General features: G+C 49.2%; 1 protein-coding gene and 1 long non-coding RNA gene across 5 annotated transcripts; both read right to left on the bottom strand.

Moving 5' to 3' along the window:
- Positions 1-319: 319 nt before the first annotated feature.
- UNC5B (unc-5 netrin receptor B) lies at positions 320-47,843 on the bottom strand. Of its 3 annotated transcripts, none has more exons than XM_079312980.1 (17): positions 47,697-47,843; positions 16,249-16,470; positions 10,851-10,994; positions 9,714-9,817; positions 9,038-9,218; positions 8,558-8,725; positions 7,264-7,428; positions 6,618-6,650; positions 5,959-6,153; positions 5,301-5,696; positions 4,646-4,733; positions 4,394-4,562; positions 4,075-4,308; positions 3,100-3,249; positions 2,726-2,890; positions 2,460-2,647; positions 320-1,778 (listed from the first exon to the last, which is right to left on the bottom strand). In XM_079312980.1, exons 1-17 carry the CDS (start codon positions 47,764-47,766, stop codon positions 1,613-1,615), a joined length of 2,838 nt encoding a protein of 945 aa, XP_079169106.1. In that variant the 5' UTR covers positions 47,767-47,843; the 3' UTR covers positions 320-1,612. The 3 variants fall into 3 exon arrangements, with proteins under 3 accessions (XP_079169106.1, XP_079169108.1, XP_079169107.1); XM_079312982.1 differs by lacking the exon at positions 47,697-47,843 and adding an exon at positions 18,786-18,906; XM_079312981.1 differs by lacking the exon at positions 6,618-6,650.
- Positions 47,844-55,526: 7,683 nt separating this feature from the next.
- Positions 55,527-60,757, bottom strand: LOC306805474. Of its 2 annotated transcripts, none has more exons than XR_013775220.1 (3): positions 60,636-60,757; positions 57,884-57,974; positions 55,527-55,882 (listed from the first exon to the last, which is right to left on the bottom strand). It is a non-coding gene; the product is annotated as an uncharacterized lncRNA (long non-coding RNA). The 2 variants fall into 2 exon arrangements; XR_013775221.1 differs by lacking the exon at positions 60,636-60,757 and adding an exon at positions 58,381-58,691.
- Between the last annotated feature and the right edge of the window lie 61,139 nt (positions 60,758-121,896).

Below are 121,896 nucleotides of genomic sequence, written 5' to 3'. Positions count from 1 at the left end.
AATACTGAAAGCTCCTCCTGAGCTGCCCCATGCAGGTGATGCTCTCCAGGCTCCCTGAGTCTGCTCCAGCACCTTGTGGGATTCCACAACACCCTGCAGCCAGAGCAGGACATGCCCCTAATACTTCCACTGATGGAGAATCCACAGCCTGGCCGTGTGACCTAGTCTAATCCTGAGCTTACCACCCCCTCCCCATTTTATTTATTTATTTTTTTAAACAAATTTCTAAGATACAGCACTCCTTGAGTAACTATTTCTACCTGCAGGCAACCTAATTTTTTTTACCTTCATCAAGGTAATAATTTTTACCTTCATTTCTGTGAGGAACCTTGTTCCTGCCTACCTCTTGGTTACTTTCCATTCACCCCACAGCTTCTCCATTGTTTTAAAAAGCCTATTCCAGGGAAAAAACAGGAGCTGCAGTGAGGGATGGAAGCCTGAGCACTGCTCACAATGTGACGAAAATGCTCAGCCTGGTTTGCAGCTTGGCAATACCAGAGCATCCCTCCCTGAATCCGTGCTGAAATACTGCATCAAAATCCAGGCAGGACCTGAAATGGAGGGTTTGAAGTGGCCACTCTGCCAGCCTCTGCTCTCCACAGCTGTTCATCACCTCCCTCTGACCCCCAAGCCCAGGTTTGGGGTGCTCACTGCAAGATCCTGCTGGGTTTACATCATCTCCCCCCCTCCCCTTTAGCCTCGAGTCCGGACTGAAATCTTTGGTTTGCACTGAAGTTATGCAAATGAAGGCGTGGTCATCCTAAAAAGCTCCCCCAAACCATGCCAGGGGAGAATTCATTAAAAACACCCATTTCTGGATGCATTCTCCCCACCCTGAACCCTAAATAAAAGGCAGCATGCCTCATCCCTCCTTGCAGGTGGAGTGGGATCCATCATTCCTGCTGCCAGGGAAAAGGGAGTCTGCAAGGACAAAAGCCTTGGGAAAGGTCTGAGCTGGCCCTGAACCAGAGGGGTGGAGAGGCACTGCACCCTCCAGACTCCCTGGGGATCCCAGGATGTGTAAACATGTTTTGCTCAACTTGGATCACACGCTTTTCCCTACAGGAGTGTGTCCATTGAAATCTCTCTCTCTGCCACCCCTGACCACAGCGACACTCTTGCTCTCAACACACCGAAAAAAAAGAGATTTATAAATCTGTCTTTTTTTTCTTTTTTTTTTTTTTTTTTTCTTTTTAAAAAAGGACACATCCAAAGATCTGGATAATAAATTATTTGCGTTTCCTAAGAAACTTTTTTTTTTTCCTTTTTTTCTTTCCTATTTGCCTGAAGCCTTTGACAGAAGTTAAGCCTGGATTGCATTCGTCTCTATTAAAGGAGGAGGGAGAGAACCCAAAAAGAAGAAGGAAAAAGGAAAGCCCCCATCCCAACTCGAGAAAGCCCTAACTCCTCCCCATGCCACGAGGAGGAGGATGCTGTGTAACACTTGGATTGCTTGTAAACTCTGAGGATGGGTCTCTAAGGCTGACAGTGATGCGGGAGAAGCACCAGCCTCTCCCCGCTCAGGACGGATGTGCCTCCCCCTGCCACGGAGGGAGGACCTTTCCTCACCCCCTGCTTCATGCTCCTGGCCCCCCAGGCGTGGGGAGCACCATCAGCAGTCCCCCTCGGTGGCCATGGCCACCAGCATCTCGCTCTTGCCCATCTCCTCTAAGGCACTGGCCAGGGTGTTGAGGTCGCCGTCGTCCTGGTGCTCGGCTTCCCACAAGTCCAGGAGCACCCCAGTGGGGCTGGCTTTGGTGGCAAAGTAGTTCAGATACCTGAAAGGGAGAGGCAGAACAGGGTTGGGCTGCTGTGGTGCCCTCTGGATCATCCTGTTTGTTTCCAAGCCTGTTTGGGACACAAACTTTGATGGGAATGCTGAAACACAAATGCTAAAGCCCTTGAGAGACTGTGTGCAAATTTTAGAGCTGGTATCCATGCAAAAGCAATGTAAGCTTTGCTGTGCTGAAAGCACCCCTTCTCCCATTGGTGCTGGGACAAATCCAGGTGGGAAGCAAAGTCCCTGATGAATACGGGCCATTCAGAGTGACAGGAGACACAGGACTGTGGCACACATGGATGGCAGAATTGTTTGGGTTAGAAGGGTCAACCACCTAGTTCCACCCCCTCTGCCATGGGCAGGGGCTCCTTCCAATATCCCAGGTTGCTCCAAGCCCCATCCAACCTGGATCTGAACACTTCCAGGCATGGGGCAGCCACAGCTTCTCTGTGCCAGGGCCTCACCACCCTCAGGGCAAGAATTTCTCCCCAGTATCTCATCTACCCCTCTCCTCTTCTAGTCTAAAGGACAGAGATGGATATAGCCATGCAGAGCTACATCCCCATTTATGGATGGACCTGTACAGCTGGACACAACCCCACAGGCTGTCTGCAGCTGACAGGGAGCACAGAGTGAAGGGGGCACAGGAAGGGAAAGCAAAGCCTGGGGAGAGACCCACCGGTCCATGGAAAGCTTCTGGGCCAGAAGTCTCCAGTCGTTGCCCCTGGAGTTGGGAGCATCCAGGCTGTTGCAGATCTTCTGCCGGATGGAGAGGGGGATTTTGAAGGCGTAGGGTCCCACCTGGGTGGTGCTGGTGCTGGTGGCACCGCTGTGGTGGGAGCGGAGGGTGTCAGAGGAGCTGCCGTGCTGGAAGAGCAAGGAGAGGGTGAGATATGCCACTGAAACATCCCAGTGTGCTGCCCCCCTCACCTCCCCCCTGCTCACCTCTCCCAGCGTGACGTGGAGCTGGAAGATTTGCCCTTCCCCTTCCACTTGCCGGACGCAGATCTTGCAGGTGAGCTCGGTGGAGGCCTGGCTGTACCTCTCCAGAGTGAAGGTGCAGTGCAGAGCCCGCTGGCTGCCACTCCAGATGTGGTAGAAGGGGATTTCCTGGGGGCCACCAAAGCACAGGGCTCAGCAAAGGCTCCAGCAGCTCCCATGGAGATCCCACGTGGAGATCCAGCCACCCCATGAGGGATGAGATGGGACAGCAGGGCATCACAGAGAGCATCCCACCAAAAACACCCTTGCTCCTCCATCCCTTTGTGAGACACCCACAGCCCTGTGGTGCCTGGCTGGAGCTGTGCCCCCAGCCTCACCTGGTACTTGGCCAGCAGTTTGCTCCTCCACAGCGCGTGGGGGATGTCGTGGATGGAGAGGCGCAGGTTGTGGTAGCTGTCCTTGAAGGGCAGGGGCTTGGGTTCCTCCAGCAGGTATCCTCCCAGGGTCCTCTCCAGCTCCAGCACCTCCTGGGGGCAGCAGGACAGGCAGGGTGAGGCCAGGAGAAGGGCAGGGGTTGCTCCTCTGCCCATCTCCGTGCCCAAAGCCAGCAGGAGCGGGGAGAGGGGTTGTCAAAAAGAGCCAACAGCTGCCTCAAGCCCATGGAGAACAGATTTTGCCACCCCAGCAGAATTTGCCAGCTCATCTCATACACCAGCCCCACGTAAAACTTGAATTTCCTAATATGAGCATCCATAAATGCCTCTGTGCTCCTTGGAGAACACCAAGCTCCCTTGAACACCAAGCTCCCTTGAAGGGTGCCGCTCAATCTGTTTTAAACACCATCCCTTCATCACACCAGCAGCTTTTAGGAGAAAAGAAACAAGCCAGGAGCCAGAGCCCCACCTAGAGACACCACTTCAATCCCATCAGGATCCACTGGACAAGTCACAGGGAATCAAACAGCCACAGCACTGGTGGGTCCAGGCAGCCAAAGCATCTGAACTCCAGCTTCCCATGAATCACCAAATATTATCTACACCACAAAACCTTTCCACAGCAGGGGGAGGCATGGATCCATGCAGGATCTATAAAAAACCTGCCCCTCAGCAGCCAAACCTCTCGTGTAATGCCTGCAGGAGGGGTCCCAGCAGAGGAGCTACGCAACACTCTCCCTGTTTCCTTGGCAGAGGACGAGGAAGGACAGGCAGAGCAGTAAACACCTCATTATTTCACTGTGGTCACTTTGCAGGCAGTTGCATCAGGTTGTCTGCTCCCCAGGGCCAGGCCATCCTGAGAGGCACCAGGCAGCATCCTGCTGTCAGCACAAACAGCTTTGGGAAGGGGATATTTACCTTCAGAGCGTCTGGCGTGTCCTCCAAGCAGTAGACCTTGAGGCTGTACTCCAGGGAGGTGCAGACACTGGGGGCAAAGATGGCCAGCTGGAGCCTCTTGATGGCTGACCTGGAGTAGGACTCCCCCACAAAGACATAGGTGCCCAGCTGGTCCAGCAGGACATGGCAGGACTTGGCTTCCAGCTGGCAGTAGCAGGGAGTGTTGAGGGTCTCCTCATCCAGGGTCACGACTTCCTACAGGCACACCAAGACTGAGGGTCATCCCTCCACCTAAGGGATTGTGCCCCTCTGCTGGCTGTGTCCTGTGTCCCCTCCTCACCTCCCAGTTTCCCTGGTGGGACTGTGTTTTCAGCTGGTAGATCCAGTCCGAGGAGGCGACGTCGGCACAGTGGGGAATGGTCAGGACGACGGGGCGGCACAGCAGCAGCCCCGTGGGGCCACAGCTCACTGCTGGACTCAGCACGGTCTGTGTGCCCTCTGAGGGCAGCCTGGGGAGGGACAGGGCACATAGGTTGGGCAGGGGACTCCCCTGGTGGCCAGCGAGGGGTGGGTGGCTGGTGGGGTGACTTACAGCGCGGTCTCAGCCTTGTTGAGCACCAGGTACATCTCGTAGAACTTGCCCTGGGGGATGGCCCCGTGGGGAACCAGCAGGCTGACCCCTGGAATGGCACACACGGGGGTCAGTCATGGGCAGAGGGAGAATCACACACAGAGGGGAAAATGAGGGAGAAGCCACCCTCCACCCCAGCCAGAGAGCACAGGGCAGCACGGAGAGGAACACCTCCAGATCACAGAAACATGGAATGCTTTGGGTTGGAAGGGACCCTAAAGATCACCCGGTTTCAGCCCCACTGCCTTGGGCAGGGACACATTCCACTATCCCAGGTTGCTCCAAGTCCTGTCCATCCTAACCTTTAACATTTTGGAGGATGGGGCAGCCACAGCTTCTCTGGGATGTCCCATGGCTGCACTGCTTACAAGGATGAGCCAAAAAAAAACTTTTTCTTCACTGGGAAGGAAAATCCTAATCTTAGCGGTTTTTTTGCAAGGTGCCAGCCCTGGCTTGATGGCAGGGAAAGACCAAGGCAAGCCTGAGGAGGCTGCAACCTCCGGCCTGAGATGTCTGGCTTGGGAACAGCTTTTTGAGCCAGGTTTGGGATAGCAAAGGGCTGCTCATGCAACTCTTTGATGGTTCAGCGGCCGCACAACCCCAGCCTTTGGCTTACCTGTGCCTGGCACGGTGAGCCTTCCCCCCAGGTAGCCAAAAGTGCCGCTGGCGCTGTAGCCGTGCTCCCGGGGCAGGCTGAGGAGGTGCTGGGAGCCCAGACCTTTGCTCCTCACGCTGGCAAAGTGGCCGTCCCTGCCGGTGTCCCCCGGAAAGGTGCCGGCAGCGGGGACCCCTCCCAGCAGGTCGGTGCCATCGTGCAGCCCAGGTGAGGAGGAGGAGGCGGTGGAGGAGTTGTACACCTTGATCTTGAGGCTGGGCAGGGGGTCCAGCAGGGGGGAGTTGGTCATGGGGATCTTGTCGGAGGAGTCGTGCAGGGCGTACATGGGGCCGCGGTACACGCCGGCGCTGGCCGTCAGGTCCGGCTGCATGGACGGGTGCAGCAGCTGAGGGGTGTCTGTGGGACCAGGAAACACAGCTGGAGTGAAGGCAGCACTGGGAACAGTGCTGCTGCAGTGGAAGACATCCCAGAGTGGTCGGTGATGGTTCAAAACCATCTCATTCCAGTGGAGCGGGCTGCCCTGATTCCCACCGACAACACCCGACCACTCCCATGGAGCCTTCAAAAATCCCTTGGGAGCCCAGTGAGGATCCACCCTCTCTGCTGTGACTTTTTTCCTGCCTGACCCAAGGCCAGTGAGGACCTCCATGGTTCTTACCATGCCGGGATGTCTTGAAGTTGACGGGGTGGAACCCCCCGGTCAGGGCAGCTGAGGAGTCGGTGATGTCGGTGTCGAAATCCCGGCGCCTCCTGCGGTACACCACCACCCCCACGGCCATCAGGATCACCATGAAGACAAAGATGGCCACCACCAGCCCGGCGTACAGGGCCACGTCGCCCGTGGCCTCCAGCACTGGGAGGGATTAAAGACGCAGAGGTGAGAAAAGGGGCAGTGCAACAGCAACAGACCCACCATGGCTCCCCAATCCCACCACTGACTCAGGCACGGGTGAAAAGATGTGCCCAGGGCCTGCTGGAAAGGCTGGCAAGAGGGTGGAAGGTGTTTCCTAAGAGCAGGAAGTCAAGAACAATGCCAGAGAAAGACATGGAGGTAAAGCACCTGGCCACAGTTCCTGCAAACTTCACCTGAGCACCAAGGGTCCTAAAAACATTAGGTCTGTGCAGCTCAGGTTCATGAAGCAACCCTCACATCCTAACTGAGACAACCCTGAAGAGCCCACTGGAGTTTTGGAGTGGGTTTTAGTTGTTCCAGCTACCCACCCAGCCAAGGAACCCCATGGATTCAAGAGAACAAAACCACAGGAACAAACAAACCAAACCAAAACAAAAAAATATGGCCATGAAATGAGCACTTACGGTGGCTTTTGGGCTCGTTTAGAATTCTTTTATCTGTTAGGAAAAACAAAGTTAGAAAAGAAAAAGGTGAAGGTGACGATGGGGATGAGATGAAACACAACGTGGGAGTTAAGCCAGCCTGGGGAGGGGAGGTGTGGAAGATCAGCCTCGTTCTCTGGGGCATCCCAAAAGCCAGGTAGAAGCAAGGTGACAAGGACATCCCTGTGTCCAGGCCCAGTAAAGGGAACACTGGTGTCACACAGCAGCAGGTGGCAGCATTGGCTGCCTCATACACAGGTAGCATCATCATGGCTTTATTTCCTCAAAACCACCTCCAGAACTCCCAGCAGTGACCCAGGGAAGGTGCTTTCACAGCGTGGCTGAGAATGGCTCAGAAACCCTCCTGCTGCCCTGCCCAAACCTACAGGGTCAGGGGCACACTCAGATCCCCCAAAATTCCCAGTATCTCTTCCTCCAGGCAAGAAACAACTCTGGAAGGGGCGAATCTCCTTGAAAACATCTTTGTAAAGACTCAACTTAAAACTGGGGAGGCAGCGGCCGCTCCACCAGCTCAGAGGCACGGCCAACAAAGCTCGGCTGGAGCGCCACAGCCTCAACACCTCCTGTGGCATGTCCCCATGCCCTGGCCACCCTCCTGGGCACTCACTGTGCAGGCAGAGGCCGTCGGTGCAGTTTTTGGAGTCCAGCAGCATGCCGCTGCAGTCCTTGCCGCCGTTGCGGGGCGCGGGGGCGGCGCACTCGCGGCTGCGCCAGTGGGTGCACTCGGTGCTGCACGCTGACCACTTGCTCCACTCCGTCCACGCGCCGTCCACTGCGGGCACCGGACACGGAGGGTCAGGGAAACCTTCCCAGCACTTCTTAAAGACCAGCTTGTCTCCTAGAGCAAGAGGCTCCAAGCCCAGTCCAACCTGGCCTTTGATGCTTCCAGGGATGGGGCAGCCACAGCTTCTCTGGGCAACCTGTGCCAGGGCCTCCCCGCCCTCACAGGGAAGAATTTCTTCCCAATACCCATTTAATCCTCTCCTCTGTCTGTGTGAAGCCATTCTCTGCTGTGCTGCCACCCCAGGCCCTTAAATAATCTCTCTCATGTTCCTTGTAGGTTCTCTTGAGGTACTGAGAGGCAGCAATTAGGTCACCTCAGAGCCTTCTCCTGTCCAGGCTGAACAATCCCAGCAATCCCAAGCACAGCTTGGGATGTGTGTTGGGTTGATGTGGCCAGAAATGTGTATTCTATCACCATCTGCTAAACCAGCTGGGGTGGTGATTTCCTTATCTCCGTGGCACATATTCTCTGCTAATGGGCCATCTTTAAACCAGCTGGGGCAATCATCTTTATCTTTCCACAACCCATCCTCCCTCCAGGAGATATCATCTGCTGCTGGGACATTCAGTCACACTGCGTGACTGATAAAATTATCATCCCATTGGGAGATGGTCCAGCCAGGGGAGGAGCCAAGCCTTTCCTACCCAGAGAAAAACTGAGATTTGGAACAGCAAGTTATCCATCTTTCCACTGGATTCCAGAGGAAAGTCAGACCTTTCCACATCATCTCTGGACCTTCAGAGGAAAAATGCACCTTCTCCAGGAGCACTGCTCCAGCTGAACCACATCTGCCACTACAGAAGGGTGCAGCCACCATTGAATGGGACTGCTGCCAACACCCTGACTGACTGACAGGGTGCCAGCTTGGATTCTGACTCTGTCACGATTGGGATTGTTCTTTGTAATACTGTATTTCTATTTTAATATTCCTAGTAAAGAACAGTTATTCCTAATTCCCATATCTTTGCCTGAGAGCCACTTAAATTCAAAGTTGTAATAATAATTTGGAGGAAGGGGGTTTACCTTCTCCATTTCAAAGAGAAGCTCCTGCCTTTATTGGCAGACACCTGTCCTTCAAACCAGGACAGGGTACAGGCAGGTTCTGAGCACTCCTTACCTGGGCAGAGGGTGGTGCAGGTGATTTTCTGGAAGGGCTGCCCGTCGCAGAAGGAGCCGCCGTTGAGGGGCGCGGGGTTGGTGCAGGTGCGCGTGCGCTTCTGCCAGCCCCGGCCACAGCGGTTGTTGCACGGAGACCACTCAGACCAGGTGGACCAGCCACCATTCACTGCACGGGAGATGGGCACAGTTAACTCTAGAGCCCAACCCACCAGCTGAGCCTCGAGTTCTTACACTTTCTGTGCCCCACTGTTACACCTCAGCCTCATCAACAGCAAACCACAAAACTCCCTCTAGTGTCACCAACCCATGCCTGAGATGCTCAAGGTGCCTGTGGAAGCCATTGGAGGCTCCTGTTGTGCAGATAAAAATTATCACCTAATGCAATGCACTAATTAGCTCCCAGGAATTCCCATATTCCCCCTAGCTTGGGGGGAACTGCCAGCACCACAAGTCCCCCTCCCGGGGCAGGGGCTGGTACCGTAGACGATGACGGCGGCCGTGGTGCTCCGGCGCTTGGCCACGATGTTCTTGGCCATGCAGGTGTAATTGGCAGTGTCCAGCAGCCGGGCCTGCTTGATGATGAGGTTGTGGTCGATGGTGATCAAGAAGTTGGTGTCCTGGGTGGGGTCGATGACGTCCTCGTTCCTCAGCCACTCCACCTGGCAGGAAAGGAAGGGATGGGGATTAAGCCATCACTGAGACCAAAGATGCCCTCAGACCTTTAACCACTGAGTGGACAACCTTGCCTCTGACTGAATTTATTTCTCCTGGAAAACTGGGCCAAACCAGGCCTGACTGGGGCAGTGTTTTGGCCAAGGATGAGACACTGTGGCTCCCTCCAACACACAGCTCCCAGCGGCTGATGGAGCTGTGGGCAAGGAAAGCTCCACTGCCGTGGTAGGAAAACCCATCTGTATTGATTTCCCCACCCCTCAGCTCCCACTGGTGACCACTCCCACCCAGACAACTCAGTGGGTGCCTCCTTGTCAGATCTTCCCTCTGAGGTACCCCAGGAAGTGAGGGAGAAGTGTGCTGAGTGCTGCCCAAAATAAACCATTCTGAATGGGAGCTGACAGGAGATCATCTGGAATGGAGATGGGGATGGGGAATGGGGATGGGACACCCCACCATCAATCCCTTCAGGAGCTGCTCACCTCAGCCTGTGGGACCCCCTCAGGCGGGCGGCACTGCAGCAGCACCTCATGCTCCAGCGGGACCTCCTTGCCCAGCGGCTCCTGATCAAAGTTCTTCCGTAGGTCTGGGAGGGGAAGGAAAAGCCAGGGGCTACCAGCCTGCAGCAGGAACAGGGAAGCCTCCAAAGCTTTGGTGAGCACCTCAGCACCAAGCACCCTCAAGTCAGGAGGTGCCTCTGGCATGGAGAGCCTGAGAAAAATGTCCCCTGGGAGGAAGGAGCTGAAGAACCGTGTTTTCCAGGATGGATTTGGGGCAGCACGTGGTGCTCAAGGATATTTCCTCCTTTATGTGCTTGCAAACTTATATCCCATCTTGTCCTTTCCTTTTGGGGCTAACATCAGCTTATCCACTGTTTCATCATCCCTCCCATCCTCGGGATGTGGGGGCAGCAGTGTCCTGCTCCAGAGCCTGGGAAGGAGCAGGAACATCACTAGATGGTGCTGCAATCCTCTGCTACAACTCCCAGACCTCTCCATGAGGCTCCTGAACACTCTGCTCCAAAAAACACCATGGAAGTGTCCAAGGCCAGGCTCGAGGGGGTTTGGAGCAAACTGGTCTAGAGGAAGGTGTCACTCCCCATGGCAAGGGGTTGGAATGAGGTGAGCTTTAGGGTCCCTTCAACCCAAAACTTTTTGTGATTCTGTGATTTTCCCTGTTCAGACTAAACCCTTCAGCAGAGTAGCTGATCCTTAAGCCCTGTTTTAGATAAACATGTTGGATTATTAACAAAATACGTTTGGGATGGGGGGAAGCCTGGCTGCTCTCCTGCAGCTCTGCTAATTGAGCAAATTCAAATCAGGCTGACCCCCCAAAACAGCATCTCAAGGTGGTGGCATGTGACAGCAGGGACTCAGAGCTGCTGATCCAGGCAGAGCATGCAGGGTGCCACCCACTGGATAATTATTAAGGATAATAAACCCCGGGAAGTGCTGAGCACACTGCTGGGCAGTGAGAAAACACCTTTCTAAAGGTGCCTACCCCACCCCAGCAGGAAGAAACAAAGCTGCAGGTGGGGTGGGGAGAGAAAACCGGGGTGATCCGTGGATGGGATCATCCCAAATTGGTGTGGGAGCTTTGGAGGCGGGAGCGGCACTCACAGGCGATGCGGACGTAGGCGCGGCGGCTCTTGGTGGTGCCCGCCGAGCTCCAGGCCACGCACTGGCACCAGTAATCCTCCAGGCCAAAGAGCTCCTCCACCTGCTGCCGGCTCACCTCGATCTGCACCTCCCGCACCAGCAGCCCTGCGTGGGAGAGAGGCACGGAGTCACACGGAGTCAGCAGCAGCGGATGGGAGCAGGGAAACTGAGGCAGCGCTCAGGGGGGCGGTGAATGCACAAAGCTGGAGGACAGGGGGTTGGAATCACTGCATCCCTGCCTTGGGTTGCAATGTAGGATGTGGCCAGAAATGTCTATTCTGTCGCCATCTGTTGAAGTGAGTGGGGCAGTGACCCTGATCTCCTGGCACATATCCCCTGCTAATGGGCCATCTTTAAACCAGCTGGGGCAATCAGCTTTATCTTTCCACAGCCCATCCTCCCTCCAGGAGATATCATCTGCTGCTGGGACATTGAGTCCCACTGCATGACTGATAAAATTACATCATCCCACTGGGAGATGCTCCAGCCAGGGGAGGAGCCAAGCCTTTCCCACCCAGATAAAAACTGAGATTTAGGACAGCAAGTTATCCATCGTTCCACTGGATTCCAGAGGAAAGCCAGACCTTTCCACATCATCTCTGGACCTGCAGAGGAAAACTGCATCTTCTACAGGAGCACTGCTCCAGCTGAACCACATCTGCCACTGCAGGAGGATGCAGCCACCATTGAATGGGACTGCTGCCAACACCCTGACTGACTGACAGGGTGTCAGGCTGTATTCTGACTCTGTCAGTGTTTTGGGATTGTTCTTTGTAATACTGTATTTCTATTTTAATTTTCCTAGTAGAGAACTGTTATTCCTAATTCCCATATCTTTGCCTGAGAGCCCCTTAATTTCAAAACTACAATAATTTGGAGGGAGGGGGTTTACATTCTCCATTTCAAAGAGAAGCTTCTGCCCTTATTGGCAGACACCTGTCCTTCAAACCAGGACAATCCCCCTGGAGTATGTTTTACGGATGAAGCCAGGGCAATGGATCAATGCCTCTTTTTTACCCCTCAATCCAGCTGTGCAGGAACAGAATCTCTTCACCATTTCATCACCCTCCTCCTCAACCAGCTCCCACATCACCAATATCCCTGTCCAGACCCGTTCTCACCCACCATGGTTTGAAGGATGCTTCCCCCAGGCTTTGTTGTGGGGAGAAACCACCCCTGTCTGTGCCACTTGAATACAAATATAACAAGACAAACAAAATCTTAAAGAAATCAGCCTGGCTATGGCAGGGGGGCAATGACAAAGGTGACACCACAGTCAGGACATGGTGCCCTGGACTGCAGGATGCTGAAGCATCAGTGACCATCACCAAGGGCAGGAGGGACTCAGGCTTTACTTTTCCTTATTTTAAACAATACCTGCCCATTTTTTTTTTTCAGTTTCTATTTTAAAAAGGCCTCAATTTCACAGAGATCGAGAGCCGCACGCTCCTCAGCTGTAATTTTGTTACAGCTCACTCCCAGTGCTGTGAGGAGCAATTACTGTCTCCCTGCCACCTTCCTGCAGAACAGCTGACAAGGAAATACAATTCATTTTGTCACTATTCAGGGGATAAAAAAAAATAAAACCACAACAAGCAAACCCCAAAAGCAAAGGTATTTGGGCCAAGCACTTTTGGAAACTCAGGGATTTTAAAAGGACTCAGGATGGAGATATGGCTCCAATCCATCTTGTCTCTCTGGGAAGCTCTGGTGGGATGGGCACCCTGGGAAAGGTTGGGAGCATCCTGCAAACGCCCACCTCTGTCCCCACTGAAAGCACCAAAAACTGAAGGCTGAGATCATGGCACACAGGAGTGACTTCCTAAGGGCTTCCAGGCACCCAGACAGAGCCCCTCCTCACCAGCTGAATTATCCTCCCTGACTTGGCCTCTTTTTGCTTTCTTCCGCATGAAATGTTTCGGATCAGACGCAGCCAGAGCATTACCGAGCCAGGCTCATTCAAGACACGTCATCTTTAAAGTTCCTACTTTTTTTTCCCTTCTTAAAGATATCTTTTTCCAAGCTTTTAACCCAGCTCACTTAAAAACTAACCATGTTAACCCCAACTTTGTGCCTGGCTCTGCCCCGTGCCCTTTTAGCTTTCCCAAAAAATGCCTGGCACTGCAAATGCAGATTTTTTTAGCACCTAAAACCACTTTGGCTCCAGTTTTCCTGCCAGGCAGGTTTTACATGCACAGCATCACCTGCAGGAGCTGTAGGTTCACTCCCTGAGAGCAGCAATGCCATCTCTGGAGCCTGGATGAAGGAGGTGTGTGCTGCTTCCTTCCCAAACTGCAGACTGCAGCCTGAGAGGGAGAAGCTGGACCAAAGCAAAGGAGTTCCCACAGCAACAGGTTGCCCAGATGGATGTTCCATCCCTGGGAGTGTTCCAGGCCAGGCTGGATGGGGTTTGGAACAACCTGGGCTAGTGGAGGGTGTCCTTGCCCATGGCAGGGGGTTGGACCATATAATCTTTAAGGTCCAATCCAAACCACTCCACAGGTCTTTGAAATAGAGTATTTGTTTCCACACTGCACATCACTAAGGCATGAGAACCCCCTCCTACAGAGAAATTGGTCCTAACAGCAACTAGACAAATTAACAAGGGGGGGATTCCACCCAGGGCTGGGCCACACTGCTCAGATCAACATCCCACCAGAGCTGGGAGTCCCTGACTGTGAATGTTGGAAAGCTGGGAGGATGAGAGGGCAGTTCCACTGCTCCCTCCTTGTCCTGGTTCCATGATCTTCCCCTAAGCATCCTCCACTGCAGCGTGCAGGGCACACAGACCTTTGGCTCAACCCACTGTGGCCAGATGTTATAAATAAATTTAAAACCCCTTGGCAAAGGCTGCTCGGTCACTGACCAGCACTGACTCAGCCCTACAATGGTGAGAGCTCCAAATCTGGCCTCTGCAAGAGCTGGGAGGTGGGGATGCACCCCAAAAGAGAGAAACAGAGTGTGTCCTGCCCCTGTCAGGCTCCAGAGAAGCATAGGGGCATCTCTGGGCAACTCTGACTATTCTTCCTCTAGAGGAAAAACACCCCATGAATGGCTAAAGCAGCTTTAGGAGGAAAGGCTCAAAAAGTTGCAGAGGAAAGAAAGGATTTTCCTTTTACTGAGATGCACTCAGATCAGCTCATGGCTACTAGAGGGTGGAAAGCAAGAGATACCAGGGAAGGGCAAGGCAGTGGGAAAAATCACAGGGACAAGGGGACATCCTGTCAAAACACTGGGGGCTCCTCCAGGCTGGTGAAGTCTCTCCTCTAAGCCCAACCTGCCTTCCAAAGCCAGCACCACTGCAGTTCAAAAGGCTGCCTTGATTTAAAACCCTCCACATGCTCAGGGATCTGCAGATCCTACAGGGGAAACGTGACTGTTTTCCTGCACCCCTGATCAGACACAAGTACCAAAACTGGTGTGCAGAAGAGATGGGTGCTGAGCTAGAGCACCCCAATCTTAGCAAATCTACTTGATTACATGATATATCCAGCCCCACACCTTGTTCTCATTACCAGGATGTTTCAAGGCATGGACCAAGGAGCATTGCAGAGCCCAATCCCATGGAGCAAGACCCCCCCTAAAATGCCTAAGCCACCTTCTCACCCTGCTCTAGGCAGCCAGAGGCTGACTTATCCTCTGAGGCAGAAAAGAGCTCATTTGCCATCAACAGGCATTTCAAATCCTACCTGCAATTGCTCTCATTACCCATTAAACACTTAATCCCTCTGCGAACCTGCATAAGCTGCCAGCCTTTGCCACCCCTCCTGGCAATGACTCCTACATGTTGATTAGGCATTTTGCAGGAGAGCAGTCCCTTTTTTAAATTTTTATTTTAATCAGCTTTAAACATGCTGCCTTCAAAATGCCTTTTAAGAACCCCAAGTCCTGCAAGAGGGTAAGCATGAAATCAGGCTTGGAGTGACTTCCCCAAGTTTCTGGGGGGGGAGATGTGGTGGCCACAGCACCATCATGGTGTGCAAGAGCCCAAAGGAGGGATGTGGGACTCCAGACTGGCTATTTAAAGTGCTGTTTATTGTATCCAGATGATGCTGCAATTTACAGGTCGTGGGTAACAAGAGCCCAGCCCACAGCCTGTTAGCCTCAGCTGTAGTTTGGCTGAAGCCACTCTAGTTCTGGTTACAATGCATTATACACTTTTCTTTGCTGAGCATCCTAATATATAACAACCAATCAATACTTTTACTATATTCATGTTACTATTTCCAATCACAAAAAGTTAGCATGTTACAGTTTAAGCTACAAGTTGTTCTTCAGTTTTCTTGCAGTGAAAAATTTTGAGACCTTTCTTTCTACTAGCAACATGGCATCTTTTGTTTGCTTGTAAAAATTTTTTGCTTGGTTAAAACATCTTTTGTTTGAGGTAGATTTATCCTTTGCTCTGAGCTATAAACCCCTTCCAACTCACATACGAACATACCTTTGGCCTTCTTAGTTATGCAGTAAGACTGGCTCAGCAATTCTTTCCTTCTACATCAAAACTTGCTATCATTTCTATTCCTTCTTGAGATTCTACATTCAAAGATCATTCTGTGAGACCTTCCTGTCAAATCCTTATCCTTCCCAGCAATGGAGCTTTCACCAGGGATCTGGCAAGTCTGCCTGGAGGGGAACTATCAGTAGTGTGGGTATGTCTTAGGCTGGGGCAGTGACCCTGATCTCCTGGCACATATCCTCTGCTAATGGGCCATCTTTAAACCAGCTGGGGCAATCATCTTTATCTTTCCACAACCCATCCTCCCTCCAGGAGATATCATCTGCTGCTGGGACATTGAGTCCCACTGCATGACTGATAAAATTACCAGCCAGGGGAGGAGCCAAGCATTTCCTACCTAGAGAAAAACTGAGATTTTGGACAGCAAGATTATCCATCTTTCCACTGGATTCCAGAGAAAAGCCAGACCTTTCCACATCATCCCTGGACCTTCAGAGGAAAACTGCACCTTCTCCAGGAGCACTGCTCCAGCTGAACCACATCTGCCACTGCAGGAGGATGCAGCCACCATTGAATGGGACTGCTGCCAACACCCTGACTGACTGACAGGGTGGCAGGTTGGATTCTGACTCTGTCGTTATTTTTTGGGATTGTTCTTTGTAATACTGTATTTCTATTTTAATTTTCCTAGTAAAGAACTGTTATTCCTAATTCCCCTATCTTTGCCTGAGAGCCCCTTAATTCCAAAATTACAATAATTTGGAGGGAGGGGGTTTACATTCTCCATTCCAAAGACAAGCTCCTGCCTTTATTGGCAGACACCTGTCCTTCAAACCAGTTCAGGCTGTGTCAACAGCGAAAAGCAGCGGCACAGGGAAGCCAAATCTGTCCAGCTTTGCTCACCCGTGACCTCATCCAGGCTCTCCTTGGTGGTGTGGTCGTTCTGGTTGACCCACTCTCCGTTGCACTTGAAGTAGATCTGCGTGGCGGGGTTGGCGCGGCACAGCAGCTCCACGGGCTTGTTCTTGACGATGTAGGCGTCCTGCGGCTCCAGCAGGAAGTGCGGCAGCGTCTCGGCTGGCGCTGACGGGAAGGAGTCGGGCAGCACATCGCTGTACTCCAGCCCTGCCAGGACACCAGCAGGCTCAGGAGGTGCCCCACGTCCCCATCCCCCTCATGCCTCCCTGCCCTGCACGCAACAACGCGCGGAAAAGCAAAATCCCCAAAACGCAGCAAAGCGCACGCGCAGAATCACGAGGTTGATCAGCAAGATCATCCAACTCATGTCCTAACACCTCAACTAAACCGTGGCCACATCCAATCTTTTTTTAAACACATCCAGGGATGGTGGCTCCACCACCTCTCCCTGGGCAGATCATGCCAGTATTTTATCACTCTATCCATAAAAGCTTTTTCCTGATATCCAACTTTTATTTCCCTTGGTGCAGCTTAAGGCTGTGTCCTCTCCTTCTGCCAGTGCTGCCTGGAGACCCTGCAAACCCCTGTGGCCATACTCTGAGCCCAAAGCCTGGGTGATCTCACCCAAGGGAAAAGCAAAACAAACCCAGGACCAGGGATAGTGATGGGAACACAGAGGGGATCCAAAGGGGGCTGCTGTCTCCCACCCCAAGCCTCCTCCTCGCAGCCCTGAGGAATGCACAGGCATGCTCCAAGCAAAATGCTGGCAGGGCTCGTGCTGGGAATGCTGACCATACCCCCAGCACAAATCTCAGACATCCACACCTTCACTGGAGCTGCATTTGGGACCTCACACCCTGCCAACACCTGGATTTCAGCAACACCCAACAGGTGAGAGACTGCTTCCAGCCCAGCCACCTCCAGAGAATGTCACCCAAAGGTGCCACCAGGATTCACACCATCCCAGAAAATGGTGGTCTGTGCCCTGGGGAGCTCCATACTCCTGCTTGTTCACTTTCTAAAACTATTTAAATGCAAAAAACAACTGGAGGTCGTGGCCTGTCTCAGGCCAGGTCAAGAACATCTTGGAGAGAGGTGAGCAGCTCAGTGCTCACACAGGAACCTTATCCCTTGGGAGGGGGAGCCTCAGGGTGCCTCATTCCCAGCAGCAGCTTGGGAAAGATGCTCTGACTGAAGCTGAGCATTATCTGCAGGAGACTTGTTTCCAGCCCACTGAGATCAACCCCAAATATCACAGGAGAAATAAAAACCCCCACAGAGGTGCACAGGGATGCTGCTGCTTAACCTGTTGTTCCTGGGAATCTCACTAGCAGTCAGGTCACATCTCCAGGCTTTTATTTTCACTCAAAGGAGTTATGAGCTTTTCCTCCTCCTCTCTTCCCCCAGCCAGAGCTGTGATTCTCAACTCCAGGCACTGCAGCGTGCAGGAAAACAGTAAATATCCCCAGCCCTGTGATAACATCTCCACAGCTGGCAGGGAAAAGAAAGGAGCCCACTCCCTTCATCACCCTTGGCAAGGAGCAGTGCTGCACGGAGAGAATCAGAATCCCAAGCTGGGAGGAGGAGGAGGAAAAAGAGAAGGAAGAGAAAAAAAAAACATATAATCAGATGCATCAAGAAAACAAGATGACCGAGCTTCCTCCTGAGCAAAAATCAGTGAGAGAAAAAAAAAAAAATGCAGGAGGTCAGTCGTTTAAAATCCATTTAGGAAAATTGACTTTCCATTTCCATTTAACACAGCACTAAGGGAGAGCGGTAGGACATTTGTCATAATCCATTAACTGCTCTTTTGGAAACAATGAATTAAACTCCGGGCTAATTTCTCTCTCTCTCTGGCTGACTCTTCCCCACCTCTCTGCTGCTGGTTATTTCCTCCCCCATCTCATTTGCAGACCTGTAATCTTCCCAGGCTCCGTGGCAGGCAGGGAATGCCAAGGTGTGGGATACCCAAGCTGCTCCCTGCTCCCCTCTCCTGCTGAGCACCCTGTCCCAGCAGCAAATACCCCCTTTTTTTGCCCATCCTTTCAATTTTTCATCCACTGGGTTGTTGTTTTGTTGGTTGTGTGCTGGTTTGTTTTTTTTTGTTCCACGCCACAGCTCTAAATTCCCTGGCAGGAGATAATCGAACTGGCAACAGAGGCAGCCAACAAAACTTCACTCAGGGGCTGCTGTGCAAACCTCCCTGATATGATGCTCCCTGCATCCCTGCAGCAATGCCAGACCTGAGTTTGGCAGCTGGGAATGGGCAGGGGTATCCTAAAGAGCCAGTTTTGGGAAGGATGCTCCCCATGGAGGTGACATCCCAAAAGGAACGTGGCCCTGATCCAAAACTGCAACCCAGGAGGAGAGATCCCTCTCCAACAGCCAGCACCAAGGATCTGTTTTCTCCCACCTCATCACCACTTTGGTGATGCTGAACAAGACTTGAGGTCATCCAAGAGGAGCAGGGAGGGGATGACTCACGGCCGGATGGGGAGGAAAATGCCGGATTTGTGACTCACCGGGATCATCTGCAGTGGGAAGGGTGAAGGCTGCAGTGGGAACCACCTCGGACCCCCAGAACAAGGTTTGGGGCTGAGACACTCCTGGGGGCACCAAAAATCCCATCCAGACCCTGCTCCAAGAGGGAGTCTGCCCAAATAAATTCTGGGTCTTTGAGGTTCTTCTCCATGTGGGCACAGTAATTTTGGGCATGAGAGAAGGGAATAGGATGGTGTCACCAGCCAGATCCAACATCTGCTTTTGGTGGCTACAAAAACCTGCTGGGTTTAAGGTTTGAACCCAGAACACCTGAATCTTTCAAGCAAGAAGCATGCTGGGAAAGTTAAAATCCTGCAAACTCACTACAGCTGAGATATATTTTATTTCTGGCCAGGAAAGATCTGGGGCCAAAAAAGCAGCTCTAACAGGAGATAGGGGGAAAGGATGATGGGTTTTTCATGGCAGCCTCACAACTGGGGCCATGCCACTGAGCCCCAACCCTACAGATTCCCCAGACTCGGGGATAGGAGCAAATCAAGGGGGAGGGTGATTTTTTTCCATTCAGAAATTAGCTGGGAAAAAACCATTTGCAGCTGGGCAGGGCGTTTTCCTCCAGCTTGCTATTTAAACACACTGGGGAAGAATTAAGGCATAGGAACAACGAGGACTTGGGATGAGAAAAGGGAGGAGAGCCATGCTGGGCACATTTATCATAAGCCATCAAGCCAGCCTTTTATCCCTGCTCCTGATGCCTGGCCACCCGCTGCATGGGAAACTTCTGATGGCGCTCATGGGGGGGCCCCAAAAAAGCCCCCCACACACAGCTGCTTGTGCAGAAACAACTGCTGCTGTGTGCCCTGACTGCCCAACAACAACTGCAAAATTTAAAAAAATAAAAAATTTTAAAAGGCACTTTCCCAGTGGTGCAGCCCCATCACCTCCAGAGGCCACAGCAGCCCCAGCCCAGGTGACAACTGTGGCACAGTGACAGCAGGAGCAGCAGGCACGGGAGATGCTTCTGCATGGGAAAGCAGGAAGGGAGCCCTGCACAGCCAGGATTTCCAGTCCTGCAATCACACCAGCAATAAAACTCCCAGCAGTGACAAACTAATAAATATTTGAGAGCGCGCTCCGCTGCCTGTAATCATCTCCCTGGCAGACGTCTGCAGGGGGTTCCCATCTGCCGGCTTCCCTCCTTCCTGCTGGAGGTGGGTGCCTGCTTCCCAGACCTCTCCTGGGGATTTTTTTGGAGGAGTCCCAGGCTGTCACCATCCCACAGTCTCACACTACTCGGGGCACAGTGTTACGGGGTGTCTGCAGCTCTTTGGGACCAAATCCTGAAGCTTTGGGGATGAGTGTAGTAGGAGCAAGGAGAGGAAAAGGGAGGAGGGGAACAGGCACTTCTTTTCCTCTCCCCATCCCTCATCACACGTTTTAATCTGCTGGGGCTGAGCTGGATTATCCGCAGCATCTGTTCCCCGGGGGGTGATTTGCAGATGTTTGCCGCCAGCGTTTGCAACTTGTCAAGATCCTTGACCCCAAACCCGCCCCAGCCCCAAAAGGGAGCAGCACCAGAGGTGGGATCCAGCCTTAAAACCCCACCTACACCACCCCAAAAACGCCCAAAAAAGCCCGGGTGGCAAAACCTCCCCAGGCAGCAATGGCCGAGCAAACCTCCCCAGGAAAGCGTTAAAATCCTCTCTCCTGCAATTGTTATCCCTCCAAATATTTGGAAGATTACAGGAGCATTACTGGCTGCCCATCACCCACGGCCACCACCGTCCCTCCTCCCGGTACCAGGCAGGCAGGGATGCGATGTAAGGATGCAGGGATTAGGCTGGGATGCCTGGGTTTCTCCTGCTAAATCCCGGTGGATGCTTTAACCCCTTCCGTCTCCACCTCCCCACGTCCCTGTTGCCTCAGGGCAGGCACTGGCTCCTGTGAAAGCTTGGCAGGGAATAGTTAAACCTGCCAGGTGGGTTAAAATCCTCCTGTAGAAATGAAAAAAATATATATATGACAGCTTATCTCCAGCACTACAGGAGGAGTCATCTGCCTTCCCAATCCTCCTTCCCAATCCCCCAGCAGGCATGGGAATGGCTCTGGCTCCAGAGACAGAGATGGAGGAGATGCTCCAGCCACCAGCCTGCCTTAGGAGGTGTCTGAAAGGCTGGAGCAGGGCTGTCCCCATGCCCCAAATCCCCCCTCCGGAGAAATGAATGAGCAGGCTCATTTAGAGATTAGTTGTTGTTTCAACTCCAGCAAATTTTGATGCTGGAGCCATGGCATGGCTCCCTGCCATTCCAGAATCCCTGCTGCCAGCCCTGCAAGGGACACAAAGGCATCCCACCACATTCCAGCCCATCCCTGAGCTCAGGGGGAAGCAGCATCACCAGCCCCATTCCCATGGGCTCCCCATCCCAATCTGCCACTGGGACAGCTTCGTGTCCAGTGGTAACAAACACCCAAACTGCTCCCACTCACACAGAGCCCACAAAATCCTGGGATTGCTCAGAGCCAGGCTGGGAAGTGCTGACGAATGTGAGATGCAGGGAATGTAACAGGTCCCCAGGGCTGCAGCTGGCTGATGTAACCCCCGGCCTCATTAACTCAGTGTGGCTCATTAACCTCTCCCTCCCAGCATGGCACAGCCCCAGGCTGCCAGCAGAACCACAAAACTGAGCCTGGAACCTTTCAGGATAACCAGGGGTATGCAGCACCCGAGTTAAGTCGGGTTCAAAGTGAAAAGGGGGAATTTGTGGAAGGAGTTTTTCCTTTTGAGGGTGGGGAGACCCTGGAATAGGTTTGTCTGGAGAAGCTGGGGCTGCCCCATCCCTGGAAGAGTCAGGCCAGGCTGGATGGAGCTTGGAGCATCATCCAGCCCTATCCCTCCATCCCAGGTCCTCCCAGAGCCCACCCAGCCCGAGAGGGATGGACAGACAGACAGACAGGCATTTCCCAGCAGGTCAGAAATCCCTCCTGTCCCTCCTGTTCAACGACAGGCAAACTTCATAATTAGAGAGCATTCCTCCCCAGCGTGGGTAATGAGGGGGTGCACCCAGCCAGCCCTAATTACACCCTTGGAAAAAAAAAAAAAGAAAAAAAGAAAAAAAAAAGAAAAAAAAAGCAGATTCCTCCTCTCCCAGCTAGAGGAAGAGCCTGCAGCTGGCCTCCCTCTCTGGGTACCTTTATTAAACCAGGACTGGATGGAGACACGGAAAGGAATGAAGAAAGCAAAGTTTGTGCTGAGAAAATGCTGGGAAGGAGGAGCTGGGCAGCCCCACAGATGCAATGGCCTTACTGATCACAACCCACCTCAGTTGTTTAAATAAATGTAAAAACAAATCAACTTTTTAGCTAAATCCTCAGGTCAGGTTTTTGCAGAGCAGCCTGAAGGGTAAATTAAGGCAGGGTTCCCTCCCATAGTGGGGGCACAGCATCCCACTGCAGCATCCTTGGGCATCTGCCACAGCATCCCTGTGCCCCTGCCAGCCTCACTGAGAGAATCCAACCCAAATTCCAACCATCCCCAATCCCCAGAGGAGAAACACCCAGGCTCTGGCAACACCTCCCATCCTGGGAGCTGGAAAGAGAGAGATTTATTTGGCTGATTATGCATTACACCGGAGTATTTATGGAGCCACTACTCTTTTGTTTATCTTTATGATTATGATAATCAAAGGCGAAGCCTCCTGAGAAGTGTAAACAGCTGAGATCCCTTATGGTACAAATCTCTTCATTTTTCATTATATGGATTTACAACAAGGCACAGGCAGATTGGAGCAAATTGTTCCTCATTTCTGGTTTTAGCAGAGCCACGAGCTGCGCAGCTCCCCGTAAACACCCGCAGAAAAGAGTGAATTAAAATAAAAAAAAAAAAAAAGAAAGAAAGAAAGAAAAAGGAGGAGGAATTATGTAGCAAATCCCTGTTACACTCTATTGTGCTGGCTTCTTTTGTGCTGTTTTATACATTCCCTTCAGGGAAGCAGTTCTGTTGGAAAACTATCTCCAAATTTCATCTAGCGCTGGTTCTTGTTACGGGCACAGGCACTTCCCTTTGTGCTATTTTAATTCCATTGTCACGGTCCTCTTGTCGAGTTTGTTCTGTTTACTGAGCTACAACGTTGCTTTTAATGGATATAATAATTATATGAACTTTTTATTTATTTGCTTTGGCCCATGAAAAGAAAGTGCCAGCAGCAGAGAAGGCGGTAACGTGCTTGTTTATTCACATGTACGGCGTGTGCCGGGCTCCCGGGGTGAAAAGAATAATCATTGCAACAAGAAAAGAGAGAAGGGAGAAGAAAACGAGGAACAAACAGGGACTTGTTGCCCTGGTTAATGCCAGAAAGTCAAAAGAATCATTAATTATCCGTCAAGCTGCAGCAAACCAACTGGAAGCTGCGAGCTCTCCTTGGAAAAAGCAGAGAAGGAAGAAAAAAAAAATGAAAAAAATAAAAAAAGGGTCTCCTGTTGGACTGAGCACTGCAGTTTGGAAAATGCTAACTCTGGGAGAAAGAAACTCGATGGTTTTGCAGACAGAGAGCATTTCCCCTTCACCCAAATTGCATACATATTTCAAAATGCAAATTCCCCAGCGTTCCCCTTGAGAGTGCAACTTTCAGGCTGTTTTGCAATGGGTGGGTTTTCTTTTTCTTTTTTTTTCCCCTGAACGTGCAAATCTGGAGGCGACTGCCTTGGCTTTGGGCACAAAAAGTGGTTTTAAAGCAGCAGCAGCAGCAAGCAGGGCTGTGAACCAGCCAGTGCCCCTTGGGAAGAGAGGGATGCTCTGCATCCCTCCCTGGGCACACACATCCCACAGGACCACGGGCTGGAGGGGAGCAGGTTACACCCAACATCAAGGTGGGGACAACCCAGCCAGACCCTCTAAAAGTGGGTTTGGTAGTCCTGTGTGGTGGCACTTCAGTCCCAAAATCCAGAGAAGGTGGCCCTGAGGAAGCTGAGGCACTGGCACAAGCCCAGCAAAGTAAAGCAAAAAGTTTAGGCTGCAAAAAGGGAACAGCACTGCAAAAAGAAGAGAAAGCTGGAGGGGTCGTGTTTGGTTTTGGGTTTGTTTTTTTCCCCCATCCTTTTTGTCCTTCTCTCACCCACTCCCTCCTCCTGGGAAGCCAAAGCTGGCTGGAAGGATGCTCCCTGCCACCTGCTGCCCTACTTTTCCCAATGTGTTTCCCACTCTTCTCCCACAGCTAGCTCAGTGCAGGAGTGGGCTGGGAGTGGCAGCACCCTGGTACCTGCAGCTCCCTGTGCTGGGCTCCTGCCAGCATCATCCCCCTCAAGGATCACCTTCCTCCAATATCTCCTTCCTCCAGGATCCCCTCCCACCAGGATTCCTTCCCACCAGGATCCCCTCCCTCCAGGTTCCTCTACCTCCAGCATCACCTCCCTCCAATATCACCTCCATCCAGTATCTCCTTCCTCCAGGATCCTCTCCCTCCAGAATCACCTCTTTCCAGGATTCTCTCCCTCCAGATCACCTCCCTCCAGGATGACTTCCAGGATCACCTTCCAATCACCTCTAGCCAGAATCCCTTCCCTACAAATCTGCTCCCTTCAGGATCCCCTCCTGCCAGTATCACCTCCATCCAATATCCCCTCCATACAGAATCATCTCCCTCCAGAATTCCCTCCCTCCAGATCCTTTTCCTCCAATATCACTTCTCTCCAACATCCCTTCCCTCCAAATCCCTTCCCTCCAAGATCCTCTCCCTCCAAATCCCTTCCGTCCAGGATTCTCTCCCTCCAGATCACCCAAAATCCCTTCCCTCCAGGATCCTCTCCCTCCAATCCCCTTCCCTCCAGATCACCTCCCTCCAAATCCCTTCCCTCCAGGATCCTCTCCCTCCAAAATCCCTTCCCTCCAAAATCCCCTCCCACGCCCAGCACAGCCCAGCTCAGCAGAGAGAGGCGCTGCCAGCCGGGCTGCCCCGCTCTGAAATCATTCCAATCACCGCCTTATTGTCATTTAATCACTCAAAAAACAACAAGAGAAAAGGTCCACCCCGAGCCTCAAACTCCCCATTAATTCAGCTGGGGGAGGGACATCACAGGAGAGGCTGATTAAGGTCCCTTTATTAAACAGTCTTTAAAGTTGCCCTTAATCTTTCAGATTTGTTGCTATGATAAAAAAAAAAAAAAAAAAAAAAAAAAAAAAAAAAAAAAAAAAAAAAACCACCAAAAACAACCTGACAACAACAACAAAATAACCACCACAAATGGAGGCTGGAAGTATTTTGCTTTTTGTTGTCCTTTCTCTGCCCTTTTCTTCCCTTCTCGTTTTACTGCAGGGACAAACAGAAAGGAAAAAAAAAAAAAAAAAACCAAAAAAACGGGGGGAGGGGGAGAAACAGGGATAGAAAAAGATTTAAGGAAATAAAAAAAAAATAATCCCTGCTGATGCTGGATGTCAAATATTAAGATTTCTCTCTCTCCCCCTGCTTTCAGCTATATCCTTATTAAAGAATAAGCCCCCAAACCATCAGTGAGACTAGACAAGGCTTCTCCATCCCCTTTTCTGTGCCAGGATTTGATCCCTGAAGCCAGGAGCAGGTGGGATGGAGGGCAGGTACCTGGTACCCCAAGCCCTTTGTGGAACAGAGAGAGGTGGCAAAAGGATTTTAGCAATTACCTGGATGAGTTTTACTCCTTTCCCTCTAAACCCTGCAGCCAGCTGGGCTCCCAGCACCTCACCTGCTTGGACACAGAGCTGTAGTTGATAAAAGCTGTGAGGTTTTGGGGGTTTTTCTGGCATCACTACCTCCCCATCCAGAGAGGGAGCAGGAACACAGAAGGGAACCCCTACAAAAAAAACCAAAACCTTTTCCCCTCAGGCTTTTCCATTGAGGTGGGGAACATTCAGGAGCTTCCTACAGTTGTTTGGCACCCTCCTCCCCTCTCTCCCTTTCAATAATTTCAATACCACAGGACCCCATGTTGCCACAGGTTTCTTCCTTTCTCACCATTGGGAATTTCCACCTTTTCTTCTCTGGACAGAGCCCATGCTCCCACACCACCGAGCTTCTCTTTCCTCCCTTTGTCCTCTGGCACACAAATTCCTGCCCTTGTGCACCAAACTAAACTCCCAAACTCCCACAAGCATCCTTTTTGTCTGGAAATGCCCCAATTTTGGGGGTCTGTGCCACCCTGTGTAGGTGGGACTCCAGCTGGAAGCATCCCTGCTGATGGCCTGTGTCCAACACTTCCCTCCACACCTTCCTCTCCTGCTACAAGACCCCCAGGTATTGCTAAAAATTGACCTTAAGACACAACACTGCCAAGTGAAATGAAGTTTGGGCTGCTGAACTCAGAGATGTTTTGGTGACAAACACACTGAGCATCTCCAAAAGGCACAGCAGTGGGTTCCTGCAGGGCTCAGAGGGATGTGTAGCCACACAGAGGGACCAGAGTGATGCAGAAAGCTCTGAAGGGAGCAGGGACAAAGGAAAAAGCAGGAAAAAAAAAAGTGGCAAGAGGTTTGGAAAATCCCTTGAAGGTCCCTTGCAATCCAAACCACTCCACACTTCCATGATGTTCACCAACACACAACACATCCTGCAAGCACAGCTAAAACTGAAAAAACCCCTTCTTTGAAACCCAAACAGCTCCATCCCAAGGAGATGAGACCCCAGACTCCACAGCAGGGGTCCCTCTCAAACACTTGACATCCAGGCTGAGAGGGGTAAGGAAACATCCCTGCTTCCAGGAAAATGCACTGCAGCCCCCTCCCTGCCAGCCCACAGGGACCCATTACACTAACAGAGTGTCCATTCAGCCTGATATATAAATTACTAATGTAAATTAATGGATAATTGAAGCCCTTTAGTCCTAAATATTTAAATTATTTAACAGGCAATTAAGAGCGAAGGAGAAAGAAAAGAGGAAAAGGGGCCTTAACCCCAATAGGCAGGGAAAAAAAATATAAATGAAGTGTGAGGAGAGCAGAAAGAGCTGAACATACACATTTTAAAGCAAAGCTGGCAGGTTCACTTTGTTTGAGCCAGGCTGGTGTCACAGTGGATCCAGGGAGAGCAGCATCCACCAAATAACCCCATGGAGCAGGACAGATTCTGATCCACTTTTCCAGAGAGGAAAAAAAAATATCTATAGAACTTCCTGGCATGCCAAACAATGCTTTTAGATTTTTTTTTTTTTTTTTACACTTAGTGATTTGCAGTGAGCTTCCCACCCTCAGGTGTCCTAACAATACAACGACAGCAAGGAACACATCCAGGCTGAGAAACACTGTATTTCCTCCTCCAGCCTCCATCCCAAACCAGCCAGGAATATTCCCAGGGCTCCCCTGGGAGCTGCAAGAGGCCAGAAGGAAAAAAGGTCCGTGGGGAGAAGACGTCATGTGGGAAAAAAGAGGATTTGAACAAAAGCAGTGTGTGAGTCTGTGCGTGCCCAGGGGCGACACTGAGGACAGGGGGGGACTGAGACAATAGTGAATAGACTCCAGATTATATCCTGAACTGGCAGCCCCAGGGGAACAGGGTTATAAAAACCCTTTTTATTTTGTTTGTAGTCCAAAACAAACAAGTACATCAAGAGCTAAATGTGGAGAAGCCAGACAGGAAGTGAGCAACATCTGGGAAACATCTGGCCCTGGCTCAGCTGCACAGCTCTGGGTACCTGCTCCTGCTGTTCCCAGCCAGGGGAGGCCCCCAAAACCTCTGCTCCAAAAGGGGAAAGGATGCCCTGAGCACCACAGGGCACAGGAACCTCTGAGAAGGGCTCTGAGCATTTAGGATGCCCTAAACATGCAAGGGCTCTGAATATTCCTCTGAGCATCACAGGACACTCCCAAAAAGGGCTCTGAGCACTGCAGGCCAGTCCTGAGAAAGGTTCTGAGCAATAAAGGACACCCTGAGAATATCAGAAATCCCTAATCCAGGGCTTTGAGCAACACAGAGCTCTCAGGTAGCAGGGGAAGGTGTTGGGATGCTCAGGAGCTGCCAGAATTGCTTCTGCAACTCCAGCTGCTTTTCCAGCCAGGAAATGCAAACAGCCACACTCAGAACACCTGGGACTGCTCCTTTACTGCTACACCAAACAAGGACAAGGACACAGCACTTGGGGTGTCAGCTGGCCTGAACATGGAGCATCTCCCCTTGGAAGAGCCCAGGCACGATGTAGGGGGCTTGGATGGGAGAAAAACAGGGAGAAAAAAAAATAAAATAGTCCCAAAATGGTTTGGCTTGGAAAGGAGCTTAAGGAGCATCTCACTCCAGCTCCCTGCCAAGGGCAGGGTCACCTTCCACTGAAATACCAGAGGAGGAAGGACAGAGTTTGGAAAGGGAAACAAGCAAGGCACATCATTAAAGGAAAAAATTACCCAGCAGGCTGGCAAGGTTAAAAAAGCAAAAACACTGGGACACAGGAGGATAGGGAGACCTAATTAAAGAAGCCTCACCCAGAACACGCCACCAGCAAAAAGCATCTGATGTGTCAGGGGCAGAGATGCTGTGTCCCATCCCTGCAGCCAAGGGCACAGCTCCCAGCCCCCTGAGCTACTGCAGCACATTTTGCTCCCTCATTTCTGGCCACTCCTGCACCAGCTGGTGCCCACCTGTAGCCTTTTTTTTATTTATTTTTTTGTGTTATTACTTTATAAACAGCCACATGAGGAGTTGCCCAGAGGAGTCAGGAGGTGCTGGCAGCACTGAACCCATCCCCATCTCCACATCTGAATCAGCTCAGGGGCAGAGCAGCTCCTGGAGGTGCCTGAACACATCCAGGCTGCTGGGGAGAGGAGGGTGATGCACAGGAACCCACCGGAGCCAGGCTGCCTGTTCCCACCATCCCTCACACGTGCTGCTCCTTCCCAATTCCCAGCCTAAAGAAGGCTTTGGGGAGGAAATTAATGAAAAGCAAAGCTGATTACAAGAACAATACAATGACTCAATCTGCTTCTTTTACCTCGATTGTGAAAAGGTTTTACATGTGTGTGGGTTTCTCTGGGTACACAATGCATCCAGCGCTAATGGCCCTGGAGAGTTTAGAGCAAGACTGGACAAAACAGGGCTGGAACAATCCCAGAGGAAGGACCAGATGATCCAACAAGTCTTTTGCATCTTTAATTCCTCACCCTTTTCTTTCTCCTGCAGTTTCAGGCACGAGGGGTTTTTTTGGGTTTTTTTTTTTTTAGCTAATTAGATGTTAATGTGGATTTTTTTCAGCACAAGAGGAAAAACACCTAAAGGACAACCAGATCACAGGCATGGATGTCCTTATTCTCAGCATGGAAAATCTCCCTCTGGAAGCAAAATAAAGTGTTGATATCCCTTCCACACAGGGGTGGATTGCTCCTGCACCCACCTGACACTGACATCGGTGTCAGCTTTGCATCTCATCTCTCTCCATCCATCCATCCATCCATCCATCCATCCATCCATCCATCCATCCATCCATCCATCCATCCATCCATCCATCCATCCATCCATCGGACACCTCCAGGGATGGGGGATCCACCACCCATTGGTGCTCAGACATTTCTCTTCTGCATTTTGCCCTCTTCCTCTCCCTGCTGGCAAGGAGCATCCTACCACACATTTTCCCCCCTGAACGTGCCATTTTCCCCCAAAGTTCAGGCTGGCTGGGTTCTGCAATACCGTATTTGCCTATTTCCATAAAATTCACGAGTTCAGACTGCCCGGGCTCTGTTGCAAACTTGTACAAACATAAAACTCACTCTGAAGTCATCAGCACCCATTTTTCCAACCAGGGCACCTCCAGGTCCACACAGAAAGGATGGGAAGTCTCAAATCCAGCACCCCTATGGGCAGTAACTCCCCTCCAGCCCCAATTCCTAAGCCCAGGAACAAAAGCCACTGCTAAGAGACACATTTACGACCCTCCTGGAGGGAGCCCGCTGACAGCTTAACGAGCTTTTTGTTTTTCAAGTAGTGGTTTTGATATTTACGACCTGAAAGGGAAAGATGCAGTGGGCAGGGACGATCAGGGGCGATTCTGCTCCTGACCCGGTGCCACACCCAGCCCATTCCGGAAAGCCATAAAAAACGATTGCACTGCAGCTTCCCCCCCTCTCCTGCACTCTCTCTCCCCTCCACCAAAACCAAAAAGCACCTTTTTATTTTTTTTAAATATTTTTTTGGCGGTGCTCACTTCTTGATAATGTTCATCCCAAGGAAAAGCATCAAATGTTAATGCAGGAAGCTTCAGAGAGATCACACTGGAAAACAGAGTTCCCACATGTTGTGGAACATCCCAGTGGATGCAGGATCCCACCAATCCATCCCCAAGGCCTGGTTCTTTAATGCCTGGGAAGGAAGAAGGAGGCCAGAAGCTGGGTTTTTACGAGCACCAGGGATCACATTCCTGGGATATCAGCCCAGAGTTACACTTAGAGGAGAAAAAAAACTGAAGGGAAAAAAAAATTTAAAAATCCAAACCCCACCACCCTTCCCTAGCATGCTGTTATTTATAAGCTTAAGAGTGAAAAGAGAGGGCAAAACTCACTTTTTTTTTTTTTTTTTCCCCAGCATTAGCACAGCAGAGAAATGCCTTTGGGCTGCAAGAGCATTCCAGCCAGCAGCAGGAAGATAAGGCTCTTCCTTCTGCCTCCAGATTCCTTGGCAGAGAGGAGACACATGGGGTTTAATTGCACACAGAGATGCCACAGCCCTGACAGGGACACGATAAGAGCTTTTTTTTTGTCCCGTGGAGGGCTCACCCAGCTGATAAAAACCCTGCCCTGAGCTCCTAAAACCCAGGAGGGGAACGGGGAAGGCCCAGATGTGCAGTGCCACATCTGGCAGGGGAAGGGAGCATGGGACACTGCTGCAGGTGATGCTGAACCTGCACATTTCCCCCCTCCCAGGGCAGGAAAGCACCCCTGAGTGCCCAAATGCCAGGACTCTGTGATCTCTGATGGCTTTCCCAGCCTATGTCCAGCACAAGGAGGACACTGAGATGCTGGAGTGAGTCCAGAGCTGCTCCCAGGGCTGGAAAAACCTGCATGGAGCCAGGCTGGGAGAGCTCAGAGCCCTTTCCAGTGCCTAAAGGAGAGCTGGAGAGGGACTGAGGACAAGGGATGGAGGGGCAGGACACGGGGAATGGCTCCCACTGTCAGACAGCAGGGTTAGATTGGATATTAGGGAGAAATGCTTCCCTGTAGGGTGAGGAGACCTGGCTAAGGTTACCCCTGGATCCCTGGAAGTTCAAGACCAGGCTGGACAGGGCTTGGAGCAGCCTGGGATAGTGGAAGGTGTCCCTGCCCATGGGCTTTAAGCTTCCAGATCCTTCCCAAACCACTCAGAGATTCCATGAACCCAGCCTGCCGAGCTTGGGACATCTTTCCCTCATCCCCCTCCATCCCCAGCAGTGAGGCCCCAGCACGGGCAAAAAAAAAGGAAGGAAAATAAAGCAAAAAGGCTTTAAAGTAGTAGAACTGAGCCTGAGAGCAGCCCCCTCCCCGCTCCCCTTCCCCACTTATCGCTGCCCGCGGCTCTGCCCGGCGCCTGCCGATAATCAGGGAGCGCATTGAAACCCCGGCGCCAGACTGGATCCTTATCTCCTCCCGAGCAGGAATGCGGGATGGGGGCTGCCCCTGCAGCAGCAGGAGGGGGAGGAGGAGGAGGGGGAGGAAGAGCCCCTGCCATGGCCCCTGCCATGGGAATTGGGGACCCCGAGGGGTGCGCAGGGCTCGGTGCCCAGCCCCGGCTCCAGGGACGGCCCCAGGGCTAGGATGCGCCCCCCTCTTTGCGCAATTATCCCCAGGGATAATTACTGTGCCTCATTTCCCCATTAAGGCAAGGCTTGGGTGCTGGGAATGCCCCGGGGCAGGAGCCGAGGGGACGCCAGGCGACAGCGGGACAGGCACTGTCCCACCGCGGCTGGCAGCCCTCCATCCATCCATCCATCCATCCATCCATCCATCCATCCATCCATCCATCCATCCATCCATCCCAAAAAGATGCAGGATGCTCTCACTGCGAGCTATTCCCAAAACAGCCCAAACCCCCCAGGGCTCAGCGTGGGGACCCCGTCCCGTGGGAGGAGGAGGAGGATGAGGATGGGACCGCAGAGCCTTCCTCCCTGGCTCCGAGCTCTGCTCATCTCCATCAGCGACAGGACCGACAGGAACTTCCAGCCGGGAGGAGAGGAGGCAGCGCCAGGTGGGACAGGAGCCACGGCTCCAGCCTGCCGCTCCCTCCCGGCTCCAGGGCTCCTAACACCCAAAAAAAAAAAAAAAAAAAAAAAAAAAAAAAAAAATTTCACAATTAGGAGCCCAGAATGGCTGCTAATGTTTTGCCCTCGCTGGCTGGAAAGCATCATCCACAGTGAATCCGTGCCGTGGTACAAGGACAGCAGCCCCCAGCTTCATCCCTGCCACTCCAAAAAACTCCGGACGCCGTCAGAGCCCCGGGGAATTCGCAGCCAATTAAGGGGATATTTTTTTAAAAATCATAATAAGGGGCTAATGAAGTTTAGAAGCTGCCGACAGCAGCCATATGCCTCAAATATGCTGGGTACAGTCGGTGCCTAGGTAATGCAACTGCAGGTATCAGCTCGCCTAATTAGCTACCAGAAGAAAGTCTAATTTAAAACAAAGCTCTTATTTTATTTATTTGCTGACAGCAGCAGAGCAATTCCCTCCAGCACGAAGTGAAAGCAAACACACTGCCCTCAAAATAAACCACCATGGGCTTTTTAATTTTACCCTCCAACAAGTGTTCCCTGGTTAGTCTTTGGTAAGGGAGGGGCTGGGGTGTGGGGGAAGAAAAAAAAAATAAACCCAAATAACAACAACAAAAACCCAGCCTGCACTTCCATTAGCATTACAGACGACTTGCAAAGACAGCTTCCCACTTGTCACCTCCTTCAGACCACTGCTGAGACCCACAGGAGCCAAAATTCCTGATCCTTCCAACCCTTCCCTTCCTGGATGCACCCAGCGGCAAACGTGGAGAGGAAAGGGAAATCCTAGAAGTGAAGAGAGAGTGCAGGGCCACAGTGATTTTATTTAGTGTCTTTATTTATTGAAGTGCTTTAAATAGATATGGATTGACTCTCCCAGCTCTGAAAGAAGAGCTGCAGGCAGCTCCTGCTTTAATGCACATGAGGATACTTCCAGGGATGCTCAGCATCCCATGAAAACTCCACCTGGGGAGCCAAACCCTGCACCTTGCCACCTTCTTTGTACAGTCCAAGCAATCAGGGATTCATTCTTTCCTAACAGCACCCCCTGCCAACCATTTATGGGCTGATGAAAGCAGGAAGGGGCACTGCAAGCCTTTATGGACAACACTGTGCTTTCCTTCCCAGTGATTGAAGTAATAATACTCAGTTGAGGAGTAAGTGAAAAAATCACATCACTTTTAGGCAGCTGGGAAAGAGGGGGGAAATCTACTGCAGTGGCCCTGGATGTGGTGCTTCCCCAGGGCTTGGAGGCAGAAAACTTATCAGACACTGCTCTGATAACATTCAGGCTGAACCATTAGTCTTGGGCATAAAAAAAAGGTGCAAACTGAGTGAGGAGGGGGAAAAGGGGTTAAAAACCCACAGGGAGCAGCAGCAGCTCTGGGGCTCCCAGCACACACTCCTGAGGGACGATGCTGACAGTGGCACCCACCTCCTGCCACACAAGTGTCCAGGGACAGCTTGTCTCCTGCATGTTTGGAGCTGCAGAGGAGTGAGAAAATCAGCATCCACAGCAGCACCAGGCTGGTGACAGATTTCCCCAGAGCCAGCGTCCTCAATCATCCTCAACAATGCATTTTCTCATTCTGGCCTCATTTGGCTCCCCTGCCACAGTCCCAGTCCCAATCTTACAACACCTTTCCCTCCACAAACACAGATCCTTTTCTTCCCTGTAACTCCAAACCATCCCTTTGTCCCGGGCACAAAGAGCTGTCAGGTTTCTGCTGTGGGTTTCTCTCTGCACTGCTTTCCCATCCAGCCTCTCTGGGAATGCCAGAGCACCAAATAAGCTAGCTGTGACCTGTAGCTGCTTTAAAAAAAATGATCCCTGCAACGATGGAGATGACAACACAGCCTCAGAGGGGTCCCCTTTCTCCTGCTCTCCCCTCTCCTCTTAAAACACATAGAGATCACCCAACTGGGGACCCCAAGCAACACAAAATAAGCCACTTCCAAACCACCTTAAAACAGTCAAGTTGGGTTATTCTTGAGGGGGAAAAACATTTCCCTCCTTCCCTCCCTCCCTCCAAGGCTGGTTTTCCAGGCAAAACAAGGCTAGGAATTACTCAGGCAGCATGTGACATGACCACCACCACCAGAAGGAGGGCATTGCATTACTGGGGCTAAAACTGGATCCTGCTTTCCATTGTCTATTCTTTTGTAGTGATGGGAAGAAAGAGCTGCCTGCTCTGTAATCAGGCCTCTCCTGGCTGCTTCCCTGCTTTTAGGGCCAACCAGGATAATGCAACTTTGCTTTCATGTGGCAGGAGAAGCTTATAAACAACACTATTACCCTGCTGCACAGCCGAAATTAAAGCCCTGCTCCGAGCTCAGTCCCTCCCACAGGCAGCCTGCTTTGCCTGGCACTTAATTTCTTCTCCCAAAGCCTGCAGTGCAGGGAAAGGGCTGAATCTGATCCTGAGTAAGCACTCAGGAAATTCAGCGTCCCCCAAAATGATGTCCACTATCTCTGAAAAGGAGAGTAATTCCTTCCAGCTCTCAGCAAACACTCCTTTCTTGTTTTCCCTCACAGCTCCAGATCACCATTCACCCCAGAATGTCTTCACTGGTGCATCTTCACAGCTTCATCGTTTTGGGTTTTTTGGTTTTTTTTTTTTTTTTTGGTCCACAGTGATTGAGATTTCCCCCCCCCAGCCCACACCCCATAAAAATTCAGATTCTGAGCTCACCCATATACGTCGAGCCTAAAACCTCCAGAGTAGATTCACTCAGCCAGAAATGATCTCAGCTGTGAAACATCACAAGGGGCAGTCACTTGCTCAGCAGTCTCAAAATAGAGGTTGTTTTTCTTTTTTGTTTTTCTTTTTTTCTTTCTTTTTTTTTTTTTTTTTTTTTTTTAAATTAAAAGAGATGGCATCTCTCTGCATTATATGGAATAAACACCCTGGTGCTGGAAGAAAGCAAACTTCAGCCTTCCTAGCTCCAGGTTCACATTTCCACCAGCTCCTCGACACCTTCTCCCAGCTTTTCCAAGCTTTTCTCCTGCCCTGCATTAAGAGGAAGGAATTAAGGAGGAAACTTCTCCCTGCTGACCCAGGTGTGGGATGCTCTGCCCTTAACATCTCAAACATCATTAGCAAAGGATCATTTCCTTCAAATAAAGGTCACCTGCCAACAAAAAGTGCCTTTTGCCATGCCCTGAGAGCAGCCCTCAGCACTTCCCTCACCTTGCCAAAGGTTTTTCCAGCATTTTCCTCAGTCCTTCCTTTATTTCCAGGTGCCCCATCTCTGCTCACACACCATGGTCCCCTAAGCAGCAGAGCAAAGTCTGTTTTCCTATGGATCTACAGCTCCAAATATTCCCTCCCACATCTGTGTTCCCCAATAGTAGGTGGCAAGTGTTATGCTGTTGATGTTTTGGTTTTTTATTTTTATTTTTTTAGTGGGATATTTATAGATCCCTCTCACTGGCCGACCAGCCTAGATAAAAACTTTATTGCTAATTTCCTAATCAGGCAGACACTTAATTATGAGACATCTACTTCTGAGTCAGAGGGAGAGAAGGATGCAGACATACAAACAGCATGGCAGCTAAGAGAAAAAAAAAAAAAAAAGTCTGGATTTTTATTTTTTTTCAGGAAAGGAAGCTAAAAAAAGAACCACCCCCATCCCACAAACAAACAAGAAAAAAAAGAAAAAAAAAACGAAAAAAAAAAAGAAAATCCAGCAATCCCAAAGATAAATCCATGGGGATTTTTGGTGTTTTAGGCACAGGAGCTCCCCTTGGGGAGAGGGATAAGGTGGTGCAGAGGGGCTGGATCCCACAGGGGTCATGGCAGTGCCTCCCTCCCCCCGTGTCCCACATACAGCACCGTCCCCACGGGCTGTGAGCAGATGGTTCCCAAGCTGACAGGTTGCAAACAGCTCCGTGGAATCAGATATTGTCTCCCCATGCCTTTAGTGTAGGGAACAAAAGATGTCTCCCAGCTAAAAAAAGTTTGCTGGGAGACCTCAGTGCTTCTCCTGCTTTGGGGTTTATTTTTAAAAGCACTCTCACCCAGCCTGGTGTCTGTACAACTCTGCAAGCTGCCTGCACATAACTTTTTCCACTTTTCTTCTGACTTTCTGTAGCTGGAACGAGACCACAAGGAGAGTCCTATTGCAGGGCACATCACCCTGGCTTTTCCAGCGAGCTGCAGGCACTCCCCTTCTGGCAAAAAACTTTCTTCCTTTGACTTCTATCAAACTTGAAAACACCATGAACCCAGACAAGCTTCTGCCCAGCATCCTTGTTATTTATTTAGGGGAACCCCAAAGCCCTGGACCTCAAGACAGCAGAGCACCAGGCAAGGGACCCAAATCATCTTTTGGGGAGGGTTTATTTGATGAAATCATCCTCCAACAGGCCACTCTGGATCCCCCCACACACACCCACAGGGATGCAAAGCCCAGCCAAACTGCAGGATCCCGGCTCCTTTGGCTTCCCTGCTGCTTTCAGCTCTGCAACCCGACCCTGGGCGAAACATATGGTTTGCATTCTCCCCTGTAAACTTTCCACAGGCTCCTTCCCCCACCTCCCCGTGGCACACAAACCCTCTGTGAGCAAGGAATGGTGCAGGCAGCCCTTCCCACCCCTCTCCAAGCGAAGGAGACAAGGCTGCAGTAAAACCCCTGGGCTGACACTGCTAAGTGGGCTCTGCTGCTCCATGCAGGGGTCATTAACAACCCGGCTGGATCTGCTGCATCCCTCCCTGGCCAGGCCATAAATACTGAGGAAAACAGCCAGCGTGTCATGGGGATGTGGAGATGGAAACAGGGGGAGCAGCACAAGAACTCGCTCTGCAAGGGAAGATTTTCCTTCCCCAGCCAGCCTGAGACCACTGGGGTCCCACATTGTCTTGGGTTGCAGTACAGGATGTGGCCAGAAATGTGCATTCTGTCCCCATCTGTTGAAACTGAGTGGGACAGTGACCCTGATCTCTCAGGCAAATATTCTCTGCTAATGGGCCATCTTTAAACCAGCTGGGGCAATCATCTTTATCTTTCCACAGTCCATCCTCCCTCCAGGAGATATCATCTGCTGCTGGGACATTGAGTCCCAGTGCATGACTGACAAAATTACATCATCCCACTGGGAGATGCTCCAGCCAGGGGAGGAGCCAAGCCTTTCCCACCCAGACAAAAACTGAGATTTTGGACAGCAAGGTTCCATCTTTCCACTGGATTCCAGAGGAAAGCCAGACCTTTCCACATCATCCCTGGACCTTCAGAGGAAACTGCACCTTCTCCAGGAGCACTGCTCCAGCTGAACCACATCTGCCACTGCAGGAGGATGCAGCCACCATTGAATGGGACTGCTGCCAACACCCTGACTGACTGACAGGGTGTCAGCTTGGATTCTGACTGTCAGTGTTTTGGGATTTGTATTTCTATTTGTATTTCTATTTGTATTTCTATTTTAATTTTCCTAGTAAAGAACTGTTATTCCTAATTCCCATCTCTTTGCCTGAGAGCCCCTTAATTTCAAAATTCTAATAATAATTTGCAGGGAGGGAGTTTATATTCTGCATTTCAAAGAGAAGCTTCTGCCTTTATTGGCAGACACCTGTCCTTCAAACCAGGACACACATCCAACCTCATCTCTCTACAAAAGCCAGAAACAGCATCCTGTAGGATGCAAGAATGGCAAACTGGGTCCAGCAGTGCTCAGAGGATGTTCAGGGTTAAGCAACAACTTCACCTCCTTCTTTATCCTTCCCTGTGTGCAAAAACAATCTTTTATTTCCCTGCTAGGCAGTTTTCATCTGATTTTCTGCATCATCCAGCAGCCAGGCTTTTCCTCCTCAAAATGACTATGGCAGCCTAAACTGGTCTTTGTTAAGCCCAGATGGATGGATGGATGGATGGATGGATGGATGGATGGATGGATGGATGGATGGATGGATGAAGGCAGGGATGGATTAAGGGAGGGATGGATGGATGATGGATGGATGGATGATGGATGGATGAATGTGTGGATGATGGATGGATGATGGATGGATGGATGGATGAATGGATGGATGATGGATGGACGATTGATGGATGGATGGATGGATGGATGGATGGATGGATGGATGATGGATGGACGATGAATGGATGGATGGATGGATGATGGATGAATGGATGGATGATGGATGGATGGATGGATGGATGGATGGATGATGGATGGATGGATGGATGGATGGATGGATGGATGGAGGATGAATGGATGATGGATGGATGGATGGATGGATGGATGGATAATGGATGGATGATGGATGGATGATGGATGGATGATGGATGGATGGATGAATGGATGGATGATGGATGGACGATTGATGGATGGATGGATGGATGGATGGATGGATGATGGATGGACGATGAATGGATGGATGGATGGATGAATGGATGGATGATGGATGGATGGATGGATGGATGGATGGATGGATGGATGAATGGATGATGGATGGATGGATGGATGGATGGATGGATGGATGGATGGATGGATGGATAATGGATGGACGATGGATGGATGATGGATGGATGGATGATGGATGGATGATGGATGGATGGATGATGGATGGATGGATGGATGATGGATGATGGATGGATGGATGGATGGATGGATGGATGGATGGATGGATGGATGGATGCCCCTGGCCAAAACAGTGGTGGCAGTGATAAAAACCAGAAGCCTTGTGGTCTGTGGGCCTTCCCAAGGAATGCTGGGCATTGCTGGCATGCCTGCATGTCCCACACCAGCCTCCAGGCCACGTCCCAGGCAAAAAACCCCCAAATCCTCTGAACTGGTGCATTTTCAGCAGCACAAGACCAGCAAGCCCGACACCTTGGAGCCCAGCTCAGCACCGATTCCTCTTAGCAGTTATTAAAAAACACACTTCCAAAAGAAAAAAAAAAAAAAATCTATTTTTGACCTGATTGGCGTTACTCAAGGTTTCAGATGAGCAGAGGAGTAACCTGTGGCTTCCCCTGCTCCTCATCCCCAGGATCCCTCCCCGTCTGCTGCGACCCCATCGGCAAAGCTGGTGTGTGGGTTTTTCCATCCCCAGCAGGACCGGCCCCAACACGCCCCACACTCCCGGGGTTTTGCTGGAAACTACAAAGGATCCTGCCCAATTCGCCCCAGTTTGCATAACCAGTTTATCCCAAGCATTTGTTTTAAAAGCTCAGCTCTGGTTAGTCACTGCTCAGCCCAAGCAAAACCCAACCCTCTTCCCGGTTTTTGGATCTTGCTTTTCCAGCTTTGGGCACAGCCAGTGTTTTTATCTTGGTGTATAAATTTTAGAAACATGAAATATCTGCCTTGATGCCTTGTTTTATATATACACACACATATATATATAATATATATTTTATGTATATCAGGATCTCCACAAGCCAGGATAGTGATTAACCACGAGGCTCTAAGTCCCAAAATCCAAATCTAGTCATTCACCAGTAGCAAACCATTACACATAGACAAAAAAAAAAAAAAAAAAAAAGGATGGAAAGGGGGAATGAAACAGTTTTATAGCCCTTGGCAGCCCACACCCCACTCCATCACACTCAGGCTCCCAGTCACCCCAGCAGCTCCCTGGCCAAATCCCCTCTCCTGTAACAAATCCCGTTAGTGCCGACGCCGGAGCACGGAGGGAGGCATTTGCAAGGCTCCGGCTGCAGAAAAGCAGCCAAAATGATGTGCAAGGGAATCAGGAAAACCTGCTTCCACAGCTGAGTCAGCATCTCCTCGAGACTGGGGGAGGACAGGAGGAGCTGCAGGCCTGGGGGATGAGCTTGGATGGACCTGGAAGGGGAGCCCCAAATGCCAGGGCCATGAACTCTTCTTCTTTCCAGCCCAGTGACACCAAATACTCATCCCCCGAAACACAGGCTGAAGGAACTCACAGGACACCCCATGGAGCAGCCTAGAGATGCCACAGCCCCAGAGAGGACTGGGAGCACTGGGAACAGCTTAATCCCAGCCTAACTCAGACCTCCAGCAAGGCTTGACCCACTCTGTGAAGATGAACCCCCAGACAGCAGAAGAGCCAGGACATTTAAGCTTCTCCAAGATAAGCTGGAAGAGAAAACCCTTCCATGAACCCCACCTTCAGGACAGCGACCCAGACTGCTGATTACTTTTAATTGCTGTGTAATTGGACTCTGGGAGCCATGCTTTCATTTTAAGCCTGTCTCTATATTTCACATCTGTCAAAGGGAGAAAGAAAAACCTTCAAAAGTAATATTCCAGTGCAGGAGCAGTGTAGAAACTGCTGTGGCAGTGGGGAGGCACAGGCTGCACCCCCAGCCTGCTTGGGATAAACAGGGGTGGAGGGAGTGCTGGGATCCCACAGCTGGGCAGTGGCCATCCCAAAGTGGCCCCGGGCCAGCCCAGGGGCAGACAGCAGGGCCACATTGCAGGCTCCACCCTCATGGCCAGCACTAATTACCACCTTGGCTTGCAGGGCCCTCAAAGCCCTCGGAGATGCCCCTCCAGGTGAGGGTGGGGACGCTTGTTCGGCTGCCACGGATGAAAAGCAAGCAGCAGACCGCATTTTTTTTTTTTTAATTTCTTTTTTTTTTTTTTTTTGGTTGTTTTAAATAGCAACCACTTTCTGGCTGCTGGAAAACACCCTCCCTTCTGTTCTCCAAGCCAACCCAAACAGATGGTGCCAATAATGCAGCCGGGTGTAGGATGGGGATGGGGAAGAGCAGCCCCTGCTCACAGACCATAGGAGGGGGGGGCCAGACCCCCTGAAGATGGCAGGGAGGCAGAGCCCACCAACCCAGAGGAAGAACTTTGGTCCATCCCTCTCTGTAAAATCCTCCAAAGCTCTGGTACAAATCACAAAAGTTAAAAAAACACCTCCAGGATCATTGAGAATCCAACCTTTGACCACTCTGTTGGCCGTGGGATTGTCCTCCATCCCAATTGCTCCCAGCCCTCCAACCAGCAGTCAGGAGGAATTACAGTTTCCTGGACATCCTGGGAGTCCACTGGAGGGTCAGTGAAACAAAAATCTTCACCTTGGTGCCTTCAGCCAAACCTCACAGCCTATAAAGCACCCAGGACAGCAATGCTTGCATCCCAGGCATGTCCCTTCTCCTTAAATCTGTCCCCAGGAATTTCTGGGCTCTGCAACCTCCTGCCTAAGGAAAACTCCCACGCTGTACAGTGCAGCACAACCCTTTAATAGCCTCCCTCCTCCACAAACCACCCAGCTGGGAAGCCTGGATTTGGCTGGAAATGTCCCATCCCGAGCTGCAGCTACACCCAGGAGCCCACCAAAGTGGGCAGCCCAAACTGCTCCTTGAGTGGTGAAAGGGACAAGAAGGGGACAAGCAGGGGTCACTTCCATGCCAAGGGCAGCTCCAAGGATGCCTTGGCATTATCATCAAACCCTCTCACATGTGTTTTTTTTTCCTGCACCACCTTTGGCTGAACACATCAAGGTGTGCTGAGACTCATCCCTGATGTCACACGCAGCAACATCAGTCCCAAGAGCATTTCTCCACCTCTGTGGAAGCTTTTCATTCCCCACACCTCTCCCTAGCATTCCACACCATCCACCTGCAGGGATGCTCTGCCCACAGCACCATCCCCAGAGAGCCCCCAGCCCACCCACCCACTCTGGGATGTCTCTCCACTCCAGAGGGAGCAGATGGATCTGACACGCATGAAACGCCTCAAAATGAGATTTTCCACGCTCTTTCACAGGGAGACAATCCCTCAGCTTTCACACTGGGTGCAGCTTTGTGCCTTGAGGAGGGGCAGCAAAGGTTATTCATGGGCTCCTCGTGGAAACCACACTGGCAGGACCTCCTGGAAGCAGCAGAGATGCTGGGATCTGTGGCTCCAGTGATTGTGCTCTCAGCCCTGGCTGTTCCAGCTGGGAAGGAATCACCTGTGGCACAAACCAGCCCTTTCCCTCCTCCTGTGGCATTCCCATAAAATGTGGGAATAAACTGGGGAGAGAATGCACAGGTATTACTGACTTGTGGGGCCAAGGGAGAGCCCCACAAAAATGCTCCCCAAATCCATAGCGTCTTCTTTTTCTTTGCTTCCCTGGAAAAAGGGAGAGCCCACACCTTGAATTTCAGGAGGGAAAAGCTCTGCTCACTTTTCTCTTTGTATAATCAAGTATATTATTACTCTTAAGTAATAATATAAGTAATAAGTGTCTCAACTCCCTCCCTTCACCTCCCAGGGTATAAAAAACGACAACAAACAACACAACACAGCAGCACTGCCTTAAACTTACACAGCAAAGGGGAAAAAGAGCTCAGAAACCATTTGATTCTTAAATGCTGGGGGAGTATGTCAGCCACATCCACCCAGACCAAGCCAGGCATGGCAGACAGTGGGATGCAGCTCCTGATTTATGTTTCACTGGGATAAACTCATGTGCCATGGTCCAATTTTGGGACTCTGTCACTGCCATGCCCATGCTGGTACCCCACGTGGCTTCACAGCCATTCCCAAGGCTGGCAATTCCTCCTCCCTGCAGCAAGGAATTACTGAAAAGGGGATGTTTCCCAGCACCCAAACAAGTGAGTTTGGCCATCCATCAATCCCCAGGAGAGAGGGGATGGAACAGGAGGAGAGCAACCACCAAGGGCTCCAAGGATGCTCCAGCCAGGCAGGCAAGGGAAGGGGGCCAGCAAAGCCCATGGAAAGGTGGGGAGCAGAGAAAAATGTGGGAAGAAAGTGGGAACAGCCTCCCTAGGAGTGGGAGAAGGTAGCCAAGGCAGGAAGGAGCAGAGGAGACCCGAGTGAGGCAGGGAGGGACTCGCAGGAGATTAAAGGCAGAGTGCAGGACACGCTGGAGCAAGCCCCGTGCTAAATAATTCCTGCTTCCCTTCCCTTCCCTTTCCTCCTTTTCCAGCGTGGCTTCACCCAGCCTTTCCCAGCCTAGCTGCTGTTTGATCTCAGGCTTTTCCTTCAGCAGAGGTGCTGAGCCCAAATAAAAATAAAAATTAATAAAATAAATAAATTAAAAAATTAAAAAGGAAGGGGTTGAGCTCCTTAAAAATAAATAAATAAATAAATAAATAAATAAATAAATAAATAAATAAATAAATAAGGAAATAGGAGAGGGATGGAAAAAAAAAATCCCCTAAAAATCCAAGCTCAGCAAACATGTGGCTGCTACCAGCCGAGCCCAGTGGTTTGGGATGGGGAACGGGATCCAGAGCAGGAGGAGGAGGAGGGGGAGGAGGAGGAGGAGAGGCAGCCCTTCCCCTCGCTGAGGAGCAGGTCTGGGGCTGCCAGCCCAGCGCATTCCTGTGCTGTGAGTCAGGCCTCCCAAAAACCAGGAGGCTTCAGAAATAATTCAGGCTGCAGCAGCCTTTGGGATGCTTTGCTTTGCCCCTCTGGCTCTCCCCTGCCTGAGTGCTTTGCTCCCCAGTTTGCTTTATCCCAAAAACCCATCTGGGACCCTCCAGAACAGCATCCCCCTCCGTGCAGGGAAGCAAACCCACACTCCAGAACTGCCTCGAGTGCAACAATCCCAGTGCCAGCCAAGCCTGCAGGGCTGTGGGAGGACTTTGGGAGGGTGCTGCATCCTCCAGGCTCCCACTGAATGGGATCCCAGGCATCAGAGCAGCTCTCACAAGCCACAGCTCTGAGGTTCCCATTCCCCACAGGATTTTCTCCAGCCTGATGTGAGGACAGGCATGGCTCAGAAGCTGCTCCTGGGACATCACATAGGCTCTGCTTTTTGGGAGACAGGGCTCACACACAGATCCTGAGCTCTGGCAGAGCCAGGGAAGGATTATTCAGACTCCCTTCAGCCCAAGGCGTTCAGGAGGGAGTCACAGACTGGTTTGGGTTGGAAGGGACCTTAAACTTCATCTTGTTCCAGCCACACTGCCACGGGCAGGGACACCTTCCACTGGACCAGGACCCAGCCTCAAACACTCCCAGAAGGAAGCAGACTCTTCCCTGCCAGCAGATGTGGATCCCCTGCACAGAGCCCAGCATCCCAGGGGCCAGGGCTGTGTCAGCCCGGTGCCACTGTGCTCTGACTCACAGGCAAGGCTGGCTTGCACAATACAGCTGATTACAGCCAATTACAGCTCTGCCCATTGTGGAAAACCAAAACTGGAGCCAGCGAGCCTAAAAAAGCCACGGAGGGGCTGATGGCAGCTACTGAGCAGCCCCCTTTCCATGGTGAGACCCGTGGTGGGGTGGCAGGAAGGGGCAGAGGGAATGGGCTGATGATTTATCAACCCCCCCCACCTTGCTCCAGCAAATGTTTTCACTTGCATTAGCATTGCTAAAGCCGGGAAGACACAAATGAATAGGGAACAGCAGGAACCTGCAGCTTTATGGCACCAGCATCTGCTGTAATGAACTCCTCAGACTCCACACAGCCCCTTCCACCCTCACCTCTCACAGGATTCCCAGCCTGGACTGGCCCAGTAAAGCCCAGCTCAAGGCTCTCCCCAACCCCACAGGGCTGCCAGAAGGATCTCACCACCACAAACACGTTGGGAGCCAAAAAAAAAAAAAAAAGCAACAGTGGAGATGCCAGTGCTAGAAGTGGAAGGAAAACAGAGCCCCTCACAGCATCTTGGCTCACTCAACTGACCCAAAATACAGATCTGGATTTTATATATTTAATGTATTTTATATATATAATTCCTGTTCCACTAGGACAGGGATGGAAAGGGAACCAGCACCTACAGCACCAGAGGGGTTGCACAGAGATGAAGGACACAGCTGAGTCCTCCAAGCTCCTTACAGGGTCAGCTCTTGGTTTCTAAGCAGAGAAAATGCAATCTGGATTTCCTCCCTGCCCCCCACAACTACCATTTCCAAGCAATTCTGCCCTCTCTAAAGAAGTGATTTTCCATTTCTCTCCTTTTTTGTTGCTGCTGTTGTGCCAGTGTTTCGCTCTGCTGCTGCCACACACAGAGAGCACACAGATCTAAAAGAGAGAGGGCTCCACAACGAAGCAGCTGAAGGAGACAAAAAATCCCCTGAGCAGATTCCTCCACACACCCCAGTCCTCAAGCCTCCACTTCCAAAGGGCAGGATTTGATAGGCAACAGGTCCTGGAGCATCTTTTCCCCAGCCATCTGCTGAGGATGGCAGCAGCAGGCAGGCAGCCCATGATGTCCTCACACTGCTGGGGGACAGCAGTGCTGCTATTCCCCTGCCTCCCTGTGTCCCTGGCTGCTTTCCTGCTGCTGGCAGGGCAGAAGGACAGAAGGATGTTCCTCCACCAGGATGGCAGTGTCATTCTGTCCATAAACACCTTTGTCAGCCAGCATCACCCTCTGGATTTCAGCAGGGAAAAACACCCTCAAGCAAGCTCCAAATCCTCACACCAAATTGTTCTCCTGCCCAGAGGAGCACACAGAGGAGCAGGATGAAGCCTGGCAGGTAAAGCCCCAGGCTCAGGGAAGGGGGACATGCTGGGAGCCAAACTCCCACCCAAAACAACACTTCTACCCCCACATTGCAAAACCCAACACAAACAGCGTGTGCATTCTTTGTTATGAGGAGAGAAAATTGTTTTATGGGTGATGCCTCTCTCTAAAAGCCAGGCAGGGATGGGGAAGGGAGTGGATGATCACCAGGGTGAAGCACCCATCTCAGCTCCCTCCTCTGCATCATCACATGCCACCTCTGCACAGCTCTCCTGGAGGAACACTAATTATAGCTCTCCAGCTAAAAACTTCATTATACACACACACATACATATGCCAGATTAGCAGCGTGCCTTAGAGAGCTCCAGCTGAGCCAGGTGGGTCAGGTTTAACTTGTTTTTTTCCCTTCTTCATTCCCTCCCTCCTCCTGCCCAATTTTATTTCAACCCCTGCATGAACTTGGGTGCACATAAAAATAAGAGGACAGAGCCAGGCATGAACACATCCCCCCTCAACTCCCCTCATAAAAAGCTTGGTTAAACCTTAACCCACAGCAGCCTGGCTAATCCAGACTGGCTAATCCAGCCTTCCCAAAGCCCAGCCAAGCAGGACACGAGTTGCCAGCTCTAAAACCTCTCCCTTCCCACCGAGGGAAGAGTTTCTTGTGGCTGCAGCAACGTCCAGGCCCCTGGAGAAGTCAATAGTGCCGTCCCTGTTTCCCATTTGCTGAAACACACTGGATCTTTGTGCGGCGGGGGCGGAAAAAATATTAATCTAATTAGACTCCCCTCCCTAAAAATTCCTCGTCACCTTAATTACGCTTCAGAAAAGAAGGCTTGGTTCATTTTCCTAGAAAATCAGCTCGTCAGGAGACGCTTTCAACTCCTTTAACAAGACAGATTTGTGCTTCACGACGTGTCCTCAAAACCCTCAAAGCTGCGGGAAGCGAGAGATCCCGAATTCCCGGCGGGATGGCGACCTTGCCCGACACGGTTATGGGCTCTCCCAGCCTCCAAAAAAAGCCACCAAACTTTTGTTTCCGAGCTCGAGCACATCTTTTTACACCCCGGGAGAACTAGCGTTGCTTTGCCACCGCCGGAGGATGACAAAGGACAAAGTCCCGGGGATGTCCGTGAGTCGTGGGGTGGGAATACGCAGGAAAGGCTGAGTTTGAGCACAGGAGTGCTAACGAGAGAGGGCAGCAGGAGAGATGCGCCTCTGCTTCTCGTCTGTGGCAGGGATTACGAACGGAAGGGCTGGATTTAAGTGCATCTCAATCACAAGATTGGGCTGCGCACAGGAAACTTTGAACAGCCATAGGAAACAAAACAAAAAACAACAACAAAAAAAAAGACCACTCGGCTTCCCGGCCATCAATCGCTCAGCTTATAAAAATGCAGGTTTAATAATAATAATTTTTTAAAATAATAAATAAAAAATGCAAGCTGAATAGTTACTTATTTGACCCGCCGGGGAATCACAGCCGGCGCTACTACAAACAGGGCTGGGTTTGTTTTGCTTTTGCCAAGAAAAACAAATATATATATATACACAGAGAGAGAGAAATACAAGGAAGCGGCACGGCGAGGCGGGCAGGGAGCGGCGCTGGCAGCTCGCATCCCCCGGAGCATCCCCCGGAGCATCCCCCCTGGTGCGGGGAGCGCTGCCAGCCCGTATCCCTGCGGAGCATCCCCCTTGGAGAGGGGAGCGCTGCCAGCCCGTATCACCCCCTGGAGCATCACCCCACGGAGCAGGGAGCGCTGCCAGCCCGTATCCCTGCGGAGATCCCCCCGCAGAGGGGGGCTCTGCCAGCCCGTATCCCCCCCCCCCCCCCCCCGGAGCATGGAGCTCTTCCAGCCCGTATCCCTGCGGAGATCCCCCCGAACAGGGGAGCGCTGCCAGCCCGTATCCCTGCGGAGCATCCCCCGGAGCGGGAGACTCTGCCAGCCCGTATCCCTCCTGGAGCATCACCCCTGGATCGGGGGGCTCTGCCAGCCCGTATCTCCGCAGAAATCCCCCCGGAGAGGGGGGCTCTGCCAGCCCGTATCCCTCCTGGAGCATCACCCCTGGATCGGGGGGCTCTGTCAGCCCGTATCCCCGCAGAAATCCCCCCGAAGAGGGGAGCGCTGCCAGCCTGTCTCCCTGCGGAGCATCCCCCGGAGCATGGAGCTCTGCCAGCCCCCAGGGACCCCGAATATCACCCCCTCGACCGGAGCATCCCCGGAGGGCGCTGCCAGCCCGCATCATCCTCCCCCGGAGCATCTCCCCCCCGCCAACCCCTCAACCTTTACATCCAAGAAAGATTTTAAAACCCCCCACCAACAGCGTCCCACAGCCACCTCAACCGCGGTGAACTTTTTTTGGGGAGAACCCAAAACTTGTGCCCCCCCGCTTACCTGCGGCGGCCAGCGCCCGGCGGAGCAGCAGCGCGGGGAGGAAGAGGAGGAGGAAGGAGGGCGGCGGCATGGCGGCGGGATCGGCAGCGGGACCGGGAGCGCAGCGCTGCCCGCCCGCCTCGCCACACTGCCGGGCTGCCCGGCGCCGGGCGGGGCGGGCCGGGGCGGGGCCGGGGCGGGATCTGCCGGCATGGGATGCGCTGCTCCAGCCCAGCCCGGCCCGCCCGGGATGCGGGATGCGCCCCGCTCTGCAGTGGGGAGCGCGGGCAGCAGGGGGAGCAGCGCCACGACAGCCGAGCGGGGGGAAAAAACCAAAAAACGGGGAATTCTGTGAGGAGTGAAAGCAGAGTCCTGCTGGACTGCTGGTGGGCTGGAGGAGGTCGCCTCCTTCCGCCAGAGCGGGATGCTCCGAGCCACATCCAGCCCATCCTTGGGCACTTCCAGGGATGGGGCCGCCACAGATTCTCCGGGCATCCTGTGCCAGGCAACAATTTCCAATTTCTTCATAATATCCCTACCTAACCCCGCATTGTTTCACTTTTAAACCATTCCCCCTCATCCTGTCTCTTAAAAACTCTCCATCTTTCTCATACTTCCCCCCTCCCTTTTTAAGGCTGTTAAAATCCAGTATTTTATGCATGTATTTCACTTGTATTTTACTTGCAGCAGCATAAAAATAACAGATGCAGACACACACAGATAATAAAAGATGAAATTCACGTGCTGAGGGAGGTATCCTGCAACTGCTTCGTGATATGTGGCCTCTTGGTTTTAAAGGGGGCTAATAAAAAGGATGGAGAGTGTTTTTTTACTGGAGCAGATAGTGCAAGGACAGGGGGGAATGGTTTTCAGCTGAAAGAGAGTTAGAGGAGATGTTAGGAGGAATTTTTTGGCTGTGAGGGTGGGCAGGCCCTCAGAGAGCAGCTGTGGCTGCCCCTGGATCCCTGGAAGTGTCCAAGGCCAGATTGGAGCAGCCTGGGATAGTGAAAGGTGTCTTTAAAACAATCTTTAAGGTTTCTTCCAACCCAAATATCATTCCATGATACGCCCATATCTCCCTCCTTGCAAAGGAGAGGTTCGTCTACAATTCTTCACAAATCCTTGTAAAGAGCTGCAGACAAACTGGCAGGTTTGCAAGCTTTGGTGGGGCAGCAGTTCTGCAGTTTTCCAGCTGCTGACTCCCTCCTCAGGACGGGTTTAAACCCCACCCTGGCTCAGTGAGAGCCATCCAGAGGTTCCCAGGTTCCTCCTCCCAGCTTCTCCCTCAGCCAGAGGCACCCTCAAAAATCAGGAGGTGCTGGTGGCCACCTGCATATTACACACAGCTGCCTTGAGTGCTACCTCGAGCACCCCACACTCGGCTGCACTTCAGCTGCTATTCACAGTGCCGGAAAAGGCTGAAGAGGGGGAAAAAAATAAAAATAAAAAAAAATCTCATTTCCAGTTGCTGTCGAGGGAGTGAAGCTGCAAGGGAAGAGCCTGGCTGGGCAGTGAGGAGAAGGGATGCACCTGATTCAAACCCAGCAGTGCTGGAACTGGGGGTGGGAGCTCTGGGAAAATAAATCAGGATTTTAAAAAGTGTTTTCCATCTGGATCAGTGGAATTTCAAAGTGCCTGCTTTGCCAAGCAGAGCGTGCCTTCTGTAGAAATGAGCGAGAGCGGGTGGGTTAAACCGGGCGGCGTTCAAGGCAGCCTGGTGATCAAAATACGAATTAAAGCCATGCAAATGAAGGGTTCACTTACCCCTATTGCTCAACTTGAGGAAAACACGACATGACAAACTATCATTGAGGCAAAGGGCAGTGTTTCCGTCCTAGCCCTCGTTTTCCCTCTAATGGCCAGGCACGGAGGTGTCACTCGAATTCCCGGCAGCGATCCGAGGTGCGAGGAGCTGTTCCCGGGTCTGGCAGGGTCCAACCCTCGCCATCACCCCCGAGGGGCTGGATGCAGCCAGGGGGAAGCGGGAAAGGCTCCCTGGCACTTGGGAGTGGATGGAATTCTGCACCAGGGGCGCAGCGCATCCTACACGGCGCCGGGACATTTGGGTCCCCGGGAGGAACGGGGTGCACGAAAGAGTTAAAAAAAAGATGGCAATCAGATGAATAGTAAACAGAGGAAACTCCCAAAGCTTAATCAAGAGGTGAGACAAAGACTGGCTTGTTTGGGATCCAAGGTCACGGCGCCCTTCAGCCCTGACCGCACCGTCAGGGGAGGGGTGGGTTTCTTTTCCCACCCAAACTTCGGGGGCAGAGCAGACCTTAGGTGGGCTGAAACATCCTCTGTTGATGCCTTTCCTTTCCTCTCAGACCTGGCTAAATATCTCAGCGATCTGGGATAAGGCTGGGCTTGCTGGCACCAAGTTATCCACATATCTTTACAGTACCAAAAAAAAAAAAAAAAACAAAAGAACTCAATCAGTGGGAAGAAGGGACAATTTTTTTTTTTTTTTTTTTTTTTTTTTAAGAGCTCATTCTTTTAAGCCCTCAGACATTATTTGCAGCTGTGGTTGGCTGAAGGCAGGGGTAGCCAGAGGTGCTGTTCTATTTGGGGGGTTCAGAGGTCTTGGAGGCAATTTGCATGGCATTATCCATAGCTGTGCTATCGGGACAAACAGCCCTGCCAACCCAATCAGGCATTAGGAAGGAGAGAGAGTCTGAAGGGGACACACAGGGGAAAAGAGGGGGCACACAGCACAGCCACTGATAAGGTGGGGTAGAGGCACTGGGAAGGGCTTCCCCAGCATGGAAAAGCCTTGCAGGGAGTTCTGATTTCCTGGGATGCTGCCAGGATGCCCTGGCATTGCCTCCCCTGCCACATCTCCTCTTGCTCCACAAAAAGCAGTTTCCCTCCTCCAGGAATCCAGCCAGGCTGAAATCCCCCCCAGCTTTTTGTAAAGAGAGAATTTTAATAGGGAGCTTGCTGTTACCAGGCACAAACTAAACACTGAGTTAGCCGTGGTTCATTTCTTTTTTTTTTCCCCTCCTACTGATGATTTCCTCACCTGAGAGCTTTGGGAGAGAGCAGCAAAGGAGGCTGCAGAAATTCCTGCTGACAGACCTGCTGCAAGGATGCTGTTACTGCCACTGAGAAGTCCTGAATGCTGCCTGGAAAGGACTGGGAGTTTTCTCCTCCATAAAACACAGGGCAGAAAGAGGGTTGGAGGAGGACAGAGCAGGTGTATTTTGACAGGTAGGTTGTTGCTGGGTGACACTTGGATGGAGCCAGTGTGTCCCCTTGCTTTGCCATGGGCAGGTGGGGATAGGACATGGGGGAGCTGTTTGAAACTGGAAGAGATTTAGAGGAGATGGAAGATAGAAATTCCCTGAGAGGTTGGGGAGGCCCTGGTGAAAGGTGCCCAGTGAAGCTGAGCCTGATCTATCACTGGGAGTGCCCCAGGCTCCAGGATTTGGAGCATCCTGGGATGGTGGAAGGTGTCCTTTCCATGGCAGGGGGTTAGAACAAGGTGATCCTTACAGTCCCTTCCAAACCCAACCATTCTGTGACTCGCTGCTGATTTTCTCCTGTGCTCTCTGAGGTGAAACACCCAGCACGTTCCTTTCCTTCCCCCACCCCACACTGGGGTTCCCCAGGTCACCCCTTCAAGCTCAGAGCAGGGAGGTGAAGGCAAGGGACTGTCCTGCCCCTCACCTCCAGACAGGGAGGCACATTCCATGCCTGGGCTGCTGGGGGCTCCTGAGGGAGAAGATGCACCCCAGGATGAACACCAAGATATTGGAAACACCATTTAAACATCCCCAAATCCTCCAGCCTGTGGATTCCTGGCAGAATAAGGTGAGGCCCCAGTCCTGGCTCCCTCCCAGACTGAGCTCAGAGATGGGGAAGAGAGGCAGGATCTCCATGAGGCAGCAGGAGTTTGTGGTTCAGTGGCTCCCAAGTCCTTTCTGCTTTGCAGAGCTTTACAAGTGACACTGGCGTGTGATTTGATTAGGGAAAGCACTTCACTTTCTCCAGAGTCTCCTTGGCTTCAGCTTGAGATGAGCTGGAAATCCTGCTGGCCATGGGGAGAGGCAGAGACAAACCACCCCATCCCCCTGTGCCACTTCTCCACCTTGGGTGCTTGGGTGTCCCACAGGAGGGTGCAGGTGAAAGCTGCTCCCTGGAGGCCAGGAAAGCCAGGTTAGGAGGTGGTGATTCCCAAGGTGACCATAAAGCATGCTGGGAACCCTTTCCCATGTCAGAGGCTGGGAACAGCTCCAGGTGTGCACACAGGGAACACATGGGAAGGAGGGAGCACCCCCCAAACTGCCAGGAAATACCTTGGGCGTTTTCAATGAGACCAGGGTTTGCTCCAGAGGGAGCTGTCAGCATCTGGAGCATCTGGAAGAGAAGAGAGATCAGCACAACCACGAGGAAAAGCAGGGACCTTCCCAACTCCATCCTCCCTGTGAAGCAGAGCTGCCAAGAGAGCTGGAAATTGCCAGCAGGGATGAATGAGGGAGAAGGAAATAAAAGCCACAGCAGGGCAGTAGAAAAGCAGCAGTGCTGTGAAGCAGGTGCAGAGGCAGTGATAATTCCCCATTGCTTCCAAGAGAGGAACTGGGAGTGCCCAAATCGAGTTTCTTGGGGAGGAACAAAAGACGGCGCTTTCCCCACGCCCCCCGTGATTAAATTATGGAGCTGGTTGCCACGGGGTGCTATGGAGACCCGCAGCCTAAGTGGCCCCCAGAAAGCATTTTGGCAAACTCACGGGGCACAGGGGTCTGTCAGGGTCTGTTCAACATGATGGAGCAGCCAGCTCAGGGAGTCCCTAAAGCCCAAGGCAGCACGTGTGGGACAAGGGGCTCAGCAGACCTGCAGGACCAGCACAGCCTGGGAGATAAATAGCCTCTAATCACCTAAATAAACCATGTCCCAAACCCCCCTGAGGGCAAGGAGAGGTTATGGAGCTCAGAAGTCCCAGTGCAGGGATTCTCAAGCATGCCTCTCCAAGGATTTTTGGCTGTTTCCACATCTTCAAGCTGAGATGCTCTTGCTCAGGAAGGAAAGGAGGAAGAGACATCCCCCTTTCACCCCCTGAGAAGACACCACATTCCAGACCCTCCTGCCACAAGCACAGCCCCCAGCTCCTCACTCTCCACCCAGCTCAATAATTTATGGTCCAGGAGGGGCAATAACCATCCATAATTCACGAGCAATAATGTTCTACAAGTCGGAACTGGCAATTTGGCTCCACGGACCTGAGGCTGCCTCATGCCACTTCCAAGGACTTGTTTCCTCTTGCCAAAAAGCCAAAAGGCAGCAGCCACCCCTAGCCTTGAGGGGCATGCTGGTAACAGCAGGTTCTGGAGAAGGGTCCATCTCTGCCTGTTCTTCAGGTTTCCTCACATGTTGGTGTGAAAATGATGGAGAAATCTTCAATTTTGGTCTGCCAGGCTGACAAAATCCAGATATTCTGGGGTTCTGTGTTAGTGGAACAATGACAGAGGAGCAGGCCAGACTGTGCCAGCAGTGCAGAGCCCTGGCATTCACAGCAGCAGCAGTGCCTGGTGTTATTGGTGGTGTTCCCTTCCAGCAGCAAAGGCAATCCTGTGCCACAGGTCCCAGAGGAAGATGAATGCTGGAATCTCAACTTCCAAGGCTGATAAATGGCCCCAGGGCAGGGGATCCAAGTGATAACTAGGGATTGGGGGTGGCAGAAAGGAGAGGGGGGGCTGCAGCAAGGGGCTGCCCTCCAGGAGATAAGAGAAGCATCACAGTACCAGCAGGGGAGGAGGAAAACGTGAGGCACCGAGTGCTCAGGTTGGAAAAACACCTCTTGCTCAGCAAACCCTGTTAGTCAGACCTAAAACACAGGTGAAGCAGAGCATGCTGGAGCTCCCTCACTCCTGGGGGAAATGTTTATTAACTCATCAAAACACACAGGCTGCTGTTGCCAGCAAGAAGCTGGAGCGAGCAAGGAAAAAGAAAAAGAAAGAAAGAAAGAAAAAAAAAAAAAAAAAAAAAAAAAAAAGAAGGTAGAATAGAAGAATGGGAAGAAAAAATAAAGATCACATGTGAAAATCATCATTTTCTTCCCTGTGCTTGGCTGGAGATGGTCTGTGGAGGGTGCCTGAGCCTGGTCCATGCAGGATTCAGGAGCATCCTCCTGGAGAGGCTGGGCAAGAGGTTTATGCATTGCCTCTTTATGCAGGAGCCACTCCCTGCCCTTGGTGTAATTGGGCCACTTGGCACACCTGGCCTGACATAAATTGCAGCTCCTGAAATAAATAAGGTGAAAGCTGGCAATGAGACACCCAATTAATGCTGGGATAGCTGCAGTCATTACATCCCAGGGACACTGGGACAGGGAAAGGGAGAGCAGGGCCCAGCTGCTAAAACTATTTTAAAGGTGTTTGGTTAAATTGCTACAGACTGAGTTTTCTTCATCAGTTATTTGCTGTTGCTTTACTTGCCTTGAAAGAGAGACAGAGGGTGAACTAAGGGTGGTATCATTATCCTGGTTTTTGCCAGGAGTATCCCTCTGAAACAAAGCCTTGTTGCTCTGAATAACCCTGATTTTCCAAAAGTTACCTGTCACAGGCAGCACTGACAGTTAGTTATTGTGATCCCAAGGGGTCTTTTTGGCCTTGATTCATAGAATCCTACAAGGTTTAGGTTGCAAGGGACCTTAAAGTGTCATTCCAACCCCTCCTGCCATTTCAGGGACACCTTCCACTATCCCAGGTTGCTCCAAGCCCTGTCCAACCTGGCCTTGGACAATTCCAGGGGCAGCCAACACTTCTCTGGGCATTCCTCACACAAGAAAATAATCCTTCCCAATATACCACCTAACCCTGAAGTCCCCCAACAGAGAGGGTGAACAGGCTCTGGTACTTTCTGTGGGGTTTTTCCAGCCTCTCCAACCTCCAGCACTGTCAAAATGTACTTTAAAGAGCAATTTACACCTAAAAACGCTCCCCTCCTGTGAAAGTGCCGCCATGCAAAACAGCAGATGGTGTTTGAGCACTGCAAAATGGAAAATATATCTTTAAAAGAGAAGATACCAGAGTTGTCTTGGTGCTAGGCGGGCGCCTCGGGGTCTCCATTTGCAGTTTTCTGCATGGGGGAAAATAAAAAAAAAAAAAGATGGCAAGTGCTGTGGGATAATACTAGTGGAAGGAGAATGATTTTTCTAAGGGGTCCTTGGAAATTGTGGCATGGGAACAACCCAACAGGACTCTGCAGGAGGGGCTCTGACACCAACAGCCCCCTTGGGCCACATATGCCCAGCTTGGGGTAGGACAGGAAGCAGAGCAGGCTTTTTCCTCCCTTTTTCTCCCTCTCTGGTGTTCATCAGAATAAGTGCTGTTTATGGAGGGGTGGGAGAAGCATAAACCACCCTACTCCCACTTGGGGCTGCTGGGAGAAGTCAGTCCTGTTGGGATTGCTGACCCTTCCCAGGTCTCAGCCCCAGGTTGGAATTCCAGGATTGATGCAGGAGGAGATCCTGCTCCCAGAACCACACACCCAGTGCTACACTAATGCTGCTTTAGTACATGAAACAACAAAACTACCCCTTAAAAATCCCTCCTCTCTCTCCCCATCCTGGAAGCAAAACCCTGCTGAACCTCCATCCTCCAGGTGATGTGAAGGGAAAAATAAAACCTTTTTCTTAGAGGATTTCTCAATAAAATAGCTTGAATGCTGCTAATTTCCAAAATAAACAAGCAAATCTTTGGAGCAGCAAATGCAAAGGGCCCTGAAGGCATCTTCTAAATGTCAGGGAAAAGCATCAGCCCTGACGCGTGCCCGGCTGTCGCTGCCTGCCCGGCGCCGGGCACAGGGGACATCTTTGGGAACTTTGGATTTGCTGGGAGCAAAGAAACCCCCAAACCTGCAAAGACACCCCATTTACAGCTGCTTTGAAGCTCTGCAACAGGAAAAAAAAAATACCATAAATCAGGTTCAGCTTCACTCCTAGCAACGACATTTTGACAGCTTCTATTTTCGGGGATGGCTTTATTGTTTTCCCCCTGGCCCTCAATTAATGCCTTACCTCAAAATAGCTATGAGCCAGCAGGACTTTTCCACTCAGCAGGCTGTGAGCTGCTCCCAGCTGCCCCCATGGTGCAGATGCTCATGGATTGGGCTGGCTGTTCCCAGCTTGGCCCCAAAGCTCCAGGCCAGATCCCTGGAACAAGGACGACCTCCCTGCTGAAGCCAGATGCTGATGCTCAGAAGTCAACCTGGAGGAGAAAAAAAAAAACCAAACCAGCTTTGCAAACCTGTTCTCCATCGTTCTGTCCTCAAGTGTGTGAGGCTCAGGAGGTGCCCAGGAGAAACACAGGCTGGGAATGCTCTGGAGGATTCAGGGAGGAGGATGGAGCCAGGGCTGATGGTTGCATTCTCCCCTTGATTTTGGAGGCCATGTGGAGAGCCCTGAGGGTATTTTGGTTGGAAGGAGATGGCCTGTGAGGACCTTTCTGAGCCAAACCCATTATATGAATTCACAACATTCCCTGTGTATCACAGAACTAGCTTGTTTATTACCAGGCAAATGGTTCTCCAATTTCAGTCCAATTATTTTTATTAAATGCAGTTTCATTAGTTAGTTCCATCCCTTCGCCTTTTGTCCATGATATTAAATCAAAAAGCGATTTTTTCTTCATAATGTGTCTCCCATCCTTGTAAAAATTTAATCCATACCTAGATTAATGGATGCTTTTCTGTGGAGATGTGTCCTCCCATGGTTTCCTTAGCTCTTGGCTAGTATTTTCTCCTCGTCTCTTTTCTGGATGACCAGTTTTCCTCCTATCTCATGGCTGTTCCTGCCTCTGGGCCAAAATGTTCTCCCATCTCTAGGACAATCCCTGGCTCCAGGCCAGCTGTTTCCCACATCTTTTTCTGGGCATTTCTCCCCTAGCTCATGGCTAGAATTTTGCCCTATCTCTTTTTCTGAATGGATTTCTGTCTCCCCCTGCTTTCACAGGTATGGCTAAAAATCGGAATCACGTCGGGGTCACCAGTTGTGACGAGACGGTGCTGAGTCCAAGACAGAGACACAAGCACTCCCTTTTTCATGTGACAAAAAGCCCTTTATTGTTCTGTACTGCTCCTTAAATAATCTCCTTAATGTTCCTCAGCAAGCACCTGTGATTGGTTCAAAGTTCAGGCTGCCCAGTCTCTCTGACAATAGCCTTTGCAGCCAGGATCAAACTCCTGTCTGTTTCCAAATTTTTCCTGCCTGTCCCACCAGGTTGCTTCTCCCTGTATGGAGAACCATTAGCCCAGTAACAAGCAAGTTTATGCTGTGACACCTGTGGTTCTGGCTGAGCTGGACAGCCCCATCCAAAGGGATGTGCAAGGATATCCCACCCCAGATCCCCTTGGGCTCCCTGCTCCCACTGCTGCTGAACAAGCTCCTCTCAAGGTTACCAAAGGGTGGTCAAAGATTTAAGAAAAGCCCTGTACAATGCTTAAGGCTCCTGCTGCAATATCCACCCCTTGGCATTGATGTTTTGTCAATTTTCTATCACCAGCTTCAATCCTAACAGTGCAGGTGGAGAAAAACACATACACTTACACAACCAACCACTTCCAGCTGCCTCTTTTCCCACATAATTTGGTAGCCATCAATTAGCCCATGCAGACATCCCCTTCCCTCTGCTCTGGATGAGCCAGCAGTGCCCTCAGCTTCCCTCTGGGAGGGGGTGACATGGGAGAGACTGCAGAGGGCAATCCAGATAGAGCACAGAAGATGCTGGGCATACAACCATCCCAGAGCTCAAAGGCTCCAGTTAATAATTTATCCTATGCTCCCACTGCAGGATGCCAGCTGCCCTTTCCCCCTCACCCCATTTTCCATTCAGCAGCCACATTTCTAAGCCCACACCAGACACCACTCCCACAGCATGCTGGCCCCAGGTGCTTTTTTGAAATATTTTCCTATAAACAGGCTCGCCAATGTGAAGCACTGGCCTGTGCCTCTCCTGGCCCCACTAAATGACCAACAGGTTGTCCCTGTCTGCCCATCAGTCCTCACCCAGCTGCCATGGAATGAGGGAAGGAAAGAGCTCTTGCTGCAGTCATCTTTTGATTTCAGCACAGCTAATGAAGTTAAAGGAGACCTTTCCTCTCCCCCCAGCCTGAGCTGGAGAAGCCAGAACATTTTAGCTGTTATCTGATTTGATGTGCAAAAAAACAGAGGGAGAGGGGAAAATGAAAAAAAAACCAAACCCACAACTCACCGCTGGCTCCTTCTTGCCTTTAATTGAGGATACAAATGCCAGGCTGATTTTTGCTCTCCTTGAAATTCCCTCTGTCAGTACAGGGCTCCCTCTGGTTCAGGACAAAAAAATTGACTTTGTGTCATGAACGAAGTAATTATTTCCCTCCACAAATGAATATGGCAATTATTTCCCTTTTGGGGAGGGGAGGGACATGTGTGAGGTTGGAGCTGCTGAGCAGCTCATCCCAGAGCAGGGCTGAGCTCAGGCTTTGCTCAGCAGTGTTTGACCCCTGCTCACACCCTTCCCTTTCCCAGTGCTGTGCTCAGCTGGATCCCCAGATTTCCTGGCAATTTCCTGGATCAGGGGCTGTGCTCCCCTTCAGAGCAACCCTCAAGCTGAAATCAGCTTTCATCTCTCTGTGCTATTTTCCCCCTGGGTCTGGAATAAAGGCAGTTGTTCCCTAATGTGCCCACCCTGTATCCCTTCACTGAGGAAGAGCAAGGATTAAATCCCACCTTGGCTGTGTGCACAGGGGAATGAGTGGAGACATCCAGAATCCCAGGCTGGTTTGGATGGGAAGGGGCATTAAATATCCCCTATTCCATCATCCCTGGCACGTGCTGGGATGCCATCCAGGTGGTTCTCCTCCAGCAGCAGGACTGTGTTTGGAGACAGAGGCGTGCCACTCATTCACCTTGCAACATCCTGCCTCCTTTTCCCCCTGGGTATTCATTTCATGCATGCCCCACTGTGGCAAGGAAGGTTTCACCAGCTCATAAATTGCTTCTACACCAGCTCTGGAGCACGCTGCAGCTTGTGCAGGTGTTAAAAGACACCATAAAGAGCGACACAAAAAAAGTTATTTGCGGCACACGCCAAGATCTCTGAACCCCGCAAGAAACAGTGACAAGGCAGCAGCGAGTCCTGCAGAGTGATGAACCAGCACTGAACCATTAACTGTGTCCAGATATCGCAGGCAATCCTGCAGGAACACACACTTACCCACGTGCCAGCACTCAGAAGCCTTGCCCTTGCACCAAAGGTTGGAAGGAGGGATTTCAGGCATCTTCTCCAGAAAAATCACATCCCCACTGCCCTGGCTGCACTAATTCCGACAGCACAGGAACAAGGAGAACTGCAAGAGGGAGAAAAGTGGTAACAAATCTATTTTTAAAATGTAATTGTTGTATGTAAGGCTGTCACCTTTCACACAGTCGAGAAGATTTTACAGTGAGGGTGGTAAAATACAAGCACAGAGAGGTGGAAGATGACAAATCCCTGGAAGTGTTCAAAGCCAGGTTGGATGGGGCTTAGAGCAAGCTGGGATAGTGGAAAATGTCCCTGCCCATGGGAGAGAACTAGAACAAGATGATCTTTAAGATGCCTTCCAATCCAAACCATTCAGTGATTCCATGATTTACAAGCAGACAAAAATCCTCTATGAGTTATTTACCTGCACAAAATGTGTTTATTTTACTGCTGACATTTCCCAACCGGTTTCACTGCCAGTGAGACCCCATCTCTTCACTCCAGGAGTTAAAACCACAGGGCACAAGTGCTGGAAAGTCACTTGAAGGTTGTCAGTGACCTTGAAGGGAGCTGGACATTGCCTTGTTGGCTGCAGCGGCAGGAGCGTGAAAATGTATTGCAGCCCTTGGGCAGCCTTCAGTTCTCATTTAAGCTGTTAATCAGAGGGGGAGAGGGAGGAGAGCAGCAGCAGCCACAGCTTTTCCCCGCCAGCCTGACTGGGAAAGTGTGAGTGGCACTGGAAGGGCCTGCAGGACACGGGGGTGGGGGGCAGGGGGGAGCAGCTCTGCTTTCAGTGAGAAGGAACGGCTCCAGGAGCCAAATATTCCCTTCTTAGTCCTTTCAGGAGTGGAGTTATCCTGGGTTTTTTATCCCATTGGTGGTATCACCCCAATGCTCTGCCTGGCAGTTTGGGGCAGCTTTGTGACCAGAGGGATTTTGTGACCCAGGGGACCAACACTAAGGTGCAGGTGCCCCAGAGCATCCCAACCTCTCTGTGTCACGGCAGTGGGACCTTGCTGCTTCCAGCCTGCATGTCACCAACTGCATCTGCTGTCCCCAGCATCCCTAAGGAACAGTGCAGCCCCTGTGGGGACCTGGCTTGAGCTGTCCAGAGAAGCTGTGGCTGCCCCTGGATCCCTGGAAGTGTCCAAGGCCAGATTGGAGCAGCCTGGGATAGTGGAAGGTGTTCCTGACCACAGCAGGGAGATGGAACAAGGACAATCCTTAAAGTCCCTTCCAATCCTCTTGGGGTCTTATGACCTTGGGCCATGAAGCTGTGGGAGAAGGACAGAGAGGGACACACACACACAGTCCTTGCTGGAAGAGTGAGGCTGGTGACCTTGGCTGCCAAGAGGATCCATTCAAATACAGGTGGGAGAGCAGACAGAATTTGAGCAGAGAACACCTCCCCTCTCACCTGCACCTCCTCCAGCACCACAAGGGTTAAGATGAGTCTATTACTGTTTGCTTGTCACTTTGTCGCTGATCTAATGACCATCGATAATAGCTGAATAAGAATTGATGGAGAGATGGATTTAATTAACCCCGGTGTCAGCAGCTCGCATTGCTGTCTGTTTGTGTTAATGGAGCAGCTCAGGAAAAAAAAACTCTCCTGAGCTTTGTGTGGCTCAGCCTGCGGCGAGTGAAACACTCCTATTCATCAGCTGCTCCCTCCAGGTAAACCCAGGCAGTGCCACATGGCAATTGCTTCCTCCTGTCCCCAAAAGAGTGAAATAATCACCTGCTCTGGTGTGCTCCGAGTCCCAGATCCATCCTCCACCCCATCCTCGCTCCCTGTCCCGGCTGCTCCCGCCTTGGGCAGCTCAGCTGAGGTGGGCAGGAGGCTGGGAGTGCTGATTTTGGGAGGCTGGAGGTCTGTCCTTGCAGGGGAAGGTGCTGGGGGTTAGATAAAAGACCAGCACAATGGCGACAAGCACTCTGTGTTCCTGACAGCAGAGGTGCAGGCAGAGAGGTGTTCCCAGCCAGACAGACATCTTCTGGCATCCTCCACATCCCCTGGGGCCTCCTGCAGCCTCCTCTTCCAAAAATCCATGTGTTGCATGCACTCCACTGGGGTTTATCCTCTTCTGTTTTCAGGCTGGCTTGGGAGGCAGCTGCAGGTGAGCAGGCACAGAAGGAGCTGGACACTCAGACCAGGCCATCCCAGTCCCACTAATGAGGCTGGTCCTGCCCACTCCTTGATTGCAGCTGGTAATTAGTGCCTGACCCCTCTTCATCTGACCCTCAGCAGCAGTAGATAGCAGCTCATAGTGCTCTTCATCCTCCTGCCCCTGGCTTTTCAGGAGGCAGTTCCAGCCTGGATGAAGGGTGGGTGCATGGCCCTGTGGGTACCTGAGCTTGGTGAGGAATTTCCTGGCAGTAGCAGCAGCATCATCCAGCCCCCCCAGCTCCCACACCCATTTTCCAGGGCAGTAATCCACGGGTGCAGCCCCCTCCCTGGGCTTAATCCATGTGGGACATCTCTCAGGGCAGGCTCAGTCTGACACCCCCCAGGTTTCCTTCACACTTCCCCTTCCTCTCATTTTCGGCTGTGATTGATTTCGTGTTCCAGCACGCCTCCAGCCTTGACCCAGGCAGGCAGGTCTGGATCCATCTGGGTCCCCCATGGTCTGGGGATGCTCTGGGATGGTGCTGATGCCATGCCTGGCTCCTGTGCTCGCTGTGACACACCAAGGCACAGCTGCCTGAAGGAATAAACTCCCCTTGCCAGGCTAAAAATATTCCTTCCAGTGAGAACACCAGCACTGTCTCATGGCTGGCACTTCCAGGTAGGACAGGACATAGATCTTCCATGGCAGGAGAGCACCCAGTTGTTGGAAAACCCATTTCCTGCCCTGAAAAAGCAGCTCTGATCTGGAGTTTCCAAGAGCTTCACCTGCAGCCCTTGGAGCATTTTGGGTGTGGATGGGGAGGGCTGGTTGTAGTGATGCAATGGCACATATGGATCACTCCCTCCCCTACACCAAGATCTTCCTCTTCTCCCAGCAGGCAAGAGAAATAGCTAAAATAAGCAAAGCTGACAGTGGGATGCAGAACTTATCCTGGCCTCCTGAAGCAGCAAAATTCATCCTGCCATGGCAGGAATTGGGGAACCTGGGAAGAAGCCCAACACCAAGCATCATCCCAAGTCCTTCCTAGCCTGGCAGAGCTCCCAGCTGCTGGAGCTTTCCTTCCCTCAGAAAACCCTCAAAGTATCCCACATTTTCCTCTTCTAGCCTCATTTTCCCAACAGAACATCCATGGCTGCCCACAGCTCCACTTCATCCCCAGGAAAAGATGGGCAAGGCCCCAGCAAGGTCTGTGATGCTCTGGAAAAGCCTGAGCCTTTGGAAAGATGCTGATTTAGAGAGGAACAGGCTTCCTGTTTTGCTCATCCCTGTCCCAGACAGAAAGTACCTTTGCCAAGTACATCTTCAAATCCCTGCCAGCAACCTGCAGTCATGGAATACGTGAAGCTGGGGAAAAGAAAGGGAAAAAAAAAAAAAAAAAAAAAAAAAAAAAAAAAAAAAAAAAAAAAAAAAAAAAAAAAAAAAAAGTCCAGCAGAATTTAATTTTGAAGATCCAGCCAGTCTTATAGCTTTTCAACTGCTGGAGCAGGTGAGCCAATAATAAAATCAACTGCCCAGAGAGGAAATGAATATTGGGTTTTGTTCCAAAAGGATGAGTTCAGCCAGCGTCAGAAAGAAAGGAAAAAATAATAATCATAGAAAATAAAAGAAGAGTAGGAATTGTTCTGTGACAAACACATTTTGACAATCCAGCTGAAAGGGCTGACAGAGTTATGAGTGAGGGGGAGGAATTACTGATCTCTGAGTGTCATCTCACTTGTTTTTCTTGATTCAGCCTGGCCCTGCTAACAATGTGTGTCACTGCCCAGCACTGGGAGCATCCTTTGATGAGTGACACGTGGTGCTCCCCGGTGCACAGCTCCTGCATTTTACCTGCCAGGGGGGTCTGCAGGGGCACCTGGATTTGGGAAGGTCACAAGTGGAAGGGCTGGGGTCTCCAGCCACACATCCCCTGTGCTTTTCTATTTGGGAGTTGCATTTCCTGCTCTTCTTCCTGGCTGAAGCCATGGACTCACAGAATGGCTTGGGTTGGAAGGAGCTTGGAGATCAACTTGTTCCCATGGCAGGGGCACCTTCCACTATCCCAGCTTGCTCCAAGTTCCTGGCCTTGAACAATTCCAAGGATGGGGCAGCCACAAGGGAAGAGTTTCTTCCTGAGATCCCATCTAACCCTGCCCTGATGAGAATCATCCCCCCTCATCCTGTCACTCCATGTCCTTGTCCAAAGCCCCTCTCCACCTCTCTTTAGTGCTGTTCTCATTGTTTTCATCCCCACTGGGGCTCAAGATCTCTGTTTGCACTCATAGCCCTGTGCTTAAAGGGGAGCAGGGTAGGAAAATGAAATTCTGAAATTCAGACAATGATGAAAACAAGAGATTCTCAGGAGTTTTGGAGATTCCCCTCTGCTTAAAGCACACCTGTGACCAGGCTCTGGGAGAAGGATGCTCCCTTCTGAGTCAGCTTGAGTCACCTGCCTCCACTTGCTGCTGCTGATTTACTACCCACAGTCATTTTGAGAATTGGTGATTATCAGCTTCTTACTCAGATTTTCCCCCTCCAATGTGGCAAATATCCACCTTGAGGGGGGGTCCTGTGGCAGAAGTGGGTCCTACAGCTTTCTCCATGGCTCTCCACTCTTTTAGGATTGTTGGGGAGAACTGGGGATCTTCTTCCTGGGGTTTGATTCCCCAGCCTGGTCTTTCAGCTTTCCAGACACACACATTTCTGCTTCCCCACCGAGTGACATCTTCCAGGATGTGTCTCCTGAGGGTCAAAGCAGAGGGCAACCTCCCAGAGAACAGTGTGATGCTCCTGAGATAAATTAAGCTCTTGGAATGAAACCTCCTTGCAGGGACAAGGGCAGCATGAATTTCTCCCAAGGCTTGGGGGGATGGCTCAGTGTTTCCAGGAACAGCAAACCTTGTGCTTGCACTGACAGCTGTGAAAACTGGGGGGAGGGAGTTTGACCAGCTGAAGGTCAAATCGTCTGGGATGGGAAATGCCCCAGAAATTTCCAGTGATGTTTCTTGTATTTTTAAGCCTGTTCCTGTGACTCTCTTGTGAAGGTCTTTCCTTGACTTGATGTTTGTGCCCAGCCTGGCCTTGGCAGAAAGAAACCCATGCATTCAGGTTGTTTTGGATAGAGTGAAGTGCAGACATTTTCAGTAGTTCCTCTTTTCATTGAGGGGCTGGAGCATGTCCAAGGAAGGGAATGGGGCTGGGGAAGGGGCTGGAGCCCCAGGAGGGGCTGAGGGAGCTGGGAAAGGGGCTCAGCCTGGGGAAAAGGAGGCTCAGGGGGGACTTTGTGGCTCTGCACAACTCCCTGACAGGAGGGAACTGCCAGGGTGGGACAGGTTTTGCTCCTAGGTAAAAAACACGAGGGGGAAATGGCCTCAAACTGTGCTAGGGGAGGTTTAGTTTGGATACTAGAAAAAAATTCTTTATGGAAAGGGTAATCAAGTACCAGCACAGACTGCCAGAGGAGAGCTGAACTCCCCATCCCTGGAGGGATGTAAAAGTCACATGGATGCAGCACCTGGGGACAAGATTTGTGGTGAGTTTGGCTGTGCTGGGGGAATGATTGGAGTAGAGAAACTTGAAGGTCCTTTTTTCAACCCAAATTATTTTTTAATTCTGTTTTGTGCTGTTACTGGCCAAATGTAGGGGGAGAAAAGGCTGTCTTGGGCTGCAATACAGGATGTGCCCAGCAATGTGTATTCTGTCACCATCTGTTGAAGTGGGTCGGGCAGTGACCCTGATCTCCTGGCACATATTCTCTGCTAATGGGCCATCTTTAAACCAGCTGGGACAATCATCTTTATCTTTCCACAGCCCATCCTCCCTCCAGGAGATATCATCTGCTGCTGGGACATTGAGTCCCAGTGCATGACTGATAAAATTACATCATCCCACTGGGAGATGCTCCAGCCAGGGGAGGAGCCAAGCCTTTCCTACCTAGAGAAAAACTGAGATTTTGGACAGCAAGTTATCCATCTTTCCACTGGATTCCAGAGAAAAGCCAGACCTTTCCACATCATCCCTGGACCTTCAGAGGAAACTGCACCTTCTCCAGGAGCACTGCTCCAGCTGAACCACATCTGCCACTGCAGGAGGATGCAACCACCATTGAATGGGACTGCTGCCAACACCCTGACTGACTGACAGGGTGTCAGCTTGGATTCTGACTCTGTCAGTGTTTTGGGATTGTTCTTTGTAATACTGCATTTCTATTTTAATTTTCCTCGTAAAGAATTGTTATTCCTCATTCCCATATCTTTGCCTGAGAGCCCCTTAATTTCAAAACTATAATAATTTGAAGGGAGGGGGTTTACATTCTCCATTTCAAAGCGAAGCTTCTGCCTTTATTGGCAGACACCTGTTCTTCAAACCAAGACAAAGGCCAAACAAACTCTTGTTTACTCACTCTGATGGCAGTCCCACACCAACACCCCATCACCCCTCTTCTCCCTGCTGCTCCTGAGGATCCCAAAGTGCCCAAGCCCCTCAACAGCTGCATTTTGCTCCAAGCCTGTGTGTGAGCTAAGGAAGAGCCCAGCCAGGCACCCAGCTGCTGGATGGGAGCAGCAACATCCAGCTCCATCCTTCAGCCCCCTGGAGAACAACTGGGAGTGCTGCTGCCAGCTTTAATCACCCCTCACACCCCACCAGCCACTCCCCGGGATGCAGACCTTGTTAACATGCAAAATAATGGGAAGATGCAGGTGGGGTTCTGCCTGGTTAGCCAGGAGATGCTTCAGTGAGAATTATCCAATTAAATCTCCATCTCTGCCTTGCTCCTGTGGCTTTGCCCCCCTCCCACTGCAGTGGCATTATCACCCAAAGCAATAAACCAATAAACAGGGGTCCTGATGGAGGGCTGGCCACATTAAGCTGTCACTGGGAACCCTGCAGGGATGGTCTGGCAGGCTTTGGAAATTAATCCCAACCTAAATATATAAATATATACACTGGCACACAGCAAATCATCTTAGGAGGGGGTAACCAGTGGTTTTCTCCCCTTTCTGAGAGCCCATCTCTTCTCCTTTGTTGCCACCCCATAAACAAGTCCATATAGATGCTGGTGATTTCCTTAAGGGAGGATGCTTAACCCTGCTCTTGCAAAAAAAAAAAAAAAACAAAAACAAAAACAAAAAAACCACAAAAAACCAAACAAACACCAAAAAACCAAACAAAAATCCAAGCAGAAGAAGAAAAAAAAAAAAAAAAAAAAAAAAAAAAAAAGAAAAAAACCTACAAAAATTTTAATACCTTTCCCAATAACTGCTTGTCTTCCTACTCCTCCCCTGGTGTTCCAAGTATGTTTTTATGCTGGGATTTCTGGTTAAATCAGAGCAAAAGAAACAAGAGAATAAGTAATTTTTTTAAAATCATTTAGATCCTGGAGGTAAAACCCAACAAACAAAATAAAAAAACTCAAAAAGACCAGAAAAACCCCAAAACACAGAAATTTGGATTAAAGATACTGAGAATTTTAGACTTTTTGTGCACTGACCCACAGGAAAACACAGCTTTAGACCTGAAGCCATGAAAAACTTCCAAAATTAAATAATGAAACAAGTATATAGTTTAAATGAAAGTGCGTAATATCACACAGTAAAAAACTTAAAGTTTTAAAATATGAAATATTAAAAAACCCAAAAGTTTTAAAGCAAAAGTTTCCTTCTTCTTCTTCATAAGTCTAAGCAGTATTTTTGTAACTGAATAAAAAAAATCTGCATTGCAAATCACAAGTAATTAATTATTGAATTAAAAATAAAAAATAATTTAAGCTTCCATTCTTAATTAAACAATTAAAACTTAAAAACCTTATAAAAAAATGCACAAGTGTTTTTTTTCTTGTTGAGTGAAAGTAATGTAAAAATTGCTGTAACATACATAAATAAAAATGAATAAACATCTAAGTCCAAACACAAAATGCCTTCTCTGAAGCATTTAATCCCAACTTTAACACAAAAAAAACCCCTAAAAATTAAAAAAAAAAAATAGAAAAAAAAATTTAAAAATTAAAAAAAAAAATCTGCTCGTCCAGAGGAACTCAGGCATATTTTTGGGTAGGAAATGGGATGATATAATTCCCATTATGCACAGCTGTTTACCTTCCTTCAGGCTCCTCATTTCTCTGTCCTCACCAGGTAAGCACTGGAAATGTCACCTCCCCACGCCTGTAATTAAACCCTGTGACTTTTGTCCTGCCATGCACACACACCCACACACAGCCCCATTCTCTCCTCCTCAAAACCCACCCAAAAGTTTTGTTTTTGCTCCGGATCAGCCATGCAGATGTGCAGCTGGGTATTGCCATGGCAGCAGAGTTTGCCCTCCTGCTTCCCCCAGACAAAGAAAGCAGGAAGGAAAAAAAAAAATTAAAACCAAGCAATTTTAATAATGTCACTAAAAACAGGGAGATAAAAATCCATCAAGAGCTGGAGTGGCCCTGGCAATGGGAAGAGCTCCAGCTCCTTCCCTTCCCCTGCAGCCCCCTGAAAGGTAACCTTTAAAACACACTCAGCAGCACAGTTCTTAAACCTCTGGCATTTACCTTCATTTCACTCTGGTTTTATTTCTTTCCAGGGGAGGAGGGCTTTCACTTCATAAGAGGACAAGTTGGGTTGTTTTCTTCCTTCCCCTGGGCTGGATGATTTTCCCCTCCTGTGCAGGTAGTTTCTTTTTTCCCCTCTTGTTTTGCTGTCATCACCACCCAGGCAGGAGTGAAGCAGGAGTGGGGCATCCAGCCTGGCATCCAAATCCCCCCAGACACCCCAAAATGAGATTTGAGCTGTGGCAAGAAGGTTGTGATGCTCAATCCACATCAGCTTTTTTGGGGGCTTTTCCTTTTTGCATTTCACACTTCCCCCAAGGTCCCCTAGGGAAGGGAAACCTCCAAACTTAATATCCCCACAAAGAAACCCTCCCTGCCAAACACCCCTCTTCAATGGGGTCTCACAGAAATGCCACTTCCCCTGCTCCTCTCATCCATCTGTGACACAAAACTCAGAGTTCTGAGCCATTTTCACCACCCTGCTTCACCATCAGCCTCCCTCTGACAGCTTCCCATTTATGGGCCCTTTAACACCACTTAAAATACAGACAGAACATGCTTTGGGATGACTTCACCACATCCCTGGGAATGCTGGTGGGGAGTTTTACTCCTCTTAGTGATGGATATCCACATCCCAGCCACACCAGGTTTATCACAGGTGGCTCACCACATTTGCTTTCCCTCCCTGCATTGAAGACCCTGCTTCAGGAGTGGTGGGATGAGCAGAGCACCTCATTACAAAACAAAACATTTCATTTTCCAGGCTGAAAGAGAGTTTGAAAGCATGACCTAAATTGTGCTCGGACACCCATGGGCAAACAAAGAGTCCAAACCTTATTAATGAAAGGAAAAGTGGCCAATTTTTGCAAAGCCATTCATTAATTTCAAGTGTGACCCAGGAACAGAGACATGAATTATTGCTCCTTTCTAACCCAGCAGCACTGTGATCCTGCCAGCATCCTCATGGAACAACCCCAAAATCTTATTTATTTAAAGAAAGGAAACAACAAGTGCAAAGGTATGAAATTACCTGAGGATTTTGCCTGAGAGTGATGGGATGGGGCTCTGGTGGCACTGAAAAAAAAAAGAGATAACAAGAGAAAACTTTGACTCTCTGGAGATTAATCTTTGCAGAGATTAAAGTGAAGCCTTCAGGTCTGAGCCATCGATTGCATTTCACTCTCCTGACAGTTTTTGTGGAAGTACAAATCACAGAGACTGGGGACAGTACATTTTTTAGCCATCCAGAAACTGGCTCATTTAAGGGCAAGGATCTCCTTAGAGCCAGGCAGAAGGCTGGGATCTGTTGGGATCTTAGAGGATCTTTAGGATCTTTTGGGATCTTCCATCCCAAAACATCTGGTGATCCTGTGAATTCCATGCAAGGGAAAAGCCAGCAGCAGCAGCTACCCCATCCTTTCCCCCTCCAGGGGACAGATTTGAGGGCCAGAATTTCCTTCTCCTCCCACAGGAGGCTGTTGGTGTAATTCCCATTATTCCCACCAGCAGCAATGACCCTTTTAACACTTCCCTCAGAGGAGACAATATCAAATGGGATCAACTCTGATTTAATAAACAAAAAAAATCATTTTTAACAGTTTCAACCACCTATTAGGCACAATCCATCCACTTCTGCCTGTTCCCTGGGGCCAAAAATCAGTACAAGGCAGTGGAGAAACAGGAGCTCCTCCAGAACCCCTGTAAGTGGTGGTACCCAGGCTGAAGGTACATTTGGGATGAGCAGATAGGAAGGGATGCCTTTCCCTGGCTCAGGCCCAGGGGTGGGGGTTTCAGAGATCAGCTTTCTTTTTTTCATTTCCATCATATTTATCCAGAAGGGCTGGGCAAGCAGAGGAGATGGACAAGATAAGGGAGCTCAGTTAATTCCACTTTAAACCCAATTCCATTTCCTTTCCAATTAGAGCAGCAGGCATGTTTTAACAACTGATTATCTCTCCTGGGCAGTTGTGTGTATTCTTCTTGGCTACTTTCTCAGTTTTTCCAAGCTGTGATTGTAACATAAATAAAGCAGAGCAAGGCAGAGCATGAGCACTTTGGAGAACTCTCTGCCAAGAATTAGGAGCAGGGTTTTCTTTTTCATTCCTAAGGGTGAAAAAGAGAAGGTGCTCACCATAGGAAAATAGGAACCCTTAGAAGCAGAGCTGAGACCTCAGCAAATTATTATTACTAAGGACTATCTATCTGTAAAAAAACAAACCTCTCTGTGGCAGACACTCAACCCTCACAGAAGTTCCAGAACTGCTGGATCTCCCATCCCAGCCCTGGTGTGGCTGAAGCCTCTGCAGGTGGATGTGGTTATCCCTGAAAGGCAGGGATGGAGCATCACATCATCCTCTGGGAAAACCCCCCTGCTTCCCAGAGTCTCACTGCAAAACATGTTTTTTCCCCAAAGCCTGTTATTGTTCTCGTACTATTATCTGAAATAAACTTGTTTGGGGAAAAAAAAAAAAACAGTGCAGCTGAGTTTCCAATCCCCTCCCCATCCTAGGGCTGCCTGAACCACCAGCAACAGGCTGGGAAGCCCCAAAGTCCCTTTTTCCACCCTTATTCCACACTGGCAGCCAATTCCCAGATGTGAGTCTGAGCTGGTTTTCCCTTTTCCATGACCTCACCCTCCTTTCTCTTGGCACTGCCTCACCCCTCACCCAAGGGGGTTTATATTTTAAGGAAAAGGGCTTTTGGCAAAAAAGAAAAAGGGGGATGTGCCACTATTGCAGACACTTCATGTTGTCAGGATAGTGCTTTAAATATTCCCATCCTCTTCATTGTGTTACAGCCACTGGATTCCAGATGGAACTCATGCACCCATCCCACAATAAACACAAAGTCAGAGGCAAGAGCAGGAAAATGAAAAGCAGTGTAAATACCATCACCCCTGACCCATTTTTTTTTTTGACTCCCCCAAGTCCTGGGCTGGTGCTTAAATTTCCTGTGTCCCATAAAAGCTCATTAAACAGTTTCAGGGGTCATCTCGATGGCATTTTCCTCTCTCCAAATGGGATGAGACAGCTGAGAGTTAATAAGTCCGAAAGCAGAGCTTATAAAATAAGATGTTGTCACAACGTGTTGTTAAAATAGCAGGTGAGCTGGCCCATGTGGGGAGCTTAATGGCCCCAACATTTTAAAAATATCTGTGCTCCATTTCCCCCAGACAGATCATGATTCTGAGGCAGATATGGATTTTCCTGCCTAGGTGCTGTGCTGAGTTCCAGCCCTGCATCCCAGGAGGATCTCCCTGTCTGCTCAAACCCCTCCCACTGCCTTTGCCACAGTGATTTTGGGGATGATGGCTGCAGTGATAGGGTTGTGATAAGGTTATTTTGCTGGGATCATCATCCCCCATCCCCATTCCCATTCCCATCCCCAAAGTGCTACCCTGCTGGTGGATTCTCCTCCTTCCTAAAACTTAAACTCCTGGGGGATTTAGCAGAGCTGCTCCCACCCAGGTTGATATTTTATTCCTTTTTGCCTTGCAAGGACTTCACGCCCAGCGCAGAATTTTCCGACTGACAAGTGAAATTTAGTCAGCAGAGCTTCTATTATTCCCAATTTATTCCTCCACCAGAGAGTTGTGCGGGATGAAGGGCTGGAGAAAGGAAAACAGCCCAGCAGCAGCCAGCAAACCAAGCCCAAGCTGAATTATGATCCACAATTTATCAACCATTACGTGCAGGGGATTTCAAGTGTATTCACTGCAATCTGACTGCGAGCAGCTCAAAAATCAATTTGGTAAATGTGGAGGGAAAGGGTGGAATTATGTTTTTTTGTTATTCTTTCCCTGGCAAATAACTACAAACCCTCTGCTCCTGAAGGGTTTGCCATGAGGGTGGCTAAAACAACGAGATGAGAGAAAGGGGAGGGAGGCACAGGGCATAACAAATGGAAGGTGAGACACAGAAGGGGATGGAAAAGCCTTGGGATGGGCATGGGGACACAAGGAGGTGACTTGTTGAGGCAGGGATGGATCACTGGGAATGAAGCAGAGTATAGGTGCGGACACATCCATGAAAGTGGAGGGGTTGGGGTTCAAGGATGTGGCAGAAATTCCCCAGAAATCTCAGCTCCAAGCTGCTCTTTCCCAACCTAAACAATTCTGTAATTCAGTGACCCTGAACGAGTGGATAAAGAAAAGTGAGGTGAGCACGACACTGGACCTGCTTGAACACCTGAGTGCCTTTAATCCCACCTTAGTCCCTGTCTAGGATTGATTTGGATTAAGTTTGGCTGTCTCCTGCCTGAGCAAGAGCAGCTCAGTGCCAGGCTGATGGGTGGGAAGGGGGAAAATTCAAATTTATGTGCAGGGAAGCGATGGGTGGAGAGATCCTCCCCAGTCCTCACACCTCACTTATTGGTTTGGGAGCCCAACTTTGCCAGGAAAACTCTTGAAAAGACACAGGAGAAGTGGTGGCTGCCATGCCTGTGTGGAAAATCAGGGCATCTGCTCCCAAAGGTTGGATGATACCAGCTTTTCCATTTTGGTGATATGCAACCATCTGGTGCTCCTCAAGCGACAGGGTTTCTTCTCCTCCAATTTAAGAAATGGAATGAAAAAGCATGAGATTAGATGGGAAGAAGAGGGGAGTTCTGCATCTTTTTAATAATGACCTTTTTCCATTTTTTTTTGGGTTGGCTTTTTTTTTTTTTTTGTACTGCAGGGAAGAAAACTTAACTTCTATTTTAAAAGAGAAACTGGGTTTCTCATATGTTCCCATGATTCCTGATGCTGGCACTTTCAATTAATCACTGCAAAGAAGCCACCACGAAAATAGCGATACCACAACTGAATATCCTCCAGGCAAATGCTGCAAATGCTGCCTGACGCGTTAAAAAAAAATTAAAAAAAAATTTAAAAATAATTCTTTTTCTTGGCACCTCTCCTCTGGCTCATTTTATGCAAATCACCTGACTGAGGAGAGTTTCCCAGGTAGGTCAGTGGGGCAGATCGAAGCAGCGAGTTCCCAGGTAATTATTTATGTGTGAACTCAATGCAAGCAGATTAAATCTGAGCCACATTTTCTGCCTGTGTCCATTCTCCCTCAGAGACACGTGTTACATTGAATTTAACTGCCTGGGGAAGAGAAGGTTTGAAATTCCCCAAAGTCTGGTGATCCCATGTCCCCATTGCTTCCAGGTCTCATCCCACCCTGCTGGCTGTTTGGGAAGGGGAAGGAAACCAAGGTGGCCTTTGCCACCAGGAGCTGCCAATCTGAGCTCTGCGTTGTGTTTATGTGGCCAGCAATGTGTATTCTGTCACCATCTGTTGAAGCTGGGTGGGGCAGTGACCCTGATCTCCTGGCACGTATTATCTGCTAATGGGCCATCTTTGAACCAGCTGGGCAATCATCTTTATCTTTCCACAGCCCATCCTCCCTCCAGGAGATATCATCTGCTGCTGGGACATTGAGTCCCACTGCATGACTGATAAAATTACATCATCCCACTGGGAGATGCTCCAGCCAGGGGAGGAGCCAAGCCTTTCCTACCCAGATAAAAACTGAGATTTTGGACAGCAAGTTACCCATCTTTCCACTGGATCCCAGAGGAAAACCAGAACTTTCCACATCATCCCTGGACTTTCAGAGGAAAACTGCACCTTCTACAGGAGCACTGCTCCAGCTGAACCACATCTGCCACTGCAGGTGGATGCAGCCACCATTGAATGGGACTGCTGCCAACACCCTGACTGACTGACAGGGTGTCAGCTTGGATTCTGATTCTGTCAGTGTTTTGGGATTGTTCTTTGTAATACTGCATTTCTATTTTAATTTTCCTAGTAAATAATTGTTATTCCTAATTCCCATATCTTTGCCTGAGAGCCCCTTAATTTCAAAATTATAATAATAATTTGGAGGGAGGGGGTTTACATTCTCCATTTCAAAGAGAAGCTTCTGCCTTTATTGGCAGACACCTGTCCTTCAAACCAGGACACTCACCTATTGAGCAGAACAAGCCCAAGAACAAATTTTGAAGCAGGGAATGATTTCCAATACCTGGTTTACCCAAGGGCAGCACGGGTCACAGCAGGTTCACCAGAGGTTTTCCAGAGGTGAGGGGAGCTCAGTTCACTCTGAAAATTGTTTGCATGGAATTATGTGCCAGGCAGAGTTTGGTGGTGGAGTTTTATCTGCATGACCCCAAGACATCCTGGACTCAGCAGGATTTGTCCTTTTCTCCCTGAGGTGAACTGAGTGCAGAAATACCAGGGTGGAGGTGTTTAGGCAGAGTCCAGGGCTTGGGGATGCTGTTGGAAAGGGATAAATGATTCTTCAAAGAGAAATTTAGGTGGGAAAAGCCCTCAGCACTGCCAAATTCAGCACCCACCCATGTCTTCAAGGGCCACATCTGCACACTTTTTAAATTCCTCCAGGGATGCTGACTCCACCTCTTCCTATGGACTCTGGAGGGAGAGATCACTTCCTACAGGATGCCAAGAGGTTGCCTGAGCTCCAGGGGATACTGGACAAGATCAGAATACACAGAATGGGTTTTGGAGTCAGGTAACCCCAAGGAAATGCCTGAATTGAACTGAGCAGAGAATTATCTTCTCTTGCCCCACCAAGGGACACTGAGCAGCAAGAACCAGGGTTTCAGGGAAGAGGAGACCCACAGTTTTATCTCCCATTGAAACCCAGGGAAAGGGAGGCTCCCTAAAATCACAGTTTGGCTCCCAGGAACCACAGCTGTCCCTTGGGATGAACATCCCCATCCCTGCCTGCCCCAGCCCAGCTCTGCAAACGATTTCCTTGGCCTTGGAGGCAGGAATTAACTGATTTTCAGGAATTGTTCATCAGCATCAGCTTTAAACTACCTGGGAGCTGGGTGAGAAGCAGCTCCACATCCCCCCCCCGCCCCTTGCTCTGACCCTTTCCAGCACACTGCTTTCTCCCCACCTAGCTTGGGAGCAGCTGGGATAACTTTTGGAGGGTTTTTGTTTTCTTTTTTGCACCCATTTATCTCCCTGCTTTGGCTGCCTCAGGTGGTTTCCCCCAGCTTTACTCACATTTTTCTACCAGCACTGACAGAGCCACCCAAGGGATGGGAGAAGTTTGGGATTCACAGCTCCCTTTCACCCTCCTTGTGCTTTCCTTTCTCCCTCCAGAGCAGCACCAGGGAGAGAAAAATGCCTTTATAAGCTGTGAGGGCTGATGACTGATGACATTTATCTTCCCTCCTGAGCTGTCAGGTGTCTCAGGGCTGGCTTTACCCCAGGGGTGACACATTTTCACAGGCCAGTGCAGTGATGTGCTGCCAAGGCTTTAACCAGGGGCTCCCCAAAATTTGGCCCCATGCCTTTTTCCTCCCCCTTTAAACATTACCTGTGATGCTGGGTGAGGGAGGCTGCTGCTTTCCCACTAAAACAGTTTCCGTTTAACAAAGAACCTCTGTCCAGACCAATTCTTTTAACCTGCCCCTTCCTGGAAGATGTGACAGCACATATTTGGGAAGATGGATGGTGCAGGACAGCATCCATGGCATGGGGCTGCAATGAGAGCAGAGGAAAGCAGAATACATCCCAAGGTAAGTGTCCAGGGCCAGGCTGGGCAAACTGGGACAGCAGAAGTGTCCCTGTCCCAGCTGATGGTCTTTAAGGTCCCTCCCAACCCAAACCAGCCTGATTCTATGAAAGGATACCAGGAAATTTGAGGAATTTTTGACTCCCTCCCCACTGGACACAAACTGCAAATTCCAACAGCAATGCTCTGCATGTTTTACACCCTGGGGAAGAAGAGATTTGTGTGGGCTCACAGAGGGATGCAGGGAGGAAAATCTGCTGGGTGTTACTAGGCAGAGAAATCACATCAGACTCCAGGATTCCCTGGAGAAGGAAACAGCTGGAGGTCAGGACAGCCTTTGTGAGGAGTACAGTGCTCCTCAGCTGAACCAGAAGCCTTTCTCATGTCCTTACAGGCTTTTCCCTGCTGCCAAGTGCAGAGGAAGTGGAAACAGGTTTTTTACCCTAAACCAGGTCAAGGGGGGTGCTGGTAATGTGATTTGTCACTATAAACTCCCTCCATTGAATATTTAAATACTTCTGGCCTTCTCCAAAAATCTGTTTTCTGGCTGTTTCCCCTCCCCATTCCTGAGAACACTGAAGATTTAAGCCAAGCAAACTCACCAACCTGCTCTGACTGATTTTTCTCAGAGGCTTTCACTGGAATAATTCTCCTCCAGCTTTCCATCAGTGCCTGCACCAACAGCCACCAGCAGTATTGATCAAGGACTGAGTCACTTGTGAACCAGCACAGGCACTTAAAAAGAGAGAAAAAAAACAAATAAAGTCCTGTCCAGAAATATCAATCAAAGCCCAAGAAAATCAGGGAAGTAAGGGCTAAAAGCATTTGTATTAAATGCAGCAACATCTGGCTTTACAGAGAGCCCTTTGGAGGAAATTCCAAGCTGCCACAGACAAATTTAAAAATTATCCAAGCTGATACCTCCTCAAAGGAGCTAGACCACTCAGGGATGGTTATTTTTTTTTATTTGTGGTATTATTGCAGTGTCAAAAGGGCCCCTTATAGCTCTAAGAGGTGAAGTTGGTGTAAGAAGCTCCCAGAAATGCCCTTTACCCCCTGCACCTTCCCATCCTCCCTCAGTTGTATGAGTTTCTCCAGCTGTGCTAGTAAAAAATTCAGGTGTGAATGGTAAAACACACACCTGCTGAAAAAGCTGACCAAAAAAAAAAAAAAATCCCAATTTCCCTTGCTGGGCTCCCAGCTAAGCAGTGGGGTGATCAAACCCTGGGCAGAGCCGTTGGAAAGGGGCTGCCAAACAAGAAATGACCCAAGCAGCCTAAAAAAGGGGGGATGCACTCATCCAGGTGTGAGAAATAGGAGGGGCAGCAGCCAACATTTAAATTTTTGGTGGTGGGAGACACTCGAGTTTACACTTTTTTTTTTTTTAAGAAGCAAACAAAAAAAGATCAATATTTAATTCAGCTCCAGGGGTAACATGGTTGGTGAACTATTAAATATTGCCTTTCCATAATTCTGCCTGGGTTTATCTCCGGTGCCTGCAGGTTTTTTTTCTCCCCTCTGTTGCCTCCCTGAAAGCATAATAGTGGTTTTTGTGTTTTTATTACACAATGCATCTGTTGCCACTTCTGCTCAAACCTCCCAAATAAATGCTATTCCCCCAGATATCCAAAAAAAAAAAAAAAAACAAAAAAAAAGGAAAACAAGGATCTCTCTGTCCCTTTGCTTGGGGTGGGGCTGGTACCTCTGACCCTTCCCTGATGTTCAAACACATTCCAGGCAGGGAAAGGGACATGGAGGTGATGCCCAGCTGCCAAAAATCTGAGAGGTGGAGGTGAATACCACTGCTGGGACAAGGAACATCAAATCCTTTGGCTTTGCTCCTCTTTTATGCCTGAGCCAGCATTAATTCCTGTGATTAGTGAAGGGAAATAGTGCTTGACTGCCCGTGCAATGCCATGGGCTGGTGTTTCCCATGCAGGCTCCCCTGCTAAAAAATAAATAAATAAATAAATAAAGCAATAAAAATAAATAATAATCATAATTAATAATCATAATTAAATATTATTAAGATGAATAATTAATTAAAAATAAATTATAATAGAAAAGCCAATAATGGGATTTTGGGTTGATGTGGCACTTCCAATTTTCAATGCAAAATATTCAGGGGAAGGCAGTGGTGTTGCCCCCTCACTGAGGTGGCATCAAGCAGCTCAAAAAAGCCTCTTCAAGTTCTTAAACCTCACATTGCTTCAGCTCCCACAGCAACAGGAGCAGCACTGTTAGGAATTGGGGTGCTGCTGACTCTGAGTTCAGATGGATTCTCTTTTCTTCCTTCAGTTGATCAATTCCACAGCAAACCCTCACTGCCTTCACTCTCACTCAGGAATAGCAGCCTGGAGCTCTCATCTGCCCTGCTTGGAGCTCAAAGGTGATTTTCACCAGCTGATTCCCAAAGTTAGGGCAGCCCCAGTGATGCCTTAAGTTTTAGCTCTCATATTTTCCAGATTCTGTACTGCATTGGTGTGTGACTCTGAACTTCTACAAAGTGTCAGCAAGTTCTTCTCACAGTTTAGTTAGACAAAACAATCATTTCCTAGCCTGAGAACCAAGGACACCACTGCAGCTTCAGGCCCAAACAGTATAAAAAAATAGTGAATTAAGGAGAGCAATACTGCATAACCTGGAGCTGGATTGGGCAATTAACCCAATATGTAAATACACCAAAACTTATTAAAGTGTGAAAATTCATTGCATGCCATCCATCTTGGGTGGAGCAATGGCCAAGCTCTTGAACTGCCCAAAGTGAATCCTTTTAAGGCCTTTTAATAAATCCCTGCTTTATTCCTTCAAGTGTCCAGCCTCTGCTCCAGAGAGCCTCACAAAGCATCACCAGAACTGGGGCTGCTTTTCCTCTGTGCAGTGACCCACAGCATCCTCCTCTGCAAATCCCAGCCTCTCTTGTGTAACATCCCAGGGCAAGGTCAGCCAGCTCTTCAGGAGGCAAAAATGTCAGACCTGAGTGTGTTCTCCAGCCCAAAATCCTCTGTGGGTGCTGGAGCCCCATCACTCACAGCACAAAAGAAAGGATGTGTGCAGGCAGTTATCAGATCTGGGCTCCTCACTCATTTCTCAGAGAGGGAAGCACTATTTATTACATCTTTTTGCTGCTTCTAAACACAATCAACCATTTCTTGGCATTTCATTTTTATCAAAGATAAATAGCCTGATCTCGCTTTCATCCACGTGGAGGGAAAAATTCCCCTTGGCTTCTCCTGCTGAAAGCTCAAAGAATACCAGCTGATGGTTTTAAAGTCCTTCCCACCTTTTTTTCATCCCTGTTCTTTCTCTGCCAGGAAACCAAGCTTCAAGTACAGCCTCTCTTCTGGGGTTAGCCCTCCCTCCCACCTTCCAGAGAATCTTTCCCAAACCACTGGCTACAAAGGAGGAAGAAGCTGCTGTGTCTCACACTGAAATAAATACCTAAATATCTGAAATATTTAGAGCTTTGTGTGCATTTTTCAACAACCCCAAAATGACACGGGCACAAAAACATCACCCCCAACAAACCAAACCAGCAGAGAGTGGCAGTGGGGTTCCTTTTCCCTCTCAAAATTTGTAAGCATGTGTGTTTAGCACTCGTGGAAATGTCAGATCTGAAGCAGAGGGAACTGGAACATCATCTGTCAAAACTGCAGCTGGCTTCAGCAGCTCAGCGTGGCATTATCACAGGAAAACAAACCTGGAGCAGCCCCAGACTGGAGGCAGTGAAGGCCTGCCTGCTGGATCAGAGGTCATCAGGAATAAAACTGACACTAATGCAGAGTTAAAATACACTTTAAGTTTGCAGCAAGGTTGTCTTAAAGGCTGTTTCTGTCCTTGCCTTCTGCTACAAATGCTCTGAGCATGGAGCTGTGCTTGCCCATCTCCATATATTCCTTTAGCCTTCCCCCTGATCACCAAAACTGGCATCACTGTGGTTCTACCCATGGATCTCAAGGAGCTCCCAGAGCCTTGTTCTCCCCATCTTCAAGGAAAGGGGAGCAGAGAAAAACAAAAGTCATTTTTGTGACTCAAAACCCCAAAATCACGATGCCCCCTCAGCACAGTGAGTTTCCAACAGACCCACGTTTCTCTCCCTTTTCTCCTCCAAATTCCCCACAAGCCTTGCTTGGTCCTGTCCCCTTCTCGGCTGGCTGTGCCCCTGGAGCTTCACACCTCTCCATGACCTTCCCACTCCCCCAAATTTGCTTTCCCTCCATGTTTCCAGGCACTCTGGGGAGCAGGACCTCGTATTTTTAGCGCTGGTGCTGCGAAGCGCTGAGCAAATTCCCAGTGACAGATTATCAATAGCCAGCACTATTAAAAATTTCCCCCAACTCCAGAGAAAGCCAACCAAGCACTGAGCAAAAAGGAGTCGATTTTGAGTCATTCCAGCCCCCATTCCTCTGCTGTTTGAGGAGATGCTTCCATGCAGAGGCAAACAGGGATGGGCAAAAAGCTCTTGCAGGTCTTTCTTTAGGTGGGGAGGAAGCAAAGATCCCTTTGCTCCATAGGGATGGAGGAACTAGCGCTGTAAATCTGCTCTAATTGCAGGCAGGAGGACACCCACACTCCTTCAGGGAATGCTGGGTGCCAGAGATGGATCTGCCTTGGCTTGGCCAAGGGAGGGTGAGCCTGTCTCTGCTGCTGGCTCAGCGCTGTCACCGAGACAGATTTAGGGAGTGCAGTCCTCTCTCCTGGAGCAGGTAATGCTGCCTGATTATGAGGAGGGGAGGGAGGAACCAGGAGCCAAGGCAAAGGCAGAGCTGTTTAATGGACCCATTAGAGGGCATTAGCTGACACTGGCAGGACAAGGCTGGAATTTAAAGGAGAGCACAGCCAGAGCTTTGGGTGTGCTGTGATCTCCATCTGCCACTCTGGCCAGTGCTTCCCTGAGATCCCAGCAGCTTCTCCATGGGCTCTCCAGCCTGCCTGGGTGCTGGAGGAGGTGGGAAGCCAGAGGGTGGCAAGGGCATTGTCCCCAGGGTGCCTTCCTGGCTCACAGAGATGTGTGGCACATTTGGCAACTCCAAAACCTCCCGCCACACCATCACTGCCTTCCCCTGGCTGATCCCCTGGCCACCCCAGGACCTTGCTCCCGACCCCCTGCTGCAGTGCCAAGAGGTTTCAGTGGCTCTGGGAAAGTTACTGGAGCTGCCCCAGTTTTCCCAGTTCATCCATCACCCAGAATCTCTCCTCACTCACCAGGGTTGGAGCAAGGGGAAGGGATGGGGCTGGTGGCACCACTGGCACTTCCCTCCTCTTCAGCCCAGTCTAACAGCATCAGCTCCTGCAAGAAGAGAGGCAAATACACTTAAAACCTTTAAAAGAAGCCCCCTGGCTGATGGGAGGGGGTTGATATTTAAAGAATGCAGAAAAATAGGGATATGAGTGATCAGGACACACATGGGATGGGGAGGGTGGCAAAAGAATAATAATAAAAAAAATTCTCATGGATTCAGCAGTCCTGAGTATTTCAATCCTAGTTCCTGACAAGAGGAAATTATCACTTCCATGTGCATTTTCCACAGGCCAGGGCAAAAAACAAAAAAAGCCCAGACAAATCTGTTTCCTGATGGAAGAGCAGCCAAGGACACCACAGAGCTCCATGCTGCCTGAAGAAGAGCCTGCCCTGGCCCCAGGACAAGGGTCAGCAACCTCAGCCAGGCCTGCTTGCTGGGAAATGCAGGGTGGATTAGTAAATTGGATAATTCAGGACAGAAGCTCTTCCTCTGCACACTAGGAAAATCACACTCCCTGGTCTGGGGTTCCTCACAGGCAGCAACCTGGATGATGGATACAATGAATATCCTTCTCATTTCACACCTAGAGTGACCTCACCCCTTCTTTTTTCCTCCCCCTCCCTTTGCTGACAATTTCACTGACACAAAGCAGCCCAAAAACACCCAAAAAAAGGATGGAGGAGCCCCAGCACAGGAGAGGTGCAGAATCAGAGCAAAGAACTCGTGAAGCACAAGCCCAGCTATTCCATGCTCTCATTAGTAAAAGATTTTGCTGCCTGCAGGGAGACAGTTTCTGGGTGATTGAATGTAGAACTGCTTGGAACAAATTCAATAAACCCCAGCGTGCCTTTTGCTTTTAAATATGCTGTTTTCTCTAAGCTTAATGGAAGAGCATTGGTTGAGGCCAGGGGTTTGCCAGGAAGGTTTCCAAGATGAGCTGGGAGAGGTGGTGACCCCCAGCCCCTTGGAATATAGTACCAGAACCTCCAAAAACCACTGCAAAGCCCATTTTTGGGGGGGTTTTAGCCTGGTTTTAGTTACCTCAGTCCTCAATGCCTTGCTCTGAATTGTCACACACAGTGGCCAGGATGCCAGGCCTGGAATCTGCCTTTATTTTAATTTATAAGAGCCTTCAGGACAGGTTGAAGTGCTGGGGTATGGACAAGCTATTTCTAGTTATGACTGCAAGTGAATCAAAGTGCTCAAGCCCCTGCTTTAATTAAAAAACAGGATACCCAGGCCTACCTAGAGTGCAATGGCAACAAAAGCAGATTATTAAAAGGAGTAATACCTCTCTAATCCAATCTGGTATGTGTAGTTATTAGGCCTAGCTAAGTGTTGGTATTGATTTTATTACTCATATCAATGCCACAATAGGAAACCAACCATAGTTCAGAGTTTTGCATTGTTTGTAATTTTGTTTGGCCTTGGAATTGATGATTTTTTTCCTCCATCACTCAAAATCCATGTACAGGTTTCCTTTTTGGGGTTTCCCTCTTGTTCCTCCATCCTTACCTCTTTCTCACTACATCTTCTGCTTTTTCCCCCCTCTTGGTTTACCCCTCACCCTCCAAAAACACAATTTCATGCAGGATCAAACCCAGTGCTTACGTTTTTGTTAGTCTGAGCTCAGCCAAAGAAGCTTCCAGCAGTTTATGAGTCAGAAACACCAGATAGAGCTGCTGGTCACTGAGAGAAATTGCCAGGAATCTGGGGAGGGTGAATCACCCTCAAAGGTAGCTGAGAAGGGAAAGAGAGACAACCTCTTGTCTTTTTTCACTTTATCTTTCAGCTCTTTTTTTACCCAGCTTTGAGTAAGGAGCACAATATGGGAATTTTCTTGAATCTCCCCATAGGAAGGAGCTTGGTTTTTGTATTTTCCCACAAGGATGAGCTGGGAGATGAACAAACCTGGTGCTGGGCAAGCTCCCTTTGTGAAGTGCTCCCCACTACGTGCAGCAAACTCACAGAGCTTGTCTTTGGCTTCCAGGGAGTTCAGTTTGACTCTGGGTTAACTGCAGTTCCCTTGCTAAGCTGTCTGTCACCTCTCAGCCTCTTCCTTGCTCACTCAAGAAAATAACAGCTCCCACACTCTGAAAAATCCCACATAATTGGTACAGTCTCCACAAAGTGCCTCTCAACCAACAGCAGGGCAATTTGGTGCTCAAAAGGTGGTCCTGTCCTTTTAGGAGGATCGTGGGTCAGCAAGCTTGTTTATTTTCCTCAGTGTCTGTCCAAGCGAAAAAAAAAAAAAAAACCAAAAAAAAAAAACCTAACCAACAAAAAAAACACCATCCCAGCTTCTCAAAGTTGGGCCTGGCAGCACCAATTTGGGGCACAGCTGGAAGAAGAGCTGTTTCCATCCCACAGCTGTGCAAAAGCCTCAGAATCAGCCTTTACCTTCTGGTGATCAGTCAGACCTCAGCTTGCTTTTTTTTTCTTTTTTTTTTTCTTTTTTTTTTTTTTTTTTTTTTGCCCCACATCTTGGTGGGATGAAGGATTCTGACCCTGAAATGCAGAGATCTGGAAAATGTGGAGTCTGTTCCAGGCCCTCTCTCCAATCACATTTGAGCAGAAAGTTGTCACATCATCCATTTGGTGTAAATTTAGGTATCCTGAGCACCAAACCCCGTTTGTTTTGCTGTTTTACCTCCTGGCTTGGCATCAGCATCTCTCCCTCCCCACACAACAGAATAAATAGCAATACCCAGAGCCACACACACTTGTAAATAAATAGGAAAGCAGCATCAATTCAGCCATGAATACAAAGCTTAAGGAGGCTGCATCTCATTCCTGTTTGCTGCCTGGGGCACCGCGAGCTGACAATCAAAATTCACCGAGCGCCAAAAATATTAGTTTAGTTTAATATTTGTGTTTGCTCAGCTCCTTCCCGTGCCTGGATGACAAACTGCCCTGAGAAGGCATTGCCAGAGGCACTCACACTTCCATTCTCTCTCTTGCACTGATTCTGGCACACAGAGGGATCTTTTCAAACCAATAAACACTTTCATTTCTGTCTTCGCTGAAAGGACTTCCTCCACGGGGTGATGTTTCGCTGGAGGAAATTATTTAAGAGCAGAGATTCAATATGGTTGTGATTCAATATCGTGCTAAGGAATCCCTTGTAAAGTCAGGGAAGAGACAAATTCTGACATTACCTGAGCCTTGCTGAACTTAGCAGAGTATTTTTGGAGAGAGAATCCAGCAGCAAAGAGGTTTTTGATGTGGTGTCTGGTCGCTCTTGTTCTCAGGTGGAACAGCAGCAACACCATCACTCTTGTGTAAGTTGCATCTTGACACGTGTGAGAGCATCCAGCAGGAAGGGGAGAAGAGAAAAGAAGCAGAGAGAGCTTTATTTAAAGAAACATTATACTTATATAGGGCAGTTTGTGCAAAACAGAATAGAAAAGGCATATTGGCCCAAGGAGGCAACACCTCTTTGAAAACATGCTTTCTGCAAAACATCACATCTCCAGCAGGTGTTTAATCATTATTATAATGATTGAATAATAATTCAATAATATAATATTCTTATTCATTTAATAATATTACAAATTATAATTAATAACTAATATTAATTTAAAATATAATATAATATCATTTAATAATCTAATTATTTCTTGTCCTGAGCAGCCTGAGAAAGGGCTGCTTTCTTGGCTCCCAGCAGCATCCTAAGGACAGATCCAGCAAGACCAACCACAAGGAACAGACTTCCTCTTTGCTTCCTCTCCTCATTGCTGAAAGGATGCCCTGAACTCACCATGGAATGGTTTGGGTTGGAAAGGACCTTTAGGATGCATCACCTAGCTCCAGCCCTCTGCTGCAGGCAGGGAACACATTCTGCTATCCCAGGTTTCTCCTCCAGCCTGGCTCTGATGTACACCAGAAACTCAGACAAAGCAGAAACATCTGTGAGCCTGAGCTGAGTTACCTGGAGCCACTGCAAAGGGATGGGCTCACACCCTGCTCCCGCTGCCCTGGGAACATCCCAGTTTCTCCCAGCTATCCCAGATCAGCTCCCTCTTACTGATTACATCCCCCTTTCTGCCTCAGGAGGTGTTTTGGGCTGGTTTGTTGAGGAGTTGTAGAGGAGAACAATGCTGGCTGTCTCCCCATCAAGGTGGGCTGTGGCAAGGCAGAGTCCTGCTTTCACTCCAGCACTACCCTGAAACACAAAGCTTTGTATTTGCCTGTCAATACCCCAGCTGGATCCTGCTTCTCTGTATTTAATTTGAGATGAGTACTGCAGGACCTCTTTTGTTAGCTGGATACCTCATGCACATTGTTATTATTCCTTTCATAAAAATCAATAAAGACTTACGAACAACAACCACCAATAATAACAGTGCATCTCTCTTTGTGTCTTTGTGTAGCAACTTGCTGAATAACTCAGAAAAAGAGGCAGACAACAGTCAAGAGAGAAGATTAAAAAAGATGCTGTTTCCAAACTGGACCTGCTCTTCCTTTGGAAAAACTTTCCAGCCACTTAAAACTGCAGCACCATCTCAGCACACAAGAATTCAGTAGCAGAGGCTCAGGATGGGGAGAAATGCTCAGAGGATGAGGCAGCAGACAGAACCCCTCTGATTTGGTGTCCTGATTGCCTTGCCTGTGAAACACGAGCAAAAACAATGATTTTGGAAATTTAAGGGTACTGCTTTGGAAGCCACAGGCAAATCATTCCTACTGAAGTCACTTCCTGAGCACTAACAAAACTGAGGGAGAAGCATTCCTTGCTGGTTTCTGTGCTCCTGTGAAATGGGGAGAGAGGAAGAAAAGGAACAGAAGGACTTGGAGCTGCTGGAATGAGCCCAGTGGAGGCCATGGAGATGGTCCAAGGGCTGGAGCCAGGCTGGGAGAGTTGGGATGCTCACCTGGAGAAGAAAAGAATCTGGGGGAGAACTCAGAGCCTAAAAGGGCTACAGGAGAGCTGGAGAGGGAAAGGGATGAAGGGACAGGACACAGGGAATTGCATTCCCAGAGGGCAGGGATGGACAGGATATTGGGAAGGAATTGTTCCCTGTGAGGGTGGGCAGGCCCTGGCACAGGGTGCCCAGAGAAGCTGTGGCTGCCCCTGGATCCCTGGCAGTGTCCAAGGCCAGGCTGGACATTGGGGCTTGGAGCAACCTGGGACAGTGGAAGGTGTCCCTGTCCATGGCAGGGGGGGTGAAATTAATTGCTCTTTCAGGTCACTTCCAACCCAAACCATTCCATGATTTCCCTGCCATCCAGTTCCAGGAAACAGCCACAGAAACAGGAGGGGAAATCACCCAGGAGCTCTACAGGTACCTTTTAATTACCCTACAGGAGAGGTTAAAAAAACACCACACACCTTGAGGCAACACTGTCTCTACTCCCTGCACTGTCCTGAGCTGTTCCTCCAGCTCCAGCTGGGATTCCCAAGGACACAGCAGAACCCACTGCTGTCACAGGGACCCCACTGGCTCTGCCTGGGCTTCCCTGGTGGCCACCAAGTCCTGGCAGGACAGAGCCCAATCCCCCAGGTCAGGGCCCAGAGGTCAGCACCATCTCCAAGAGAATTCCAACAGGCTGAATGCTCCATCCTGAATAAACCCCCCAAAATCCAATTTCCTGGGGGACCACTCTCTCAACACGACCTGCCCTTCACATTTACCAGGTTCCCAGCATTTTGGTTAAAGAAAATATATAAAATTCTAATACTATTGTTTTAAAGGTTAATGTATTCCCAGCCACAACTCAGAGCAGCGATTTGAGTCCAGGAACAATCATCTGGTGGCAGGAAAATATTGAGTAGATGGCCTAGGTCTTACCCAGCTCTGGTTTTTTATGCACGCACGGCTCTTTTTTAATTTTTTTCATTTCTTTCCTTTTCCGGTTCAGCCATCCAAAGCAGTGTAAAACTAAAGCTAAACACAGCTGGGGTTTTATCCACATCCCAGCCATTACACACTCAGAGCATCAGCACACATCACAGCAGCAGGGCTGGTTTTTTTTTTCCTTTCCCCTATCAAGGCTTGCTGCTGTTCCTACACTCAGGCCAAGCTGCTTTTCAGCAAGCATCTTTCCTGGCTTCCCACCAGGCACCTTTTGTGGCTTCCCAGCCACTGCCACGTGCAGCTTTCACAAACCAAAAGGCTGCTGCAAGTGCCACGAGATGAGGGAGCTCAGGCACCAAAGAGAAAGAAAAGCTGGTGCTTTTCACTCTCTCAACAACTGATGAAAAGATGAGCTCTGCTTTCCCAAAAATCTTCTCCTATACCATGAAAGAAAAGCTGCAGAAAGCCAGGAAGTCCTTTGGCTCTTAAAATACAGTAAAAGTTAGTAAATGCTGGCCTTAATTACAGACCTGGAGCTCTCCCTGCAGACAGACAGCAAAGAGGAGCTCCTGCCATGCCAGCAGCTCCCAGCAAAGCCAGAGCTGCTCAGGTGCTCTCTTTAACTCCCAGCAGCAAAACAGGGATCAGCAGGGATTGTGCCCCACCTGTTATCCCATCCCATCCCATCCCATCCCATCCCATCCCATCCCATCCCATCCCATCCCATCCCATCCCATCCCATCCCATCCGTTGAGCAGCAAAAGCAGGTCAGAGCCCCTCAAAAACAACCAGAATTTACAGGAGAGAGCTTTGAGGAGCAGTCAGCGTTCCCTGTGTTCAAGGAAAAGGTTTAATTAGACCTGGAATAGCACTTCTGGGTGTGCAGAATTGTGCAGTGCCTGCTTAACCCAGCAGTTTTTAGTGGCACATACCAGGGATGGTACTGGTCTTAATTTTTAATTTGAAGGCCAGGTTTTAATTTTCCTACAACTAATACTAACACTAATGATAATGCTAGTTCTCTAATACTGAGTGAAAAAAATAAGTAAAAAGTCCTAAATCTTACAACCCAGCAAATGCAGGGTGGATCCTCCTCTCCTGTGCCAGACCCAACAAACTCCTCTGGAGCCTTAATGCTGGCCTCAACCCAGGGCTGAGTGACAATGGGAAACACAGAAACAGGGAGCACAACAAACCCAGAGCACATAAAAGAGCAGAAAGGATCTGCTAAGGTGACTCAGAAGAAATTTAGGCCATCAAAACACTGCCCTGCTGTTTCCTGCTGGGCCAGTGACTTTGAAAGCTCAAAGTGAGCCAGTGGGAAACAGGAGAGGTAAAGGATGTAAGATGTGCCACTGTGGCCTTAATACTACAGCCCAATTGTGCCTCCTGGCATGCACTGGGATGTGGTGCTTTCCTGCTGGAGAAGGAAACATAGGCACCAGCACAAGCAGAACTAGTAAAAAAAAAAAAAAAAAAAAAAAAAAAATTTTTAATTAAAAGTAACATCCTCGGCAGAAAAACTTTTTCATTCAAATGCGATTTTCCACGGGAATTACACAATCTGGATGTTTTCTGCTCTTGCTTGTTTTTGGTGTTGAAGGACTGACATGCACAAAATTCTTCAGAAAATAAAAGGAAAAGGGTATTTTTATGTTGCAAAGCTGAGAGCTGAACGGTTTTGATTGACTGGATGAAAGCACTGAGGAATGTTCCAGCTTAAACGTGGCAAATTGTCCAAGTGAAATGGTGCTTTTTGGCATCAGGGCTCGTCTCTAAATAAAAATGTTGATGCCAGGAGGAAAGGCAGAAGGGAAGAAAAGCTGTCCTAGCAAACTTCACCTCTAATTCCCCTTAAAACTGCAAAATAAATAATTTTTCTCTTTTTAGGTTTTTTTTTTTTTTTCGGTGGCAAAAGTGGTTTTCATCAGATTACCACAACCAAGTGTGAGGGAAAAAAACTCTCATGATAAAACCTAATTATTGAACTATAGAAAATAGAAATATAGATAATCAGAGGGGAGAAAAGCTCTCTGGTGTTGGATGGGCAGCTCTCCTGGTCTGGGTCTGGCACCCTTGTGCACTCAGTGGGCAGCTCAGTGTCTCACATCTCCCCTGGATTAAGGGATTACCATTAATTAACAGAGCCCTGCCTGCCTTGCCTGTGATACACTATCTCTCCATCAGAAAGAACCAGATGGAGCCAAATTTCCAAACTCTCCAAGATGGAAAGAGCAGGTATGAGATAAGAGCTGGGGGTACTGGGTGAGACAAGAGGCTGTGGATCATCAGGCAGGAAACCTAAATCTCAATAATTTACTTTTTTTTCTCATTTCCTGAGGAGAAAAGGCACGTGAGATCCCCCTCCTGTCTGCCTGGCCCCTGCTGTTGGCTTTTCCCTCTGTGTTCGTTCAAAGGAAATCGGTGGAGAGGCCACTGCCCTCAAAGCAACAAATCCCCATAAACAGGTGGGACAGACTGCCTGGAGAAACTGGAGAAACTCATCCCTGGGACTGCTAAAGGCCAGGCTGGAGGGAGCCCTGGGCAACCTGGTCTAGTGGAAGGTGTCCCTGCACTTTCAGGGGGTTGGAACAAGATGTTCTTTTATTTCCCTTCCAAGACAAACCATTCCACGGTTCTGATTCTCTGAATTTGGGGCAAACGCTGTGAGGCTGTTCCTGTGAGAGTCCCTGCTAATGGCAAAAAGAAAAGTAGTTCCATGGGGCAGGATCTTTCTGGAAAGAGGACTGAAGTGGTGTCTTGGGTTGCAATACAGGATGTGGCCAGCAATGTGTATTCTGTCCCATCTGTTGAAGCTGGGTGGGGCAGTGACCCTGATCTCCTGGCACATATCCTCTGCTAATGGGCCATCTTTAAACCAGCTGGGGCAATCATCTTTATCTTTCCACAACCCATCCTCCCTCCAGGAGATATCATCTGCTGCTGAGACATTGAGTCCCACTGCATGACTGATAAAATTACATCATCCCACTGGGAGATGCTCCAGCCAGGGGAGGAGCCAAGCCTTTCCTACCCAGATAGAATCTGAGATTTTGGAAAGCAAGTTATCCATCTTTCCACTGGATTCCAGAGGAAAGCTGAACCTTTCCACATCATCCCTGGACCTTCAGAGGAAAACTGCACCTTCTACAGGAGCACTGCTCCAGCTGAACCACATCTGGCACTGCAGGAGGATGCAGCCACCATTGAATGGGACTGCTGCCAACACCCTGACTGACTGACAGGGTGTCAGCTTGGATTCTGACTCTGGCAGTGTTTTGGGATTGTTCTTTGTAATACTGCATTTCTATTTTAATTTTCCTAATAAAGAACTGTTATTCCTAATTCCCCTATCTTTGCCTGAGAGCCCCTTAATTTCAAAATTATAATAATTTGGAGGGAGGGGGTTTACATTCTCCATTTCAAAGAGAAGCTTCTGCCTTTATTGGCAGACACCTGTCCTTCAAACCAGGACAAGGGGCTCAGCTCAATGAGGAGAGGATGTCTCCTTGGGTCCAGTTTTTACCTGAAATAGGGGTTTGCTGGCAGTCCCAGTTCCAGTGTGGGTGTCCCAGTGGGGCTGGGATAGTTCCCTGTGCTGGGCATGAGCCCATCATCAGTTATCCCTGCCCACCTAGAGAAGGAAACCTCAAACGTTCTCTGGACAGCCTGGCCAAGAGCTTCCCCTGGAGGGGAAGATGAAGGTGCCAGACATAGCAGGAGTCCAGCTGATGTTGTGTTCTCACTCTTTTTTTCTCTCTGCATTAATTAAAAGCCCACACTTCCCTGAGGACAAGCTGGTTAAATTCACTTTGGACTCAAAGTGCCAACAGCATCAGACAAACTATCCCATCTCAGGTCTGGTTCTTTGCCTTGCTGCTTTTCTCCCTAAAAAATAGAGTAGGCAAGGAGAGGCTGGTTAAAAGCTAATTCCCCAGCCCTCTTAAATCACCAAGATTAAAAGCTTTCTTCCTGATGGCTGCTTCATAAAAGACCCAAAAGGTTTCTACTCCTTTATTCCCTTAAAAAGGAATGCCTTATCTATTTTAAACCATTTGGGTTTATGGGTGACACTCTCCAGAACCTGTGCTCCACTGATTTTCTAGGAAAAAAAGCACACCTGAGCAAAATGAGAAGTTTTGGCCAACTCCAGCCTGACTGTGCAGGCTCCTGAGACGTGTAAAACCCCCCTGCAAATGTGGGATTTCTGCTGGTTGGATGCTTTCAACCAGGTGAGATGGTCCTTTCCTCCTTGGAAGGAAAGCTGCTCAAAAACCAGCACTTTTGGAGCTTTAATCCCAAGGATTCTGGGGTAGGAAAGGAAATACAGCCCTCTTAATATGTGCTAGCCAAATAAATGTTCCTATTTCGAGGCAGGTGGAGCAATAATAAATATCAGGTAGGAGAAATGAGCCCCACCACCCCTCCCCTTCTCATTTGTATGCATGGCATTATTTCTTTTATTAAACCAAAAGTTCCCTCTCCAGAAATGCAGCCTGGCCCTGCTGGCTCAGGCCAGCTCTTGTTAAAATGATTATTAATGGCTCTGCACCTCTCCCTAATGGGAATGAATGGTCCAGCCACCCTTCAGTTCCACACATATTCCTGACTTATTCCTTCAGCTTCCTCTTGGCCACAATATTCCCCACAGCCTCCTTCCCCTGCAGCCCTGGAAGATCCACATGTGGGTGATCCATCTTGGAACTTTTAAGGCTTATTTTTCTACAGAGATAAAAATAAACCCTTCCATTTGGATGAAAAATAGGGGATGCAGGCCCAAGCCCACCAAGGGAGGTGGAGGAGGAGGGGGAAGAAGAAAGAAGAGTATTTTCTCCCTTTTCCCTGTATTTAAACCACAAATGCATAATCCATCTCCCTCAACAGCCCCTTCCTTCCTAAATAAATAATTTTCTCACTGTGTGGAGCAGAGGGATGATCATAAGTCATATGGGAAGGAGGTAAAGGCAGAGAACTTTCAAGGGGTTTCTCACAGAGCACCACCCAATCCAAAATCTGCTCTAGCAGAACAAAGAATTCCTGCAGAACAAATTTTGAAAGCAAGGACAGCTCCCAGAGCAGGGGGAAAGGTGGGAACAAAGGTGAGGGCATTCCTCATGTTTGCTCCTGCCCCTGCCTGCCAAAGTGAGAAAGGAGGATGGCAGGAATGGGCAAGTGGGGTACAAGGATCTTCCCCCCACCAGCTGCTCCAGTGTGGATCTGGGCATTTCCAAAATGCCACAAGCTCTTTCAGACCTTCCAAATTGGAATGCACAAGTATCAGAAATCCCATCTGAATTCCCCATAGCCTCCATATCCCACAAACATCCCAAATCCCACAAACATCCCAAATCCCACAAGCATCATCACCATCACTACACATCTTCAGAATACCTCAACCCCACCAGTCCCCTGACATGTTCCCCCCAAAACAGCACCAAAGAGGTCCCCAAACAGGCTCTATAGACTGGCTACAGGTGACCACCCTGTTTTTGGGGTGGTCTCCAGCACATCCCCACCATTAATGAGCAGATATCAAAGAGCCACTTGGCTGTTGTGTCTTGGTTCTGATACACCAAAACATGTGGGTTAAAACCATGAGAATTATGGATTTTAGCACAGGACCACTCCTGGAAAAAGTGGGCTGAAGGAACACAGCACCAAGCAATGCTTGCAGGGACCAAGCACTGGAGCAGCTCCAGGCCCTGCTGCATCATGCTAAAACAGCCACAGAAAGTACAGGATAACCTCTCTGCTCTCCCCAGACTGATACCTGCTGACAATCTCAGATGAATTTTTAAAAGATGGTGCTTGACATTTGCTGTTTAGTTGCTTTTCTTTAAAAAAAAAAAAATAAACAACCAAACTCAGCGAACCAAGCAAAAGGCCAACCAACCCTAAATCTGCTGGTTTTCAGGGAAATCAAACCTGATTCTGACCCAGTTTTGGCTGAAATTTGAGCAGTGGTCAGCACCAGTGGTTTCCAGCCAGTGTCCAAGGGGTTGTGGCCACATCCCTTCTCCCACTCATCACGCGCCCCCAGCTCCATCCCCACCTGCAGCAAAATTTGCCCACACATATGTAAAAGTGATTACAGGCAGAAGCCTGGGGGATTTGTTTGGGAACAATGTTGTAATGAGCCCAAGGATAATCTGCTGCCCAGGGACAGGGGATTTTTCCCAGAGGGGTGGCAGCCACAAATTAAGACAGTCACATCGGGTTATTTCCAGCGAGTTGACTCGCCGCGCCTCCAGGAGGGGCAGGGCACAAATCCAGCCATCCCTGCAGATGTGCCCCAAATCCAAGGGGTTTCAGGTGGGGAAAAGGGCCAGAATGAGGATTTTTAATGGCCCACAGTGGTGGAAATTCATTGCTCTGATAAGGCTCAGGGAGGTGGTTTGAGCTTCAAACATGGCCAGTCCCTGGAGAAATTACACCATGTTCGAGCTAATCTTCTTATAAACATTGTTGTGATTTTTTTTATTTTATTTTATCTGACATGTGTCAAGCAGGACCACTAAGCCTATTACATCTCCAGGGAGGTTGATGCTTTCTCTTCTTCCTCATCCCCCTTCCCATCTGAATGCTGCTTGTCTCCTTTTTGGGTCCTTTGGACATTTCTCCATCACTACAAACCAGTCTTTTACAACTAGCACAATTAGGAAAAAATAATCTCAGTGGGTTTGGAGGCTCAGGTGAGATAAGTAGCCAGGTTCCAGCCAGACATCCAAAATTTCTGGAGCTTGTAGGCTTCTAAAATGAACCAAAAAATTTGCTGGGCCACCCCTTCTTCCTGTGTTCATTAATTTCTGTGTCCAATAAACCCTCAAAATAAACAGCTAAAGAGTCAACTGGATATTTCTGCATTCTCCAGGACAAAATAGTTCAAGTTATTGGGAAATCCCTGGTTGTGTACTGCCTTTATTTGTGTTATTCCCTCTGTCTGAGTCTGCAGGCAGGGATTAGACCACTGGAACAGATGGTTTTAAAGGACAGGGTGAATGTGAAGCTGCCTTGAACTTCAGGTTGAGGGATACATGTTGGTGAAGGGACATTTCCTGAGACCTCTCTCCCCACTCTGGTGGGAAGTTCATAGGAAACCAGTAGAAAGGTGAAAAAAAAAATAAAAAACAAACCCTAAAAAATTTGTGCTGCAAATGGTGATTTTTTTGAGGAAGCATCAAGCCCCTTCTGTGAGAAACAGGAAACAGAGAACTGGGAATACCTAAGGAGTGAGAAACTTCCATGCACTCACTTGCACAAACATCACCCACGTTCACTCTGGAGACTTGGCTACAGAAAATCAATGGGAGCTTATCAGCCTGCAGCAGAGTCGGGACAATTAAACCTTTCCCTCTCTGCCTTTTTACATTGGATTTAAGTTTTGAAGTTATTCTCACCTGTGGATGGAGAGAAAGAAACATCCGAGCCAGCATCTCTTGCAGAGAGTTATCTCCAACACAGGCAGCAGCCCAAATTATTTCCGTGCCTAATCGTTGCTTTCTTTGTCCTCACAAAAAAAAAAAAAAATTAAATCCTATCTTGGAAAAAAAAAAAAAAAAAAAAAAAAAAAAAGGGATATTGTGCATTCGACTGCAATTTCTTTGCTCTCCTTGCACACAAACTTCTGTACTCAGGGAAAACTCCTTCCCCAAAAGCTGAGCTTTTGTTGTTGGGTTTTTCTCTGGCACACAGCAAAACTTTGCAGGGGAGACCAGCAGAAACCCAAAACGGGGCCTAAGTGACAAAGCTGAGCCTGGAGCTGTCCCCCAGATTGTGCTGGACTGGGGACAAGGTGAGGGAATTGCCACAAACCCAATCAGTTGATTGGCACTCAATTCCACAGGAGACAAAAGGTGTTTAATACCCCAAAGCAGCATCCAAATATATCCCTGCAAATCAGCTGCTCCAACCCCAAACCCTTGATAATAAACTGAGATAAACCAAACAATTAACAGGCTCATTAAGTAGAAATGCAGAGATTGCTCTTCCTAGTGCCTGGTCCCACCACATCCATGCACAGGTTTGGGTGGATCACGGAGCTTTCTGGAAGGACATCTGCACCCCCAAGCTCCTGGCTGGTCCTACAACCATTTTCCATCTTTTGGGGACTCAGGTTGGAAGCAGCAGCTTCCTTTTTATTTATTTCACTCCTTATCTCCCCCGGTCAAAACGGACAGTGCAGATAATCTGGGCTTACAGCCCTTTGAAGTCAATCAGAAAAGACTTTTAACTCCAGCAAGCAGGACCCCAGGCCTCCATCTACCTGATCCACAGGCACTGCCAGGGATTTGGGCAAGCCAGGCTTGGCTTTAAAGCCACCAGGTCCAAGCCCTGCCTTGGCAGAGAGATCAAGCACAGCAGATTTCCTACAGCCCTCCTGTCTTATCACACATTAGCCCCGTCCAGATGTCAGGCACTCACAATCCCCCTTCCCCATCTTCTTTTATCTCCCCATTAAATTTCTGACAAGACCTTCCTGGTGGCCTTTTCAAAAGTAGAAGGGATCAAAAAAAAAGAAAAAAAAAATCAGAATATTTCAAAAGTGCTTAGGGAAAATAAGAAGGGGGATGGGGAAGTCAAATAGGAGAGAAAAGGAGCCTGTGATGCTCAGTGTACAGAGCAAGACATTGGGGTTTTTAGCTCCCTTCTGGTAAGGAAGGGGCTGGGAATGGCTTGGGCTGCCTCAAAAGCATCACTGGTTCCTCTAGTAGTGCCCTTGCAAATGCTCAGCATGCACATCAGCCTTAAAAAAAAAAAAGGCAAACCTGGTTGAAGCCACTCCAAAACTCCAGTGTGGCATCACATCCCCAACACAGACATCTAGCATCATGGGGACCAGATTTTTTTTTTTTTTTAATGGGCAGGAGAAGGCAATTTATCTCCCTTACCCTTCCTGCCACTTTCCCAGCATTCCAGCAAAGCTGCAGCAGAGTTCCAGCTTTACACTGGCTGTTGCAAAGGTGACACCACCAGCTTGGAGCAGGGGTGACACAGGAGGTGACTCCATCCCAGCAGCTGAAAGCAGCAGGCACAGAGCACCTGAGGAAAAAAAAAACAGCCCAACACATTCCCAGCCTTTGCTGACAGGGCTATGTCAGCAGTGGCATTCTGCATGCACAGGGAGAAAAACCTGGCCAAAAAAGCAGCAGCATTGAGCAAACCCTCACCTTAATTTCATTCTGCTTGATCATATTTGGTTCTTTATTTAACTGGTAGAACAAAAAGTTTTAGGGTCAGGTTCCTCCCCTCCCACCCCCAAGGTTTATTATGTATTTTCTTTTGCCTAAAGGCTCTACAGTGGATTCTGAGTTGGCTGGTTTGGGTTGAAAGGCACCTTAAAGTTCATTTTGTTCACCTTCCACTGCTGAAAACTCCATCCTTGGACACTTCCAGGATGGGTCACCCACAACTTCTCTGGGCAGCCTGTCCAACATGTGCCAGGCAAACATCCAAACAGCTCTTTGCTTTCAGTTCCAGGGGGACAACACCCCCAAAGCACCACACCAACAAAAATCATGGGCAGGGGGGAGCAAGAGAAGATAAATCCTCCTTTGGCAGGCAGAGAGGGACCCCTTGGCACAAGCAGAAGAACTTGCTACTCATTCCTCAGGATTTGTTATTTATTATCCCCCTTGTGCCAGAATTGCAGGAATCTAATGAGATTCCAGGTAATGCCAGTGATCAATAAGGAATGCTCCAATAAGGAGCAACAAAAGTTATCATGGAGATAAAGTTCCCTGGTTTAAGAATGAGGTAGAGAAGTACACCACAAGGCAGTGATATTTAATTTTACTGCATTTATTTTTTATTTTCTATTTTATATATTTTTATATATTTTATATATTATATAATATATTATATTATATATTTTATATATTATTTCTATATTATATGTTATATATAGTATATTTATATATTTACATTTATTTTAACATTTGTTTATTTTATATATTTTATTTTTTATTGCATTTTATTTTTTTACTGCATTTTAATCATTAGGCTTTTGGATCCAGCTGTCTGGAGCAACCTGGCCTAGTGGAAAGTGTCCCTGTCCTTGGCAAGGGGTTGGAATGGGATGGGCTTTAAGGTCCTTTCCAACCCAAACCACTTGAGGATTCCATGCTGGATCATAAATATAAACATAAACAAACAGAAATAGAAATATGTATTTCCTCCTTTCAGTAGGAATTCTGCCAAATGCTTCTATGTGTTGCTTTATTTAAAAAAAATCCTTTTTAAAGTCTACCTGAGCTGTTGGTATCTTGGTACTTTGGGACCAAACCAGCAATTAAGAAAATCCATGACCATTGTAAGGGACAAGACACACAGCACAGCATCATCCCAAAGTCTTGGACAAAGACCTCAAAATACTGGAGGCAATGTTGTCATCCCCATCTAGATTTGGGGATGTTCCTCACACATTTTTAAACAGGGAATTGTTAAAACCAAGTTTTTGGGGTTTTTTTGTTTTCTTTTTTTTTTTGCTTCAGCAGGACCAAAACACCCAGCTTTCCCCACCATGGGCTAAAGGGAAGAAATGCAGAGAGAAAGTTAATCAGGTTGAGATCAAAGTGAAAAAAAAAACCCAAACCAACCAGCAAACAAATCTCATCCAAAGCTGTGACTCCTTCCTCCCACTGCTGTTCACTTTCATCCTCCTGACCTTCTCTGTTCCAGCCAGGAGGGAATAGGAATGTTGGAAGAAAGCTATTCCTGAGTTATTTTTAGCAGAGCCAGAAGAAAAGTGACTGGAAATAATCCATGAAAGCAAGCTTTCACCTTGATTTCCAGCCTCTGGAGATTTCCATAGCCTTGATAGCAATCACAACTTAACCATGGGCATAGAAAATGCTGAGTGATACCAAGAGCATAAATTGAGCTCTTTCTTTCTTTTTCTTCCTTTTTTCCTGCTCCACATTAAAAACCTATCAAAGGCAGACTGAGGGAAACACTTTTCCCCCACCAACCAGTGAATTGGTGGCCACACCATGACAGGGGAAGGGAGAGCCAGGTCTGGCTGTGTTTCAGCAGCCAGAAAGAGAATTCTACATTGCATTTAAAATAGCTGCTGGTTTTGGAGTCTTCCACAAGTGTCTCATGGGAAAAGCCACTCTTTTCCAAGCAGGATTGAGAAAACATCCTCTGAACAACTTCTGGAGGAGCCCCCTGGAATGGGATGAGCTTTAAGGTCCCTTCCACCCCAAACCATTTTGGGATTCTGGCATTGATGACTGCACAGGGACCTGGGTGCTTCCCTGCCAGTGATGGGACACAGCCCCAGCTGCATGTCTGAGAGACCAAAGGAATTAATTAAGAGAAGCTGCACTCCCAAGGTGCTGATAATAAGAACAAAATGAGGGCTGATCCCATTAAGTCAATCTTCTCTGCTGGTTGCTGCCATCTGATGTCTCCTGCCTCTCCTTGCTGCCTGCTCCCTCTCTACATCTAAACCCACTTTATTTCTGCTGATCCATTTTAAAGTGACCACAACCCTGAGATTGATTCACCAGCTGGGTTTGAAAAATCTATTTCTTCCCCATGTTTTCCCACCAGCAGCTTTTCTTCTGCTGTCAAACACCTCCTTTTCCCTCTGGCCAGGGATAAGAGCATTTCTTCCTGGGTTGGCTGTCCCTAGGCTCTCATCCAGATCAGAAGCAGAGTTTTCCTTGCAGGGCCAGTGTTGGAGCATCACCTCCCAGCTCTGAGTGTTCTGTGCCTGCAGAACCCTGGCTGGGTCTCTCTGAGTTAGAGATCCAGATCCCATGTAAGCCTCCAGCACACAAAATTTCCTGTGGCAATGAATCCTACTTTTTAAAGAGTTTGTCTTCTGAGAACTTGTTGAGATCTTCCCTGTATCTAGAAGATAATGGGTGGCATCCAGAGGGACAGGTGTGACTGTGTGAACCTCGTGAAGTTCAATAAGAAGTGCCCCAAGCCAGGCTGGACAGGGCTTGGAGCAACCTGAGACCCTGGAAGGTGTCTCTGCCCATGGCAGGGGTTGGAATTGGATAAATCTAAGGTCCCTTCCATCCCAAACCATCCTGGGATTCTGTGATACTCCTGATTCCAAGAGTTTCTTGAACCAAGCCATCATTGAAATTCTTCAGCTTTACAACACAAACAGTTTCATGTCTGCCCCTTCCTTTATCAATCCTTGCCTCCTGTGGATAATTTTCTAGGCTTCTTCCCATCCATTTTTTGTGGGCTACTCACAAATGACTCAAGGCAGGAGATACCAGACATTCATTAAGCATCACAATAACATTCCCCATTCCAGCCTCTCTTACCCCCCTGGTTTTTTTGGACTGCTGTGGATTAGCAGTGTCATTTTGACAGATATTTCTAGCACAACTCTCAGATCTCCTTCCCAAGCAGTAAGAGCCAGTTCAGAGCCCAATGATTCTCCCCCTGTGCATTGTTTTTCATTTAGCAGCCTTGAATTTCATCTGCTGTTTTATTATCTGCTCACTAAATATCATAAGGTCCTTTTCCCATTCTTGGAGGCTGGCTGTGTTTTAATCTTTTTGGCATTAAATAGGCATTGCCAGCAAATGCTTTTAAACCTCTTTTTTTATTTGCTCCCAGACTCACCTGGACTCCCCAAATTCAGGGCACTGATGCACAAGGAAAGGCCTGTCAATATTAAATTATCACTAAGTGCTAAAGCATCTTCTCAAATCTCAATAGGGTAGAGGATTCAGGTGACAAAAGTCACATCTACAACCATGCACAACAAGGTGGCTGAGTTTTAGCACAGCTAACACAAGCTGAAATGAGAAAAAGACTCTTTAAAGCAAGTAGTCTTTTCAAATTCCTTGTAAATTCTCCTCTGCAATTCCAGCTGTGGTTTTTACCAGCAGCTCTGTGAAACTGGGTGATCTCAGAGCCTGGGGAGAGTGAGAGGTTTTGGTTTTTTAACTCCCACCCCAGGGGAAGGAGCAACCAGAGTGAATCAAGTGCAGCAGGGAGCAAACACACACTCAGGATTTAAAGGCTTTCCCAGCATGGAGGTTCTGGGACTTTAGAGCTGCTGGGCTTCATCATCCAAAATCAGGTTTGGCTGAGGTGTTTTTTGTTTTTTCTTTTTTTGTTTTGAAATGTATATCCAGTGGCAATGGATTCTTTAAAGTTTCAGGCCTCAGCAGGAAAAGGCTGGCCCTGACGAAGGCTCCTGTTCTCTCACTGGAGGGATGGGCAGAGAAAAAAAGAACATGTGTCCAGTAGAACAGAGCACTGGAAATGGAAACAGCAAATGGAAAACACTCCACAAAAGGCTCAGCCTTTGTTTAGAGCCCTGCCAAGCTCTGTGGCTCCCTGGTTTTCAGAAACAGCTGTTTTCTACAGCCTTGTAGCCAATGGGCCATGGACAGCTTGGAAAAGTGCCCATTAAAATGAGCCATGGGCCCTCCTTTAGCCATCCCTCAAAGCCAGGTGGGAGAAAATAGTTTATTAACTGCTAAAGGATGGGTTTCCTCTGTAATGAACCTTCTGCAGTATTGAAGAAAAGCCATGTCTTACTTCCCCTTCCTAATAAATGGCTTCTTCAGAGTTTAATTAACTTCTGCCTGCTCTTCTTTTGTGGCAAAGTGTCACCCTGACCAGGAGACAAATTCTGTTTGTTCCTTTATCTGGGAGAGTGCTGGCCTGTCAGATAAACTGCTCTGCCTAATTTTCCAGGGCTTTTTCTCTCACCACTTTGCATATTCCAGGGAGGGAGGCAGTAATAACAGAAGGCAATGCTTTGGGGCAGCTGGATACCTTTGGGATTGGGAAGGAGCACCTCCTTAAAATATAATTTCTGAGGGCTGGAAGGGGATGGGAATGGGGACCCATGCCACAGACCCACCAGAAAACTGGGTCAGGCTCTCTGCCTGCTCCTTTATTTCCTCAGGCTTGAAAACAAACCTGGAGGAAGCAATTTTTGCCCTTCCAGGAGCAGAGGATTTTGTATTTTCAGCAGTGCTCGTCTGTCCCCGTGTGTGTGTACAAATATAGCTCAGAATCAATAGGAGTGAGGCTAGGTCACTGTGTTTCTGAGAAATGTGCTCCTGATAGCTCATAAACCCAAGCAGCTCCTGCTCCTCAACTCCTCCTGGGGTGCTCCAGGATCGTGTGCCAAGACAGTTGCACAACCCCTAAAAATGGCCCAAAAAGCCATAAAATTCGCACTGGAACACCCCAAACCTGTCAAAATCCCAGGGATTATCAGGAAAAACATAAGGAAAAATCCAGCTTAAAAAAAAAAACAGAAAAATCCCTCAAAATTTGCACTAAGACATGCAAAAATCCCGCAGAAATTGCACTAAAAATGGCCAGATACAGTCCTAACATCGGCACTAAAAAACCAAAAATGGCCCCAAAATCTAGTGAGATTCCAGGGATTTCTGAACAAAAAATTGGGAAAAGGGGTGGGCAAAATATCCGGAGGAAATGTGACTTAAAATGGACCAAAAACCCCTAAAATCACACAAAAAGTGGCCCCAAAACTCCTTAAATCTGTAAGGAAACAGTTAAACTCTGCCAAAATCCCATGCATTGCTGGGAAAAGCATAAGGAAAAATCCAGTATAAATTCAGCCCAAACAACCCAGAAAAATCCCTCAAAATTTGCACTAAGAAACGAAAAAATCTCCCAGAAATTGCACTCTGGTGACACCAGTGCAGTAATGGTCTCACAGCACACAGACAATCCCAGAGGATGTGTCCTTCCTACCCCAACCAAGTTAATTAATGGTGGCAATAAATAAACTACTCCAGACAAGCAAGAGCATCCCAGCAGAAGGAAAAACAGGGAAAGGAGAATGCTTTGCAGTACAAGATAAACTGAAGGGGTTTTTTAAATGGGTGAAATGGGGCTGCAGGAGAAGGAGGGAGCATCCCAGGGGAACAACAGCAGCTGTGTTGGGAACATTTGTGCATTTTCTGGGCTCAGCCACCAGGTACTCCAGCCACCAGCTGGACTCCAAGGTCTCTCCCACCCAGCCACAATCCTGCCTGCTCTGCCTGTGCATCCAGCTGTTTTATCCCACCTCCCCATGTTGGGCTGCAATATAGGATGTGGCCAGAAATGTGTATTCTATCCCATCTGTTGAAGCTGGGTAGGGCAGTGACCCTGATCTCCTGGCACATATCCTCTGCTAATGGCCATCTTTAAACCAGCTGGGCAATCATCTTTATCTTTCCCACAGCCCATCCTCCCTCCAGGAGATATCATCTGCTGCTGGGACATTGAATCCCACTGCATGACTGATAAAATTACATCATCCCACTGGGAGATGCTCCAGCCAGGGGAGGAGCCAAGCCTTTCCTACCTAAACAAAAACTGAGATTTTGGACAGCAAGTTATCCATCTTTCCACTGGATTCCAGAGGAAAGCCAGACCTTTCCACATCATCTCTGGACTTTCAGAGGAAAACTGCACCTTCTCCAGGAGCACTGCTCCAGCTGAACCACATCTGCCACTGCAGGAGGATGCAGCCACCATTGAATGGGACTGCTGCCAACACCCTGACTGACTGACAGGGTGTCAGGCTGTATTCTGACTCTGTCAGTGTTTTGGGATTGTTCTTTGTAATACTGCATTTCTATTTTAATTTTCCTAGTAAAGAACTGTTATTCCTAATTCTCATGTGTTTTCCTGAGAGCCCCTTAATTTCAAAATTATAATAATTTGAAGGGAGGGGGTTTACATTCTCCATTTCAAAGAGAATCTTCTGCCTTTATTGGCAGACACCTGTCCTCCATACCAGGACACTCCCTAAAAACATAACTACAAACACCGTGTGTGGTTGATACTGATCACATTAATCCATCCCAAGCAAGCCCTGAATGGTTAGAGGGCTGATTATCAGGGCCTGACACATCCCTGAACTCACTCCAGCCCTGCCTGGGCATCTCCTTGGATCACCCACCCAGCAGCTCTTAGGCACTCCTAATTGGCACGTGACAAAGTGGTCAATACCAATTAGCATTCTTATTAAATGAACGGTTTGTGTGTTGGCAGCAGTTACCTAATTACCTTAACAAGAGCATCAGGGAGAGGCATCCAACCCCGTGGAGCAGCAGGAAAACAAGCTGCCCTGGGATAAGGGACAGGAGAGGACTTTTGGAGCAAGTCCAGGGGCCAGAGGGATGGAACTGGATGGGAAGGGACACATATCCTATAGGGAAAGGCTGAGAGAAGTGGGACTGTGGGAGAAGAGAAACTTCAGGGAGAAGCTTCCCGTGCCTAAAGAGCTCCAAGAGATGTGTGAAAGACTTTGGACAAGGTGGAATGGCTTCCCACTGCCAGAGGGCAGGGATGGATGGGATATTGGGAAGGAATTTCTCACTGTTCAGAAGAAGCTGTGACTGCCTCATCCCTGGGAGTGTCCAACTTGGACAGGGCTCTGCCCATGGGAGGAGGTTTGGAAAGCTTTAAGGATTCACCCCAGGGCTCCCTGAAATCCCTGCTCCCTGGGCAGGACCCCTGTCTAACACAGGTGACCTTACAGAGCAGCTCCCACCACTTCCAGGGCAATGAATTAATTTCCTGGAAGCCAGGGAACAGAGAGAGGCCAAGACACCTGAAATTACATTTACCAGGCTGCACAAGGCTGGTGCTTTTTAATTCTTTCCCTCTTTTTTGCATATCACCCCCAGGCTGAGCTTAGCCTATAGGTACCACTGTTATCAGAGAGCAGGCAGGGGGAGGGTGGAGTCTTGGTGTTTGTGCCTAGGAACCAAAACAGACCCTGTGCACTAGGTTTTTAAAATTTAATGCTTGTGAAAGTCTGCAATTCTCCTTTCTTCTTTTTCCCTCCTTGGAACTGGCATGGTGGAAGTTTCTCTGCCTTTTATGTCAGGGCTGGCATGGAATAAAAAAATCACAGGATGGTTTGGGTGGGAAGGGACTTTTAAGACCATCTCATTCCACCTCCTGCCATGGGCAGGGACACCTCCCACTATCCCAAGCTGCTCCAAGCCCCTTTTAATGTGACCCTGGACATTTCCAAGGATCCAGGGGCAGCCACAGCTCCTCTGGGCCAATCACTCCTCCCTCTGCAAGGCAGAGAGCCACTTTTCTGGGTGGAGAAGATGCCAATTTTGCATTTTCAGATGTGAAAATGAGCAAAACCAGACGGTTCTGGCTGTCACAACAGACCCAGAGCAGAAGAAGGGCCTGGGGGAAGAGGGAGGAAATCAGGGAAATCAGAGGGAGGGATCACCCAGAGGCTGATCCAGGATGGATGGAGGGCACTAGCCTTCCCTACTGCTGAGTCTATCACATATCAAATGCAAGCAGCACACTGAGTAACTCATCTTTCCTGCGTGCCTATTAAGCAAAAATTAAAAGAAAATTACATGGGGAAGTCAGCAGCAAGCAGGAGGGGAAGGGCTGTAATTATCTGGCTATTAATTGGTGTAAAGTTCCAGTTTAATGCTCTCAGGCCCATGTCACTATTTCCTAGGGAAATTTTCTCTCTATTAGTTTTGGATGAGAACTGGGATTCTCTCTGGAAGCTCTGAGTCCACCCAAAAAAGGTGACTTTCAGCTTCAGTCCCCCAGCAGGTTTTTGTTTCCAGGCACTGAGGATTGAAATGAAGGGGTCACTTCTAACACAGCTTCATCTGCTCAAGGTGGAGGTGGGAAAAATCAAACTTTAACTCTTACCATGGGATGAGGATAACCAAGCATGACCCTTTTAAAATTCAGCCTGCATGGAAATGTCTGCTCCAAACACAAAATCCAGAAACAAAAGAACTCAAAGGGCTGCTCCCCCACCAACTTCTGGGAATTCCCTAGGGAGAGGTGAGAGCCTCCTGCCCAAGCTCATCAAAACCTGCCAATTAAACAGCCCCAAAATGTTCTGAGCATCCATCAAAGCCCGTGGAGAGTTTCCAGGAGTGATGTGCAGGTTCCTGCCAGCTCACCTGGCAAGGGACCAGGCAGCCCATCCTCCTGCTGCTGCCACACAGCCCTGCCACAGAACAGGGGGAGCTGCAGATGTTTGTTCTATAACCCCTTCTCCTTCAATTCCCAAGCAGGAGAAAAGCACTTGCTAAAGGGAACTCAGAAAATTAAAAAAAAAAAAAAAACAAAAAAAAGGAAAAAGGGGAAGTAGGGGAGAAATAGGAAAAAACCAAACAGGAATAAACACCAGGGGAAAAAAGGAAAAAAAATCCCAGGAAGGAGGTATTTTATTCAGTTAACAGCTTGGAAGCTCAAAGCAAAGAATAAGGAATTCTCCCTTCATGCCATGGTTCTCCATGGACTGCAGTGATATGGAACTTTTGGGAAAAAAGGCTTGCACTCTAGATAATTGTCAGCATTCCAAACCCTTAAGAATTTTTTAAAATTCTGGTTTTCTCTCCGTATCTCCCTCCAGTTTCCAAACTTCTCTGTGCTACACCAAGACCTAGGAGCCTTTTCTGCCACCTGGCTGCAGCAGCCAAAGTCATGAATCCTTACACATGGCATTGGGGTTGGGATGAGATGATCTTTAAGGTCCCTTCCCAACCCAAACCATTCTGTGACTCTATGAAAAAAATGAGTATTTTATGAAACTTCAGAGAAAATCCCCACCTGTGGAGGCTCAGCACGCTGCTCTGGGAAAGATTTTGCCATTTGTCCCAGAGAAGTCATTCCTTTTAAAATTTTGGATTAATTTTTAATCCACATACAGGTTGATACATTGCTTTTTCTAGGAGAAGGAAACACCAGTGCCACCATCAGAGGTGCCAGCAGCTGCATCCACCCAGGATGGGCATTGCTGGTGGATTCAGAGCCTGCCAGCTCTGGAAATGTCCAGCATCCTCTGGCTCCAAAAGTGTCAGAGAGACACTGGGAGCAGAAAAAGGAGCCTTGGGAATGAGAGCTGGGGAACACAACAACAGTGGGAGTGCAAAAAGACCACAGGAATCCCTGTGCTGGGGGAAAAAAACCAAAATCCCAGCAGGCAGGGCTGGGTCAGAGCCCTGTCAGGAGTGATGGGGTGGTGCTGCCTCTGCTTTGATCCAGCTGTGGAGCTGGGAGGGCTCTGGGGAAGATCAATGTGCCATTAGAGAAAGCACCCAGGGCTGCCAGTCAATAGCCTGGAGTGACACTGCAGCCTGTGACAGCCACACCAGCAGCCTGCTGCTGCTGACACCAGGATGGCAGGATTCAAAATCCAGCAGCTCCTGCTTCCCTGCTCCCCAGCTCAAGCAAATTAACCCCAAATCTCTTTGTTTACCCCCCAGCCCTAACAAGCTCACAGAAAAAAATGGCATTCCAGGATCTTTCCTGAGCCTTTGTTCCCTTTCATCCTGGGAAAAAGAAGGGTTTAGATAATCTCAGAATGCCAGAAAGCAATTTATTTTGACCTAGACTGTTTCTGCAATGTCATCTCTTGGCTCCAGCACGTGGGAAGGAGTTAGCTGGAGTTTACAGCACCCAGCTCCAATGGGGATGTGTGTCCCCAGTGGGCTGTGACAAGGCTGTGGCACTCAGCTCAGTGCCCAAAAAGCACCCTGCAGGGGTCTGAGCTGCTGGGCAGGGCAGTGGGGAGTGGGGGGTTATGCTGGGTATGCACATCCCTGATGGGGACATGGAAGAGACTCCAGAGGGAATCCTGTCATCAATCCATCACAGGATGGTTTGGGTTGGAAGGACCTCAAAGATCATCCAGTTCCACTCCTCCTGCCATGGCAGGGACAGCTTTCACTATCCCAGGTTTCTCCAAGCCCTGGCCTGGGACACTGCCAGGGATCCAGGGGCAGCCACAGCTTCTCTGGGCACCCTGTGCCAGAGCCTGCCCACCCTCGAGGGAAGGATTCCTTCCCAATACCCCATTTAACCCTGCCCTCTGTCTGTGTGAAGCCATTCCCCTTTGTCCAAAGTCTTTCTCCAGCCCTTCTGTAGCCCCTTTCAATACTAAAAGGCTAAAAAGCCACAATTAGGTCACCCTGCAGCTTTCTCTTCTCCAGGCTGAACAAACCTTTCCTCACAGGAGAGAACTTCTCCTCCATCCCTCTAATCACCAAAAAGCAGCAATCACTGGTGGGAACCCCTTTTGCAGACCCCCAACAGCCCCCAAGCTTCTTCTGAGTTCTGCCCCACCCCAGCTGCTCAGAATTTGCAATAACTCATCTCCCTGTCAACAGGGAATATTTTTAAATGCCTGCCTCCCTGCAGGCAGGCAGAAGCCTCCTCTGTTCTTCCCAGGCAGATTCCTTTTTTATTATTATTGTTGTTTTTCCTCTAGATGAGGAGTTTAGATCATCCTGTCTCCTTTTAGGGTGGGAGAATGACAGTCAGGGGGCAGACCCCAGGAAGGCTCAGATTTGCCTGTGGCAGGCAGGAAGAGGAGCTGAAACTTTGAGTGAGCCCAAACTTCTGATCCCAAGCACAAAGCAAAGCTTGTCTTGCCTTTCCTTCCCTAAACTACATAAAAATAAACCCAGGCTCCCTCCCTCCTCCTTTTTGGCAGTCAGCAGCACATCCTGCAGAGCAACCTTGTGTCCTGAGACTCTTGCACTGGGCTGGGAAAGCAGAGGAGCAGCTCAGCCCTTCACAGCAGGACACTGCTGCCTCTGCAAAGCCTGCAAGAGTCCCACCAGGGCTTTGTTCCCTGCTTTCCACGCTCTGGGCTGTTGCTGCCACGCTGCTCTGGTTGTGCAACAGCCCCACAAATGGCACTGGGCTGCTTTGAAGGGGGAGGAGGAGCAGGGCCACCGAAATCCCTGTGGTTCCTGCCGCTGTGGATGGATTGCAGCAAGTCAGCAGAAAGCAAACAAACAGGATAAACAGGCTCTACAGCCTGGTGCTCCCTGAGAAAAGCATGATTTTGTTTTGTTTTGTTTTGTTGTTGGTTTTTCCCTCTAATGCCCATCACTATGTCAGCAGCTCTGTGTGTGCTGGGGGCATCGTTTGTCTCCGGGGTTTGCAGACCCAAACCACTGATGGGCAAAATGTTGGCTGAGCTGCCTTCCCTGTGGATGGGAACCCTAAATCCCCAGCCACAGGGATGGGGAAACCCTGGATGGATCCAGGCAACTCCATACCCCTTGCTGCAAACCCAGCTGCCAACACCTGGGCACCACCAAACCCCCCAATGCCAGGGTGACAGAGCTCACACAGCACCAAAAAAGCAGCACAGAGATCCAGCCCCTCACTCTGGATGCTCAGAAAACCATGGAGACACCCTGGAATAGAAAGCCCAAGGGCAGAGGAGGCCTTGCTCTGGACTGATGGTTTCATCCCCCCCCTTTAAAGACCTGGCTGTGAGTAATTAAAGCTCCTGTTTCTAAGCTGCTTGGTATTTTAATTGATTTTCTGCACTGGCTGCCCACAGTGTAGTCATTCAAATCCAACATTTGTCTTGCAAGCCCCAAATGAGCAGCAGGGGAAGGCGACCTTCCCACGAGTCCATGGTGGTGGGAGCTGGTTTGGACTGGGAATTCTCCTGATGGGACCACCTGGATGACATCCAAATTATCAAATTGGGCCAAACCAATGCCCTGATCTCCACCATGAAGATCATCCATCAGGGCCGAAGGAGTTTTCCACTATGATTTTGTACCTGTTATTTCTCCTGGGAGTTTGCTCTGGGATGTCCATTTTCCATAGGGGGAGGAGAGATTGATCTCCTGCACAGTCAGACTCTCATCAGGACAAAAGTGGGAGCATAAAAACAGGGATTTGGTTTTTCCAAAGGAGGTGAGAATACAGCTTGCATTGAAAATCAGGAGCACTGGAGGAGATTTTTTAATAAAAACATCTCAGAGTTTATTCCAACCTATAATTTGGGTAGGAAGGGACCTTAAGGATCATCCAGTTCCAACCACCTGCCATGGGCAGGGATGCCACTCATTGGGTCAAATTGCTCAGGGCTCCATCCAGCCTGGCATTGAACACTTCCAGGGATGGGGCATCTACAACCTACACTCCTAAATCATTCCCCAACTCTTATCAGCAAAGTAGGAATCTAGGACTTGCTGGTTTTTCAGGTTTTGCTTTTTTTTTAGCAGCACCCCAGAGCTGGTGGCAAACAAGCCAAGCTTTAGAGTGGAAAAATCAAGCTCTGGCAAGTTGGTTTCTAAAAAAAAAAATCACTGTCAATGGGATGATATTCCTAAATTTGCAGAGGGACTGCAGGAGGTCACATTTCCAAATCCAGAAATTAAGGCTTTCCCTAGCAGGTGGAAAAAACAACACCTTGCCCTTCCAGAATGGTTTTGTTTTTTTTTTTTTCTGGAACCTGGGAAAAGCCTGCACATGGAGCCTCTAGTGAAGAATCCAGGAGGCACAGGGAAAATCCAGCTCCCAGGGCTGAGAGTTTCTGCTGGAGGGATGCATTCCTCTGTGCTGCAGACAGCCTGAGCCTCCAGCCTCCTCCAGGAATTTGAAAATAAGCCATGCATATAATAGGTGCACATTTAGCATGAAAGGAAGATGCTTCACAGAGGACAAATATTAAACTGTAGAATATATCAAGAGACATTTCCTGGGAACACTGAATTTAACCCAGCTCTTAGATGAGCAGGAAGCTCCCAGGAGCTGTGTCTGGTGGAGGAACAAAAACCTGGAGGAGGTTTTACAAGAGAAAGCTGCCTGGATTTCCAAGGGAAAAGGGAAAAGGGGCAGTGCAGGACTCTTCTCTGCTGTCAGGGGGACATCAGTGTGGCTGCTCAGTGTCACACCAAAGTCCATCCAACCCCTCTCCTGCCCAGGCTGTGCTCATCAGCAGAAATACTGGGGAAGGGAATAAAACACCAAGCCCACCTCTCCCAGCAGCCTGCTCCTTCCATACTCTGGCTTTGAGCTGCTGCTTAAAATCCCAGGCTGGACCCTTTCTTCAGATTGGTCTCATCACTGCTGGAGCCCACCAACAATCTGGGATTCCAGAAGTTCCTGCACAAAGCTGTTTGACACTTCAACCCCCCTGCCAAGCATGGCAATGCTTGTTTTAGGTCCTAAAATAGTGGTAAACCCAGGTGAGGAGCAGCAATGCTGGTAAATGGAAATTTAATCCCATTTCTTCTCAGTGTCCCATTAAAAGGGGGAATAAAATTCCCCAAGAGGGAAGCCCCTCTTGGGCAAGAAGGTGGCCTTTAATAAAGTGATTTCACTTGGCCACATGAAGCTCAACTCTTCCAATAACACAAAACCCTTCAGTAAGTGGAAGTTGGGAAGACAGCTCCTAAAAACCTAAGCAATTTTATTTTTTACAGTGTTTGTGGGACTCCAGCCAACAGTTTTGTTGTTTTAATTTTTTTTTCTCTCCTTTAAAATAGCATGAGACCATCTCAGGACCTCCCATGCCCTTATCTGTCTGCGTGCTCATACATCATCCTCCAGTTGTGGAGACTCTGAGATAGTGATTTGGCTTTTGGAGCACCAAGCTCTTTGCTTATCTCCTTCCTACTTCTGTTCTCTACACTTCCAGGCAACCTGGTAAGGAGACCTGCATTTCCCTGAGAACAAAAGTTCAGCCTCTTAAGCCACTTATCTGGAGCAAACTGCTGCAACTCTCTTGTTTTGACTGATACCAGGCTTTATTTAGGGAGGCCCTGCAGCCTGGGCACCTCCTGGAGCAGAGCTTGGTCTGACTCAGTTTGGGAGGGTTCTGCAAAGAAGTTTATCCCTTCCCACTGTCCAGCACTGCTGGAACACAACCATCCATCCATCCATCCATCCATCCATCCATCCATCCATGGGGATGTCCTCCCTACCCCTTCTCATATATCCCCTTCCTCTTCTATTTCAATAAAACAACCTGACCTGGAAGATACTGGCATTTATTCCTGTTCTTGGGAGAACACTGAGCTGGAAAAGCCTCCTGGATCATATGGATCAAACCCATGGAAAAGAACCATGGGGTTCAGAAGAATCCATGCTGGAACAAGCAGCCAGCTGTGGGAGTAAGCAAGAGGGAGAAGCCAGGATTCTCCTGGCTTGCAGTGGGAAGGAAAGTGATGATGCTGAGGGAGAGCTTGGCAGGGAGCTGGATTTGGAAAGGGGACAGAGGGAAGTTTCACACCAGTGACGCTCACCAGGGCTTTGCAAATGCCACGTTGGCCTTTTCAGCCTGCACGGGGGGGGGGAAGCAGTTTTCACACCTAGGAGCTGTCTAATGGCACTTTCACAATCAGCAGGCTGCTCTGAAAGAGAGCAACTGCTCCCTCCTCTCCAGCTGAGATCCCTTCCTCACACAGTCAGTGGGGTTATTTCCCAACACTAGTGAGCACCAAAGATGAAGCTGAAAATTAAAAATGAGCCAAAGCAGCCCCTCCCACCCCTTTTAATAAAGCTACTGAATATCATGTTCCCAGCCTAGATTAACCTAAGCTTTGCTCCCAATTATTGTTTCACTCTCCTAAGTACAGAAGCAAGGAAGGGGCTTGACAAATGAACCCAGCTCTGCTGTAAAGCTGCACTTCCACTTCTGCAAGTTTGTCTGAATCCTTATTGCTCAGTGAAATCCTCCCTCACACAAATCACTGGCTGTGTATTCCCAAGGCTTTTTTACTGCACTGGGGACTCCAAGGATTTTTCAGCCTTTTGGTTTGTGGGGCTGTGAACCCCATGGGGTGAATTCAGACTCTGGGTCTTGTCCCTGTCCCCTACAAAGACCCCAGGCTCCAGTGAGGTCATGCAGGATACACATGGGGCTGAACTGAGCTAGAAACAGGTTTTGCTCACAGTGGAAAAGCGAGGCTGCTGCTGGAGAGCAGGTTATTTGGGGACTTGCACGTTAGCACTGGGTCCTGAGCACGGTGATGAAATGAAAATGGAAAAGGGAAGGAGGAGAGGATTGTGCTGCTCAGGGCTGTGATGCCTCCAAAGCCCAGCTCTGGGGAAAGCTCCTGATCTCTCAGACCTCTCAGCAGAGAGGTGGCAGGGGGAAAATGCAGCCCATCCTCTGCTCCTCACCCTTCTCCCAGCACAAATCAAGGCAGCTGTGATCAGAGGGAGAGGGGAGTGTGGAGGGATGCAGGGATCCCACGCCTTCCCCTGCTGGAATGTCAGGCTAATCAGCTCCACCAGCTCCTCTGAACACTGCCCCTGCTCTCCCTGGTGCTCAGCTTTGATTGCCAGGCCTGTGATGCTGTAGGAACAAGTCTCAGCTGGTTCCAGAGCCCAGCCTGAGGCTTAGGTCAGGAGTGGTTGTTCAGCTTGACCCCCTGCCCCACAGCTGATGTAGGGCTCCAGCATGGCAGGAACACTCCTTGGGAAACCAAGGGATAGGGAAAACACCAGTACATCACAGCAAATCAGCCCCATCATCCTTAAAGGCTGACACACAAGTGCATTCACAGGGGCACCACATCTTTGGGATAACCCTGGTGTCTTAGAATGGCTTGGATTGGGACTCTCCAAATCATCTTCTAATTCCACCTCCCAAAGGATCCTCAAAGCCCATTCCAGCCTGGCCTTGAACACTTCCAAGGATGGGACAGCTACAGCTTAGGGAGAGGGAGTTGCATTGGTTGTTTCCCTTGCCTGGAACAAGGCTCTGATACCAAAATCATGGCAGCACATGGATGCTTTTAGGAAAAAAAAAGGACAAGTCAGACCCTTCTGAAATTCCTCCTATAATAAAAGAAAGAAGTTGTCCATGGTGTCCCTCCTCCATCCCACTCTGTGAGACCCAAGATGTCCCTTGTGGATACACTGAGGAGTGTGAAGATGGCTCCACCTAAGAAAAATACACTTGGACACCTGACTGCCCCCTGTGCCACTGCTTCCTAAGGGGTTTTCTGCAAATTGCATGATCCAAATCCATTTAAACACAGGGAGGAAGGCAGGACATGCCTGATTCCTCTATGGAATTATCCAAAGGGACACCTCTGCAACACATCTGCAGAGTTAAATAAGGTGTTTGTCCCACAGGCTGCTCCAAAGTGAGCACAGTAGGGCAAATTCAAGATCAGGAATAGGTTTAGAATATTTCTCAGCCTCAGTCCTGGCAGGGAGCAGTTCTTCAGTCTCTGGTGATTTGCTAAAAGGGTAATTTCTTACTGCTATAAGTGAGTGTGTAAACAAGGTGGTGCAGGGACACCCCTTCCAGTGGAAGGATTTCTTCTCCTGGATGGCAGGGTGAGTTTTGTTTCAGGATAAGTCCAGTCCTGCTGCTCCTTGGCTGCTCCATGAGACATCACCACACTGGCAAAGGTAGCATTCCTTACAGACTTCATCAAAAGCAGAGCATGTTTACAGAGGGAAGCATCCTGCTAATAAATAGGCAGAACTTGCCAGCCCATCTGAAAAAATCAGTGTTGGTTGAGAGCTGCCCAAGAAGAGACTTCAGGGAAGGAAGGAGATGGGCTCTGTTCATAATGCATCCTAAAGGATCCCCACATCCTTCAGCCAGACCCAAACAAAACACAGGTGAGAGGCTTGTTTTGACCCCTGCTAAAGAAATTCCTTTCCACTGACTTCCACAGAGCTTGGATAGACACAAAATGGGAGTGAGGTGTCAATACAGTACCAATTCCTCAGACCCCAGGACCTCATTAGCAGAGGTGAAAAAAGTCATTAGCAGTGTAAAAAAATCACACCCCAAAAACAGTGCTCTGGAAGTCAACAAACTAATTTCAGGGTGAATCAAAATGCTTCATTTTACCCTCAATACAGAGGTTGGGTTGTGATTTCAGCTGATTTACGTGGGTTTTTTTTTTTTTTTAATAATAAAATAATTGGCACTGCCAATCCCCGGCCTGTGAGTCAGCACTGGGATATTGCTGCTTTCCAGCAAAGCACCTGGAGCACACTTGGGATGTGTCCAAGATTTTTGTAGGTGGGGCTGAGGGATTCCCATTTTGGCTGTGCCAATCTCTTCTTCCTTCCTCTGTCAGCATTGATAGTCACCTCTGTCAGCATTGATGATCACTGTGCTGGTGGCAGACAGGAATAATTTGGCTTTTTGAACATGGGCTCATGAACTGCACCAGATGTTTCAGACCACACTTAACCTGCCAGAAAGAAGGGAGGAACATGGAGTTGTTCAGTTTGGGAAAACCCTCTCAGATCATCAAGAACAACCATCCCCCAGCTCTGACCAAGCCCACCACTGACCACGTCCCCAAATACCACATCCACAATGCTTTTACATCCCTCCAGGAGTGCTGGCTCCACGTGAACAGCCTGTTCCAGGGCTTGGCACCCTCTCCACGAAGAAATTATTCCCAATACCCAACCTAAACCTCCCCTGGCACAACCTGAGGCTGGCTGTTCTCACTCCACCATGGGTGCAGCAGGAATTCTGTCTGGCCAGGCTGCACAGCCAGAGCTGGAGCCCAGCCAGGACAAGGGGCTCCAAATGTCTCCTCCTGTTCCAGCCAGACATCCCAGGAGATCATTAACCGCTGCACGTGACCGGCAGCAATAATTAATCACCCAAAGTTGTTATTTCTCCAAGCCAAGTCATGTTCTGCCTCCACCATGGGTTTGACAGCAGTCAGTAACAGAGCTGGCAATTAAAGTTAGGCAAGATCTGATTAACAAGATAATGTTCACTGATCATGGTGTATCTGTGTCGAGTCCAACCACAGGGCTTTTTTTCTTTTTTTTTTTTTTTTTTTTCCTTAGCTGGTATTTTTCACATAGCAGGAGGAACAGGGATCATCATCTCTAGACTGCTTTAAGCAGTTCAGCTGGGCTCCAGCTCTGCACTCCTCACACCCTTCAGGGCAGACAGGGATTTAGGGAATGCAGGAGTCACTAGTGCTCCAGCCAGCAGTGCCAGGGACTTCAGGAGCCATCCCCACAAGTGTCACCACAGCCCAGTCCAGTAACCATCCCTGGATTCCAATATGCAAATACAATAAGAGGATTGCAGAGAAGAGATTTGTCTTGACTGGGAGATTAGTTTTAGATCGAATTTGGCTAATGTGGGAAATGCTGCTGGCGAGGATGTGACCACTTCAATTAGCTCATGAGTGCTTTTCTGCATCTCTGCTGGCAGAGAGGAGCTGGAGAGATGCTGAACTCTGAAGGCAAGGGCAGCACAGGCAGCTCACCCAGAGGTGTTTCAGCTCTGAACCAGCAGCCCTCAGTCGAGCATCTCCTGCACATTTCCTGGTGTTCCCAAACCTCCTCCCTGCTCCTCCTTGTTCCCTGGGCTCGAGTGCATGTCCCAGCTGTGCCACAAGGGCACTGGGACAGGAGGGAAGGGATTGCACAGGTCAGAGAGGAATTCACTGCCAGCAATCACAAATTGAGGCTGTTCAGCCCCACCACCACAAATACACCATCATTCCCCAGAAATCAAAAATAAATTCATCTCAATAAGGGATTGAGATGCTCCTAAGGGAAGCAGAAATAAGGAAAAAGCCATCTGCATCAGAAGGCACCTGGAGAGAAGAAGCCAGAGTGGGAACCTCTCTGTGCACTGTTAGGGAAAAGTCACTTTGCTGCATGGAGTGCTGAGAGATGGAGGCTCTGATATTCCATCAGACCTTCAATCTCCTGCCTGTGTCCCCTTCCAGGGAAATGGACAGCAGGCACATGCTGGTTTTTTGAGGGTGCAATGCAAGGGGGCATGTGCAGGCATTCCAGCCAGGAATTGCATCCAGCTACACATATCTGAGCACTCACAGGCTGTTCACAGAGGATTCCTTCAAACCTTTGAAGACACTCAAGCCAAAGCAGTTTCTTTGCCATTCTGTAGCCCATCTCCTGCTTATCCAAGGTCTGATCCCACCATCTGCCCCCTCCAGTTGTCCAGGATCCCAGCACCTCTCCAGAAGGGTCACCCACTCCAGGCTCCCTAGTTCAGGCAAATCCAAGGACCTTGGAGATATAAAAGACTTCCAGTCCCCAGGATCTCCCTCTTCAGCACGTGTCCAACCATTCAGCCAGGCAAAGGTAAAGCAGGAGGCTCCTGGGCCACCAGGGAAATCACAAAACCTTCATTTCAAAGCCTGAGGAATCTCAGAGGGAAAAGGTTAGGGCAAGGCTCAGCTTTTTGTTCAACATGTGCTGACTATGCCCTGAAGTACCAGACTTCTAGACTGATTTGGAATATTATAATAGTGCCTTTGTGCCATTTGAAACCAAATCAAAGAAAATGTTCATAAATAGCCCGTGTTAAAGATGGGTCCATTTATTTTTTCCCATCCAATTTCCATTCCTTCCCTTTGCCGCATTTGCTAATTATCCAGCATGCATTTGCTTAAAGAAAGCATTTTTCTAGCCTTCACAATCCATCTTCCCATCCTAATGGATCTTGTGGTAAAGTCATTATGGAGACTTTATGAAATCACAGTTATTTCCATGACAACAGTGATGTAATAAAGGTGGGATTATGACATTACAGCAAGATCGAGCTGAAGGACAGGATGGATTTGTTTACCCCAGACAGGGCAAGGAAGAGACTTCATTCATCCAATGTTTCTAAAACTGCCTTCAGGTCTGCTAATGGAAGAGACATTTTATATCTGGGGTTTTTATTTTCTTTTGTTTTACACTTATTTATGAGGGTTCCTTTCCAAGCACACGTAGTTTAGTGTAAGTTGGAGAGGAGCAGCCTTGCTGAGGAAATATTTACCCATCTCTCCAAAGGGAAAGATCATCCCTTCAAGGCTCATAGCTCTTGCCTTTCCTGAAAGACATCAATGCCTGCTGGGGAAGGGTTTTCCACCAGCTTACAGGACCAGCAGGACAGAATTTTCCCCCCTTTCAAGGGTGGCTGATCTAAGCTGCTTTCTCTTCCAACATTTTAATCAAGAAATCACCTGCCGATGGATCACAGCATGAATTGGCTCCCCATGAATTTAGGTTTGAAAGTGGCATTAAGGCCCTTTCTTCTCCTTCAGAAAAACAAAGCCAGCCTGAGTCTGGCCAGCAATTCCAAACCAAAACCCACTTTTCTCTCAAACCCAGACACACCTCTTGAAGTGATTTTTAGCTTGCTTGCTCTTGAGCAATCACACGATAAACTTGGGTGAAAATGACACAGCAATTCCTAAAGGATCAGAGCATGGAACGCCACAAGACAGCTTTGAAGATAGTTGGGGTTTCTGGTTTGTTTTTCACAAGGAGGAAAAGATGAATATTTCATATGGTACATGGTTCAAAAGTTGATTAATGTTTCAGCGTGTGGAAAACCAAGCTCAGGAGACAAGTTTCCTCATGTAAAATTCTTTAAGCTGGCAGCAGGGCTTGTATGGCCAACTTCTCTGAGGGGGTGTGTTTTGTTTCACCCCCTTCAAAACTGTTCCTGGCAGTGGCTTGGTGCTCTGGGAGTGGGGTTGGATCAGGGCTTGACCTGCAAGGGTGGGGTGGCCTTGCTTGGTGTCCCCAAAACTCTCCCCATTCTGTCACCATAGCCAGGCCAGGCACCTCCTCTGCTTCCTCAGGAGCTGGTGAGGAGCTGTGTATTGGATATATTTTAATCCAATACATTTATATCCAATATATTTATATCCAATATATTTATATTTATCCAATATATTTATATTTATCCGATACATGAACATACAGAGGACAGCCCAAAGCTGCCCTGCTCTGAAAATTCATCTGCTTCAAGCCCAGCTGCTTCAGCTGGTCCTGCCCCAATTCTCACTCCTCTAAGCCTTCCCAATATCTCTTCATTGACAGAAGGGGAACACAGTGAGGCCATGCAGACGTGTTAATGAAATGTGAATTATTAACCGAGGCGTGCTAAGGGAGATAGAAGAGGGGGGATGACATTTTGCCATTAATATGTAAAATGGGCACCTCTCCCTCCTTTTGCTGGAGGGGAAGAGCAGACTCCAGCCCGTGTCCCATTCCAGGGCCAGGATGGGTAATGAGATAACACGATTGCTGAGTCTCTCGCCCTTTTTCTTCCTTTCTTTCTTCCACGATAAAAGGACAGAGGGAAATGCACACAATTAAAAGGAGGATTCCAACCAGCCCCGGAGAGATTCAATGAATAATAATGGACCTCCAGCTGCTAATGTGCTTAAGGACTTCCAAGTCTCAAGTGTCTAACCAGCTTAAGGGTCCCTACCACAGACTTCATTTCTGTCTGTAAATGGGAAAGGCAGGGCAGGAGCAGGAGGGGGGGAATCCTGCCCCTGATTACAGATGGGATCATCACCCAGCCCTTCACGAGGATGGATGTGACAGCAACAAAAGAGTAAAGTCAACTTAACAGCGCCCTCAAAGCCAACACCAAGTGTGGGGTGAGGAAGGTCCTTTCCTAACAACCCCTGTGTGTCACCTACACTTGTAGTCACCCCAAAATACCTCAGAAGAGGGTCCAAGATGCTGCTGGAATAAAATCAGCAATAAAACTTTCTCTGTGCAGCTCCTGGTGAGGGCAAGGTCTCTGCTGGGGTGTGACCTTCAGTGCCTGCTCATTCCCACACCTTTCCTGCAGAGGGGACAGAAGATGGACAACAGCCAAAGCCATATAAAAATGTCCACCTGAAGATTATCAGAGGGGTTTTATTTTTTTCTGGCACTACCCTTATTTTTTTCTCTTTCTCATTAATGCTTCTCTCTCTCATTCACAATCCATTAACTCTCCCCCTGACATCTCCCTTCCTGGGCCCCCCTGACTAAGACAGCCTCCTCTCCTTGGCCCTCTCAGGTTTCTACCATGCTCATAAATTTCCATAGAGGATCAAGGAAAGGGCTCACAGAGGGGGAAGAGCAAAAGACAATGCAGAAAGTGCTGACCCAGCCTTGAGTTTTACATGAAGTTGTGTCCCCCTCCTCCCCATCCAAAGGTTATAGGGTAAGTATCACAGATTCGGGGAACAGCAGCTTCAGAGGCTAGCAAGGAGATGATCAAAGGAACAAGGAATGTTAGCTAGGTCTGGGCTCCTCAGCCTGGCAAAGGGATACGATGGAGATCTGAGAATTGCAAGAAAAGCTGTTTCCATCTCTCCTGGAGCAAGGAATGGGGGAGTCAGAGGAAACTCACCAGTTCAGAATGAACCAAATGAGCTATTTTTGCACCCAGCCCATCTCCATGCCATGGGACTCCTCAACAGAGGAACTGTGCGTGACTGGAGCTCAGAAGAGTTCATTAAAAAAATCCAGATTTTTCTAGCCGTGTGCGGGAGCTGTTGCATACAAACACATCACCTGCAGGTGAGGAGGTCCCTGGTCTACAATCCACAGGAGGAATATCCCAGGGATTCCCCACTGCTCTGACCTTGCACTTACACAGGTTTCCAGGAATATTGTTGGGATCACAGACAGGATTTTGTGTTTTGGATGAGCCGCTCTGACCTCGCACGACCCCCTTGGTGCCTTCACACCTCGCCAGCTCCAGACAACACATCCCCTCTCCTCCAGCTTTGGGGGAAACCTGCCGGATCCGTAGGCAACAGCAAGATGTCACAGAGAGCAGCAAGACAGGTCGGGAATATTTAACGGGAATAGCTGCTGGCAGCGGGGACGGAGGAGGGAACGATTGCATAAGCCAGCACTGGAGACTCCCAGTCCCTGGCACAGGAGGCAGGCACAGCACTGCACACAAAAGAAAGAGAGAAGTTGTGTGAGGTCGGCCACGTGTCAGCCCTACACGGCTGAATCATGCAAGTTTAAAGGCTTCAAAGCAGGATAAGATCTCGGCGCGGCCACGTGCGCTCATCCCTCCAACCTGAGGTTTGGGAAACAAGGGGAGAGCGCCAGTGAAAGCAGAGAGGGGTAATTAGCCAATTAGGGGAGCTGACTAATCAGCTAACTCATGAAGGTTTCTCATTATTCACGGAGAAAGAATTCTGGCGTGGAGCAAGGTGGAGCCCACCGGGCAGAGGGAGCCTAAAGTGGGGCAGGCTCAAAACCCACCGGGGTGGGTTAAAACCTTGGCATCTCCTCAGCCCGACTGGTTTTGTGCTGCTGAGAGACAGAACCAGCTCTGCTCGTGCTCCTTCAGCAAAAGAGCTGCACTGACTGCTTTTCTTCTGGGCAAGAGGCAGGAGAGCAGAAGTTCTCCTCTGTTTCAAGCTGGCAAAGGGAGATTTATTTGCCCAGAACTCAACAGCTCTATTTAACCTTCTCCTAAATGCTGCCCGGGCAGCTCAGACAGCTCAAGTGCTGAAACAATATTGCCTAATGAATGCCAAGGGTGGAACAACGCTGATGCTTCCCTCTCCTCTGAAAGATTGCTCGGCCCAGCGAGACAAATGTCAATAAAAGGAAATTTAAGTTGGGAAGGGAGGGGAGAAGGTGAGAACACGGATGCCCAACCCGCAGCTCTCCTTTCCCTCCCTGTTCCCTTCGCCTCCCGTGTCCTTGTGCATCTCCAGCAGCAATATCACACTGCTGCTATTCCAGCCAGGACAGATATTTGAACAGCCTTGGATCAATATTTGTGCAAAGGGAAAGCTCGTGCATCACGGGGCTACAAATTAACCTCTTGTCCCGTATCCACACTGGCACACCCGGCCTGCAGGAGCAGCGGATTCCCCCTGGGAAAAGCGGGACACGCGCCTCACGGCACAGGAAAAGGAGAAAGAGTAATAATAGATCCAACCCCAGCTCACGGGCTTTTTTACATCTCTCCCTCAGGTTTGGGGTGGGGGGAGCAGCTTTTCTTAATTAGCTTTCTAACCTCTTCTAAACAGGTTCAAGGGTGTCTTGGCAGGCTCGGGAAGTGGTGTGAAAGCAGCACTGAGTAACAGCAGCAGAATTAGTCAGGTGTAAAAGAACCTTGCTTTTTCTTTCTGGGGACACGTTTAGGGCACCAGTAATGAGAAAGATGAAGAACATCCAAGGCTGCAGAAACCTGGGGGTTTTTTTCCCCCTTATTAATGGGAAGCGTTGCCTCAGACCTGCATGCTCAGGAGTGGAAAATATTTCTCGCATCATAAAATCATTGATCCCAAAGTCCTGCCTGAGCTGTCACGGCTGCCACCAGCCACACTCGGGTTCAGCCCACTGGCAGATGTCAGGTGTGGCAATTTTTGCCTTAGGAATGAGATCTGTGGCCGAGCCAGTCCTTGCTCCTCAAGGCTGAGCTGCCTTGCCCCTCCTACACGCCTGCGGACACGTGGATGAGCAGAACAGCTTTGCCTTGGACTGCTCAGCCCACGCTCCACACGATCCCAGCTGGATTCCCCAGAAGCCTGGCCCACAAAATCTGAGGGATATTTGCAAAGCTCCCCCAGTGTTGTTTCCCTTTCTGAATCACCATTCCTGCCTCGTAGCAGTGACGGATCAACCGTTGTGCCAGATTTGCTTCCACACGGATTTCAGGACACTGCGTTTGTTCCCTGTGTTGGATTTTCCACCCAGCCTTGCTCTGACAACCTTCCACAGGAGTTGGTGGTTTCCCTCACGACTTTTTGGATCTGTGCAATCACCCTTCCCTTTTCCAGCCTTGCAGCACAACAGTGGGACAGCAAGGGCTTAGATTGTGGCTGCTCACCACATGGAAACCAAGGGATTGCCAAATTCACCCCAGGAGGAGAACGAGCAAAAGACATTTACACAAAGAGAAGGGCTTTTGGCTCCTTTAGTCTGCAGGGCCAGACACTCGATGACGCTTGCCCCTGCTTTTTCCCTCACATTATTTGCCATATTTAGCCTCCTTTCATCCTGCCTTGCCATCACACTGAGCAAAGAGGGAATGGCACTTGGACGAGACAAATTTGTTCACTGAATAATGAAATGTGTTTTTTTTTTTCCTCCTGCTCAGCCTCTGCCTGGGTCTCATTTCTGATTTGCAGCAGAGACCCTCCCCTTTTCCCCGCCTCTCTTCCAAATCCAAGGAAACTGTTTTGTTCGGGTGGGAAACATATTTCAGGAAAACAAAAATATTTTCCGCAGTCAGAGGAATTTGCAGGCAGAAAGGTGCCAATTAATCTACATTATCATGAAATTAGCCTGATAATAAAACGATAGGAGGATGACAAGGGAGAGATCAGCCTCTAATGTCCTCATTAGCCAGTGGTGCTCCTCTCCATCAGGTGGAGGAAGCTGTCTGGTGGCACTTCATTAGCGCCTGGGTTAATGACAGATAAAGAGGCAGGGAGATGGGCTGGCCCCCCACCCTTCCTGCCATTCTCCTCCCTGGCTCCTGGCTGGAAGTTGATGTTTCCCTTGTCTCCTGTCGCCCCTCCATTTGTAATGGCAAGACAGGTGGAACAGGGGACATTTTTTCCAAACCAGTGGTGTTTTCCCTGGAGCTCGGGATGATTTGGGTAGTGCTGAGCTGCAGCAGGAGCCCTGGTGCACGTAGATGGAGCCACACTGAAGAAATCTCCCTTGACATCCTCACAAACTATTCCTGCTTCCCTACAACTCCTCCTGTGTCCTCCTTTTCTCCTTGGCTTTCACAAGATCTCTCCTTCTGCCAGCCCTGGCTGTTTAGTTTATTGTTAAACTTTGGGTTTGCTTCTTTGGGGTTTCCTTAACATTTTTTTGACCCCACTGACATCAGCACAACATCAGGCTGCCAGCAGATGAAGGACGATTCACAGGGAAGACAAGAACAACAGAACAAAAACACAGAAATACCCAAAAAGTGTTGAGATTTTCCCAGAGAGGACGCAGAATGGCTCAAGGGTCTTCCTCCAAAAATGCCCCTGGCCTGCAAGGTGGTAGGATTCAGACATGTGGCAGTAGAGATAGGAACAACTTCAGTGGGAACTGGGCATTATCTTCAGGCACATCTGCCTGAAGACATGAATTATCCACAAAACCAGGCACAGGGACAGCTGGGAGGTAAAGATGGAAACAGCTTTGATTTGTGCTTCTGAAAGGGCCCTCCAGCATCATCTGGAAGGGGAACACAGAATCGGGAATATCCTGAGTTGGAAGGGACACACAAGGATGGTCGAATCCAGCCCCTGGCCCTGCACAGGACATGT

The sequence above is a fragment of the Erithacus rubecula genome (genome assembly GCF_903797595.1).
Source record: "Erithacus rubecula genome assembly, chromosome: 9".
NCBI classification, from domain to species: Eukaryota; Metazoa; Chordata; class Aves; order Passeriformes; family Muscicapidae; genus Erithacus; species Erithacus rubecula.
Note: the sequence above shows the minus strand (reverse complement) of the source record. Positions and strands in the feature narration are given on the sequence as shown.

Coding starts and splice junctions, on each gene's coding strand:
- UNC5B (XM_079312982.1), bottom strand. CDS start 18,891: ATGGGATTTTTGGTGCCCCCAGGAGTGTCTCAGCCCCAAACCTTGTTC. Junction 6,154..6,617: donor AAACGAGCCCAAAAGCCACC/GTAAGTGCTCAT, acceptor AATCCCTCCCAG/TGCTGGAGGCCACGGGCGAC. Junction 4,563..4,645: donor AACAAGGCTGAGACCGCGCT/GTAAGTCACCCC, acceptor GTCCCTCCCCAG/GCTGCCCTCAGAGGGCACAC.